The 115496-nt window shown below is 34.4% G+C and overlaps 9 protein-coding genes across 16 annotated transcripts in view; 3 read left to right on the top strand and 6 right to left on the bottom strand.

The window, feature by feature from the left end:
- Positions 1-27568: 27568 nt before the first annotated feature.
- Positions 27569-34000, top strand: LOC127807822 (cytochrome P450 CYP82D47-like). Its single transcript, XM_052345948.1, has 2 exons — positions 27569-28535; positions 33178-34000. Exons 1-2 carry the CDS (start codon positions 27609-27611, stop codon positions 33802-33804), a joined length of 1554 nt encoding a protein of 517 aa, XP_052201908.1. The 5' UTR covers positions 27569-27608; the 3' UTR covers positions 33805-34000.
- A 4573-nt stretch (positions 34001-38573) lies between these two features.
- On the bottom strand, positions 38574-54104 carry LOC127807824 (primase homolog protein). 2 transcript variants are annotated; one of them, XM_052345950.1, is made up of 14 exons: positions 53761-54104; positions 53539-53675; positions 52019-52074; positions 51846-51897; positions 51640-51750; positions 49564-49644; positions 49387-49457; positions 43462-43519; positions 42626-42691; positions 42405-42521; positions 41890-41937; positions 41733-41818; positions 41064-41124; positions 38574-39447 (listed from the first exon to the last, which is right to left on the bottom strand). In XM_052345950.1, the coding sequence occupies exons 1-14, from the start codon at positions 54026-54028 to the stop codon at positions 39385-39387; spliced, it is 1275 nt and encodes a 424-aa protein (XP_052201910.1). In that variant the 5' UTR covers positions 54029-54104; the 3' UTR covers positions 38574-39384. The 2 variants fall into 2 exon arrangements, with proteins under 2 accessions (XP_052201910.1, XP_052201911.1); XM_052345951.1 differs by lacking the exon at positions 49387-49457 and having other exon boundaries at positions 43462-43542; positions 53761-54103.
- Positions 54105-55530: 1426 nt separating this feature from the next.
- LOC127808621 (transcription factor bHLH53-like) lies at positions 55531-58533 on the top strand. The gene is made up of 3 exons (XM_052347191.1): positions 55531-55602; positions 55826-56524; positions 56617-58533. Exons 1-3 carry the CDS (start codon positions 55531-55533, stop codon positions 56821-56823), a joined length of 978 nt encoding a protein of 325 aa, XP_052203151.1. The 3' UTR covers positions 56824-58533.
- Positions 58534-58992: 459 nt separating this feature from the next.
- Positions 58993-60602, top strand: LOC127808620 (brassinosteroid LRR receptor kinase). The gene is made up of 3 exons (XM_052347189.1): positions 58993-60250; positions 60345-60525; positions 60575-60602. Exons 1-3 carry the CDS (start codon positions 58993-58995, stop codon positions 60600-60602), a joined length of 1467 nt encoding a protein of 488 aa, XP_052203149.1.
- On the bottom strand, positions 59488-74783 carry LOC127807825 (alpha N-terminal protein methyltransferase 1). 3 transcript variants are annotated; one of them, XR_008024807.1, is made up of 9 exons: positions 74438-74783; positions 74115-74265; positions 73052-73110; positions 64832-64951; positions 64095-64196; positions 63051-63105; positions 62368-62465; positions 60503-60605; positions 59488-59738 (listed from the first exon to the last, which is right to left on the bottom strand). XR_008024807.1 is itself a non-coding variant. In XM_052345952.1 (8 exons), the coding sequence occupies exons 1-8, from the start codon at positions 74684-74686 to the stop codon at positions 61243-61245; spliced, it is 960 nt and encodes a 319-aa protein (XP_052201912.1). In that variant the 5' UTR covers positions 74687-74769; the 3' UTR covers positions 60844-61242. The 3 variants fall into 3 exon arrangements, 2 of the variants coding, with proteins under 2 accessions (XP_052201912.1, XP_052201913.1); XM_052345952.1 differs by lacking the exons at positions 59488-59738; positions 60503-60605 and adding an exon at positions 60844-61368 and having other exon boundaries at positions 74438-74769; XM_052345953.1 differs by lacking the exons at positions 59488-59738; positions 60503-60605 and adding an exon at positions 60844-61368 and having other exon boundaries at positions 74115-74259; positions 74438-74756.
- Positions 74784-76427: 1644 nt separating this feature from the next.
- LOC127808264 (uncharacterized) lies at positions 76428-88241 on the bottom strand. Of its 4 annotated transcripts, none has more exons than XM_052346722.1 (7): positions 87858-88241; positions 86115-86267; positions 85729-85822; positions 85475-85557; positions 84370-84520; positions 77061-77292; positions 76428-76638 (listed from the first exon to the last, which is right to left on the bottom strand). In XM_052346722.1, exons 1-7 carry the CDS (start codon positions 88026-88028, stop codon positions 76635-76637), a joined length of 888 nt encoding a protein of 295 aa, XP_052202682.1. In that variant the 5' UTR covers positions 88029-88241; the 3' UTR covers positions 76428-76634. The 4 variants fall into 4 exon arrangements, with proteins under 4 accessions (XP_052202682.1, XP_052202685.1, XP_052202683.1 ...); XM_052346725.1 differs by lacking the exon at positions 76428-76638 and adding an exon at positions 76689-76704; XM_052346723.1 differs by lacking the exon at positions 76428-76638 and adding an exon at positions 76758-76913.
- Positions 81483-82778, bottom strand: LOC127808263 (uncharacterized). The gene has a single exon (XM_052346720.1). The coding sequence runs from the start codon at positions 82776-82778 to the stop codon at positions 81483-81485; it is 1296 nt and encodes a 431-aa protein (XP_052202680.1).
- A 10231-nt stretch (positions 88242-98472) lies between the features above and the next one.
- On the bottom strand, positions 98473-102183 carry LOC127807146 (probable WRKY transcription factor 14). Its single transcript, XM_052344793.1, has 3 exons — positions 101378-102183; positions 100535-100675; positions 98473-99760 (listed from the first exon to the last, which is right to left on the bottom strand). The coding sequence occupies exons 1-3, from the start codon at positions 101956-101958 to the stop codon at positions 99166-99168; spliced, it is 1317 nt and encodes a 438-aa protein (XP_052200753.1). The 5' UTR covers positions 101959-102183; the 3' UTR covers positions 98473-99165.
- Positions 102184-114568: 12385 nt separating this feature from the next.
- Positions 114569-115496, bottom strand: part of LOC127807511 (uncharacterized) — a 26189-nt gene continuing 25261 nt past the window's right edge. The window contains exons 14-15 of one of the 2 annotated variants that reach the window (XR_008024719.1): positions 115262-115496; positions 114569-115160 (exon numbers count right to left, since the gene is read on the bottom strand). The exon at positions 115262-115496 is cut by the window's right edge and continues 53 nt beyond it. Coding sequence is in view for 1 of the 2 variants with exons in the window: in XM_052345410.1 (XP_052201370.1) it covers positions 115449-115496 (48 nt within the window). In the remaining variant the exon portion in view is untranslated. The other variant, XM_052345410.1, reaches the window with a different exon arrangement.

Below are 115496 nucleotides of genomic sequence, written 5' to 3'. Positions count from 1 at the left end.
ACTTTTACAAAGGTCAGAACATTGCCTAAAGCCTAGTGATCTTCGCTTGACTTTTAGAAACCTAGTCTCAACAATCACCAGTAACTCCTGTTAAACTTGGTTAGACAACCAAACAACTAGAACGAGCTGGTTCTCCAAATTTAATGTTGAATTTTGACTATATACTATGTTAATTATGTTGTTCAATCTAGCTGAGTTGTCCCTCCACTTTGTGTAATATCTCGAATTTTTTAAAGGGCTTAAGAGTAATTTTAATGTGGGTCATAGGTAAAATTATCAAAAGATTAAAGACTTAAGTGTAATTTCTTATAATTATTAGTATCGAATCGACTGAAGGGAATGCTCCAGAGTGTAATTATCTAAGAAAAATTATATGGTCTCGATGAGCGTCCCGAAATAGGATTTATGGTGTAAAAAAAAATCAGAATTGAAACGATTTTCGGTACAACTAAAATACAGCTTCGATTTAGGCTGAAAAATTGAATGATTGTAGGAGACTTTTGAGAAGTCAACAGAACCCTGAGGGGGCTTCGATTTTTCAAACGATTGACCTTGTCGTGTTTTTGGGATGAAACAAGGGTCATGTGAGGGCGCATGAATGAAATCAATCTTTATCGAGTAAATGCCTGTTATTAATTTTGATAAATTGAGATATTGTGTGGGGGTAATTATTTTAAGACCTTGGAGGGTCCAAGAGCTATTATCCAAATTTCTAATGCAATTATCAAAATCTCCAAGTGCAATTAAGGAGAATTGGAGTAAATGTGTAATTTGTGTGAATATATATACATATATGAGCATCAGGCTTCCTAGGATTCTTTTCTTCAGAATTTAGATCTAAAAATAGAGGCTAAGAGAGAGCTGAGCCTGATAGCTTGGTCGAGCATGGTCGAGAGATCGGGAAACAGAGAGAGAGTGAGAGAGAGAGAGATTAGATCAAGTGAGAAAGAGGGAGATGGTCGATCGGCCATGGCGGACGCAGAGGGAGCAGCCAACGGCCATGGCTGGCCGCAATGGAAGCTGGGCAGAGCGAGTGTGATGGCGGCCATGGGAGTAACCGCGAAGAGCAGTGGCGATTCATCAAGATCGAAAGCGGCTTGGAATGGCCGAAATCAACCATGGCAGCTGCAACAAAGCTGTTGTGCGGTAGCCATGGAAACGGGCAGCGAGTAGGGGAGGAATTGTGGTGGCAGTCAGCGACACGGGCAGCAACGCGGTGGTGACCAGCGTGGCTGTGGTGACCGGTGGTTGCAGCGGGCGCGAAGGAGGGTAGGCAGAGCAGTGGCTGGGTGTGCGGCTATGGCGACAGTCATGCACAGGAAGGAGAAGAAGAAGGGAAAGAAGAAGAAAAAGAAAAAAAGAAAAAGAAAAATAAAGAAAAAGAAAAGAAGAAAATAGAAGAAAAATGGGAAAAATGGATAAAAGGTTTCTAAAAATTCCAAGAATTAATTTGGGACTTGAGGAGTATGCCTGGAGCCAGCAAATTGATCAAGCACGCGTTTCGAGGTCAAAACACACATATCGAGAAAGCTTGAGAGGCTAAGTCAAGGTGAGTAAAATTTCTTAAAAAATTTTAAAAATTCAGGAATGCTATTTTATAAATTGTTATAGTGAAATATTTGAGAAATAATTAGTTTGGATTTATTTAAAAAAATAGAGAGAAAATTAAAAAAATACAAGAAATTATGAAAAAATAGGTTTTAATACTTATTTAAATAAATATGATGATTAAGGTGCTTTGAGGTTTAAGTTGAAGTGACTTGTGGGAATTGACACGCAAATCGAGATGATACACGTATTTCGAGGCAATGCGCGAATATCAAGGTAGCCCGATAAGCTTGAGAAGGTAATTGGTTCGACCCAAAAACCTGATTTTGTGTAAATAATTTTATCATGTTGTCATGTCTTGATGTGAATATGTCATATAGATTGCATTTACATGCTATGATGAAATATGCATATATACACGATATTATTGATTATCCATTGCATAAGAGTTTAGGATTATGGACTAGTACCGCTGATCTACTAAGGGTGCACCCATACACCTCGGCCTGGTAAAGAGACTGAAAAAGTGGGGAGCAATAGTTGGGTGTGGTCGACTCAAACTATGATAAGGAATAAGACAGTTTATATATATAATTGCATCCATGCACGAGATATGTTTATTGTTCCCTTACTTAGATGATTCATCATCTAATTTTGGTTTTGCCCTTGAAATATTCAGACGTTCCAGATGGAGATTGTAGCAGAAACGAAGATGAATGAGGCATGAAATGGCACTTAGCAAAGTGCATGATGAATTGAATGTATGTTATGTAGCCCATGTATTTAAGTTCTGCTACTTTGAATTCTAAACGTTTTGAGGAATGATGATGTATAACGTTATGGTTAATGATGATGTAAGAACTAATTTATGATTAATATTAAGATATTAGATCGATTCTAACTTTCGCATTTGATGTATATAATGATTATCTTTTGAGATAGATGTATGAAAATTTTGGGATGGATATGAGGAATGATATGGTTTAGCATTAGTTTTGAAAGAAAAAAATTTATTATCTCAGAATTGTTCCCAGTTATAACACGCCCAAGAAAGTAGGGTGTTACACTTTGCAAGTGATAATCTCTTCTGCATGGAGTTCAAAAGAATGCTTTTACCATGCCAAAAGATTTTTGCGAGCATCTCATGCACACAAATAATAACAAAACATGCAATACATCATGTATTATATTTCACTTGATGATTGCATTGCTATCCTATTTTAAGAAGTCCAAGAAACAACCATATTTTACTTTTGAGATCATGAATCGAGAGGCATTAGATAGAATGAGTTGCGAGCTAGAATCATGTCACAAACCCCACATAGTGGGATTGTTATGTTGTTGTTGCATTGAGCAGGCATTTTTTTTTTCTTTCTAAAACACACACACACTTCATTTTGAATGCTACACCTTTGATCAATGCATATCAAACACAAAAACATTTTTGTCAAGTTAAAGGGTTTAACACAGCCTGGTGTTATGTCCTAAATTTATATTATTATTTCCATTCTGGGCATATCTACAACATCTTTGCAAACGAGTTGGACATGTAATATACATGAGAACAAGAAAGGATTTTCAATGGATAATGCTAGACGGACAAACAAGGTGACAAACGTGTTGACAAACTCAAGTTATCGCGATATATTGACACTAAAATATCACGATTACTTGAGTTTGAATTTTGATTTTTCAGCATGGATACTCTCAACGAAAATGCGTCGCCCAAATTGGTTTAGGGTTTAGCTCTCTCTTTTTGTATTTTTTAACCCATCCCATCTCATCCATCTCACCTTCCTCTATCGGAAAGAAAAACCCTAGCGGTGTGAGAGATTGGAAGCTCCCACCCCACTGGCTTCATCTTCTCCTGCCGCCGCCACCGAGCTTTGATTTCTTGTAGAAGTAAGAACCCATCGCCCTTCGTTCGAGAGGTTTCAGCCTCTGTATTTTTTTCATTGGTGTGTTTTTATGTTTCTATTATATTTTATGTTTCTTGATTTATATGGTCCAACCCTACTAACGATGTAACTGCAAATGATGTTATCTTTCTTCTGTATGTGCATTACTGTTAATCATTCTCTGATGTTTCTTCTACTTGTTTATTAGATATGTAGATTTGTTTGATGCAGCTGCAATTTTTTATTTTCAAAAGGCTATCATCGCTATTAATTTTGTGCTTAGTTAGTATTATTATTGTGTTAGTGGTATAACGTGGTAAATTATTTTTGGGGTATGGTTGAGATAGATTTCTTGGGTTTTGTTTTCTTTAGGGGTGTCAACGGTTCAAATTGGTCATGTTCCATAAGAATCCAGTAACTGAACCATTTTTAACGGTTCTGAAAAAATAAGAACCATAATCGAACCATTACATATATAAAACCAAACCATGACCAATTTGTCGCATCGGACTGGTTTCGGTTCGATCTAATTAACATTTAGCTTCTAAATATTTTCACAAAATATGAAATTACAAACAAATTTGTTAATTAAAACAAACCCATAACTTCATTAATACTTTAAATCTTGAAGTAAAAGTACAACAAAATAATTCATAAACTACTTCACCAAATGAGATTACATCGACCATTTAATATAGCAATAGCGCATAAAAGTTTAAAAATAAAAGAGTTCATGAATAACAATAACCAACAAAAAACAAAACAAAACAAAAACTAGCAGATTAAAATTGCAAGAAATAATATATTTATGCGTATGTACATAAATATATACCAAAAAAATTATAATATATATACAAGTATAATATCAGTTTCGATTCAGTTCGAATCACGATTTGAAAAGAAAAACTAGTAACCAAACTAAATATATCGATTCTTAATTTTTTAGAACCAGAAGTTAACTATTGAACCATAGAACTAATCCAAAAGGCACGGTTCGGTTTGGTTTGGTCTGGTTCACCGATTTTTAGATATTTTTTTTACACTTCTAGTTGTCTTGGTTTACTGTTAATACATGTTAGTAATGGTAGGCTTGAACTGCTCTCTCTATTTTTTTTCTTTCTTATGGTTCTTGTATTCATGCATTTGAGTCTTGAAAACTTAGAGTTGGAGATCTGGGACTCGTATAAATTTGGGTAAATTTGAGGGCTTAATGGTGAGTAATGAAGCTAAAATGAATGTGATGATACTCTGCTATTTAATCTTGTTCTCATGATCGTAGTGTTTATTTCTTTTAATGATGAAAATGTGGTGCCTTTTGGATTAGTTTGTTCTATGAATGATAATTAGCTTGACTATACATGTGATTGATGTAAGGACTTAAAACCATCTTGGATCCTAACTTGCTATGTTGTGTCATTTGAGGAGTGTTTTTCTCCTCATAAATTGCTAAATAACTAATGCTATGTTTTAGTTAGTTTTGAATGTATTAGTAATTTTTTGATAAATTTGTATTGTTTAACCATATTTTTTACATACTTTTTTAGCGTATAAATGGGTGGATATTGACAATGTTGAAACATTTCAAGTATAATTATTTAAGAAAATAATATTTTTCAAATTTAAATATTTTAGTTAAGATGACGTCCAATTTAAAAATTGGTAAAGTTTTAATTAACTCTTCAACCTCGCATCAAGGAATCATGTGTGAGCATGGTGTGCCTGTTTGGTGCTATACTTCATGGACTAAATCTAATCTTAGAAGGAGATTCTTGCGATGTCGATTCTGGAAGGTATTTTTTATCTTATAAATGAAATAACTATTAATGATTTTCTTAAGATTGATTGTTGGATGGTTAGGTTGACAGGATGACGATTGCAAATGGTTTTAATGGATCGATGATGAACGAACCAGTCGTGATAAAACATTATGCGGAGCTTTGTTAGATAAATTAAAACATAACATGGCAGAAATAAATGAAACAGAGAGATTATTTCAAGAACAAGTGAGGGCTCTTGAAAAAAAAGCTTTAAAGAGAAAAAAAAAAGATATTGAAGCTTTCTCAGCAATACCCAGTTTCTAATGTTTAATATACTATTTACAAACAAACAAGGCTTTCTCAGCAAACACACATGTGGCTGAGAAAACCAGACATTTTGAGCACATATAGGCCTTAGAAAGCTCTCCCTCCTTACAATAACAAGTAAGCTATTTAAAATACAAGCAAAAATTGTATTTTAAAGCAAAAATTGTCTAATACACAATTGATTTAAAGCAAAAATTGTCTCTTACAAAATTCATCTTTGCTAGATCATGACCATAATCACAACCAAGAAACGACTTGTTCATAATCATAATAAAAATTCATCTCCTATAGCCAATGCCCAAAATAAAAAACAATAGCACATGCATTGCATCCATCCATCATAGGTAAGCATAGAAGGGGACAGATTCCACGGTTCATCCATCCATCAAAGGCAAACATTTCTTCCTCAATGAGTTACACATTCCCTGAAAATCAAAGGTAAACCAACCAAGACCAATTAGGGAAGAATTGCAGAGATGCAAATGTCAAAAAGACTGAGCATAATTATATATAAAAAAGTAAAAAGACGCACATTATCCCAGTCTACTAGACTAGAAGGCCATACGTAGTACAAAGAGGGTAGATTAACATTATCTCCTAAGCTAAGAAACTTCTCATTTCTAGGAATTCCTTTTAATTGCATTTCTAAAAATATCCTTGAAATTACCATAGGATAATTTTTTTTCCTGAATTATGCAAGCCAGAAATCATAAACTAAGGCTAAAGCGTCATGTATACATAAAGATAGACGGAAATAAATGCAATAATAATGAGTAAATGGAGGTAAAAAACAAAATATTAGCATATGTATGATATGTAGAAGAGAGACAAGTTTTAGGGACATACAATGATCTCAAAAATCTGGTGGGTTGTCATCGGACTGTTGGTGGGGCGGGTGCATTGGCATACAAGGATGATCCGTGCGAGAGGTAGGCACTCCGTGAGCAGCATTCCAAGAGATTAGTTATAAAAAGATGCATGCATATCAACCTAAAAGACAATGTAAAGAATTTTTACCCAAATCTTATCTAACTACTTACCATCAATTGTTGTGAGTGGGAGATTGGTAGAAGCGCCCAATACTGTGCATCTTGTGAAAAAGCTTGATTGAATGCTTAAGTTTCTTCGACAATGTTTTGACTCGGGGCATTGCCTTTGTTTGATTTTGAGGATCCCACCTAAACATCAAACGAAAGTAAAAGCCATTACAATTGGGAATTCGAGCACAACATCTTGCTTTGATGTAAGTAAAAAATACATAAAAACATACATTTGCTTTCTTAGTACATGTTTCCAATAGGCCCTTCTTGCGAAGCTTCCTAGGGGCTCCCTTTCTCTGGGAGCATATTGGATCCATTATTTGTCTACTTGAAGTTGTTGTTGCCTCTCCACAACTGCGAACTTATTCTTGCACACTATGTTAAGCATATATATTACTACCATAGCTTGGATTTGCATTGGATATGCTCAATGCATTCAATTGAGATTGGATCAATTCCATAGTTGTCCGGGTTCGTTCTTCGTCATCTGCTACCTTGGCAAATGCATTGCATAGTTTATCGTATCTTAACTGGTTAGATATACTAATTTAACCGTTGTAATTGATCTTCACCATCATGTAGGATCTACTGACATCTCTCCTCCATCATCGTAAGATATACCTTTCAAGAATTGATCTAACACCATTTTGGATCAATATTGTGCCAACTTGTAAAGCCCATCATTTGGGCCTTATTAGAGAAAGCCCAATTGGGGGGGGAGGGGGGGGGGGAGCCAAGCCTATATGGTCAAATAAAAAGGCTAGGGCTCCCATTTTCTCCCCCTTTCTTCTTCTCTATCGTCCAACAAGTTCTTTCTCTCTCTCAACAGATTTTGGGCAATCTAACCGTTGGATCTTAAATCCGATCACATTTTCACCTTGAAAGTAATCCCGATCTATAAGAAGGTAAGTTCTTTATCTTAATTAACCCTATTTTGTAGCAAAAATCGTGATTTATGTATGTATATACATGTGGGTTTGGTTGGCTGGGACTTTAAACTTAGATCTACAAAGATCTAGCCGTTAGATTTTGCTATTTTTTGGATATGTTAGTCAATGGGGTTAGGGGTGTTGAATGGATGCCTCGGATTGCTGGAAAATGTCTGCCGGCAGCAACTGACAATGTGTTTTGTATTTTGGCCAAAATTTAAAAGTTAGATCTACAATGATCTAGCTATTAGATCTTGATGATTTTTGGGTATGTTGGTCTATGAGGGTAAGGGAGATGAGTGGTGGTCTCGGATTGCCGAAAAATGTGGTTGGCAGTGTCAAATAGCTTATTTTTTAAATCTGGCCAGAAATTAAAAACCAAATCTATGGAAATCTAGCCGTTAGATTTCGTTAATTTTTGTATATATTGACCTTCATTGCTAGGCGCTTCTAAGAGTAGGTTCTGATCGTCAGAATATTTGGCCAGCGGTGGCCGGAAGTGGACACTGGCAGTGTGGTTGGCCTAGGTTATTTTATTTTGGGGTTTTGGACCGTTAGGGCAGTATTTTGGTCTGTTCAAATCCTAGGGAATTTAAATTTTGTATTTAATTAATTCATATGTAATTTGATAATTTTGTTAGGTGATTTTGACGAGCCCCAGCCGAGAGGCGTTTGAGGGAATCTCGTCTCTTCTATAACACTATGAGCGAGTAAATTGTATTATGGTGGTATGTGTTGCATTCATACCTTTCATTATTCTAGTATTTTAGATATACTATTCATGACTTCGTTGTGAATTGCATACGAAAAAATTATAATCCATATTATTTGTTTTGCATATATTTATACATGTGATTGATTGCATTTCTGTTTATGTGGATTGTGGATAGTGATACCTGTATGTGATATATTACACGTGACATTGATAATACCATATGTTGGTTAAATGGAGTAACAGTTAGAACCCTATATCACTAACCACAATAAGAGTTAGCCATTGGTGTACCACGTATATGTTAGGGTGTGAGATAGTCCACCATGGATGGGTGTGAGATAGTCCACCATCATTGTTTATATCTAGTGTGAGATAGTCCATCGAAGTGGATCTTGGTGGCGTTGAGATAGTCCGCACCAAGGAAATGATATGTGTGAATTCTGGTTCTAAATGGTTTACTCCCAATATGCATATTTATTCATCATCTCTCATTCGGTATTATGTATTACTTGAAATGTCATGGCATGATGATCTAAATTGTTACATTGATTCTATACTTTCCCCCATTATAACGCTTTTTATCCCTCACTAAGCCAGTGTCTGGCTTACCCCTCAATATTTTAGATTTTATAGGTTAACATCATTTTGATAGTAGGAATCGTGGTAAACGTTTCTACTACATTTACTCTAGAAACGCTCTGGCTACAGCGCATGCATCTATCTCACAGGTTGAGTATAGGGAAGTTAAGATTCCTTTCGTATGTAAAGTGAGAAATTTTGAATATTGTAAGTATGTAATAGATCTATAGCCTGGTGGGCACTTCAATATCAGTTAAAGGAAATGCAATAGTTTGTAATGTATATGAGATGTTTAAATGTTTGAAGGATTATGTGTGTTGTAAAGCTTACTATTCCCTGTTAGAGTAAGCTGTGGCTTCTCGGGGAATGGTGTCGATCACGGCCCCGGATTTCGAGTCGTGACATAGCATGTCTACAAATTATACTCTTAAACTTGAATATGTGACAGCTACAAACAATATCACAGCTCTCTTTCTAAAAAATAATGATTTTTTTCCCTATATTCTTTCATCAATTATGATATCTTCTCGCACCTCATACCTTTTACCCAGCGGTCTCTCTTTTGTAACACAATCAAGCAATACATCTTCCCAGTTAACTCTTCTTGAAACTCCTTGAATTTTGCGATTGTGTATGCTTTTTCAAATTGTTTCTCAATGGCATACCTTAATGCACATGGACCATATGAGAAAATGACCTTACATCTGTTTGAAACTCCTTTTCAACTTTACACCTCATTGCCACCTCATATTGTTCAACAAATTACTTCAATGAGGTTTTCCGGTGTGCATATCCATCAAAGAATGCGTCCATACCCTCACTTCGTTGCATTGTTGACATTCCTGCCCAAAAACTAGTTTTCACGAAACATGGGACCCATCGACCTCTTTCTTTGTAAAGTCTAGACAACCAATCTTTATCATGCGGTGCATATTTCTCAATCATTGAATTACAGACCTACTCGAATTCTTCAGGACTTTGTGATTCATACACCGTGTTATGTATGCTTGAAAGAATATATGCCTTATAGCTATGGTTCCCAAATTTTTCAGGCAATTTCTTTAAAATATGCCATATACACCATCTACACTTCATGTTAGGGAAGACTATCTCAATAGCATTTTGCATGGCCCTATCCTGATCAGTGATTATTCTTGCAGGCTCCTAATCCTACATACACTCAAGCTATGTCCTAAACAGCCACACAAAAGTCTTGGTGTCCTCGTTGAAAATTATATTGCATCTAAGCAATGTCGACTGTTCGTGGTGATTTGCACCAACGAATGGAGCAAATGACATGTCGTACCTATTGGTCAGATATGTGGTGTCAAATGTGACATCACTGAATTCCTTAAATGTTTGCCTACACCTATTATTAGCCCAAAAGACATTATTCAATTGGCCATCTTCATCCAAATCCACACTAAAGTAAAAACTCGGACAAAAGGCTTGCATCTTCAAAAAGTAAGCTTGAATAGCAGCAGCATCTCCTTCCCTATGTCTTAACCTCCTCACCTGATCAATGCAATTCCTGCAATCCTTTTCCACAAACGTCAGGTTCTCATATCCACTAGCTTCAATAATAGTTGAGTTATAACTTTTGTGTAATGGGATTCCAGCTATATCATTAACTTCAAGTTGCCGCTTCACATGTTCACTTAATTGTCTGCTGCATCAATATAACCTAGATTTGGTTAGGCTTGTTTTATGCTTATGCTCAAGATGGACAATGGTTATTCACCATGTTCCTAAAACATCTGAACATGTTGTTATCTTAGCTTTACACCCTAACATAACAAGTGGTTGAGGCTTCAAAGAGGTGCTAGCTTTACTATCTCTTTTGCCTTCTCGACTACATGCATATCCCACATATCTTAGTACCTCGTCATCACCATTCTTCGAACTCTTTCTTTTAATAGGAAAATCCACATGGTAAACATATCTTTTGTAAAATTCAAAAACGTCATTCTCCTCATTGAACTTCATTCCAACTTTAGGGATAAGATCGTTGTCTTCTTCTAATGCTGTACACTTATTATCTTTGGTAATTTCCTCATTATTAATGAAAGTTTCCTTATTATCTTCGAATGATTTCGCAAGCACAATATGATTTCCTTCTTGAAAAAAAAATTATATGAGAATATAATGTCACATATATTATTGTTGGTTTCATTCATATTAGAATATAATGAAAAAATCAAACATACTTATGTCACTCATTGTTGGTTGCCTTCATCTTCTAAAGTAAAATTGATTGTGTTCTAAAATGTAAACCCACTGCACAATTTTAAGAACTACATAAATATAAAAAATCCTTAACACTCATATGTTCAAGCCTATCATTACAATTTACCATGTTATAGCACTAACACAATAATAATACTGACTAAGCATAAAAATTAATAGCAATGATAGTCTTTTCAAAATAACAAATTGCAGTTGCATCAAACAAACCTACAAATCTAATAAACAAATAGAAAAAACATCAAAGAATGTTTAACAGAAATGCACAGACAGAAGAAACATAACATCACTTGCACCACAAAAATACATAAAACATAAAAATATTTCTTTGTTGGCATTAGAGGTTGAAATTTCTCGTTTGTAGAGTTGGACCATATAAATCAAGAAACATAAAAATATACAAGAAACATAAAAACACACCAATGAAAAAATTACAAAGGCTGAAACCTCACCAATGAAAACAATATAGAGGCTGAAACCTCTCGAACCAGGGGTGATGGGTTCTTGCTTCAACCTCGGGTTCTTGTTTCTGTCAGAAATCAGAGCTCATCGCCGACGATAGGGGGAGATAAAGCCAGAGGGGTGGGGGCGTTCAATCTCTCACACCGCTAGGGTTCTTCCTTCCGATATAGGCGGGTGAGATGGAGGAGACGCAATGGGTTTAGCAAGAGAGAGAGAGAGAGAGAGAAAGAGTCGCCGGTGAGGTGGAGAAGAAGCAAGAGAGAGACTTGTTGGTAATGGAGTTTCAACCGGTGACGATGAGAGTGAGCAAGAGATAGACGTTACAAGAATTTAGGCTTCCTGTTATAAATTAATTTGTCACAATAATTATAAAAATTGTCATAAGATCTTTATTGTGACGAAATTGGTTTGTCACACATTAGTCACAACAAACTTGTCTTAATAAGTATATTATGACATGTTTTGTCACAATATCATCAATTTTATTGTAACAAACAATATTTTGTCACTTAAACTAACTTATTATGCCAAATTATTTTGTTATAAAAGAAAATATTATTGTCACAATAGATATTATTTAGTCAAAATAAATCTAAATTTTTAAAACAAATAATCTGTTTTATCGTGACAATGCGTATCTAGCGAGAAAAAATATTTTGCCACAATTTAAATAGTGACAAAACTTATTTAACATAATTTTTAATGTGAAGAAATAAATTGTCACTTATTAGCTAAATTGACAATAAATTTTTGTTGCACATTTTATAATGACAAATAATTTTGTCAATCGTTTAATATTGTGATAAATATTTGTTTGGCAATATGAAAATAGTGACAAAATAAATTTTTCAAAATTATTCAATAATAATAAAATATTTTTGTCAATGTCCCAATAGTGACAAAAATATTTGTGTCAATCATTCATGCAAATGACAAATTTTTTTAATAAGAAAATATTAACAATGATGAAATAATTTGTTTCACAAAATCGTAAAGTGTGACAAAAATGTTTTGTCAAAATTGAAATATTTTTTAATAATCTAATATTGCCTGATATTTTTAATAATTGTACTGTAACACCCCAATTCCCGGGAAGGCGTTACGTAACGTAAGATTCCGGGGATATAAATTTTTTTTCAAATAAACAACAGAAACCCAACACAAACCCCATTCCCTGAAGATCCCGTTACACCTTCTCAATATATCAATTATGAACTATCAATAAACTAAGACAGGTTCATCAACTCAAATGCGGAAGCTAGATCGAAACCTTAACAGGTCATAACCGAAACCGCTTTATTTATAATATAAAGTTGCACCAACGTTTACATGATATTCTGAAAATAAACAACATAATTAAAAGGACATAATATAAAACATCGTCTAATTGCCGTCACTCTTCGACAATTCCTTTTCCCTTCGCACCGCTGCCTTCACCTGGAACGTTTGAATATTCTAGAGACATAGTCCAAATTAGATTATGAATCATCTAAGTGAGAATTCAAAACACATTTTTCATGAATGAATGCAAGACATGAAATAAACCAATACACCCGGTAAGCCTTAGCCCAAGAGAATTCCACGCGCTTAACTCTACAATGGGAAAAGAACAATCTCTCTAAAAGCTATGCCACCATACCGACTCGATGACACGATGCGATTCTAGCTTAAATGGGGCTGCCAACGCATCTCACCAGATTACGTACCCACCTTAAGCATCCAGGAACCACTATACAATCCCAACTCCAAAATTTCACATGGACCACCTAGTCATCCTAGTGCAACTTCCCTGGCCAAACGACTTGGCACGGAAACCAAGGAAGCTATCCTGACATGCTCACCAGCATTGGATACCCCTATTATTCCGTCTCGCCCTTGGAGAATTACGGCTACACTATCCAGACGACATCCTAGGCTAACATCCCACATGAACAACACAGTATGGACTACCTAGTCGTCCTAGTGCAACTTCATTGACCAAACGGTCTGGCACGAAAACCAAGGCGACTATCTTGACATACACACCAGCATCAGATACCCCTATTATTCCGTCACGCTCTTGGAGAATTATGGCTACACTATTCAGACAACATCCAAGGTTGACATTCCATACGTACACACAAAACTCAAGACAATGCCACATTTCACAATTCAATGCATCATATAAACAACAGTTTTATAAAATGCAATGTCAATTTCAAAATATTTAGGGACGAACCTCACTCATAAAAATCAACCGTCACCGGTTACCATTTCAATGCACAAAATCATTTTGCATGAAATCACATACATGTTCAGATAGAACAAGCACAATAAATCAAGTTTTGGGGGCGAACACTCACCTCGATGTATTTGGATCGCCTTGATCCTTGTGCACGACCTCGTTTTGCGTGCCCAAACACAAGCACTTGAACTTACAGTCAACCTCGAACCACAACACTTCCTAAACACCATAATTAATTAAGGAAACATTAAAATCCATTTCCCTCAAATTTTCCTTAATTTCCTTTATTTTCTCTCATTTTTCATCTCGGTAATTCCAAAATAATTATTTCCTCAACCATTTTTCAAAATATTTCAGCACATAAAATCCTAAAATAATTAAATAAAAATTTTGGAAGTGAAATTACCAAAATACCCTTGCTCACGAGCCCTCACGCCCTTGGCTGGCGCGTGTGAGGGTGAAGGCTGGCGCGTGGCTGCACGCACCACCGTCTTCTTCCTCGAACCAGTCGCCGGTGGTTGCTTCGATGACCACAAAATCGGTACCTCCTTGAAGCCCTTGAAGAATTGATCCTGATGGCACCCAAATCAGGCCGAAACAACACCGAAAAGCCTTCCAAAAATTGATTTACAGGCAGCCCTAGGCGGTCCGCCTCCCACTCACGGCCAAGCTTCAATCAGCCATTAAACTTACTCCAAAATGCCTCAAAATGCTCCCAAAGTGATCCTTGATGCCTAGCGACCAAAATCCCTCTATCAAAGCTCCAAAAATCATCCAAAAACGCGGTCGATTTCTTGCAAAAATTTTGAAACCCTCGGCTCCCCTTTTATAGCAATTTCCGGCCACTTCTTGGCCAATCACCATCCAAGGCTTGGCCACCAAGCATCCTCACGCCGTATAGCACCTCCCCCAAGCCACCCTCGGTCGTCCCATCTCCGGAAACGGCGGCCATGTGCATGGCAGTGCGGCGGCCGAATTCTCCTTCGCGTTCACACTATGCAATTTTTGCTAAATTGCAATTTAGCCCCCTTGCTTCTTCCATTGTCATTTTAGCCCTTTTTCTTGAGCCCCTGATCTTTCTAACACCATCACTAAAGCCCACAAGTCTTGTACTTTTCACTTGACCCTTGAAATTTTCAAAAAATTACCGTTTTGACCTCCATCGAGCAAAATTAAAAAATTGCACTTAGGCTTGATTGATCGTTTTGACCTTAAATCCATTCGATTCAACTAGAAATCACTTAAGGGTTGTTCTACACATAAAATACTAGTCATTAACGCTCTCTGTTGATTTTCTGGACGTCTCTTACATCGATTCAGTTTTCTTAGCCCAGTCGACAACTGTACTGAAAACTGTTTTCGATCCAATTCCTTTCATCACTAAAAATCATAACTTAAATCACTCGTTGCTACTATACCATTTTCCTTTGCTATCTAGGGTCCGGGGTACTCTCTCTGACTAATTCGGTCATCCAAAGCTGCGATAGTGTATCCTAAAGTCTCATTTTTTTAGCAAATTCCAATTATACCCTTCATTAAATACCGTTTATATCCTTATATCATTCCCTGGTATTACATGTACCCCTATAATAATTAGCAACGAAATAATTCAAACATGAAAAAGAGGAAATGACAACTCAAATAGGAGCAACATAAAGTATGACAAATATTGGAACTAATATTACTCAATAATTGATAATCATTTTGTATAAGTTAAACAAAAACAAATATTCTACTTCTCCTTGCATAAGCTAAAACTAATTCACATAAACTAAATGAGTTAAAACAAAACTTAAAATGAAAAAAACGAGCTTGACAATAAGTCTCTTAAAGAGGGTCCTACAACAACTAGGTTAGGAAGTCTACTCAGAGGCATCGATTGTTTAGCTCTCTTTGCCAAGGCATGCCTGTAATTCAAATAGAAGGAATAATTAGAACAAACAAATCAGTGCAAACCACTATATATATGGTGATAGAGAACGAGATTGTTTCTCACTTCTCGCGCAACTGACAACCATTAGGCGACTCATAGTGGACTTTGCAGATAAATAAAGTTATTAACATTTCACAATTACAAAGCATATAGCAAATTAGCATATATATATTTTTGTCATATTTGTTTTATAATACTATGTTGTGACAAACTATTTTTTTTATAAAAATTATTACTTTTGTGACTAAAAAATTTTGTAATTACATCTTATATGATTAATTAGTGTGACAAAATTTTTGGTGACAAATTTATTTTGTCATATTATGTAAGTTTAATTGGCACCAAAAATTTGGTTCCGACTTGATGCAACAAAATTTTGTAATAAAAATTAGTTTGTCATTATAAATTATCTACCTCACTATATTATGACAAAATATTATGCCAAAATATTGTTTGTCACAACTTTACTCACTTTTTGAATTTTGCATGAGAAAATTCTATTTTGTCACTAAAAGAATACTTTTTGTGACAAAATTTAATCCATCAAAATTATTTTATCACAATATACTAAAATTCTTGTAATGAGAGTGAGACGGAGACTGAAACCCCAAATTGAGAGTGAGAAAGAGAGAGATCTAAACCCTAAACCAATTTAGGTGACGCATTTTGATCGAGGGTATCCATACTGAAAAGTTATCGAGGGTATCCTTGTAATTTTGGCTGAGTTTGTCCACGTGTTTGTCACGTTGTTTGTTCGTCGTCTAGCATTTAGAGCTTTTGAAAATTCACTTTAGGTGTGGTATTTTTAAAAATTTTATATATTATCAAAATTATTGATTGGATGGTATTCTATATTGAGTTAGTGGTTTTGCGCTCTTGTATTTTTGTATTATAATTATATTGCAATTAAACATTGTTAACAAAAGTACATAATTTTTTTTTGTTAAAAAGGGTAAAAAAGTAATTTAAAGTCACTACATAAAAAAAAAAGGTAAAATGATTGATCTAAGTTTTAAGGTAAACCATTAATTTGAGTTGTGTCTATTTATTTGTAGCAAATGCAGAAAAGTAACTTCAAGCCACCATGCCAGCTATAAAAAGAAAAAAACTTATTGCATCGTATAATAATGTTAGTCTGTTTAAAATTTAATGGGTAAAACTGTTAATTTTTTATTATTGAGATTATTGTCCTTGTGCGATATTTTTGTCGCTCATATTCTCGATTTTGGTAGAGAAGATAAATCGTAGGTAGAGACTTTACCTCACTGTGCGAGGCAAAGTGTAATATCCCGAAATTTGAAAATAAATAATAATTATTCAAATCGGTGTTTGAGGACATTATTGAATATATGAGAATTAAATAAAGTATTATTAATTTAGTCGGAAACAGTTAATAATTGCTAAATTTTGCATTTGAAGTGATTTTGATTTATTGGAATTGAATAATTTGGTGAATGGCTGATAATTAGTAATTATTATATATAAGGTGATTGTTAAATATTTTGGGTTTAAGAGAAATATTAATTATTAATTAATGTGTTTGTGAAGATTATTGAATATTTGTGGGTTAAAAATGAAATATTAATCTATTTGGGTATTTGGAGATTTAAGAAAATGTTTAAAATTAATGGGGGGGCATTATATGTAAGAAGATGCGGCTGGATCAAGTGGTTGTGCGCGCGAGGAAGGAAGGCGAGGTCGTGGGTTTGAGGCTGGTTGTGCGCGCGCGCAATGGAGGTTTTGCTGGAATTTTTCCAGCTTATGGACGTCAAAACTGCGTTGTTTTGGCAAGGCGGTGGGTAGCCAATTGTGCGGCCACGTGGCGCGCTCTCAGCCACCCAATTGAAGCCTCCGTTTTGCTTTGTTTTAAGGCCAATTTCGGCCATTTTTGAAGCAAAAATCAGCAAGGAAAATGGAAAAGAATAACAGGACGCAGGGGGCCAATTTTTGGGAGAAAATTGAAGATTAAATGAGATTTAATCGCATTTTAATTAGTTAGGTATGTAGAGAATTATGTATTAAACATTTTGTATGGTTGAAAATTCGTTTTGGGTCTAATTTTATTAATTTTGAGAGTTATTCCATTTTACAGCGTGTATTAATTTGGTGACATTTAAGTGTGCAAACGCTGTAAACGACTAGATACAGGCAAGCTCTCATCTACCTTTACGATTAGGTGGGCAATCACTCATTTGATCCTTAATTGGAAGAAAAGAAAAAAAATTTCTAAAAAATAAATAAATAAAAATATAATAAAATAATTTTATATATACATATAAGTTGTTCCTTTTCTGCATTACTTAACTAGAGTTTCTCTATGTGCAGTCTAAATAAAATTTCTCCATACGAGTTTATGTATTGAAGACCGCCAGGTATGCCTATCTTCTATCATTTTATTGCCAATTGAGGACAATGCGCAATTTAAGTTGGGGGTAAGGTGTCTACAAAATTTTACCTAAAAAAAAAACAAAAATTATAACAAAATTAATTAAAAAAAAATTGAATTGAGAGAGACAGAATTGACGCTGGTGGTAGCCATCTTTTCTTGGGCAGTGCAATCACACTGCCCTATAAAGAAAGAAGGCACACTGCCAAATGTTGAAAACAGAGGCGCCGAGCGTTGAAAAAAAAAAAAGGCACACTGCCAAATGTTGAAAAATGAGACGCTAAACGACGTCAAGTCTGACGGTGCAATTATGGCATGCCTCGAGTCGAGTGTAGAATAGTAATGCCCATTGCTCTATAAGAGACTCCATATCTGTATGAAGCAAGTCACCCCTCTTGAGCTCAATCTTCTCTCCTTTGTGGTATTCTCCGATTAGGTACTCTCATCCCTTTTGTAAAGTTTATAGTTCTTTACTTTCTTCTTAGTATAATTTTTTTTTAAAAAAAAAAAATGGATCTTTATCTCTCAAAAATTCACAAGTACTATCCATCTCTCTCGCAGAATGATTTGAAAAAAATTTATGCTGCTAGGTGTGAAAGACTTTGGCTGTTGATGCGTAATAACATCCCTGAAGATATTCGTTGGCTAATCGAAACAAAAGTTCAATTAGCTGGTGAAACTTCACCTAGTTTTAAGCATTTTCCAAGCTTAGGGAAGAGTAGTTTTGCAAAGAAAAGAAGAGCGAAAAGAGTGAATGGTTGTTACAAATGTGCTCGATGGACCTGTAACACACGATGCAAATCTGTGGGGTTTACGTCCATAAATCGAGAAGATAAAATTAGTTTCATAAAGGATGGACTGAGTAAGGAGTCTTTGGATGATATCCGATTGACTCTTGAGACGCATCCATGTGGAATAGTGCAAAGAGAACTTCTTGCTTTATAGACCCAGTTCAGAAGTGACCACCAACGCTATAGTCTTGGGAATCTGACTAAAAACGACCCTGTTTGCCAATCTATAAGAAAATTGGACGGGAAGCTTATCCCCGCTTCATAGAAAGTGTTTAAGCCGTTTCTGGACGTAAAACCAGAGGAAGATGTGAGCCACAATCACAACTACTTATACATACGCATGATTTTTGTTTGTATTTATTTCTTGTTGAATTATTGTATAGCTACTTTTGATCGCCAAACTTCTTTTCAGGACATACAAAAGGAACAAACATGGAAGGCCAGTTAGTTCGTCGAATCAATACCATATGTGTATTTTGTGGCTCTCAACTTGGGAGCGATATTTGTTACGCACTTGCAGCGAGCGAACTTGGTAAAAAATTAGGAGAGAAAAAAATTAATTTAGTATATGGAGGGGGAAGTCGTGGATTGAATGGTTATGTTTCACAAGCTGTACATCTTGGAAATTCATCTGTGGTAGGTGTAATGCCAATCCCTTTAGCTGAACCACATATTTCCGGGATTACACGCGGTCAACTTATAGAAATGACTTCTATGTCTGAGCGCATGGCTTGTAAAATTTATCAGTCAGATGCCTTCATTGCTTTACCAGGAGGTTTTGGAACACTTGAAGAAATCTTTTGTATAATTTCCTGGGCCAAGAGTAATCTTCATACCAAACCCATTGGACTTTTAAATGTTAACCATTTTTTCGATGGGTTACTCTCTTTTCTTGATCAGGCTGTGGACCAACAGTTCATTTCTCGTTCAGCAAGAAAGATTCTCATTTCTGCATCCACCATTGATAAGCTGCTAGAGAAATTACATGCTTATGTTCCACAGTACGATCCTCATGAGCCTCGGATAGACTGGTCTAAGGCAATTAGTAACAAGCGCCAAAGGGGTCCGATTAATTTAGATTTATCACTGTGAGAAATGCTCTTTATTAAGATGGCTGAGTAAGGAGTATTTTTTGTACTCTTGAGACGCATCTAGTTATTGTACACCTTGCAGGATTTTTCTTGGTTGTGTTCTTTAAAAAAAAAAAACAAAAAAAAAAATAAAACTGTGGAATGTTGTTAACAAAGTCTTTGATAAGGTGGCTGAGTAAGGAGTACTTTTTGTACTCTTGAGACGCATTTTGCTTATCTTATGACTTGCATGAAATTTTTATTTTGGTGTGAAAATATAAATATATATATATGGTGTGCTCATTTGTTGTTTAAGTTTTAGCAGTTCACAGCAAATCTATGGACTTGTGGAGTTACAGGTATTCTTAACAACCCTAATTTATTATTGCAATTCAAGTTGGGGGGTGTAAGGTTTAGTTATGAATTATTTGGTTCATATTTAACTGTGAGTTTGCTATTGCTAGTTTGTTGTCTTGTGTGAATTGATTATCTTTATCTGCTCTTATTAAAAAAAAAAATTGTGTTTTAAATAATGCTATTCCTAAAGTTTTGAAGTTATGCACTGATAGCCGGTTAAGTTTGCAATACGAAACATGGATGCATTGATTTCTTATTTGAAAACGTATGTGCATTAGAATAAGTAATTTGCATTCATCGGGGATTCAAAATTTAAAAATTAGTTATCGGTCATAAAGTCAAAGGTAACAGTAATTAGCTGATTAGTACATTGTATGATCCCTCAACAGAAGTGGAAACTATTACCCAAGTAAGTGTTTGAGCCTAATAACCATTAATTCTGAGTGAAATAACACTTACTCTAAATATGCTCTCTTGTTTATCTTATCTTTTCAATGGCTTCAAAATATCAATTCGCTTTGAATGTCTAGTATGATAGCGGATGAATTTGATTGGTTTCAAACTTCGACTTAGATGACTGAGAAGCATGATAGGGGGATCAATTTCTTTCAGTTTGAGCCTATTAAACATTTTTCTTTCTTTAAATTAACCTCCCTTGCTATCCCATTTGAGCCATTTGTAGTACAATTTCTTTCGTTACTCTCGGTTAACCCATAACCATATGAATTTTATCCAACCTAGTGTGATTTTGGGAATTAATCTGTCTTTCTATTTTCATATTTAGAGAGAAAAAGAAAAAAAAAGAGAAAAAAAAAAGAGAAAAAAAAGAAGAAAAAGAAAAAAAAAAAGAGGCAAATTCTCTTAGCTATTCAGCATAACTGTTTCAAAATAAATGCTAAAAAAAAAAAAAAAATCCCGACACACCCTTTGCACACTCTACATTTTCTTTGACAACCCGTATTAACCTTATAGCCCCATTACAACCTAGTCTGGTCCCTGTTGATGCTATAAATCATGTGATCTCAGAATTTGAGTTTGGAGTAGGGAATCATGTTTAAATTCAGAAGTTACTCATCTAGAGCATTATTCCAATCATGAAGCTATGTCAATTTCCTTGTTCTTTCATGAAAATACGTTCCTTGTATTTGGGATGGCACCGAGTTTTGAACTTGTTCTGCATTTACTCTTATAACGGTGCACCCCCTTGTATGTACACCTGAGGAATCCTTTTTATTGGAGAGAAAATCCATAGTAAGATTTGAAGTCAAAACTTCGAGGGAGTAAGTCTGTGTGTTGGTTATCCTAATTTCCATTCCTGAGATTATATGACCTTTAACCAAAAATCTGATTTAGAATGCTAAATTATTTATTCAATTTTATGCATTTCGGTTTCGAATTTGAAATTTTTACATTCATACAGTTATTAAAGCTTGGCATGTGTATAGTCTGATTGCTAAGGGACTAGCAATGTTTAAGTTGGGGGATATGATTAGTGGTTAATTTTATAAAAAATTTGTTATAATTATACCCTTCTTTTGATCTTAAAAATGGTTTAAATTAGATATTAATATATATTTTATGGTTATATGCAAATTTAAATTGAAAGATGAATGAAATGAAGTTCTAAAGTAAATAATAATAATAATATATAAAATTATATTTAATACATATATGTCATTATATGCATGCATGTAATATATATATAATATAATCTAATATATATATGTGCCATGTGTAATACATATATATAATATATAATTTATTAATAACATTAAATTATTTTTATTTTTTTTTAGGCATGAAGAATTAAAGCCCATGAAGACTTAAAGTCCATGAAGAATTCAAGTCCATGAAGAAATCAAACCTATGAAGAAATCAAACCCATGAAAAATTAAAGTCTATGAAGAATTCAAGCCCATGAAGAATTAAGGCCCAATTTGAGCAACCCATGGAAGATATTATTTGGAGAAGGCCCAAGGATTATTTTTAATCCTAATAAAGATTAAAAACCAATTTATAGAAATCTATTTTTATTTTTTATGTGAGAGCTTTATTAGGTGTATTTTTTAGCTAAAATCCATTTAACTATTAGGTGGATATTATAGCTAAAATCCATTTAACTTTATGAGTGCTTTATTAGGTATGTATTTTAGCTAAAATCCATTTAATATTAGGTGTGTATTATAGCTAAAATTCATTTAACTTTAAGTGTGTGAGTGCCCATTAGATATAATTATGTCTAATTGAATAATTGAAATTGTGTGGTTTGTATTGCATCTTGTGGCCTATAAATAGATCACTTGATTGCATTTGTAAGTGTGATTATTATTCTTGAATAAAAGTTTAGTTGTTTCCTTATAATTCTCTCTTTGAGAATTGTTCTTGTTCTTTCTCATTTTCTTTAGTACTTTCTCTTATAATCTTACTTTTTTTTCTTTCTTCTTTTAAATTCTTATGTCATTTATTATTACTTTATTATTCATCACCTAAATGGCCGGTTAGTTTGTGCCTTTAAATTTCTGTAATTTTAATTCTTGTCATTTAATTATTCACCGCCTAAATGGCCGGTTAGTTTATGCCTTTAAATTTCTACAATTTTAATTCTTGTCATTTAATTATCCACCGCCTAAATGGCCGGTTAGTTTATGCCTTTAAATTTCTTGTCATTTAAATTCTGTTATTTAAATTACGTCATTTAAATTTCTGTCGATTAATTTTCAAATAAAAATGAGTAGTTAAATCTAATCTTGGGTTAAGGCAAGGACAGTGTCCAACGCCAATGATTCCCAAAGAAAGCTGCGCTTTAAATAAGTAACATTAATTTAAATTTCAATATGAGTGTGTATTAATTATTAAAAAATCACTAGGTTTGGATTGGAGCGTAAGCCTAACTTAGAGCTTTCATTCCATGTATGAGAGTTACTAGAACTGGAAACGCTATCATACCTAAACCCAGATGATTAATTTAGTTGTTTTGTGTATTAATTGCAATTGGATTTATGGTGGTTGCTTAAATTAGAATCTCGCATATCATGTATGGGGATTGCTTAACCTAGAACTATCATCTCTAATTGCATTTAATAACAAACCCTCATATCTGAAATTAAATTAATGTTGCTAATTTTTTATGCTAAAATTTGGGAATCAACGGGTTGGTACTGAAATTGTCTTAACTCAAGCACTATCCAAATTCATATTTTTACGTTTAATGTTTATTTCAATTTCTGCCTTACTTTATTTTCTAGTATCTGTTGTCTAAAAAAAACTCATAAAAAAACCTTGTTGTCAATTTGTCCAAATGCGTGTGCGTGTGTGTGACATTCTTTTTCTTTTGCCATAAATAAATCTCTCAGTGGACGACCTGAATTCATTCAGAAAATATAAATTTAAATTTGGACTACAACTGCACTCGTACACTAGCGAGTATAAACCTCTCACTAAAATAAAAAAAATATAAAAGTTTTATTATGATTTGTTCTTATTATGTTTTAATTGCAGGGTGAGAGTCCAGTCAGGTGCCGTGTGTCTTGTGTGGGTCCAATGACCGGTATGTGCTTTTATTAAGCTATATTATTGTGATGTGGTGTCTCATGGTTTGTGTGTACTTGGGAGTTGGTGTTCTGGGGGAAGTTTACTGGTTTTGTGCAGTCTTCAGCCTTTCTTTCTTTATGCTTGCTGAGTTTCTCGACTCACTTTGTTTTTCCATCATTTCAGGTAGTGGCAGCGTGAGTCAAGGGCAAATGAGTTAGCTTCTAGCAGCAGAATCGGTATGGTGTACAGGTAGTCTCGCCAGTCCCGGTCAACTCTGATAGTTCAGTAGGATTTACTCTATTATTTTTACTGTGCCAGGTCTTTTCTTGTCTCTTGTGTATGTCGGCACATGAGTCTATGTTCATTTATTTATCATGTGACCGTTGTGCTAGCGGGTTACTCGTAGTGCATGTATGTGTTTAGCTTCGCTTTCGTCGTTCTTATTTTTGTGTATGCATGTCAGGGTGGTTTTTATCTTGTGTTTCATTCTTTTTATCTTCCATAGGCGTTCCCGTTCGGGTAGTCCGGGTGGTTGGAATGTCCGGATAGTTGGGATATCCGGGTGGGGGTACTTGCACAAAGAATCGAACCCACGATCTGGTGATATGAATTTTAATTTATTATAATTAACCATTTGATTTGATTTGTAGCGTAAGGGCTAATTTTTTAATTATTAGGTAGTGGTTGGGTGGTGGAAAATGTATTTGGTGAGGGAAAATCTAAGTTTTTTGACTTTCAATGTTGTCCTTTTTGTTAGAGTTGATATGATTTGTTTTGATATTTTTTTATAGAGTTTAAAGGTTAAAATGACAAATGATATCACAACTAAATTTCAATGAGTATGACTCAAATTTTTGAATATCTAACAATTGTCTATGTTTTGTGAATTTCAAAAATAATTGTCAGTTGGAATGTATAAGCTAAAAAAGTGGGCACGCGCGAGTTGGGACAAGATTATATATACTCAAATAAGGGTTTCTTGATTCCCAATCTTAGCCTTAATTTTTACAACTAAAAAAACTATTATTAATCTAATTATCACACATTTATAACATATATAAAATTATTCAAATATTAATAAATTTAATAATCAAACATATATATAATCTCAAACTCATATTATTATTATTATTATTATCACGTATTTTAAATTTAAGAGTCATATTAAAGATATAGACAAACTTTAAATTAAAAATCCAAAAACAGTACTCCTAATTAACTAATAAATGTAAGCTTGCGTTGATTCAAACCACTAATTTTGAGTTTCTTTATTGAAACAAAGTCTAGTGATTAATTAGTAGTTACTAAATTAAGTAAATAACAATTGTACATTTAAATAGAGATGATTGAGAGAGTCTTGTCGATCTCAAGAACTAACCATATTTCTCATCTTTAATTGCTTCACTGTAAGCCAATGGTGATTGACAAGCAACTATATATATATATATATATATAAATATTAATTGATAATGACAACGATGAAGGCATATCAAATTAATTGTACAATAATAAGATTACCTTTATTTAATTAATTCCACTTGATCATCGATCCCATATAATTAGGGTTGACTTTTGTATTTAAAAAAAAAAAAAAACAGACACAATTTGCCTCTATTATTGTCCGTATATATCACCACACAGTACGTAAGTTGGTAGGTGGGAGATCGAAATATTTTAATTATTTTTAATTCAGACTGTATTTGTATGCTTGTAGTTTGTACAACAAAATATTTTTAATGTTATTTTTAATATTTTAAAATTTAAACACACGGCAGTGCCACACTTGGCTAGTTTCCTATTCCTATAAATATAATATATATATATATAGACATATATATTAATATTTTTGTGTTAAAGTGTTTATTTTTAATTTATTTTATTAAATATGTAAATACCAGATGCTTGCAGTTTTGTCAAATTATTTTAATATTTTATTTAAAATTAAAAATTAATTATCTTTATATATATATAAAAGTAGGATAATCTTGAAAAAATAAATTTTCCTCCAAAACTTATATTAATGATTTGTAAATAATACTTATTGCATTAATAATTTATATTTTGTAATTTACTTTAATAATTTAAATATTTCAATTGCTTTGAAATAATAAGTAGTAATAAAATTTTCCCCAAAAACTTGTACCAATAATTTGTATTTAGTACTTATTGCATTAATAATTTATATTTTATAATCTACATTAGTAATTTAAATCTTTTAATTGTTTTGAAATAATATGTACTAATTATTGTAAAATTAGTAATAGATTTTAAATACACGAGTTTTTCAATGCTAATCATAGGTTTTCCAATACATTATTATATGAATATTAAATATTTAATTAATCCGTCAATCAATAAAAAAAATACTATTTATGAGTAATATGAATAAATATTTAAACTATTAATTAAGTCATAAAAATTGTTCATTTATATAAAATTATATCTTTATATAATATAATATAAATATTATATTTTATATATAATCTTTATATATATAAAAGTAGAATAGTTTGAAAAATAAAATTTCCTCCAAAACTTGCATTAATAATTTGCATTTAGTAATTTGCATTAATAATTTAAAATTTTTAATTATTTTGAAATAATAAGTACTAATTACTGTAAAATTAATAATTAATTTTAAATACATGAGTTTTTCAATGCTAATCATGGGTTTTGTAATTCATTATTATGTGAATATTAAATATTTAATTAATTCGTCAATCAATCAAAAATAAATACTATTTATGAGGAATATGAATAGACACTTAAAGTATTAATTAAGTCATAGAAAATTATCTATTAAATAAAATTTTATTTTTATATAATATAATAATATATAATATCTTTATATATATAAAAGTAGAATAGTCTAGAAAAAAAAAATCCCCCAAAACTTGCATTAATAATTTGCATTAGTACTTATTGTATTAATAATTTAAAATTTTTAATTGTTTTGAAATAATAAATACTAATTACCGTAAAATTAATAATTAATTTTAAATACATGCGGATTAATCAATCAAAAATAAATACTATTTATAAGGAATATAAATAGACACTTAAAGTATTAATTAAGTCATAAAAAATTATTTTATATTTATATAATATAATATATTTATATATATAAAAGTATGATAGTCTGAAAAAAAAAAATTTCCTCCAAAACTTACATTAATAATTTACTTTTAGTACTTATTGCATTTAGTAATTTGCATTAATAATTTAAAATTTTCAACTATTTTAAAATAATAAGTACTAATTACAGTAAAATTAATAATGAATTTTAAATATATGAGTTTTTCAATGCTAATCATTAATTTTTCAATATATTATTATGTGAATATTAAATATTTAATTAATTCATCAATCAATTAAAAATAAATACTATTTATGAGAAATATGAATGGACACTTAAAATATTAATTAAATCATAACAAATTATCTTATTATTATATAACATAATAATATATAATATCTTTATATATATAAAGTAAGATAGTCATTGTTAATATCTTTATTCAATTTATTGAATATAGAAGATGAATATTTAGGAATTAAAAAATAAAAAATATATATCTTAGATACATTAAATAACAGATAAATATGATTAATGATAATTTAAATATTAATTCTTTAAATAAATAAATAATGTACATTTCATATTTTGAGCTATTATCTTATATATATATATATTTTGGATGTTGTGTGCACGGGACAAGAACTAGTTATAAATAACATTTCTGTCTCTCTTGGGTCTGCCATTGCCGTTCTAGCTCCTTTCCCCCCCCCCCCTCTCTCTCTCTCTGCTCTTTCCCAGATGGATTTGCAGTCACCGTTTCAAGCGATTGTAGCAGTGCTTTTCCTCTTCTACTCATACAAGTTTTTCAAACACAAACGTCATGCCAAGAACGGCGTCGAGCCCCCCAAACCAAGAAGCGCCTGGCCGATCTTGGGCCACCTACCCCTCCTCGCCGGCCAAACACCCGTTTTCCGGAAGCTCGCAGCCATGGCCGATACCTACGGCCCGATATTCTCTCTTCAACTCGGCATGCACCGGGCTGTTGTTGTTAGCAGCAAGGAAATGATTAAAGATTGCTTCATTACGAATGATGCCGCTTTCATGGATCGGCCGGAGACCGCCGCCATGAAATACTTGGGCTACCATGGCGCCAACTTCGGATTAGGCCCGCACGGACCCTACTGGCGGAAGATGCGCAAGGTCACCACCCTCGAGCTTCTCTCCGACAGGCGGATAGGCTCGCTCGGCCACGTCCGCGCCGCAGAGGTGGGTGCCGCGATAAGAGAGTTGTCCGCAAGGTGCGGCGGAACAACCACGGTGGACATGGCCAAATGGTTCAGGCAAGTGACTAGAAACATGATTCTGAAAATGATCGCCGGAAAACGATACGATACTGGAGAAGATGGAGATAACGAATCGGAGAAAGAACGGTTCACGGAAGCGTTTGGGGAACTTGCGAATTTGACGGCGAGTTTCGATTTTTCGGCGGTGGTGCCGCACTTGAGGTGGCTTGATTTGCAAGGAAGGGTTAGGGCAATGAAGCGAAATGCGAAGAAGGTGGATGGGTTTATGAGCAGTTGGGTGGAAGAGCATCTCCAGAGGTGGCAGAAGGGCCAGGTGGAAGAGCACGACTCCGACTTCATCTACGTGATGCTATCTTTGTTTGCTGAACATGACTCCATTGAAGGCTACAAAACCGAGACCGTCATCAAGGCTTTGGCCCAGGTACACGATTGTTTTTAGATAATGCAAATAAAGCAATATATTTTACATGCTACTTCTGAGATTCCTATAGGTTGAAAAGTCGCTAATTTAAATATTCTTTTACCGTTACAAATAAAATGAAATGGAATTCCTTTTTAAACTTTTACAACTGTACATCATATTTATATTTATATTTATAGCTAAGAATTCACTATAAATTTTTAGTAGTTATATTTAAGATAAAAATACTGTCACTACAAAAAAATTGGCATTTAGCGGCGGTTTTTTTTGCATTTAGCGGCAGTTTTTAATCGCCGCTAAGTGATGAAAACCGCCGCTGAACCAGCCGTCGTGGAGCATTTAGCGGCGATTTTGACCAACCGCTGGAATAACCGCCACTAAATCACTGATTTTGCGGCGATTTTTTTAATTTTAGCGGTGGTTTTAAAAATCGCCGCTAAAATTAAAAAAAATTAAAATTTTTTATTTTAGCGGCGGTTTTTAAACCGTCGCAAAAATTAAAAAAATTAAAATTTTTAAAAAATAAAAAATTAAAAAAATAAAAAATTAAAATTTAAATTAAAAATTTTACACTCTCACCCGCCCGCGCCCACACGGTTGCCCACCGCCCAGCCACGTGGCCGCATATCCGCGCGCCACGTGGCGAGGCTGGAAATTAACCCCTTCCCCAGTTTCGAACCCACAACCTCCCATATGCCATTGCATGCTTGAAACCTGCCTGATCTACCAACTTCCCTTGTTAATTATAATTACATATATAAATTATATACCACTATTTTTTAGAATTATACTTTATATTTTTTAATATAGAAAGAAAAACATTAATTAATTTATCATTTTTTAAAAGAATAAAGGAATAAATTAAAAATAAATTAATTGAATTAAATTAACTAAATTAATTTATTAAAAATAAAAAAATTATATATATTTTAAAATTATTAAAATTTTGTTAAATTTATTTTTATTTTTATTTTTTTAAATTAAATTTTTAACTAGTGGTAAATCCCGTGATATGTGGGAGAGTTTAATTTAAAAATAAAAAAATAAATTTATTATTTTAAATAATTTTAACTAAATTGATAATTATAATTTTTTAATCTTTAATCATATTGAAAAAATTTAAGTTTACTTAATTATTCACTATTCAATATGTTAATGGAGAACACTTTTAATTCAATATACTTATAATTTTTTTTATTATATTATATTTATTTATAAATAAATATTATAAAATCTATAATATTTTCACTTAAAGACGTTCGTTATTTTTTATTTATTATATTATAATTATAAATATAAATTAAAACTCTTAAATATGAGTAAGAATAAGTTTTTTCAATAATAACAAAATTTTTAAAAAATGAATTTTGATTTCTTCCATAGTCGTAAAAATGTGATACCTTAAATATTAATTAGTATTGAAGAACTCTAATACTTGACAACCCTAATAATTGACATTTGGCAAAATACTTTATTTAACTATCATATTTTATTATTATATAAATATACATAGAATAAAGATATAAAAATAATATATTAAATAAATAGATACTTTTCTATGACTTAATTAATAGTTTAAGTTGTCTATTAATATTTCTCATAAAATTCATGCAAATTTAATATAAAACAATTAGCATTGAAAAACTTGTATATTTAAAATTTATTATTAATTTTACATAATTAGTATATATTATTTCGAAACAATTGAAAGATTTAAATTATTAATGCAAATTATAAAATGTAAATTATTAATGTAATAAGTATTAAATGCAAGTTTTGCGGGAAAATTTTATTACTACTTATCATTTCAAAGCAATTGAAAGATTTAAATTATTAATGCAAATTACAAAATGCAAATTATTAATTCAATCAGTATTAATTGTAAATCATTAATGCAAGTTTTGGAGGAAAATTTCTTTTTTGAAGACTATCCTATTTTTATATATGTAAAGATGCAAATTACAAAATGTAAATTATTAATGCAATAAGTACTAAACGCAAATTATTAATTTGGGGGAAAATTTTATTACTATTTATTATTTCAAAACAATTGAAAATTTTAAATTATTAATGCAAATTACAAAATACAAATTATTAATGCAATAAGTATTATTTGTAAATCATTAATGCAAGTTTTGGGGGGAAATTTCTTTTTTGAAAACTATCTTTCTTTTATATATATAAAGATGCAAATTACAAAATGTAAATTATTAATGCAATAAGTATTAAATGTAAATCATTAATGCAAATTTTGGGGGGAAATTTCTTTTTTGAAGACTATCATACTTTTATATATATAAAGATGCAAATTACAAAATGTAAATTATTAATGCAATAAGTACTAAATGCAAATCATTAATTTGGGAGAAAATTTTATTACTATTTATTATTTCAAAACAATTGAAAATTTTAAATTATTAATGCAAATTACAAAATACAAATTATTAATGCAATAAGTATTATTTGTAAATCATTAATGCAAGTTTTGGGGGGAAATTTCTTTTTTGAAAACTATCATTCTTTTATATATATAAAGATGCAAATTACAAAATGTAAATTATTAATGCAATAAGTATTAAATGTAAATCATTAATGCAAATTTTGGGGGGAAATTTCTTTTTTGAAGACTATCCTACTTTTATATATATAAAGATGCAAATTACAAAATATAAATTATTAATGCAATAAGTACTAAATGCAAATCATTAATTTGGGAGAAAATTTTATTACTATTTATTATTTCAAAACAATTGAAAATTTTAAATTATTAATGTAAATTACAAAATACAAATTATTAATGCAATAAGTATTATTTGTAAATCATTAATGCAAGTTTTGGGGGGAAATTTCTTTTTCGAAAACTATCCTTTTTTTATATATATAAAGATGCAAATTACAAAATGTAAATTATTAATGCAATAAGTATTAAATGTAAATCATTAATGCAAATTTTGGGGAAAATTTTATTACTACTTATTATTTCAAAGCAATTGAAAATTTTAAATTATTAATGTAAATTATAAAATATAAATTATTAATACAATAAGTATTAATTGTAAATTATTAATGCAAGTTTTGGGGGGAAATTTCTTTTTTAAAAATTAAATTAAATATTTTAATGAATTTTGCGACGGTTTTGAAAAATCGTCGCAAATATTAATTTAATTTTAATTATAAATTATTTAATTATTTTTGAATTTAGCGGCGATTTTTCAGAAACCGCCGCTAAATTAAATTTTTTAATGAATTTTGCGGCGGTTTTGAAAACCGCCGCAAATATTATTTTAATTTTAATTTTAAATTATTTAATAATTTTTGAATTTAGCGGCGGTTTTTTCAGAAACCGCCGCTAAATTAAATTTTTTAATGAATTTTGCGGCGGTTTTGAAAACCGCCGCAAATATTAATTTAATTTTAATTTTAAATTATTTAATAATTTTTGAATTTAGCGGCGATTTTTCAGAAACTGCCGCTAAATTAATTTTTTTTAATGAATTTTGCGGCGGTTTTGAAAACCGCCGCAAATATTAATTTAATTTTAATTTTAAATTATTTAATAATTTTTGAATTTAGCGGCGGTTTTTCAGAAACCGCCGCTAAATTAAATTTTTTAATGAATTTTGCGGCGATTTTCAAAACCGCCGCAAATATTAATTTAATTTTAATTTTAAATTATTTAATAATTTTTGAATTTAGCGGCGGTTTTTAAGAAACCGTCGCTAAATTAAATTTTATTATTTAATTATTTAATTATTTTCTAAATTTAGCGGCGATTTTTTGAAAACCACCGCAAAATGTAAAAAAAATCGCCGCTAAAATAGTATTTTGCGGCGGTTTGCAAACCGCCGCAAAATTTCATTTTTTGCGGCGGTTTTAGAAACCGCCGCTAAAAATCAATTTTTTTGTAGTGTGTTGCTTCAAAATCCCATATGTAGTTAGAGTAATGCTATTTGTATCCATAAGATTTTTGCGGGTGGATTGAATGATCATTTTGTTCTTTTCTCTCCTCTCTCAAGGACTATTTTGCCCATTTCCCTTCCAACAACCTCTCCTTTATCCCATTCCTCTCGCCGCTACAATAGACCATCCACCGCGACCTTCTCGTTGTCGTTCTTCACCTTAGTTGCATCGTTTCTTCTCGCCGCTGTCGCCTTACTGCCTCTCCTCCTCGCCGCTACATTCTCCTACAACTAGCTTGCCTTTCGCATGTCGCCTCGCCGCTGCATCGAGGTTCTGATGAAACGACGAGAGATGAGCTGATTGCTGGAGGATGCAACGGCGAGGAGGCGAGGCGAGAAAAAACAACAAGAGGGGCAACAGTGGGTGATCGGTTGCAGCACTGAGGGAAGGGAAGAGAAAATGGGGGTGAACAAAAATCGCGATATATCATCCTGTACACTCATCTGTAAAACTCTTTACTGTACAAATAACATGACTCATTTAGTTATCATGAATGGCAATGGATTTCACTAAATACAATCTGTCAAAATTTAAAATGATGACTATACTAATTCACAAAATTACCGGTGAAAGTTATCTATAAATAAAATTATGATATATTTGAAGAATAAAAAAATATTAATCTAAATAAAAATACTTTGATTTTAGTTTGTCTTTACCATACCCAATTTGTATTGTGCAGCTCTTCATCTTAGCAGGAACAGAAACCCCAGCTCTCACCATGACGTGGGGACTATCCCTCTTACTAAACCACAAAGAAACCCTAAAGGGGGCGCAAGAAGAGCTCGACCTTCACGTCGGCAAAGAAAGATGGGCAGAAGAATCAGACATCAATAACTTGCCATATCTTCAAGCCATTGTCAAAGAAACTCTGCGCTTATATCCATCTGGCCCATTATCAGTGCCGCGAGAAGCCCGCGCAGATTGCTACGTTGGAGGCTACCACGTTCCCAAAGGAACAACATTAATCGTAAACTTATGGAAGCTGCATCGCGACCCGAATGCATGGGCTGATCCAGGTGAATTCAGGCCAGACAGATTCCTCCCTAGCCATGAGAGGCCGGATGTGAGAGGGCACCAACTTGAGTACCTTCCGTACAGCACTGGCCGGAGAATGTGTCCCGGCATTACAGCTAGCATGCGAATGGTGCACTTGACGCTCGCTCGTGTTATTCAAGGTTTCAATTTTGCTACTCCCATGGATGGAAGTGTTGATATGAGGGAAGGATCAGGGATGGCGCTATCTAAAGCCAGACCCGTCGATGTGATACTCACTCCACGACTTTCACCTAAGCTGTATGGATTGTAAAATTCCCACTGAAAGGCCAAACGCGCCTCCAATATTGCCACTGGCGGATCCAGGAATTTAGGTTGGGCGTCTAAACTTTAAAAAGTTAATATAATAAAATTTTTATGTAATAAAAAAATTAATATAATAAATTTTCACTAAATTTGTGCTTGATGAAATTTTGAAACAAAAAAATTATTAAACTTGTGCTATATTGATTTTGTTCACAATGAATTGAAGTACTTTTACTAGTGTGACGATCTCTCTTTTTGCCTCGCAAAAAGTTGTTGTTTCATCTTAAATTCTAAGATACATAAATAAAAAAATAACACAATTCAATAATCGAATAATTAAAATATTTAACTCAAAATTTGAGGCAAATGCAAGGCCAATACAACAACGATATTTCTAGAGTTTAAACAAGAGAAGGCAAAAATATGGTCTATTCAAATATTCAATAACAGATTCACAATAACAAATTCCAGGTTTCCAGCCACGCCAATTCATAAGTTTCTAACTAAATGCAATAGTCAAATATGCAAGCAGACACAAAATTAGCAAAAAATCACTTACTTAAAAATTACATGGTCTCGATATACGATTTATGGTATCAAAAGAAATCGAATCGGGAACAGTTTTCGGTACAGCTACTAATTAGGCTGTAAGATCGAATCGTTGTAGGAGACTCTCGAAAAATTAACGAAACCTTAGGGGGGCTTCGATTTTGTATAATGATCAACCCTTCAGTAATTTCGGGATCAACCAATGGCCCGGTGAGGACATTGGGGCAAAATCGACCAAATTAAGTAACTTTAAAGTTATTAATTTTGTATTTTCAATATTGAAATGCAAAATAATTCAATATTTAGGAGTATAATTGTAATTATGAAATTGCCCAAATGAAATAAAAATAAAAAATGAGATTTAAATGTATAATATAATTATATAATCATATATATATATATATATGTATAGGTGGGCATGCGTGAGACATGGCTCTGTAAATCCCATACCCTGCAGATTGGAACCCATGCGCTGCAAATTTAACACCACGCCTCTGCAAACGTGTTAGCTGAAAATTGCATGAGTTATATGCATTGAGGGATGGCGCCATGGCAAGCTCGAGGCAATGGAATTGCCTATAAATAGAGAGAAATGAAAGCAAGAAAATGACAAGGGAGAAGCTGGCCGAGAGATCGTGAGGCTAAGAGGGAGCTTGAGAGAGAGATCGAAAGAGAGTTCACATGGGGGAGAAAGAGCTCGGGGCCGATCATGGCTGGAGGCGAGCTAATGCAGCCATGGCCGCGATGCTAGGAGAAGATAGAAGCATGCTAGTTCGAGCAGGGTAGCGATGGCCGAGGCGATGAGGCTGGCTGGTGGTTCGTGGTAGTGGCGGGCCGAGCCGATCGTGTAGAAGCCGGGAATGCCAACGGCGGGGCAGCAACCAAGGGGCCTTGGTGAACCAGTAATGGAGATCAGTGGACATGGCAGCTAGCACGCAAGCAGCTCGAGTCGCGCGAGGAAGCTAGTTGCTGGTTCGGGCGGCTGTGGCAATGGTCGTGCGGCTACTAGAAGACGATAGTGATGGCCGGCGACGGGTGAAGTAGCCGCGGAGGTGGAGCTAGTGCGTGCAGCATTGTGCGCGGGGGATGTGCTGGTTCGGCCATGGAGGAAAGAAGAGAAAGGAAGAAGAAGAAGAAATGAAAGGAAAAAGAAGAGAAGAGAAGGAAAAAGAAGAAGAAGAAGAAGAAGATAAAGAAGAAGAAAGAAAGGAGAAGATGGAGTTGCAGGCAGGAGGAGGAAGAAGAAGGTGGAGAAGAAGAGGAGAAATAAAAGAAAAAGAAATAGAAAATAAAAAGAAAAGAAAAGAAAATTCAAGAAAAAATAGAGGAAATGTGGAAATTTTTTTGAAAAATAGGAAATAGAGTTTTATGGTTATTCCGGAGATTTTAGACAAGAAAATGATTCGGGCACGCATTTCGAGATCAGGGCACGCATACCAAGGAAGCCTGATGGGCTAAATCAAGGTGAGTAAAATTTCTTAGAAATTCAAGAATATTATTTTATGAATTTTCGTAGTGAAATATTTGAGAAAATATTTTAGAAATATTTAGTTTGGATTTATGGAGGAAAATTAGGGAGAAATAGAGAAACAAATGATAGAAAATGCCAGAAATTATGGAAAAATAGATTTTAATGTTTAATTAAATAATTATGGTGATTAGGATGCTTTGAAGCTTAAGTTGAAGTGACTGGTGCAAATTTTTAGGTTGGCACGCAAATCGAGGCGATACACGCACTTTGAGACATGCGCGAATATCGAGATAACTTGATAAGCTTGAGAAGGTAAGTGGTACTTTCCAATTAAAGTTAGTTTATGGAAAATGCTTGGTTTATGTTCCTCGAAAATGTTTTCATCATATTGACATACTCTGATATGTACCCATCGCGTAGACTGCATACATGACATGACTATAAAATGCATAAATACACGTTGATATCATTGATCACTCGCATTTGAGGCTGTAGGGAGTACGAACTGGCACCGCTACTTTACCAAGGGTGCACCCATACACCTCGGCTTTGATAGAGGAGGCCGCTAAAATGATAGGTAGCATGAGGGGTGCAGTTGACACCTACGAGGTAAGACATTGCATACACACATGACATAACATTATATATCCTTACTTAGATGATTCATCATCTAATTTGGGCTTTGCCTCTGGAATATTCAAACGTTCCAGGTGGAGATTGTAGCAGATACGAGGATAATTGAGGCATGAAATGGCACTTATCAGAGTGCATGAAGAATGAAATGTATGTTACGTAGCCCCTGTATTTAAGTTCTGCTACTTTAGATTCTAAACGTTTTGAGAAATGTTGAAGATGTAAGAATTTATTTATGATTAATGTTAAGATATCAGATTTCGATCATTACTTCCGCATTTGATGTTGATAGTAATTATCTTTCGAGACAAATGAATGAGAATTCTGGGACGGATTCGAGATATGATATGGTTTAGAATTAAGTTTGAAAAGAAAAAAAAATTATTGTCCCAAGTTATAACGCGTCCGAGAAAACGGGACGTTACAAAGAGGGCAAAACCGAATGGTCGAGGGAAAGCAAGAGAGAGGCAGTTAGGCAGAGAGTGAGAGGAAGTGAGGGCGAGCGAGAGAGAGAGAGCAAGAGAAAGGCAACGAGAGCAAGAAAGGCAGAGAGCGAGGGCGAGAGGCAGCGCGAGCGAGTGAGAGCAAGAGAGGCAAAAGCGAGGGCGAGCGAGAGCAAGAGAGAGAGCGAGAGCGAGAGCGATCACAAGCAGACGAGCAAGAGAAGAGGAGGTAGAAAGCAAGAGGTAGCGAGGGTGAGCCGCGAGCGAGAGCGAGGTTGAGAGAGGAAGGAGAAGAAAAGGGTTTACAGGCAAGTGGGTTGGGTTGGGAAAAATTAGGGTGGGCTAGAGTGAGTTTGGGCTGGGTTAATACTAAATAATCAAAAAAATTACTCTATCAATTTAACTTTTGTTGTGGGCTGCCCTGGGATTTACTCTATCAATTTAACTTTTGTTGTGGGCTAAAGTCCAGGGCAGCTTACATATAGATCCGCCCCTGAATATTACGATAGATATTAGAATATAGAAAGTAAAGTTAATTTCAATAAACTCCATCAACCTTGATTGAAAAAACCCACCATTCACACCATGGAATTGAACATCTTCTCACCAAACCTTCCAAAACTGTTGTAATTCCAAGCACTTAAAATGCTTCCAAAACTCAAAAACTGTTTCACAAACATCGGGAGTTCATCTTTCTATCAATGGATTAAACCTCCCAAAATGGGGGTGTATATAAAATTGTCAAAGCATTCAATAAGCCCTTTACATATAAGCCCTTATTTTAGAAAACACACAGCCACACAAAATCAAAAGCATCATATTTGAGCATTGATTCCGTGGATATATGGCTAAGGTTTTATTTTTAAAATTTTTAAGTTAGGTAATGTTTAAGTTAGTTATAGTGTATTTGAATAAATGTACTTTTAAGTTAATAATTAATAATTATGTGTTTGATTTAAAAGAGTTAATAAGTTATTACAACTTAATAAAAAGATGAAAAATAAACGTGTTATTGAATGATGTAAAATTTTATCATTAGATATTGATAAATTATATATAATTATTAAAAATATATTAATACAATATTATTATATATATTATATATATACATATAATGGGTAGCGGGGAAGAGGGGAAGCGAAGCACGGACTACAATGGGTAGCAGTTGATGGGGCGACGAATGGCCTGCGATGACCGATGGTGGCTAACTTGTAGCAGATTAGGGCAACGAACAGCCTGCGACGATGGGAGTAGCAGTAGGGGCGACGATGGCTGATGTTGCCAATGGGGGCAATTGTCGACAAGAAGCAACTGGTGAGGGCGACGGCGATGGCTGACAGTGACAACTGGAAGAGTTGAAAAAGAAGACAATGAGAGGCAGAGGTTGAAGAAGAAGGGTATAGCTAGAAATTAACAAAAAGATGAGGATAAAATAGTAAAATAATTGGTCAACCCAGCTTCTAAATAAGCTATCTCCCAATAACTTTTGCAAAACACTATGCCAGTAACATTTAAGATAGGTAGCTTAAATGTTGATGATATGCACCCAAACACCTCACCAACTTTTTTTAACAACTTACAAGCCCGTTGATACAACTTATAAGCGCAAACCGCTTTCCCAAACTGGCCCAAATAAAGCTGCGCGAAACTATACATTGGAATAATATACAAAACCATAAATTGGATGCCAAGACAATCAGGAACTATTGAAAAATATTGGGGCTTCATGTATGAACGGCCCAAAGCATGTTTCTGGACACTTGAACGAACAATGAGTAATACAGAGCAGAAGTATGATATTGTATGCAGGATCAAACTACTTCCTCAAAAGGATTCACATCCATACAAAATCCCATCAAGGGAAACCAATAGGACGACATATTGCAGAACAATTTGTCAAAAATAAAAACAACACAATATATGCACACCTTTTCACTCTTAGTTTTATCCGTTTTCTGCCCATCCATTCATTCTCAATCAAGAAGAGGAATCTTTTCTTTCACATTTTTATCTAGGGAATGCAAAATAGCTGGAAAAGGGAAAAGATTCGTTTGAGCGAAGCCCGTTCTCACACAACTTTGGATTCAACAAATGGTCCCAATCAACATTCCCTCTGCATCAATCGTCCGCACACTCCTGCAAGGAGATTGATGAAATGGATTATTTGCGAATAGCCCATTGCCTATGGGACCAACAAATGCCTCCATACAACATGGCCACCACTCGGTCAAACCATGTCCCTATCAACCAATCAATCCCAAATCAAAGACAACAATGTCGATCCAGAAGTCACAGCACATCCTTGATCTAGGAAAGGTAAGGAGATGGGCCAAAAAGAAACAATCTGCTTCACCGGTGTTTTGCACAAACATCGATGAAATCCTCCTTGTATTGCTCCCACATAATATGCTTCTTTCTGCACAGACGCTAATGGAACCAGCCTTGTATTCCTCTCGAGAAACACGTCATACAACTCTGTCTAATTATTCACCTAATACAACTCTGCTTTATCAACTATGTCTCTCAAGGCCTGGGGTCCCAAATTTTTTAGTACCTGTGGACACAAATTTAATATTTGATCAGCACAGAATGTAAAAGGTTACAATTTATAGCACACGGAAGAAAGTTTCTGTGCTATCTCCAGAATGAATAAATAGTGTATTGTATTCTGAGAATCACAGCTCTCTCAGGACTAAATATCAGAACATTGCCTAAAGCCTAGTGACCTTTGCTTGACTTTTAGAAACCTAGTCTCAACAATCACTAGTAACTCCTGATAAACTTGGTTAGACAACCAAACAACTAGAACCTGGTTGTTCAAATTTAGTGTTGAATTTTGACTATATAACCTGTGTTAATTATGTTGTTCAATCTAGCTGAGTTGTCACTGCACTTTGCAAGTGATAATCTCTTCTGCATGGAGTTCAAGAGAATGCTTTTACCATGCCGGGAGATTTTTGCGAGCGTCTCATGGACACAAATAATAACAAAACATGTAATATATTTCACTTGATGATTGCATTGCAATCTTATTTTAAGAAGGCTGAGAAACAACCATATTTTACTTTTGAGATCATGAATCGAGAGGCATTAGATAGAATGAGTTGCGAGCTAGAATCATGTCACAAACTCGACATAGTGGGATTGTTATGCTGTTGTTGCATTGAGGAGGCATTCTTTTTTTCTTTCTAAAACACACACACACACTTCATTTTGAATGCTACGCCTTTTTTCAATGCATATCAAACACGAAAACACTTTTGACAAGTTAAAGGGCCCAACACAGCCTGGTGGTGTGTCCTAAATTTTTATTTTTATTTCCATTTTGGGCATATCTACAACATGCTTGCAAAGGTGTTGGACATCCAATATACATGAGAACAAGAAAGGATTTTCAATAGAGCTTTTGAAAATTCACTTTAGGTGTGGTACTTTTTAAAAAATTTATATATTATCAAAATTATAGATTGGATTTGTATATTATCAAAATTAAAAAGTACATAACTTTTTTTTGTATAATTGTTGCATTTGTATCTTTCCTCTCCCTCCGCCCCCCCCCCCCCCCCCCCCAACAAAACCCCAAATTTCCATATCCAATACCCCATTTTTGTACTCCTATCTATATTGAACCCTTCTTAGGTTTCTCTAAAATGATTTCTTAAGCATGAAGATATTTCATTCAATGTAGTGGTGAAAGCTTATATGATATTGGGAAAAGCCACCTTCTAATGACTTTAATCCATTTCATATAACAGTGAAATGTTTAAAGGTTTCCATACAATCCTAAAATCAACATATCAATGAAGAATACAAATATAATTAAGTGATGTTTTAAAGTTAGGTGCATTAGTTATTATCACAATGTGGTAAATGTTCAAAGAAATACTCCAAGTCGGTATTCTTGCTAGTGATTAGTTTTCCAGTTGACAAGATCGTATTTATTATTTAGTTTCCTTTTTGTTGTAATCTTTTCCTTTTACATGCAATTTCTTCTGTTTTTCCAAAAATTGGCTGTGAGAATCCCACACAATTAAGTACTTTTGAAATTGATATCTATTTTGTACAAAAAATATCCTCAATATGGTTCTCAAATAGGTAAACAATATCTAACTCAAAATGTAAGGAAAAATAGGATTGAGAGATTGAAAAAGATTACGAACAGGTGTGAACCTCATTTGCATCTTTAAAACAACTGAACTTGTCTTTCTTCGGCCAACTTACTCGCCAACATCTGATGGAAACAAAAAGCAATATAAAAGTAGATTGTAAAAGAGTTCAGGAAGGTAGCAATCTTTCAGAAAATATTTTGCCAACAGTTAGCCAATAAGTTCTAACTCAGAAGTAGTATAACAAAGCATTCTTATAGGACATAAGGAAGTACTGAGATGTTACAAGATACATCACCAAAAGGCCAACCAACCAGGATATTGCACAATTTTCAAAACTATTTGTCTAATGATTTTCTGTTATCTTACTTGGAACCAGCAAATTTTTTTGGCCTTCCCAAGATTTCCTACTGTTTGAAGTCAGACAAAGAGTTAGATAATTCATGGAACCTGATGACACCAATTCCTAGCCAATTGCTTATGATAATAATGTAATAAGCTTAGGCCTTGCTCATCATTCTGAAGCCACATGTTGAGTATAGGTACACTTATAGTTTTTCCATACAAGTTCAATTTAAAATGGTTTCTCAATGATTAAATTGTAGGATGTGGCCATGGATACAGATGGCTAAAGGTCCATAATTCATCTAGCTGACTTCACCTTGTGGGATCAAGGCTTGTGATTATTGTTGTAATGATAAAATAAAACCATGAAGAGCTCATACACAGTTACCTTTCCATTCCAAGACGGCGTGCAAGCTCTTCAGCTAAGGCCTGCCCAGGTGTGTCGCCATCGGTTGCCAAGATAATTTTAGACACCTAAGACGATAGACCAAGAACATCAGCAGACTTCTCAGCTGTTCTAGTCAAACTTCTGGATGAATACAAACCTTGTCCAAGTACCCTTTGCAGTTCCACAGATACTGAAATCTTGAATCCTGATTTCATCCATACAGATGTGCAGAAAACAAAGGTCAAATAGATAAGAAGAGCTAGATATACTCATTTTGAGATGTAAGGAAAGCTTGTAAAATTCAAAAAATTCACAAGTGAATTCAAGATGGAGCATTTGGAAACAAATCATCCAACTACAACCCCTTTTCCATTATTTTTCTCATCCCACAACCCTTTTTCTATTACTTCTTTTATTAAATTATGTCATTTGAACATAACAAGCATTTCATTGTTATTATTTTATGCAACAATTTGAACACCATAGAATATTATATGTTATATGTGGAAAAAAATTAGACCACAGAAAATAATGCTGCATTCTCAAAGAAAATAATAGCCAAGAGAACAGCAACAAGGCTGATGCAATGGTGCAAGAATTCTTAAGACATGTAACAGCAGACAGATGCAGAACCACAGAGTGGCATTAAGAAGTTCCAGTCTAGATTCAAACCTTCTCTAAAGATGGCAATTCTTTGGTAGACACCTTCTGTGGTGCACCATCAGGAACACTAACACAATTACGGAAGCCAGCTTCTTCCATTGAGAGTTTATCTATTTCACCTTCAACCTAAGTGACAATAAAAAGAAGGGAAATGGGCAATTATATAATAAGCAGGAAAAGAGACTCAGACAGCTAGAACCAAGACAACTTTAAGTGGTAACAATACTTACAATGATGATTTCACCTGATTCCTTTATGTCATCAAGTCCATATAATATCTTTTCTGTACCCTTCTCCTAAAGATTATAAACAGAAATCTATCATTTCATATTTAAAAAAAAAAACATAATTTTAGTACTGTTGTGTTGTTGGTGGAAAAGCACTACCAATCATGAAGAAGATAAAGAAGACCAAAAGGAAAGCCAGTATCCAAGAATATCCTAATTTGTTTAATAAGATAACTTTTGCTGAACATTATATTATTACGTGATTCATACCACTAAACCTTTTTGTAAGTAGCTGAATATCTACCTTATTACAATAAAGGGCATCCCTAGTGCACAAGGCTCTTTGCCTTGCAAGGGTCAGGAGAAGGTCATTTTTCTACGCAACCTTACCCTTTCATAAAACAAACCTTTAGCAAAAGAGGTAGATGAAGACCAAGAAAAACTTTGGGGAGACTTAGTTATTTATGAGTTATAAGGGCCTTCTAGAAGATATGACTAAAGAGAGTAACGATCAGTGAGCTAAAGTTCATGTAACTAACCCCACCTAATGGGATTTAAGGCTTGTTATATTTATATCTAAATACCTACCGCAACCTGAACTCCAATAATGGTAATAAAATGAGTATTTCTAATTCTTTAGTTCCTTCAGAGTTCATGAGGACCAGTAGCAATCCTAGTAACCCCACTACTGACTCTCAAAAGAGTGAAGAATGGAATAACAGTGCTCTCCAAACAATTTGTTTAAAGTTCCATCTCTTACCAGGCACCAACAATTGGAATAAATCACAAAATGTTCACCTTTATATCAGCAAAATTCAAGTCCATAGAAAGCTAAGTACCTGCCAGAATTTTTTGTCAAGGCTTCTGTATTTGCAGCTCACAAGTACTCCATTTCGTCTGTAAGTAAAAGCAATGACATTCTACCAAAAAAGAAAAATAAGTAGAAGATCCAGTTCCAATTTAGATGATTTTGACTCCTACATTATTATTTTTGAAATGGGATGAAAGGATTACACATTCCGTCCTCACAATTTAAAATTAATTGTCTTTAGGGGACAAACCCTGTACGAAAATACAAGCAAATGTATATAAAGATTGAAAAATGATGTACATAATTGAGAGAAAAAGAGAAAATGGAGGGAAAAGAACTAATCAAATCTATTAAGCTAGGGTTACAAAACACTGTAACTGCCATGTACAAGCTACCTATGCTAGGTACAAGGTTCAACTAGTCTGTACAGCACACTTAATACAAGCTAATATGAAATCTCAACACTCCCCCCAAGCAGGCACATACATATCATATGTGCCTAGCTTGGAACAAATATACTCAATCCTCGGACCTCGAAGAGCCTTAGTAAACAGGTCAGCCAGCTGATCCATAGTCCCAACAAATGTTGTAGAAATCTCACCAGAAACTAGTTATTCGCACAAAGTGATGGTCTATTTCAATATGGTTGGTCCTTTCATGAAAATGTGTATAAGAGGCAATATGAAGAGTAGTTTGATTGTCACACATAACCTGCATAGAACCTCAATCACCAAACTGTAGCTTCTTAAGAATTTGTTCTAGCCAAATCAGCTCACATGTAGCCAGGGGCGGAGCCAGGAAATTTACACAGGGTGGGCAAAAATAAAATAATATTAAAAAAGATTAAATTATTTAATTTTATTTTTAATTATTAAATTATTTTCTAAATTTTACGATAATTTTTCAAAAATCATCGTAAAATTTATTTTTAATTATTAAATTAATAAATTTTGTGACAGTTGTTAATCGCTGTAAATGTTAATTTTATTTTATTTTTTATCTATTTAAATTATTTTATATATTTAAAATTTAAATAAATATATTTGATTGATGAAAACAACATCTTGAAAAAGGCCTTCATTTCTCTCAACTCATTTCTCATTATTACAGCTTAATAAATCATACAGATAGTAAAAAAAAAAAAAAAATCTAATTCATCCACACTTAATGCTGATGTCTGCCAAACATGACTGGTCCAAGTTCATCAACAAAATCACCGGCGATGCTCGGATCCAGTTCTAGAATAAGGTTGATTTTTGAGTAAAATCAATTTTGAACATTTTAAAGATTTGCATAAGAGTCTACAAACTCCTTCAAAAAGGCTAGATAAGCTTACAGATTGTTAACTTAAAAATCACACATAATTAGCAAATTAAGTCCATAAACTAAAAATCACACATAATTAGCATATATACATAAATACCTCACGAATCTATACTAAAAATAGAGCTAATAAAACTAAAAAGCTTACCTTATTGTAAATCGGGATTAATTTTACAGTGATAATGTGATCGGATTTAAGATCCAATGATCGTATTTTGCAAAATAGGTGATTTACAGAGCTTTCGTAGAACAGATATAGAAGGAAGAAAACAAACGAAAGAGAATAAGAAGAAGAAAAAGAAGAAGAAAACATGTGGGTGAGTGAAATCTTGAGACATGTAGACGAGTGAAATCTAAAGACATGCTGGAGAGAAACACGGAGACATCTTGTACTCCAATTGTTAAAGAATATACAATTCACATCCCAGTTAATAATTATTAACTTTGATAAGAGTTTAAAATTAATTTTTTTATAAAGTAATATTAAATCAATTTAATTAAATTAAATTGAGTTTAGATTTTAAAAAAAAGACCAAAAAAAATAGCATTTCAGAACGAGTAATCCTCTCATAATTTAACTAACAACAATAAAAATATTCTATGTTTTTTCATATACTGACCCTTATGTTTTTTTTCATATTTTTTCTTCCTAAAATAGAAAAAAGTACTCTCTTTTCAGATATTAATGTCAAATGATTTGCAAGAAAGACAGACACAAGTATTTATATAAATGTAGAATGGTTGTTGATATGAGTTTAAAAATTAAAAATTGATTAAATGGCTCACAATGTCACAGCTTTAGATTTTATTGGTGCTATTTACAAGGCCATGAGCATGGGTGGGCTAAGGGAGAGAGGGGGAAGAACACGGGTTCCAAAAATTTTAAAAAAAATTTGGGCATGAGTGGGGTGGGATGATACTGATATTCAGGAAAAAAAATATTAAGAAATTAAATTATATATATAATAATAATATTTTTTTTAAAAACAGGGTGGGCAAATGAGGGGTGGGGTGCTACTGATATTCAGAAAAAATTTAAAAAAAATTAAATTATATACATATAATAACATTTTTTAAAAAAGCAAGGTGGGCAATTGCCCACCCTTGGCTGGGCGTAGCTCTGCCCCTACATGTAGCTAATGCCATGGTTCTATACTCAGCTTTAACACTAAACCTAGCAACAAGATGTTGTTTTTTACTCTTCCAAGAAACCAAATTGCCTCCAACCAAAACACAATAGCAAGAAGTGGACAGTCTATCAAATGCACAGCCTACCCAATTAGCATATGCATAACCAGTCACTTATGTATGACCTTTATTCTCAAATAGTAAACCTTTACCATGTAAACTCTTAATATATTGCAAAATATGCACTAAAGCCTACCAATGACTATCACAAGGAGAATTCAAAATTGGCTAACCACACTAATAGTAACTATAATATCTGGTCGAGTCATTGTAAGATAATTCAGCCTCCCAACCAATCTCTGTAACACCTTGGATCATGAACAGGTTCCCCTTGTCCAGGAACACGCTTAGAATTAGGATCCATAGACATCAATGGGCCTAGAATCCAACATGCCCGTCTCCTCCAAAATATTGAGGGCATACTTCCTTTGAGAGATACAAATGCCATGCCCAGATTTAGCAACCTCAATACTCAAGAAATATTGCATTGGACCCAAATATTTAGTTTGAAAATGAGAATGCAAATGAGCCTTCAACTGAGAAATCCCTAGCTCATCATCACCAATAATGACAATATCATCTACACAGACAAGTATGTAGATAACACCACCCGGAGCATGGCGATAGAAAACATAATGGTCAACTTCACTTCCAGTTAATCCAAAGGATTGAACTATAGAGCTAAAGCAACCAAACCAATGCTTAGGTGATTGCTTCAGACCACACAATGATTTCTTGAGGTGACCAACAAGTGAGACTCCCCTTGAGCAACAAACCCAGGTGGTTGCTCCATATAAACCTCCTCAAGAAGATCACCATGGGGACATACATTTTAATGTCAAGCTAATGAAGAAGCCAATGTCTAATGACAGCCATGGAAAGAAACAAACGAACTAAAGCCATCATAGCCATAGGGAAAAAGGTACCTCCATAATCAAGACCAAAGATCTGTGTATAACCCTTTGCAACCAAATGTGTTTTTGATTTGCTAATAGAGTTGTCAAAATCAACTTCAATAATAAAAACCTAGTAGCAACCAAAAGGATTTCTTGGGAGGACAAGGAACCAAATCCCAAGTCCCATTAGCAAGCAAAGCATACATCTCCTCATCCATGGCATGATGCCAACTAGAGTGAGCAAGCCTCCACAACTGCTTTTGGAATAGAAATAGACAAAAGAATAGAAACAAAGGCAAAATGGATAGAAGATAAACGATGTTAGCTCAAAAAAGTGTAAGTAGGATGTGGATTATGAAAAAAACAAGTACCTTTGTATAGAGAAGGCTGCATTGGATTGGAAACTGAAGGAATAATAACACTTGTAGGAAGACAAGCATCTAAAGGAACTGCAGTATCTATGGGAACATGAGGTGGAGAAACCACACTATCTAGAGGAATAAAAGAAGTTCGAGAACAATGCTAATATGTCAAGAGAGGACAAAAAGGAATGGAGGAAGTAATGGGAGAAGAGATAGTAGGAACCAAAGAAGAAAAAAAAGGAACAAGAAGAACCTCATTAAGAGATGAGGAAGAAGAAATAAGGAAAGGACTAGACTCAAAAGAAAGTAACATCAAAAGAAAGGAAATACTAATTAAGAACAATTGAAAATCATTTATAGGCCTTCTGAAACTGAGAATATCCCAGGAAGACACTTTAATAGATAGAGTTGATAGTTTGTCCCCTCCTAGTGAAAAAAGATGAACAAAATAGGTGGAACCAAAAATACAAAGAGGATGAGGAAAAAGTAGAGTATGAGGAATATGTCCGTTAAGAACAGTAGAATGCATTTGATTAATCAGATAGCAAGAAGTCAAAGGAGCAGCATCCCAGAAAAGAAAGAGGAATGTGAATATGATCCAATAAGGTACGAGATATCTATATAGCACACCTAATACAAGCTAATATGAATTCTCAGCAAAGATAAATGCAGATCATCAAGGAAATGAAAAAGAGGGCGGGGGGGGGGGGGGGGGGGGGGGGGGGGGGGGGTAGCTAGAACACCAAAAAAATAAGGAAAAAGAAAGATAGATCCTTTAAGACAAACAATAGAATGTTCCACAACCTCAAAAGTTCTATTGTTCCTCTCATGCAACATCACTAGAAAAGAAATAAAATGGGGGCATGAGTAGCCAAACATATATCTACAACGAGGAAGAGCAACCTTGACCTGAGATAAGGCAAATAAGGTCTACATACATCTTTCCTTCCAGATAGGGGTATAAAATCCAGCCTGTACTTCCTGGACCAACCCAATCCTACACAGGCTGACGAAAACAGTTGACCATAAATTTTGTCCGCATCATGGTTACAAGTATCTCCCCCTTATTACTTTCACACAATTACAGTTCCCTTCCTCTTGTTAATCTTCTAAATACACCACTCATTCTCAAGTCCTTTCAATTCTCTCTTCTCCACCGATCAAAAATTCATCATGCTTAATTGAGTAATATTTGTTAATATTTAGGCAAATTTATTTGGTGAACAATCATGCGTTCAATAATTTATTTTTATTGGCCAGCATTAAAAAAATAGCATAAATGGATTATAATGTTAAGAACTCTGTGAATTGTTGCATCATCATCTAGATACTTCTATAGGGATTTTGTTAAGTACAAAAAAAAAAAAAAAAGGAAATAAAATCATGATAGCACTGTAACTATTAGAACAATATATATAACTTATTAGACACAGATATATCACACATCATCCGCTGGTATTTAAATAAAGACTGAAATCCATCACCCATAATCCAGTAATGTTTTATATTTAAGACAACACTTAAAATAAGGACATGCATTCTTTGCTAAAAAAAACAAATGGAATTCAGTAGGGGCCCAACACGTAATGAAACTTAAACAAAATAATTGAATGCTCAAAATTCAGGTGCTCTCAACCCTCATGTGACTCAGATCATATTAAAAGAAATAAGTGACTCACACAAAAGTGTCCGGATATTAAGTTAGACAGCAATCAGGTGCAAGCTTGTTTTTCTTGGCCATGCCAAAACTAGCTAATTTCATGAGCCTTTATGTCAAGTCTCTAAGATGAGACTCGAACAGAACAGAGATTAGGGAAAGAGTTTTTGGAGGGAGAATTTGAAAGAGAGAATTGAGAGGGAAGAGAGACAGGAGGGAAAGAATTCTGTTATTTCTCAACATGAATCCCCATCCTCTTACATCTTAGCCTTATATAGGCTCTTCCCACTGGCTTAACAGCATAACTGTAGGGAAACAATCAACAAAACAACAACTAACTAATACAAGTGGCTACTGCCTTAACAAAAATTTCAAAATTGCCCTTGGATTATGACACTTTATTCCTCCAGCACCCCCTCCCCCACAATCTATGGATGCACATGTTCCCCATGTGTCCTTTGACATTTCTAAAAAACAAAAACAAATGGAAAATTATCTTACACCATTTGGCATGTCCAACATGATACCTGCCGTGTTCAATAAATATCCAAGTCCAATTGGAGTCACACGTGGGTACCACAGCCAAAATTAAGTTTCTCTGGATCCTAAAATAAACTCTTCGTCAAATCTACTGACCAAAATAACCAGCATCAAGAGCACAAGTATTTGAGTGTATTACATTGTATGTATTATCAACCACTAACCTGATCGCTAGATATCTGCATAACAGCATTCCTCAGCAGAATATCCTTGGAAATCATTCTCTCGGCAAAATATGCAATTAGCTGAAATAAATTTCAAAGAATCAAAAAATATCAATCCAAGGACAGACAGATGCACGCGTTAAAAAAGGAATATACCAGATCTAGCGCCCCCCCCCCCCCCCCAAAAAAAAAAAAAGTGATAGTCCAGAAAACAAACAAAATAAAAACATTTAGCAGTTGTCAAATACAACTGGATTCCCCATTCTCCTCAAACTAAAGATGCCTTTGAAATTAAAGAAAAACATAGTTTGTACGTGAGTTGATCAAAAATAGAAAAAATCCTTTTCATAAACAGAAAAAGTAAAACCATAATGTTCTCCGTACAACACATGAGATGTAAGGAGATCACAACTCATAAATTGTCCAAGGACCTTTTTCCTTCAATAACCTGAATAGCAACTGACTTCAGCTTCACTCTTGCTTAAAGACAGGAGAGATTCTAGGGTTTATATTTATAAGCATCAGAATATGTTTTGGGTCTTGTAGAAGGAAAACAGCTAAAAATCAGTCAAGTATAAAAAATGGCAGCTCAATGGATTCTCAACTGAGGCTATCTGAAAGCAAGTAATTTGGCTTTCAATGTACAGGAAGGTTCGGCAAAGACTTGAGGCTTGGTTTTGTAAGATCGTGAAAATAAAAAGCAAGCACCTTTTTCTAGGAGTACAACTACTAACATAAAGAGAGGGTAATTAATGCAGAAAAATCCAGACATCAGTCACTTGGGAAGTGGATTTATTTAATGCGAGTAAAAAAATCAAGCAACAAAAGACAATCTGAATATTGTCCGATATTACTAGAATTTAACATCAATTTTCCCTCTAGATGTGATGCATCAAGTTATTGATAAAGAATCTCATGTATTCACTGCAGTCACACTATTGCCTTTTCATCTCCCAGAAGACCTTAGAAGTTACCAAAAAAAAAAAATGAAACAGGAATGCAGATTTCATGCTTCCAAAACATAGGGGTTTATCGGTGAAGCAATGCTTCGGAGAGTTGAAAGTGAAATTAACCTTTTTGTAAATTGTTGGGAGTTCCCTTCATGGGGTAAAATTTATAAACAAAAAAAGATAGATGTGTACCAATCACTCTTGAGGGTAATGAGAAATTAAGATAAATGGTCTTGTTTCGATCCCCTCGAATATGCTTGTCCATTAATTAGTATGATTCATACTTTGCACACAAGTCACCAGTGTTATTAAAGGCCCAAGGCACACTAAGGCGCACAAGGGTCTTGGACCCTAAGGTGCAAGGCGTAAGGCGAGGCGCGAGCCTGATGGAACTAGGCGCAAGTTAATAAAAAAAAATAAAAATATGTCATAGTTGAAGAAAAAGGTATAAAATAAGTCCTAACTTCTAATAATATTTTAACAAGCATGTTATAAAAAAACCCACTCTAAAGACCAAACATTTTCATCATTAGAAGCATCATCTCTAATATCTTCTTCCACATCACCTACTCCTCTTGTTGGATGATTTCTATGGTTTAGAAGTGTGATGATAGTTTCATACATTTTTTTGGTAGGTAATATACTAGACTTGAATTTGCATCTTTCTTTGTTTTGGTGACTTAATGTTGCATTTTGTTATTGCAAGCCTTGAATTTGTTTAATTCTCCCTATCCATCTTCATCTAGTTCAAATTCAATTAGAGCATTTGAAATAGTAGCCTTTTTACTTATTGTCAAATTTGTAGTTGAAGCAATAAATTTAAACCCTAAGTAGTAAAAAATTAAATAAAGTAACAAACAGTGAAATAAAAAGCTTGAAAAACAGGTAAAAAGCCCAAGGCGTGCGCCTTTTGGTCTGTGCCCGCTTGGAAGGCCTTCAGGCGCCTAGGCGTGCCTTTAATAACACTGCAAGTCACTTGCCCCAAGGAAATTCAAATTTACAATAGCATGCATAAATAATAATGAAAATAATAACAGACCCCACCTGTGGGATTAAGATTTTGGTGGTGGTGCTGTTTATACATAATAATATTAATGGAAAAGGTGCAGAAAATAATGCTACAAACCTTTTCGCCTAAAGGCACTAACCCTAGGCTCTCCACTGTCATTTGTCCATGCAAATTGCCTTTGCCTATCTTATTGACTCCATTATACACAGTGTCATTGTCTGCAAAGGCCTGCTACCACAAATTATCACCTGGCCGAGAGACTAAGCTCCCCAACTTTAAGAAATTTTGAAAAGAAAACATAATATAGTCGCATGTTTAACCACCTGGCCTGCCCATCCACATTCAACATGGAAACACCTCCACATTGCAAAATATCTACAATACCCCAGCACTTGTAAAGGTAAGACAGAAGTTAAAAAGCATAAAAAAACATAGCAGAGTGAAAATAAGAGCGAGGGAATGAAAGATAGAGTACTAAGTACATTAGTATGTACACCTTTTCATGGAGATATGAACTGATAAACTCCTCTGCATTGATTGGCCACCGTTACACTGTGTTACAGAAACATAAAGATTTAGTTAATGTTGGTGTGTATAAGACAGAATTGATAACGTCAAGACATTGAAAAACATGTAGTTTGCATTGATTTGTGTCATCCCAGTTATTCAAGAAGCCAAATATCAAAGCAAATACTATGAGTTCAATAATATCACTTATCCCACGAGGTACAGTTATCATGCCCAATTGAAAGAAGCTTCTTGCCAGAATTTTGTTTACTGGGTGCAACAGAGGGCCAAAGCCACAGAAGGAGCAGGAACATGAGCAGAATTTATGACCTAAGGCATGCATTGGGGGCACTACTTATCTCTGCTCTAGCCCTGTTCTTCCCTTTCCAACAAAATTATTTCTATTGGCGATTCATATTCTAATATCTCTAAAATCCATTTGAAAGTTGAAGAGATTTGCAAGGGTAACAAAGAGAATTATGACAATAACCAAACATTTTTCTTCTGCACAAATATTCGCCTTGATAAAGTGAATTAGATTTACTTTAGATCTCGGTTTAAGTACTCAATACACTAGAAAAAAGACTAAGGGTCAGGCTTCCTCTGACCAATGATGCTACTATTCCTATCAAAAAGCGACGTTTGGGAAAATGGAAAAGTGAAAAAACAACTAGGGATTGGTGCATACTGACATGTGTTTTGACCATTTAAATGGCAGTTATCAAATGGACTTAGGCAATTCCAAATATTGTGCATATGGAGGTTACAAAAATCAAAAAGTACATAAAATTTACATAACTTTTATCAACTGTTACATTAATTGGTTTTGTTGGGTTATCCTTGAAAATTCTAAAGTAGTAATTTCCATAACAAATTTTGTGTTTGCTTGGTAATACACTCCAGAAAAAATGTTACAAGTTAATTAGATATTAATAGGCAAATCGATAATATGCAAACAAACTGAAACTAATCTAATCAACTTCAATTAACCTTCCACAAAGTGAGAAAAAATCCAGTTTATGGACACAAAACAGCAAAAATAGAGCATTAAGGTCCAACATGCCTACCCTATATAGAGCCAGAGAGCAGGAAGCAAGGGCACCATAATATTCTTCTAATGCATTCCAAAAAACTGTACGCAACCAATGGCAAACAACTTATAAAGAACTATGCTAGCTGATATGTATATACAGATACATATATATTTAAACCACAGACCAAAAAGAGGACAACCAGGGGTTTTCTTGTGGTTTCCTGACCATGATTCCATGAGGTATTATTTTTCTCTTGTTTCTTTTTTTTATTATTTTTTTCCTTGATGAAAATGCTCCAAAATGTTTTATAACAGACCTTAAAAATTCCTCAGCTATAAAACAATTTGACAATAATTCACATTCACACCAAACAGGAGACACGATACTATTAGTTCCAAAGATTTCCCAAAGCAAGCTTTGACTCAGTCCTAAAAGCAAGAAAATACTTCAAACACTCTAGGTAACATAACCTTACCTTCGGACAAATCAAGAGATCGTACATTCCGGGTGTACAAGAATCATAATCAATCCCCAGAACTTCAGCTTTTTGCTTCAAAGCCCTCAATTTGCTCATATTAGTCGCCTCTTGCTCTCCATAACGTCCAACAGCAACTACAGAAAGATAAACAAACTAATAAAACTTACAAAATAAAACAAGCAAGAGAGCTAGAGCAATCTACAAAAAAAATGTCAATGCCTGGCGTTCTGGAGATTTTGGCGTCAGAGTTGGAGCGGAACCCACAACTGTAGAGTAAGAGTGAGTGAAATTTCGAGGTGAGTTTGGAAGAAGAGGTTAAAACGAAGAGGGGATAGGCTTGAAATCGGTGCAAGCGTGACCGGTTTGATATGGGAATTATTGATGCTGCTTTTCTTGTTGCTACTGTATAAATACAATCGCATATAGAAAGTGGCCTTGAAGATGCAAGAGCGTGGTGGAGTGGGCATCCCAAACGGTGAAGAGTCATGTTGCCCTCCAAGAGGGACTCAAAAGCGACTGTTTTCGGAAGAAATGGTGGCACTACTAGTCTTATCCATGGGCAATGGAGTCTCTATTTTCAACCCCGTTCGGCTGTTGAAGTTCCAGGGTGCGCCTGTTCGGCTTTTTTTTGTTTTTACATTTTTATAAAATAAAAAATTAAATATATATAAACTGTGTTCGTATCTAAATTTATTTAAAAAATATATTAAGAAAAAAAATTACCCATCTTTAGAGATTAATTAGACGAATCTGGAACACTTCAAGTGAATAAAAAAAAATCAAATATGTATAAAAAAGTTATTTTTTTCAATTCCTTTTACAAATGTCAATCAAAGAGAAATATTATTAGGAGTCATTACTAAATAATTTTATTTAATTTAAAATGATCGATAAATTATTTGTATTTTAACTTAAATATAAAATTAAATAAAAGTAAGTATTATACATTTTTGTGATTTGTGTCATTTATTCAAAGAGTTGTTGTGATTTATTTTTGTTTGGTGTTAATTTTATTTGCCTTTTCATTCTCAATCTGATTTGAGTGTCCTTTCCCTTCTTTTCCCTTCCATTGTTCTCCTCGTTGGGTAACGAGTGCACAAATAGCCAGCCACCAAGTCTCATATTTAACATTCTGATTAAGATTTTTTTTATATTATTTTTAATTCAAAAGTATTGCAATTATGATATTCATCATGGGCATTTAGTTGTTGAGTTGGGCCCACGATCTTGAAAAGTGACTTTAGAATTTATGTCTTTCTTCTTCATAATGAAAAATATATAATAGATAATCTCCAATTCTATTTGTGTGTTGTCTTTCTGTTCTATTAAAAGTGAAACCGACAAGGGATTTGTAATTTTACTTTTATTTAAACTCTCATGGTTAATGTTTTGATTTATGTTTTTCTTTAGTTTTTGCTATGAAAATGCAGGATTTTACACTAATTTTAGTTTATCTTGCTAGTTGATGGGGGTCTGGTCTCTTGGTGTTTTGAGCTAATGCAGGCATGGTCTCTTGGTCTTGGTGGTATTGGTAGTATTATTCCTTCACTCTTTGGAGAGGCTTAAGCTAATTCAATCAATTTTGAGTGTGTTCTTTGTGTTTTTCTTAATTAGCCTGGGACTTAATGTCAATTTAACAAAAGAAAAATGATAATTTTAATTATTTTTTAGTTTGTAACGTTTATAATGAATATATTTATTTGATTAGTTTAGTAACTATATTATGACAAATGTGAAAATACATGTATTTTTTTTTTTTAATTTTGAAATAAAGAATATGCTACCTGGAGAGACTTGAGGGAGAAGAAACGGCTAAAACTAAAAAAAAATAAAAATAAATTAGAAGCCACGTGGCTTCTAATGCTCAGGAGTTGGTTACTTTCTTGACTTCGTCATCCCAACTGATCAGTAACTTCCCACGTCTATCTCTCTCTCTCTCTCTCTCTCTCTCTCTCTCTCTCATATATCACTGTTAGTTTTTGTAGTTCGATGATTTTGCTTTATCTTCAAAGACAAGTCCACTGTCATTCAACAAAGCGGAGGCTAAGGACAGTATCTCAGGTCTCTCTCTCTCTCTCTCTCTCTCTCATACCTAATGGCTTCTCTGTCTTTCTTTTTGTCTTTGGCTTCATCTCTCTCATGCTTGTCTTTTTTACATTCTCTTTACACACAAATCAACCTCTGCTCTTATTAATCTTCTTCATCCATCCACTTCCATAAATGAGTTCTTTTTTTGCTGAATTCAACATATAATTGCTGTTTCATACATTTTCATGATTTTCAGGTACCTTTATTTCTCATGGCTCTGAGCTTTTACTCCAACTGGGGGACACTTGAAAGTCTCGAACCCAAACCCGATTGCTTCCCTGCAGAAGCACAAGCAGAGCTGACAATGGAGCTTCTCGGCTTCCAAGACAATAATTTCCTCATTCAAGACAACGCTTGTCTCCACCAACATGATCATCACTTCCAACCCCCCGATCTCTCAATCTCTCAAAACTACAGCCATCTCCATCCATTCATCTCTCCACCATTTGAGTATAACTCGAACTTCCTCACCTCTGAACCGTTTCCACCCCCCGATTTCGAGCCCTATCTCTACCCAATGCGCCAAAAGATCTATGAAAATCATTCCTACTCAGACTTGGAGCCCCGTTTGTTTGATGGGTTTGTGCCAAATCCGCCTCTGCTGCCAGTCCATCATGTTCCTTGTCTGGATTTTCATAGTTCATCTGTGCTTTATAATTATTCTGGAAGCACCGAGTCGACTGCGAAGGAACCTATTAATGGAGGGAGCTTGTCGGCTCAGAGCATCGCCGCCCGGCAAAGGAGGAGGAAGATAACGGAGAAGACTCAACAACTTGGGAAGCTCATTCCTGGTGCCAACAGGATGAACACTGCCGAGATGTTTCAAGCCGCGTTCAAGTACGTCAAGTACATGCAGGCCCAAATTAGAATTCTTGACCAAATGGCGTCAATTCAGGTCCTTTAAACTATTTCTTTCCTTTTGTTCTTTCAAATTCAAAATGGTGTCTGATGTATATAACTTACTACATTGGTAACATACAAATGCAGGACGATAAAGAAGATCAGCACTCGCATAATCAAGAGCTCCAAGCTCTGGCCTCATCTCCGTGCATCCAAGAGAAGCTATACGCATCAGAGAAGTGCCTGGTTCCTTGCCAATTTGTTCAAACTCTAGCAAATGGCAGTGAGTTCCAGTTGAACTCTTTGATCGTAGAGGAACTTGATCAGTTCATTCTAACAAGCATGGCTGAATAGAAAGGAAACACAAGTTTACTTCTTCTTTCTTTTTTTTGTTCATGTTGTTGTCACGTTTCTTTTTTTTTTTTTTCTTTTCTTTCTTTCTTTTCCTTCTCCTGTTCATAGAAATTTTTGTTGTCTTTCTTAGTACTTCTCTGTTGTCCGTCTCAATTTATCTCATTTCTTGTGAATATATATTTTTCAAGAAATAAATTAGAGGAAGAGTTTTAGTATAATCTAATTTGAGTTGGAGCGGGGAGCCTACAGGAGAGCAGAGTAGCATGGATGAGGATTAGTATATTTCAACCTTTAATCTTTCGAAATTAAAACCATATATCATTTAACACTTGCATTTTATTTCTTCACACTCTTAAATTGAGGAAAAATGTATTTGTTGACGGAATTAACTTTAATAATAAGTTTAAATTTATTTTTTTAACTTAACATTAAAATGTTATCTTTCCTATTAAGATCTTAGTAATTAACAATTTTTATTTAACACACTATGATTGAATTCCTTGGAACACGATGAGATTGCCACGTGGCCTTCTTATAAGGAGATAGTTTGTTCTCCAATTTTCTTCATTCTATCAACATCAGCCTCCCACGTCTCCGCCTCTCTCTCTCTCTCTCTCTCTCTCTCTCTCTCTCAGTATTAGTTTTGTAGCTAGATAAGGTCCTGCTTGAGCTCCAAGTCTACTGGCATTCAACGAATGTATCTTTCTAAGGTGGTATATATCTCTCTAGTATCTAATGGCTTTCTGTCTTTCGATCTGTCTCTGACTTCATGTCTCTGCATCTCGCTAACTTCTCCCATGGCCACATGCCTTGTATTCTCTCCACACACAAATTAAATATCGTTTCTGTTCATCATTAATTAATTAATTAATCCAATGCATGAGTTTTGCAAAGGGAGGGAGGAGATTTGTGGTAACTTCAACCTTTAATGACTTCCACATAATTTCTTGATCTTCAGGTGATATATATATATATATATATATATACACCCTTGCTCATGGCTCTGAGCTTTCAATGCTCCAACTGGGGGACATTCCAAAGTTTCAACACACAAACGATTGCTTCCTAGAAGCACAACCAGAGCTGGCCATGGAGCTTCTTGGTTCCCAAGACAGTCCTTACCAACTCTTCCAGCCCAGCCATCCATCGATCTCTTCATCTCAGAAAATATATCTATGAAAATAATTCCTACTGGTAAGGCATAATGCATGCCCCATTTGTTCGATCAATCGTTTTGTGTCTAAACCGCCTCTGCTACCCGAATTCACCTGCCTGGATTTTCATAGTTCAACTGTACTTTATAATTAAAGCATTGAGTCAACTGCGAAGAAACCTATTAATGGAGGGAGCTTGTCGGCTCAGAGCATCGCCGCGCAGAACAGAACGAGGAGGAGAAAGGATAACAGAGAGAAGACTCAACAACTAGGGAATTAAGCTCATTCCCGGTTGCCACAAGGCTGAGATGTTTCAAGCTGCTTCATTTCCAGGCACAAGTTGGAATTCTTGAGCTGATGGCCTCAATTCAGGCCCTTAATTATGCATTTTCTAGTTCTCCCTGTACATAATCTACGGAATTTTTCTTTTTAATTTTCTTCTTTGAAATTCAATTCCAGTTTGGAACCAATCACATAATGGTATCTGATGATATAACTCACTGGCAATTAATATGCAAATGCAGGAAGATGAAGCAAAGACAGCAAGTGTGGCTGATTTTTGTTTTTTAGGTTTTCTGTTGTCATGTTGGTTGTTTTCCTTATCCACGTTACAGAAATTTTGTATTTTTAGAATACTCAACGGGGAAATTTTTTTGTTATTAAGCAAATTTTTGTTTCCTTATTTATTTAGCAAGAGAAATTAAACATGTCAAATAATAGGGGCATATAGTTAGACTTGAAAAGATAAAATTAATTAAATTAGCATGAATAGTGATATAGAGTGACGACAACACTCAAAAAGGTAATATTATTTTGAGCCTCTGTTGGTGGGGATAGTGAGGAGCCAAATACCAAAACTACCTTTCAGTTTCCAAAAAGATCATGTTAACCGCCAGATTAGGCTTCGTGGAAATATGGGGGGCAAACCACAGACAGTTAAAACTAAAATTCACACATCCCTTTTCAAAATCCAAAGTTTCAGTTCTTTCAGACAGACAATTCACACATCTTCTCTATGGCCTCCATTTCTGCAACTCCTCTTCATTTTCTCTTAATCTTTTCCGTTCTCTCAATCTCATCTTCCACCATCTTCTCTGCAACAGTGGTAGAAGACCTTAACAACTTGCACCCTCCTCCAGACTTCAACACAACAATTGCAAACAACTGCAAGAACAATCCATCTCTTAGATACTGCAATAATCTCACCCCCTTGAGCCTCCCTGAGATCTTCAAGTTCACCGTTGTTGCAAGCCATCTGTGCAATGAGTCGAAAAACCCTAACTGTGTGGAGTCATTCCCCAACATAAACCTCAAAAACCGTCCCAAAATCGTCCCACTGTATTTATCTTTCGACTTCTTCTGGAAGTACTGCCCCTTGACCATCATGTCAATCAACCTTGCCAACAACTCTTTGAAGGGCTACTTCCCTTCTGATATCTTTCATTGTTCCCAAATCCAGTCTCTTGACTTGAGCCACAATGACCTTTCTGGGGATCTCCCAATTCAGAACTTCTCTGTTCTCACCAACCTAACCTTCCTTAACTTGTCATACAATCACTTCTCAGAGAGTAAAATCTCCAATACCCAGTTCTTCAAACGGTTCAATTCTTCGAGTTTTGTTCATTCCGGCCTCGTCCCAGATCATGGAACGTTCAGGATCAAGGCTTTACTAGCGTTCATTGGTTTTCCAATCTTTGCGATTTTGGTGGTGGTCTGTTTGTGCTGGCTTTGCTTCCAGCGTCCAGATTTTCTACCTGGTGTCTTTGGCAGAAAACAAAAGTTTACACCGTCAATACTGAAGGCTGCAACAGATGGGTTTTCAAAAAGGAATCTGGTGGCCAAGGGCAAGGGAGTTCATATTTATAAAGGGCTGTTGAGGGATGGAAGTGAAGTGAGAGTAGAGATCTATCCTATGGATAACTTATCATCAAGAAAAGACCGGCAAATTTTCATTGCAGAATGCAGGATTCTTGTTCAGCTATGGCACAAGAACTTGGTTCAAGTGTTGGGTTGGTGCGATAATCGACGATTGAGGGCCATAGTTACAGAATGGATTGATGGAGAGGATATTGAAATGTGGCTGTCAAGGTCAGCTCCAACATGGAAGCAGAGAGTCAAAGCCTTGAAGGGTATAGTGGAAGGCATGTGTTACCTGCATGAAGAATGGCCTGAAGTTGGATATGATCTGAAGACAAGTAGCATACTGTTATCAGATGATCGAGAGCCCTTGATTTCAAGATTCAAAGTGAAAGATCGAACCAGATGCTCTCAGAGTAAAATCTAAAGCACCCTACTGGCTATTTTTCTGTAAATGTTATATCACTTTTCTCCAATTTGCATGTTTAGTTGGTTCTTGATTTGTTGCAGAGGTTTACAAGTTGGGAGTGTTGCTATTGGAGATGGTAACCAACAGAAGGCCCAGAGAAGAGTTTGAGAGGGGAGAAGCTGGTTTGCTTGAGTGGGCGAGAATGCATTTCCCTGAGAAAGTGCTGGAATTGATTGACAAGAGAATGAAGAAGACGGACCTTGTTCTTGATCAAGCTACACAGTTGATTCAACTGAGCTTAATGTGTGCTGATTTCTTGGGAGACCCACAGCCAGGATTGGTTCAGATCTCTGACATGATCACTGCAATTTATAACACTGCTGAAACTCACAACTCAAAAGTGTATGGAGATTGCACAACAGGACACAAACAAAAGCAATCAAGATGAAGTTCACAATGTGTTTATCAGATTATGGGAGACTATTGTGCAAAAGAGAGTTTATACATCATAAAAAGTGCAAATGCTTCAGTAAGTTCAGTTTCAGCAATTTGTCAATGACCCACAAGGGGAAAAATAATGCTTTACAGAATGCAAACACATGGAAAAAGACGCAATTGCAGAGTTCAGTATTTAAGTATGCAAACTGTAGCCAAAACAGTTGCAGTTACAACCTGCAAGAGCAGGAAAACAGGAGCACTTGTAATAGGGAGATACGCTATGTGGCTCCAGAATACACCATGAATAAGGGGGAGCAAACAAGCTCAATATTGCAGAATTGAGTAAGAGAACTGCAGGAAAGGGCAACAATAACAACATACCATGCCTTAAACCCACTAAGTAGTACTACCTACAAGCATTTAGATCACTAATCATCTCTATTCACCCTGAAATAATCTAGGGGCCACAAAAATGTGGCATGGTCCTCTTGCTTTTCAAGTATGTTCAAGCTATGAACTACAGATCCATTCATGACTATTTCAAGTCCAGCAAGAAATTCCTCACTTGATGATGCCTGGTCTATTTGCTTGCAGTTTAGGTCTGGTCCTACTTACACTCTTCGGCATATCAAGTGTTAAGGCGTATATCTTCACGGCAAACAAATCCTCAGGGAATCCCTTTTGGTCCTGTTTAGAGGCAATTTAAGCGTTAGAAAACAAAGGGGTTTACAATACGAGGTACAGGTCACATTCTGTGGCAATTGGCAAGGATGGTGCTTGGATGCAGCTTTGGCTAAAAAAGTAGTGGTCACCTGGGACCATGGTCATTAGTATACTTTGTCAGATCATGGAAAAAAATTATGAATGGTAGCTTTTAATGTCTTACAGACTAACTGATTAATCATAAACCAGAGGGATATCAAAAGATGGCACATAAAGTTGCACCTCTGCATATTTCTCCCATATTATGTCATAAGCAAGTAAGACAATTTAGCACAAAAATACAACATATAGCATTCAATATTTTTTCATAATTACATCATGAACTCAGTACTTCCATTGACATACTATGGCTCTTTCTATAAATTTACAGCTTAGCAGATGTCCAATGTCTTTTCCTTTTTGTAATCTATTTCTTCTCTACAACTTTGCTATTATGTCATAAGCAAGTAAGACAATTTAGCACAAAAATAAAACATATAGCATTCGATATTTTTTCATAATTACATCATGAACTCAGTACTTCCATTGACATACTATGGCCCTTTCTATAAATTTACAGCTTAGCAGATGTCCAATGTCTTTTCCTTTTTGTAATCTATTTCTTCTCTACGACTTTGCTCAGCAGTATATTTTTGTTTGCTTGACTTGTTCATTGGAGCATCATCAGCTTTGTGGCATGGAGAGAATGAAAACTTTAGGTCATCCATTTTTTTGCTACACTTGTCATGTACCTAGGTATCCTTTAGGCATTTTTCATCAATAATGCATGTCTTCCTTACACACTCAGAGAGAGAGAGAGAGAGAGAGAGAGGGACAAGAATTTGCAATGTTCTTCTATCTCATCTTTTCCTAATAAGCGCTTATCAGATAGTTAAAACTTAAAGAGAAAGTCTTCTAGGGGAATAATGTTTCACAGTCTGATTTGGACCAGAAGAAAGAAATAACAGCTCCGAGCTTGCTTACCTTTGATTTGTAAACATGCAATCCACAACGATTGAAAAGCTCCTTGAAGTATGAATCTGACCTTGTAACACTCCGATCTTCTTTATCCAACACAAATCCTGGAGAACATTTGATTTTCAGTTTAGCAGGCATTCATCTTTTAGAACCTTTAGAATTACCATACCCCACAAGCCAGCACTGGCTTGTAGGAATGCAAGACTGAAGTCATTGTATCATCATTTTCAACAAGTATAGGAAACAGCATGCCCAGCTAAAAAATAGCATAATGCTCTTCTAATTCAAAGCAAATGACCACAATAAAAGATGCATGCATCAAAGTACCACTGAAAACATATTATATGGACTAGGGTTTACACATAACCAGTGCAAGTACATCTCTTTCTCCAAGCCTGCCGAAAGTAGAAACCTCATTTCAAATTAAATGCTGGTTGCAGTTATGGTTACACTTGTCACACATCTAAAACACTACTTTCACACCTAGCACAAAAAGAACCTACTTTCTCAAAATATACCGATGCATATTGTACCATGATATTCTGAAATAGTATAAAATAACTCAAACAGAATGGTAAGGAAAGAAGGTAAATAAAAAACAAAATGACCTTATATACCATTAATAGATAAAAACAATATTGGTAAGAGTTATTCACAAGAGGTTAAAGAGGAGAGACAAAGAATGGTACCAGTTCTTGCAATGTTTTCTTTCAGCACAAAGAATCCACCAGGTTTCAGGCCATCCTGAATGTGAGACAAAAGTTCGGCTAATTAGAATTTACCATAAGTATTAAAGAAAATCACCTTACACAAACAGTTCAGCATGTAAATATGCTAATGTAAATTGTTACAAGAGAGAACTATGCAACCATGATGTATAAATATGCTGGTCCTTTAGGACATAGAGCTCCAAAACTCACTAATCCAATATTCTTGAGACTAAAGATTTCTGGTTACTGAACATGGCAATAAAGTGGGAAAATGGAAAATATAATTTTTTCCAAAAAGCTAAATTATGAGCACAGCGTCAAAGACCATCATTTAAGATATTATATGCTTCTTTTATGTTTAAATCTTTTGAGAAATTAAAGTCAAAATAGATTAATCACTGGTAAGCTTATTAGTTCATGAGACCCAACAGATGGCAGATTTTTTAAAATTCTACACAACGCATCAATAATGACTTTATGGCACAGGACAAACAGAGAAGGAGAATTTCCATCAGTTGGAGGCCACGATAGGAAAAAAGAAGACGAGAAGAAGAGGAGGTCCACAAGGCTGCTGGTCTCTGAGAATATGGGGCAATTCTCCGTGCTAATCTCACAAGTTGGCTGATCCAAGGAGAGCTAAAACTGCAGACACTAGCCCCTTGTGGAAATTTTAAAGCTGAAAACCAGTACCAGGAGAAGGAAAGACAGTATATTATCATTTCAAAGGTATCAGGTTTAGCAGTCTTGTCCATTGGAAAGATAATATAAGAATTCATTAGCTCTTATACTACACTCTCTACACTTGCCATTAACTAGCCATTTTATTCAAAAAGAAAGAGAAAAGGGAAAAGGAAAATAAATTATCAGGGTGTTGTCTGCTTCAAGGATAATAGTTAAAAAAATTAAAACCCTTTTTATCCCAATGATAAAATTCTAAAGCAGATACTTAATTGAGATGACACAAATCAAAGATATAATCAGAATTATTAAACTACAATTTGACATGATACATAAATAACTTACCTTGGCTCTCTTAAAGAATGAAACAAAATCATCATCTGTGAGATGCCCAATACACCACTGGACCCATATAACATCATACCTTGCAACATCAGGAGTAAATTCCTAAAAAAAAGAAAAGAAATCACCTTTATTTATAATATACATAACCAAAACATTGAAGTGTGATTTGGGTATGAAAATTATAAATGTTAAGCTTTGGGGCATCATACGGCAGATCAACCTAAATACAAAACATAGTTTCTTTAACACCAGTAATATAGAATACCTAGCCCAGTTAAACAGGATAAGTGGCAAACCTCACATTAAACAATGGTATTCTCCTGGAGAAGCCCTCACATAGAAAATTATTCTTCAATTTATGGCTTTCTATCATAAAGCATAAAATAACAAAAGGTAAAAAAAAAAAAGAAAGAGAATGTTGTGTTATACCCATACGTTTTCCTTATTTTTTAAAAGAAGGCTATAGCTGACAGAATCAAGCCTTTTCTTATCAATTCTCGTCTCCCCCACAAGAACTCAATTTTGGAGTAGAAACTAGATCTTCTTTACAAAGCTGCAGCCATAAGACTAAGCTGATACTGTTAATACTTAAGGACAACAATAATCAATGCTTCATAAATCAAATTTCAAGCGGGCAATATCCTAAAGACAATATCAATGGTGATCATTCACTGATAAAACCACAAGGATGCACTTGTATTCCTGTTCTAGGTAAGGAATTAATTTGAGCATATTACCTGAAGAGGGACACAATAGAAATTGGAGGCCTTATGGGAATCTAATACCATGAGGTTTTCAGGAGCCAAATTTTGACGGGCAGCCTCCAGGAAATGTGAGACAGGCTCAAGAAGATCAACCTGCATGAAAACATGCCATGTCAGCTGGGAAATTCTTTTAGTTCAAGATTCAAATCACATGCAAGTCATACGGTTCTGGATTTCTATTAAAATTTTAACCAAGATAAGCATTATAGGTAGAGTAGATCACAGCGATGCAATGATTCAATCACATCTCACTTATCAGCTTAAAATTAATTCCATTCATTGCATTCATTCCAGAAGAACTTCCAATACTGAAACTGTCCTGATGTTAAGATAACAAATTAATGCGCTTCATAGTTGCAAAAGTACTCTACAGTAACAAGTGAAGCTAAGTGATGTAGAACCTGAAAGCAATAACATAAGAATAACTCAAAAACTCAATATTCAGTATCAATAATCAAAGTCTGCCTAATAATACATCTCTAAATTTGTATAGACTGTAAATCCTCCTCAATTAGGAAACATACCAAAGACCAAAACTGTATCCTGACTAGGATTCCGTGACCCCAATCTAATTAGGATTCTATTAACTAATGGAAAGAAAAGAAATCAAAAGAAATTAGGAAACAACTAAAATAGAAATAAATAATTTAAATAAAATAAACAATATTAATTCCTAAACTCTACTCTTCTGTCCTACATCAGATCCATGCATATGGAAGGTCAAAGAAGTAACAAAGAGGACAGAACTTGACTTTGAGATCTCTAAGGATAGCACAATTAGATTTCGTAATCAACTTTGTGTGCATGATTACTTCGTGTCTTTCTTCATTTATTTATTTCACTTTCATAACGCATGTGTGCATGTTCTTAAACCAAAATACATATATATGCATATATTTAAAGGGAAATGTTAACCACTGCCCTAGGGCCAATGGTTAAGAAGTATTAAATACACTTATTTTTCAAACAATGCATATTTGTTATACCTCATTTTTAGATTGAAACATTTTTTATTGGCTTGTGCTAAAACAAATGCATTTATTATAACAAAACCAACCAATAGAAAATGTTTGGACCTAGAAATAAAGTATAATAAATGCGCATTATCTGAAAAATAAGTGCATTTTGGGGCTGTTCAAAACCCAAACCAACCCAACAACTTGAGCAACCAGCCCAGATTGATTCGGTTTTTATTTTAATTTGGGTTGGGTTGGTTCGGACTTTTTTGAAAAACTTTGATTTGGGATGGGTTGAGACTAATAAAAATTTTAATCCAGACTGATCCCATCCAACCCATACATTTATTATAACTAATATTTTCTAATATGTTAATTATTTAATAAAAGTTTAACAGTTCATTCTTTTTTAATATATATTTTATAATATATTATGAACTTTATATTGAACTTTTTTCCCATTTAATTATGCATAATATAGTCATTTAGTAAAATTAAATTATAGGTAATCTTTTTTTTTTCGCTTCAACACAACTTGATAATTACATTATGAGCAATAATTAAAGAGGGATGGCCAACCCAAAAAACCAACCCCACTCAATTTTTTATGGTTTGGGTTAGCTGGGTTGTAAATATTTGCATTGGATGGTCTAGGTTAAGATTCATAAAAAAATTCTTGGGTTGGGTTTGGGTTGATGTACACCCCTAGTGCATTTAATATTTCTTAATCATATTTAAATTACTAGTATGTTTTCCTATCCTTCAATTCACATTCTTTTATTATTCTATTTATATACATATTTATTTCACAGAATATTTGGGGCATTTATATTTACCTTAAGATAGAAGTCTAGCTCCTTACACTCTCAAATACTCAACCATTCCTCCCCCCAAAATATGCAACATAACACAAAAGGGATAGACCTCCAAACATGGTGTTCAGTCATACATAGGCATGTTCATCTGCATGAGTACAAAACTCCATCACAACCAGTGGCATCACTGGCTACACACCAAAAAGGCTAAAAAGCATGCACCAAATGTAGCAAGCCACAGAAAAGTGAAGAAGAAGATGGTCCCCCCCCCCCGGCGATTAGTGGTTAATTTTATAAAATCTTGTTATAATTATAACCCCTGTTTTGATTTTAAATTGGTTTAATTGAATAGTTATTTACAATATATAATATATATCTATAATATATAAACATAATACATATATATATATATCCATATAAGTGCACCCCATGTGTGCATATCATATAATCGTGCATAATATATAATATATTAATATCACATATGTTCATGCGTGAAGCAGGGTTTGCTTGGAGGATAAAATCATTAAAATTGCATTTGAAGCCCAATTTAGAAGACCCAGCAAGGAAGGCCCACATTTAATTGCAAATTAGAATGAAGAAATGGCCCAGTACATGTCCATTAAATTGAAGGCCCAAGGCCCAGCACATGTTTAAGGCCCAATTTGAGCAAACCCATGGAAGACATCATTTGGAGAAGGCCCAATCATTTTTTTTAATCCTAATGAAGATAAAAAACCCAATTGTAGAAATTTATTTATTTATTTATTTATTTTTAAATATTTGTTTTATGAGTGCTTTATTATGTGTGTTTTTTAGCTAAAATTTATTTAACTTTAAGTGTGTATTTTAGCTAAAATCCATTTAACTTTAGGTGTGTATTATAGTTAAAATCCATTTAACTTTAAGTGTGTGAGTGCCTATTAGATATAATTATGTCTAGTTGAATAATTGAAATTGTGTGGTTTGTATTGCATCTTGTGGGCTATAAATAGCTTACTTGGTTGCACTTGTAAGGGTGATTATTATTCTTGAATCAAAGTTTAGTTGTTTTCTTATAATTATCTCTTTGAGAATTGCTTTTGTTTTCTCTTATTTTCTCTTGTGATCTTACTTTCTTTCTTTCTTCTTTTAATTCTTATGTCATTTATTGTTACTTTATTATCCACCGCCTAAGGGATTCGATTAATTTAGATTTATCACTGTAACAAGTGCTCTTTGTTAAGATAGCTGAGTAAGGAGTACTTTTTGTACTCTTGAGACGCATCTATTTATTATACAACTTGCAGGATTTTTCCTGGTTGTGTTCCTAAAAAAAAAAAAATTAATTAATTAAAAAAAAATGTGGAATGTTGTTAGGCAAGTCTATGATAAGATGGCTGAATAAGGTACTCTTGAGACGCATTTTATTTATCTTATGACTTGCATGAAATTTTTATTTTTGCGTGAAAATATAAATATATATATATGGTATGCTCATTTGTTTGTTTGAGTTTTAACAGTTCACAATAAATCTATGGACTTGTAGAGTTACAGGTATTCCTAACAACCCTATTTTATTACTGCAATTCAAGTTGGGGGGTGTAAGGTCAGTTATGAATTATCTGGTTCATGTTTAACTTCGAGTTTGCTATTACTTGCTTGTAGTCTTGTGTGAATTGATTATCTTTATCTGCTCTTATTAAAAAAAAAAAAAAATTGTGTGTTTTAAATAACGTTATTCCTAAAGCTTTGGAGTTATGCACTGATAGCTGGTTAAGTTTGTAATACGAAACATGAATACATTGATTTCTTATTTGAAAACGTATATGCATTAGAACAACTAATTTGCATTCATCAGGTATTCAAAATTTAAAAATTGGTTATCGGTTATAAAGTCGAAGGTAACAGTAATTAGCTGATTAGTACATTGTATGATCTCTCAACAGAAGTGAAGACTATTACCCAAGTGAATGGTTGAGCCTAATAACCGTTAATTCTGAGTGAAATAACACTTACTCTAAATATGCTTTATTGTTTATCTCATCTTTTAATAACTTCAAAACATCAATTCGCTTTGAATGTCTAGTATGATAGTAGATGAATTTGACTGGTTTTAAACTTCGAATTAGATGACTGATTAACATCGTTTTGTAAAAGCATGATAGAGGGATCAATTTCTTTCATTTTGTGCCTATTAACCTTTTTCTTTCTTTAAATTAACCTCCCTTGCTAGCCCATTTGAGCTATTTGTAGTACAATTCCTTTCATTACCCTCATTTAACCCATAACCATATGAATTTTGTCCAACCTGGTGTGTTTTTATTTTTAGGAATTAGTCTATCTAGCTATTTTCAAAAAAAGAAAAAAAAAAGTGAAAAAAAGAAGGGAAATTCTATTTAGCTATTCAGCACAATTGTTTCAAAATAAATGCTGAAAAAAAAATTTCCCGATACACCCTTTGCGCACTCTACATTTTCTTTGACAACCCGTATTAACCTCATAGCCCCATTACAACCCGGTCTAGTCCCTCTTGATGCTATAAATCATGTGATCTCAGAATTCGAGTTTAGAGTAGGGAATCATGTTTAAATTCAGAAGCTATTCATTTAGGGCATTATTCCAGTCATGAAGCTATGTTAATTTCCCTATTCTTTCCAGAAAATACGTTCCTTGTATTTGGAATGACACCGAGTTTTGAACTTGTTCTACATTTACTCTTATAACGGTGCACCCTTTGTGTGTACACCTGAGGAATCCTTTTTATTGGAGAGAACATCCATAGTAAGGTTTAAAGTCAAAACTTCGAGGGAGCAAGTCTGTGTGTTGGTTATCCTAATTGTCATTCCTGAGATTGTATGACCTTTAACCAAAAATCTGATTTAGAATGCTAAATTACTTATTCGATTTTATGCATTTTGGTTTCGAATTTGAAATTTTTACATTCATACAGTTATTGTGAATAAATTTTGACAGGTGTATGGTCTGATTGCTAAGGGACTAGCAATGTTTAAGTTGAGGGGTATGATTAGTGGTTAATTTTGTAAAATTTTGTTATAATTATAACCCCTGTTTTGATTTTAAATTGATTTAATTGAATAGCTATTTACAATATATATAAATATATATAATATATATCTATAATATATAATATAATATATAAACATAATACATATATATATATATCAATATAAGTGCACCCCATGGGTGCATATCATATAATCATGCATAATATATAATATATTAATTTCACATATGTTCATGCTTGAAGCAGGGCTTGCTTGGAGGATTAAATCATTAAAATTACAATTGAAGACCAATTTAGAAGACCTAGCAAGAAAAGCCCACATTTAATTGCAAGTTAGAATGAAGAAATGGCCCAGCACATGCCCATTAAATTGAAGGCCCAAGGCTCAGCACATGTTTAAGGCCCAACTTAAGCAAACCCATGGAAGACATCATTTGGAGAAGGCCCAATCATTTTTTTTAATCCTAATGAAGATAAAAAAAAACCCAATTGTAGAAATTTATTTATTTATTTTTTTAAAATATTTGTTTTATGAGTGCTTTATTATGTGTGTTTTTTAGCTAAAATCCATTTAACTTTAGGTGTGTATTATAGCTAAAATAAATTTAACTTTAAGTGTGTGAGTGCCCATTAGATATAATTATGTCTAATTGAATAATAAAATTGTGTGGTTTGTATTGCATCTTGTGAGCTATAAATAGCTCACTTGGATGCACTTGTAAGGGTGATTATTATTCTTGAATCAAAGCTTAGTTGTTTTCTTAAAATTCTCTCTTTGAGAATTACTTTTATTCTCTCTTATTTTCTCTATTGTTTTCTCTTGTGATCTTACTTTCTTTCTTTCTTCTCTTGAATTCTTATGTCATTTATTGTTACTTTATTATCCACCGCCTAAATGGCCGATTAATTTCTGCCTTTAAATTTCTGCAATTTTAATTCCTGTCATTTAAATTCTGTTATTTAAATTACGTCATTTAAATTCTTGTCAATTAACTTTTAAATGGAGATGAGTAGCTAAATCCAATCTTGGATTAAGGCAATGACAGTGTCCAACGCCAATGATTCCCCAAAAAAGCTGCACTTTAAATGAGTGAGATTAATTTAAATTTCAGTATGAGTGTGTATTAATTATTGAGAAATCACTAGGTTTGGATTGGAGCGTAAGTCTAACTTAGAGCTTTCATGCCACGCATGAGAGTTACTAGAACTGGAAACGCTATCATACCCAAACCCGGATGATTAATTTAGTTATTTTGTGTATTAATTGCAATTGAATTTATGGTAGTTGCTTAAATTAGAATCCCGCATATCATGTATGGGGATTGCTTAAACTAGAACATCATCATCTCTAATTGCATTTAATAACAAATCCTCATATCTTGAAATTAAATTAATGTTGCTAATCTTTTCTGCTAAAATTTAGGAATCAACGGGTTGGTGCTGAAATTGTCTTATCTCAAGTGCTATCCAATTTCATATTCTCACATTCAGTATTTATTTCAACTTCTGTCTTGCTTTATTTCCTAGTATTTGTTATCTAAAAACCATAAAAAAATCTTGTTGCCAATTCGTTCAAATGCGTGTGCGTGTGTTTGACATTCTTTTTCTTTTGTCATAAATAAATCTCTTAGTGGACGACCTGGACTCATCTAGAAAATATAAATTTAAATTTGGATTACAACTGCACTCGTACACTGATGAGAGTGCAGCCACCCCCCACCTTCTCACAGTCACACAGATAGTACCATTCTATTATGACTTGATCCCATTATTTATATTATCAAGTCAAAATAGAATGAAGCAAATTTGTGCAAACAATAAGGCCACTTGGGGAGAATTTTTTATTTCCACAAGATTCTCACACGAAAATCTACTCTACTTTTATCACGCGACATCTGACAATGATAGAATTTTAAAGACTTCTCCATTTGTTGAACACTAGACCCAGTTTTCTTCTCCCTACCCAATCCTTGAAGGCCCTTTAAGCAAGTCCCCCCCCCCCAAAAAAAAAAAAATCTATTATTGGATCAGATTTCTAGTCTTGAAGATTATGCTTAATTTGAAAAGACTACACACACAACAGTGCTAGACATGAGTGAAAAGCTATTGTTTACAAAAGTTATTATTTCTCCACACTTAAGTCTTGTTTTTCTTATTCTATACTTTCCTAATTAAAAGAAAAAGGCAAAGAAACATGTTCCAAACATCTATGAAGAGGACAAAGGTCATATCATGATGGGTAGATTGTCTTGAATAATACATGTTAAAATGCTTGAGGCTGGCTTACCTTGAATGATATTGGAAAGTGTTTTTGATGTTAAATCTATTAAATCATAGCAGCAATTCAGTTATAAACTGCTTTATCAAGCCATCTAAAAACTTGAGTGAGACAAGATAATGGCAAGATTCCAGGGACATAGAATATTGCATTTGCATAAGAAAAAGTTATATACATCATTGATAATGTGAGGAGAAGAAGTGTGCAACTAAAATTGAGAAAGTGAAAAAAATAAAAAAGCAATAAAATCAAGAAACTGAGAGATGTGGCTTCATCGAGTTCAATAAAGTATTGTGAATATATGGGCATTCTCTACTGCAGTTTAATTAATAATCGTGAAAAAGAAAACATTATATACTAATTAAAAAACAAAGTATAACATTTAAGCTTTATTTATACTAATATGAAGAGACAGGTACATTAAAAAGAAAAAGTGGCATCCTTCGCGGCTCCCTGCTTTGTGAAATAAACCAAAATCAACATAACACATATTCATTGTCCACTTGCTCCTAAAATTTCTCGTATCCAGTAAATTTCGGGCATTCACATTCTTACCAAGATGTTTGGACCTAATTAGCCAGTGATGTTGTCAACCAAGATACTCATGAACAAGCTTAAGTAAAAGATGTGCCGCTTTGCAGCTATATATGCTTGAGATGGAAAGGGATGAGATATCATATACAATTTCATTCTTTGGCATGGATTTGAATGGTCAATGTGACCTTTAAAAGTCAATTGACATTTTGAATGCCGTGTCACCAACCCAAACTTGGTTAGGATAAGGTGCAATTGATGATGATGATGAATGGTAAATTGCATTTGTCAAAGCAAGTTAAAATATTGTTCATACGTATTACACGACTAGCAGAATGGTCTGCTTAAAATTAGTACACATATAACCTAATATTAAACACAGGCATATGTTGATAGTCAATTGCAAACAGGTAAAGGTGCATCTTGCATGGGATAGTAATTCAGTTCATTCCAAAATGATCACAGTAAATGCATTTTCAGTCAAAGGGGCAATAAGGAATTGAAAGTGTTGCAAACTCACAGTTTGAAGGATGCCATATCAAAACTACTAACAATAAGATGAGAAGAAAGAGAATAAAATTAAATTAAAAAAGGAGTTAGTATCACCTCATTAAAGTATCTTATCAGAAGATTCTTTGTAATCCTTCCAATGCCAGCACCACAATCTAAAGAATTTTCAATAAATGTAAAATTTTAAAATTGATCAGATGCCCCACACACACACACAAACATTCAGATAATTAAGTATATTTCATAACCAAATTTAAACTAAAGGTAAGCAAAGCATTTGAACCAAAAAAAAAAAAAAGTGTACATTGAAAATGTTTGAAATTTATTAATCCCTATTTTGAAAGACTCCACTAAGAAATTCATATTTCAACTTTATCATTCTGAAATACTTGTAGGGGAAAAGACATACAAAAAGAATACTTACCATTTTGGAACTTTCAGATGTCTTTCACAGGCACTAGAATTGCTCAATATAATTTAATTGGTAAGTTGGGCATATAAAAGCACTGTTGTGCAGTCATTACAAATATTGGTGCAATTTACAAACATAATCATCAAAAGTAGCAAATTTATAGCATCTAAACGCTTTGATGCAAACAAACACTCACCTTCAATTAACCAATCAAAAAGTTAACATAATCAAATTCACAAAAACATATTCTCGATGCAAGGTCAGCAAAAGTTTTTCTTGTATTGCATTTGCAGTATGTAAGATCTTAGGGCAATAAACATCCTTATTTCCTTTGTCTTTTAAATTCTTCTCACGGTCACAAGAAGGAATCCACACTCGAGGCCCTTGTCCTACACAGAATTTTCAGAAAATGCAGTGTGTTCAAGATGTATCAACAGTATTCTTTATGCACACAGTTGGAGGTGATTCTAGTAACTAAGGGAGTCTTCTGCGAAGTATGGTAAACACATTAAGTGCCAGGAAATCAAAGGTCAGTCGATGAGAGTTGAAAACCTCAGGAAAACAAATACAAAATATCCTACTTGAAGAGGTGAAGAAGCTGACTGCTTGTTGATGATGGAAGAAACTCTATATAACAGCAGTCAAACCATAAAGATCAACTAAAAACAAGAGCCACGAACACGTATAGGGTAGGAAGGGGCAAATTAATACACATAAGTTAGAGCATAAAGTAGCCATTTTTCTTACCAAGCGCAACAAGATGCCGGTTTCTTCCGCCATCAGGGAATCGATCAGCCAAAAGGGTATTGAGAAATGCTTCACTGCCCTTTATATCAGGCTCATTCACATGCCCATATCCACCCAGCACTCCATCCACTGAAGCCTCCACACCCTTTTTCTCCCAAAAGAACACCAAACCAATAAACCAACCAATCAAAAAACGCATCCGTCGAAAATAGATGAAGGGGTTTAAACGGGTTTTCTTCTCGCTTGACAATAAGCGACCAACCAACAACAAATAGATACATAGAAATAGAAGCAAGGATTTAAATGGGGCTTCTTCATCTTACTTGCCAATAAGCGACGCCTTCGGTGTACCATTGGGTCTTCTTCTGGTGGTCTCCGACCTCTTGCTCCCACATCTCCTCGGCGTTCTTGAACTGGCGGCCGTCGGAATCCAAGCCGGAGCCGTCCATCTCGCAACGCACACTCCCTCCCACTGCGACTCCGGGGAATCCAATCGAATTATCCACTCCGCCGGAGCTGTACTTATGAAAAGGTTGAGCCAATCCCAATTGGTGAGGATTTTTTAGCATCATAGCAGTTGAGCACCACCCCGCGCGAGACGATTTGGTTAAAGGTATTGACTTTATTTTTTTTTGCCTTTTTTTATGACCTAGATTTCATGTTTCCCACTATTAACTTTGAGAGAGAGTGACTTTTATCTCCTATTTTGCCTTTCATATAAATTTAGATTCAATTATAATTTATACATATTTAAAGTAGATATTGAGAAATCTGTCCTCCATAAATCCTCATTTATGTCATGAATTAGAAGACTCGAATGAATATAACACATCAAAAATCTATCTTTATAAGAATTCGAACCTTCAATACTCATTTAAACCTTCTAATATTTCATCGTTGTACTATACTTATACTTATGGGGGCAAGTATTGACTTTATTAGCTAGCATTGTAATTGGTAATAAAGAAAAACATCTTTAAAATAAAGTTTAGAAGCTTAACGAAAAAATTTAGACAAAATACATATTTTAATATTTATATATATTAATTATAGTTTAAGGGTGTACTTATAATAATAAAAAATTATGAAATATAATTTACTTGAAATTATATAATTTAAGAATATAATTGAAATAATAACAAATTTAAATATATAAATAAAAAAATATACAAATATAAAAACTAAAATATGTATTTTGTCAAAAAGAATTACATTGCTTTAAACAATTATGTCATGTGTGATTTGTAATAAATATCTCACTTTAAACCTCATTATATTAATTACACTTAAAATTTATTAAATTCTTACATGTCAAACAAATATCATAATATCCTAATTAATTATAAATAATTATACATATATTTTATTATTATAAATTAATTAAAAATAAAATTAACAAACTTATCTTTTACGTGAAGGAAAGTTGCTCTAATTAGTGATTTGAGAGAAAAAAAAAAAGAAAATTATGGAAAAAATGTTATCACTAACCCTAAATAGTTTTTAAATTTAAGAAAAAATTCAATTTATTTTTTAAAAAATATAAAAACCAATCAGTTCATAATCTAAATAAAATCCAATTCTTTTTCAAACCATAAAAGCAAATTAGTTTTTAATTTATTTTTGAATTGTGAAAGTAAAAATATTTTTAAATCATTGAATTTTTAATTAATTTCTATTTTCAATAATTACGGTTTTGATTAAATTTTCAAAAAGACAATTTTTTTAATTTTCTTATTTCTTTCTTAATGAGTACAATTTTATTGAATTTTCAAACACTATCTTTTATAGTGATAAATGGTGTTTTAAGTAATTGTAATATTTAAAAGTACTCGTCTATTATTTTTTAAATACTTTTAAAATTTTAAAAGTGAAGTAAGCAATCAGATAACGCTATTTTTTTTTTCAAAAATAATAGAATTAAAAACAAAAAATCAACCAAACGAGCTCTACAAAAAATTTTATTAAAGAAAAAGTCAATAAAATAACATAATTTTTATATGATTTTATATTTTTCTCTATATTTATCTCTCATATGCAAACTTCCTCCGTTTTAAGAGTATGGTTTATATTTTTATTTTTAATTAATTCATAATAATAGAATTGCATGTAATTGTTTAAAATTAATTGAGACAATATGATCATTTATTTTTTTGACATGTAAATTTAATTTATTTGGTTGGAAAATGATATCAAAGCAAGTTTTTTTTGTCAAAGATAATTTTTTTTTTTAAAAAAAAGAAGTTACTATTTGGTGTAATCAATGGATCAAATGAGTTGCATCTCAAATTCTCAATTTCAATCCTTTCCATTCACCAGGAATCATAGCCAAGTCTTACCCTTTCCATCACATATGCCGCAAGACACTTTCATCTATAATAAATGAATCAAAACTTCCATTACGTCAGCCATATAAACTCAGATGTTGTAAATTATAAAGCTTTGTTTTTTATATGCTAAATCTAAGACCAAAACATAGGAGAGAACAAATCAATCCATCTGTTTTTTCCTTCCCGCCAGAACCTACCTGATACCCAACATTCAAAGGCCCAGCTGTTAGCACCAAGACAGCAAACTAGACATCATTATCATTCTGCAAAATTGCTTTATACAGTAACCTATCAGAGAGTGGATCTCATTTCCATGTGAAGTAAAGAAACAATTGAAACATCATGCTTTATAACCAACTGTTTCATACAAATCAGTAATATCCATGGTTATATTTACGTAAAAAAAACTATAAAACAACATACTTCAATTAAGGTATACAAAACCTTCACCATAACCTTGACGTGTATTTTTCTGAAACAACAACAGTGCATAAGGAGATGCAGTAACAATTTATGCTTGATCACCATAATTGAAATTTCTAGCATGGGTTTTTACTGGGAAATTTCGAGGTCTTAAGAAATTTGATCTGGAGCTCTATTCGGAAAGGGGACAACTTACCAAGGTATTTCCTGACCATCCCAGGCAAAAAACTTGCCATTATCATGCCTCTTAGCGTTATCAATGATACTTAAGAGCTTCTGCACTGAAAACTCCTTGCTGAAAAGCTTTCCTTGGGGAACATTTCTCTGAAATGGCCTTGAAAGATCTGTATCCACTGTGCCTGGATGCAAAAGAAGGCATATGATGGGATCTTTCTTTCTTGCAAATTCTACCGAGACCGTTTTTGTCACTGCATGCATCAGTAGACAATTATTATGAATATGAAACTGAAATTTAAGGGATCACTAGTAACTTGAATGCTACTTCAACACTAGTTGCAGATACAGGGAAAAAAAATCTATGATATGCTTCCTTGACATCCACACGCCCTAATTAATAAGCAGGAGAATTTTATGCGCACCATGGCAAAAGCCAGGATTAGAGATTAGGGTTTGCAGGGAAAGTTGTAAAGTAAACTAGAGGGAGCCAGAGATCTATATATCATCATCATCGTCACAAGACTTAATCCCATCAGGTGGGGTACATAAAAGAAAAAAATACAAGAGGGACCGAGCAGGAAAGAAAGGGGGAAAAAAATAACATAAAAAGCCAACCTATCTATATGAAGGTCAAGATATCCATCCCACAATCTAAATGACGAGTAAGCTCATTAATGGTATTCTTTTCCATTTAGTCTTTGTATCTACCTTTTTAGGTTAAAAATTGACTATTTACTGACAGGACATATGATTTTAACCTTGATGTGCACCAAACCTGCCAAATAAAAATATGTTGGTCTCTGTTTCTATCCATGGGGAAAGATGAGAAGACTGCGGCTGGAACATCAAGATTTCAGTTTGATGTAGAAGAATTTATAATGGGATACAACATGTATTAGGTCCATTTGGAAGAACCTTGAAGTTATGATAGGAGAAAATAAAAGGAGCTTCTTGTAAAAGATTACACACATCATTTCCCCTTATTGATTTTTCCATATCATCAAATGCATCTTCTGCAGAAGAGAATGTTCTTAAATGGATAGTCAGGGAAACCTTACAAGGCTGCTAAATAAGGGGAACAACATTCTCATGTGTTATTCTCAAATAAGAGACAGAAAGCGAGAAGGGGGGAGTGGGGAGGTTCCAAGCTGACTAAGATTTTCTATCTGATTTCCTAAAACAATTCATCCCCCCTATCATAGTCAAATTATATATAACAAAAAGAAAAATAAAATAACAGACAGGCAGATGGATAGGAGACACTATATTGGTTGGGTCAGAATCTCATGTGCTTTAGTTGAGGCAAAGGCTGTCTCATGGTTCCCATGTAAATAAATAGACGCAAAAGAGATGCTATTTCCTCAGGGTTGTTGCACCATCTTATGTGCTTTAGTTTAAGGATAGACTGCCATCTCATGTATGACACTGGGAATATGATGAGATTCAAGACAGTAGATAGGATTCCAATGAAGTAGGGATAGTTTCTGCTGTATTTCAACTCCAAATTACAAGGAAAAAATGTAAACAAGAAACAAGATTGGGCATTCGAGAGGCCCAGGTCTCTCCTGCAAGAAAACTCCAAATTCTTCACACCTTTCTCTCTCTTCTAATCCCCCTTTATAGGTTGTTATCCCCTCTCCATAACCGTATTTGGTTATGCACATGCTGGTTTGTTACACAAACTAGCCAAGTTCCTACTCTACCCTTAGCGCACATGCTGGCTGTTACGCAATCCAGCTGTGTCACCATCATTCCTTTGATTCTTGTAGTGCCTTTGGTAGCTCCGCAGCACCGGAGGCCTAACATTACTCCACTCCCCAACTTTCACCTTGTCCTTAAGGTGAAAAGTGGGAAATTGCTACTGAATTAGGCTATAAGGCTCCCAAGTGGCTTCCAAAGGCAGTAACCCCTTCCATTGAAGTAAAACATCCAATCCACGTAAATTACTTCATGTTCTTGGCCTGACCCCCAACACTGCCTCCGGTTCGACCAACATCTCCAAATCTGCACTTAACTGATTGGGAATCTCCACAGTGGCTTGCAACGCGCCCTTGGCTTCACGTAGCTGGGACACATGGAAGACGGGGTGAATGTTGCAGTGTGATGGCAGCTTTAACTTGTAGGCTACAGGCCCTATTTCTTTTTCAATTACAAATGGACCATAGAATCTAGGAGCCAATTTCTCATTTGAACAACCAGCTAATGTTTTTCTACGATAGGGTCTTAGTTTCAAGTAAACTAAGTCCCCTACCTTAAACTTCACTGCTCTTCTTTTCATATCTGCCCCCTTCTTCATTACCGCTTGGGCTTTTAGTAGCTGTGCCTTAAGTTCCTCCAAAATGTGTTCTCTTTCGACCGGCTGTTGCTCAACTACCGAAACATGAGTGGATCCCCTTTCAACCCTCAATATTGCTGGTGGTTCTCGCCCATACATTGCTTGGAATGGTGTCATTCTCGAGGCTGTGTGGTATGAAGTGTTGTACCATAGTTCAGCCCAAGACAGCCACACAAATCAAGCTTTAGGTTTAGAGGAAGCAAAACAACAAAGGTATGTCTCCAAGGTCCTATTAAGCACCTCCGTTTGACCATCCGTTTATGGATGGTAAGCTGTGCTGCGATGGAGATTGGTGCCTTGGAGGCAAAACAATTCCTCCCAAAATCTGCTTATGAAAATCTTGTCCCTATCAGATACAATGGATCGCGATAAACCATGAAGCCTCACAACTTCCTTGATGAAAATCCTTGCCAGCTCTCCCGTTGTAAAAGGATGCTTAAGCCCAATAAAATGCCCATACTTACTGAGTCTATCCACCACCACCAAAATAGAATCCATTTTGCCTGACCTTGGTAAGCCTTCAATGAAGTCCATAGCAATGTCATCCCAAATTTGATTTGGGATAGGAAGGGGCTGCAAGAGCACTCCGGGCTTTAGGGCTAGCACTTTGTTTTGCTGGCAAACAACACAATTACTCACATATCGGTGGATGTCTCGCTTCATTCTGGGCCAATATACATTAGCTGCAATCCTCTTGTAGGTTTTCAAAAATTTCGAGTGTCCTCCCACATTCCCATCATGTCCCTCATGTAGTAGCAGAGAAATGAGAGAAGAGCCCTTCGGTAGGTACAACCTACCCTTGTAGAGGAGGTGGCTGTCCACTAATTGGAAATTGGGTCTAGAAGGAGGATCAAGCTGGAGATCCTTGACAACACCTTGCAGCCACTCATTTTCTTCTATTTCCCGAGCCAATTGATCAAGCTGGAGTACCTGAGGGACTGTTAAGGCATTGGCAGCAGAGTGACTGATGCGGGATAGGCCATCTGCTGCCTTATTTTCTAGTCTGGGGCGATATTGAATTTCGAACTGAAATCCCATTAATTTAACCATCCACTTCTGATATTCTGGACTCACCAACCTTTGCTCCATCAGAAATTTGAGGCTCTTTTGGTCGATTCGGACCACAAACTTCTTTCCCAACAAGAAATGCCTCCACTTTTGCACCGCAAACACAATGGCCATCAATTCTCGCTCATAAACTGATTTCCTCCTTCCTAATTGATTAAAGACATGACTGAAATAAGCAATAGGTCTATGATCTTGCATTAAAACTGCCCCCATACCTTGTCCTGATGCATCCGTTTCAACCACAAATGGCTTGCCAAAATCCGGCAAAGCTAAAACAGGCAGCAACACCATAGCAGCCTTGAGCCGTTGGAAAGCTTGCTCAGCTGCCTCATCCCAAAAAAAATTGTTCTTTTGTAGTCGCTCCGTGAGAGGTCATACTAACCTGCCATAATCCTTAATAAATCGCCTATAATATCCCGTGAGCCCAAGAAAACCACGCAATTCCTTCAACGTGGTAGGAGTGGGCCAATCTATCATAGCTTGTACCTTGCTACAATCAGCTGAAACCCCTTGTTGTGATATGATGTGGCCCAAATATTCAATTTCTAGTTGTCCAAACAAGCACTTCTTCCTATTTGCAAATAGTTGGTTAGCTGCCAGCACCTCCAGAACACAACATAAGTGTTGTGTATGCTGTTCAAAATCCTTGCTGAAAACCAATATGTCATCAAAAAATACTAGCACAAAACGCCTCAATTGGTCCCTGAAAATGTCATTCATTAGTGATTGAAACGTGGCTGGTGTATTCATCAATCCGAAAGGCATGACGAGGAACTCGTAATGGCCTTCATGTGTCTGGAAGGCCGTCTTCGAGAAATCCTTAGCCTTAACGAGAATTTGATGATACCCAAATTTAAGATGGAGTTTGGAAAAAACCGTGGCCCCATGAAGCTCATCCAACAACTCCTCAATCACTGGAATTGGAAACTTGTCAGGCACGGTCACCTTATTCAAAGCCCTATAGTCCACACAAAAACGCCACCCTCCATCCTTTTTCTTGACAAGCAAGACCGGACTAGAAAAAGGGCTGGAACTAGGTTATATAATCCCCGCAGCTAGCATCTCTCCTACCATCTTCTCGATCTCGTTTTTCTGTAGGTAAGGGTAACGATAGGGTCGCACACTGACCTGTACCGTGCTTGGAAGTAGGTTGATTGCATGATCTTTTTTTCTGGAAGGAGGCAGCCCCTCCAGTGTTGTGAACACCTCCTCAAACTCAGCTAACACCTCTTTTAGGAACGACAGAACCTCTACCTGACTTTCATTGAATTCAACTGCCATCATTCCTAGTTCAAACAACATTTCTTCTCCATTCTCCTTGAAGGCCTTCATCATAGCCTTCAAGGATACCAAGCTTTTGCTCAAGCTGGGATCTCCTTGCAAGGTCACGGCCAATCCCCCAACCTGAAACTTCATAGTTAAAGCCTTCCAATCCACTCTCATCTTCCCCATTGCTGCCAGCCACTTCATCCCAAGGATTACATCAAAACTACCCAATTCCAGGGGCAGAAAATTCTCCACGATTTGTAGGTTTTGTAGGTGCAATTTCACCCCCTTGCAAATGTCAGCCCCTTGCACCGCCATTCCTGTCCCCATAATCACCCCACACTCGGTCGTTTCTATTCTTGGCAGTCTCAACCGCTGCACTAGCTCAGCTGCTATAAAATTGTGTGTCGCCCCTCCATCAATAAGTACTACCACTGGCTGCCCTTCAATATCCCCTTGCAACTTCATTGTTTGCGGTGTTGTCAATCCAACCACTGAATTCATTGAGAGTTCAATGACCTCGCTGCCTTGCCCCACTTCTTCTTCCCTTCCTTCCCTTGTTTCCACCTTGACTCCTTCCTCTTCCATCTCTTCATCATAAATCATCATAACGTGCAGCTCCTTGTTCTTACACTGGTGGCTAACCAAATATTTCTCATCACAACGAAAACATAAACCCTTCTCCCTTTTGGCTTTCCGCTCGGCCTCACTGAGTCGTTTGAAAGGGACATTGCTGCCACTCCCAGCCACTGACAGCTTGTTGCTCGCCTGACTAACAACTCTCGAATAAAGAGTCGGGCTTCTTGATTGTATGGGAGGGGGTCGAATGACAATGGTTGTAGAGTGGGTAGGGAAATTACATCTCGCTGGTCCGAACGTCCTATTGCAGCTGAGCATGGCTGCATTTTTATCCTCGATACATTGAGCCATCGTCATGATCCGATCCAACCCCCTAGGTTGCAATACCTTGATCTCAGCCCTTATTTCTGGCTTAAGGCCGTTAATGAAATGACCTTTCAAGAATGCCTCAGAGACTTCCAACACTGGCACAACCAAAGTCTCGAACATTAGCCGATAATCCTTGACAGTCCCTTCTTGTCGGAGAGCCAGGAACCTCTCCTCTAGCGACCCCTCTTGAGTTGGACAGAATCGGTTGAGAATACCTTGCTTGAGCCCCTCCCAATTGCAGATCCCCTTGCGCTTAGACTCCCACTGGAACCAAGCGAGGGCCCCTGCCTCGAAGCACAATGCAGCAGACTCGATCTTCTCATCATTGGACAACTAGTTGATCGCGAAGTACCTCTCCGCCCTGAAAATCCAATCATCCGGATTGTCTCCCTCAAAGATTGGCATCTCCAGTCGCCAACCTCTCCCTTCCTGTCGCCATGCTGCGCTCATGCCACCCTCCATTCTCCGGTTCATGCCGCCCCCCGGGGTCACTTCGGAATCTGGGGTAAATTATGTTGGCCATTTGCTCCCATGGGTCTTAGCCTTCCTCTCGCGTTCCAGTTCGTCCCACCTTGTTCGCATGATGGCGAATTGTTCGAGCATCTCTGCTACGTTCCAGTCTATGGTTTGAATCTCTCCCATCATCGTGTTGACCTTCTCCTCCAGGTCCCCTGCTCTCTCAGTTAAATTTACCATGGTGATCGACAAATGCTCTGATACCAAAATTGATGGGATTCAAGATAGTAGATAGGATTCCAATGAAATAGGATAGTTTCTGTTGTATTTCAACTCCAAATTACAAGGAAAAAATGTAAACAAGCAACAAGATTGGGCATTTGAGAGGCCCAGGTCTCTCCTACAAGAAAACTCCAAATTCTTCACGCCTTTCTCTCTCTTCTAATCCCCCTTTATAGGTTGTTATCCCCCCTCCATAACCGTATTTGGTTACGCACATGTTGGTTTGTTACACAAACCAGCCAAGTTCCTACTCTACCCTTGGCGCACATGCTGGCTGTTACGCCATCCAGCTGTGTCACCATCATTCCTTTGATTCTTGTAGCGCCTTGGTAGGTCCGCAGTACCGGAGGCCTAACAGAATACAGCCAAAAAGCTTCTGAAATGGAGATCCATATATGCTTGCAAATATGTTTCCAGAAATGCTGTTGTGATAGCCAAGCCAAAGAGATCTGAGAGCTAGAGGAATACCATGTTTAGACCAGTTTAGAATAGATGCACAGGATTCAGAAGATGTGAAAAGCTCAAAACTTCTGGAACATTAATGTTTCTATTGGGTAAGAGGGCAAGGCATGTATTATAGTGGTTCTATATTCACTATCTCTCTTTCTTTCTCTCTCTCACACACACACGAATTAACAACTAAATAACATAAGGTATTTCCAAAAATATGAGAAGCTGATTTGATATGTTTAATAATGTTAGTTTGACATGTTGGATTTAGTGACAGACTTTAAAGGGAAAATTTTGAAGGAATAAATAGTTCACAGTTATTAATATAAAATTTATTGAAATTAAAGAAAAAAAAGACAATTATAATTCTATCATGCATATAAGCTTGAAATTATCTTTATTGACAAACCAATGGCAGGTCTTCCTCTCATCCCTTGAAAATGGAAACCTAGATTCTTAATATGTATATAAACACATTAAAAAATAGAAAGCATAAGCAAAGAAGTTATGGAGTATGTCATACACTGATTAAGTGCAGCCTTAGAAGATCGATATGAATGCCATCCCCCTAAGTGATTGTCCCCAATGGATCCCACCCTGGCACTTAAGTTAGCCACAACTGCAACATCTCTTTCAGTTCCATGGCCCCCAACTTTCAGCAAAGGCCACATATGCTTCCATGTAATCACAAAATGCAAGGAGTTAACGTTAAGCTATGGGTTTTTCTATCCTGTATTCAATGAGGATACATAATTGAAGTGTATGAATTTAGGTGCATTAATTGAAGTGTACTTAATACAGCTCAATTGCATGTGCTCACTTGATTGGTTGAGGTGCATTCGAAGCACCTTAACCCTCAAGTTATTAAGGCCCAAAAAGATTAATGATATAAAAGTACAGTGCAGACAAATTGTGATCTTTAATCATTGTTTTTGCTGCACTTGTTCTATGAGAAATGAACTTGGTAGACTTCGTGTCTTCAAGTGTGGGTGCCAAGTATGGGTACTTGTCTTTGACTCATCCATGCCTAACCTCCACAATCTAACACACAGGAACATCACAATTTTTTTTTATTAGCTAAAAATATTTTACTTGTCACAACCTGGTTAATTAAAGTCCCTGTTTGATGACCAACCCTAAGAAAGCACACCACTTTTCATTACCCATGTCACATGACAAGATATGCTTTAAGTCAAAAATTATTTTCCCTTCTACTGTTGGATATAACAGTTGAGTGACAACCATGAGCAGGCCGTTAGGTGCATCTCTGATATTCATGTTTTATCATTTTCAGGCGCCTATATTAAATGTATCCTCTGACGGCACCAAGAACTGTAATTTGGAGGGCAATTGCCTATACTAAAATAATTTATAGGAAAGAAACTCATTGTCCAGAATATGGATGTTCTCTCATTTTAGCTTTGATCCATCAATAACCAAATTTAGAAAATGTGGATATGGAAGAAAAATTTACCAAATCATTGAAACAATGACATTTCTGTATTTTGTTAGCACTCAATATACTAATTTTCTGCTGCAAAATTACGTTAACCAACACAAACCAATGGGGATGAACAGACTGATGCCATTTAAAATCAACTGCTGCAGTGGAAGCTGAGTGAGGATACCTTGATTACCAAAATTGGGCCCACAGCATTAACTTCATAAGCCAGCAACAAAGATGATTTCTGTAATTTGTTGAATGTTGTTTCTATAATGGAAATTCAGAAGTTAAGTGTAATCACTTACGTAGTTCTTCAAAAGAAAAGGAAATAACAAACTATTATTACTGAGTTCTAGTCACTATTTTGATTGCATACTTTTGTCCATTAAGTTTACTGTTAAAATATCCTTGACCAAGCAATGAAGTATCATTTAGTACCTGGCTGCAAAATATCAGGTATTGAGAGAATGCCAGATGCATTAATGAGAAGATTTAAGGAGCCATATCTCTCTTTTATGGACTTTGCTGATGCCTGAAGTACAACATTGAATCATTGGACTTGCAAAACTGGAGATAGGAAGTATTAGAAAAGAAAAAACCATTCTAAATTCCTGAGGAAGAGAAAGAAACTTCGAAATCGCACAATTAACTTCACCCAAATGGTTGTAGGATTCTAAGTTTATATTCTTTGAATCATTCTTTTGAATAAACAAATCCAGTACCTCAATGACACCAGCATATTGAATCAAGGGTGTTCAACCCAAATATTCATAGAGCTAATGTTGATTGAAAAAATGTTAGAAGAGGTGAGAGAGTAACATAACCTCGATGGTGCTTTCAACAGTCAGATCCAACTGTAGAATGTTCAGGCGTTCCTCAAACTTATTTTTTACCTCAAGAAGGCCTGTTGCTCCATTAGGATTACGACAGGTAGCAATGACATGACCTTTCTCATTTCTTTCCAGCAATTGCTTAACCTGTGTATGGCACAAATCAGATCACAGAACGCAAGGGAAAAAAAGACAAAAAAAGTACAACATAAATCAGTCTCTGACAGGGATTTATTTATCTTTTTTTGATTTGTCATCATTGTTTAGATGATAGAATTATATTATATTTGATTTAGGGATTAGATAGAGTTACATTTAAATTCATATTTTGATTAGATTGTTACTTTTTAGATAGGTTATGCATTCATTGCCTAGAAATAAGGCCCATAATGTGGTGAAAATTTCAGTTTTTGAAGATTAAATGATATTGATTTCCATTCTTTGAGCTTTCTCCTCTCTCGGCTTTTCTCTCCTCTTGCTTCTTTAATTTGCTTTTCTTCTTCTCAAGCTTATTCTCTTCTTCCTCTTCCCCGTTTCTTTCTTTTCTCTCTACATTCTGCAATTCTTCCCTGCTGTTCCGTAGCCATTTACATCAAAAAGCATTTAGAAAGGGCAGGTGCCCTTATTGCACCAGTTAACATCAGAGAAACCATTATTTTATCCAGCACAACAAAAGGTTCTGAAAGAAGGATTTTCAGTGAATTACCAAACTAGGGCAATCAGACTAATCAAAATTTCCTTGAAAAGCCCAGTAACAAAACCCTGGGTTTTGACTACATTTTGAAAAAACGAAGTCAACTTACTGCACAATCACAAATACAAAACAGGATTCTTAGGTCTCATACAAAGTTTTCTTCTTTTCTTTTCTTTTTTTTTCTGTAACAAATAATACATGAGAACAAATTTGAAGAATTAAATTTTCAGCGAGGATTTTTTTAACTTGAACTATTTTAGAAAAACCTTGGTACTGTCCATACAGACTTGCACATTTTGAAGGACACCAGCCGACCATTTACAGTCATAATTGCCTTGGAAATTAATGTGTACTAAGGTTTCAGTCCAAATTTAAAATATTTTAACAACCAATAAATTTACTTCTTCAGAAAACTACCAACAACCAAGTGTCCAGGTGTTACTTGTGCCTATAAAAGCAATTACAATGAGTTTATGCACGCCCAAGTTTATAAAACAAAGGAGTTTCTTGTTTTTCATAGCAGAATAAGCATACTCACCTTATTCTAAAAATATTCAAGATTCTTTTCAATGGATTATAATGTGTCATCAACAGATAGGGTTAGGTGAAACATACAGACCAATAGGTTAAATGGGCCGAAATTGAATGCTCTAAGAACTACCAAAATTATCAATAATGGTACACCAATAAACAAGAGTCAGTGTGCTTCTAAACACCCCATTGGAAATTAAAAGAAGCAACCCCAACCAAAGGGTAACTTATCCCCAGAAAGCAAAATGTGAAAGAAACTAAAACGCACAATGAACAATGCTAACAGTTGCGTAAGAGAATCCATTTTGTTTAGGACAAGAGTACACACTATTCTTCAAGCAACACCGGAAATGGAAGCGTCGTAACCAACTCAAAATACGTTTTTTTTTTTTTTTTTCCGCAACAGAATGCAAAAGAAAGATCAAATCCATCTTCGAAATAAGAATCCCAAAAGCAAGAGACGATCAATGAATAGAATTGTGGGTAATGAATAAAGTGGGAAAATGGCTCACAAATTCAAGTCCAATGCCCCTGGACGCTCCTTGGACCATCGAAACGCCAAAGCCCTCCCATTTCGAAAACGCACGAGTGGACAAGGAAGAGGCTATAGCCCTCCTGACCAATCTAGTCACATATGGGGTTGCCATGTAGCCCTGATGGCTCAAAAGATGATGAAGCTTCATTGCCCCTTTCTTCCATCTGGGAATTACTGTGAAACCCAACAGCTGCTACTTGTTACGGATGGGAGAAAGCTATTGGATCTTGGCGCGCCACGCAGCCTTCTAATTCTAATGGCGCCACATCGCATGAACGCAGAAGCGGTACCCTTTCCGGCTTCCGCATTTAAGACCCCTTTTGTTGGTGATCAAGTGGATGGATCGTATCCAGAGCCGGATCCAACCGGTCTTAGATCGACCGAAAGTGAAAGTGCTATGAGTCGCTCTAAAGGGTCCGATGGACCTATTAAATGGCTCATAAAAATAGGATAAAAAGATAATTTTGGCTCCGCTTATTTTATAAATTTACAAAGTGGGCCATTGCCTCCCGCTCTGCATGTCTCCCTTGCCATGGCCGTCGCGTCTCGTTGTCGTCGCCTGAGCTCATCTTCGTCGCCTCTCTGCCATCTACAAAGCGACTGTCGGCGAGACAGCAATGGTAGAGAGACGACGAAGATGAGGCCAACAAGGCATGGCGACGCCCATGACAGGGAAGATGCACAAAACAGGGAGAAAATCTATGAAAAAATGAGGGAGAGAGCAGGGTGTAGGGACAAAATCATCTTTTTACCCTTTCAATAAGCCTATCGGTAAGCCCGTTAGACTTTCTATCATTTTTCAACTGATATTAGATTTGTCAAAAATGTTAGATCAGAAGCCAATCGTTTGATCCAGACTTTAAGTGATTTGACCTTCTTTTTTTTTTTTTTCTATTTTCAACATAAAATGAAAAAAAAATACAAAGTTAAAATTAAAAAAAATGTACGTTTAACCTCCAAACAAAAATAAAGTATTTATTGCAAAACTAAAAAAATATAACCATCCTATAAAGTATCTCACGGGTATAAATACAAACTAAATTGGGAATAATTTTTATCTATTAATTTATTTTATCCCATCCCGCAAACCAAACATACCCTTAGTATATTATTAATATATTATATATCTTTTATGTTGTGGGTATACAATATATAGTAATAGTATCACATAATATTTAATTTATTTTATTTTTCAATTAATTTTTCTATCCGGATTATATTATATTAGATCGAAAATCAATTTATATTAGTATCAAATGAAAGATTGAATCAATTATGCTTAGTCTCAAATCAAATTGACTATTTCAATTTGATGCTATTCGAATTGATATTTGAACCCCTTAGGTGAAATTGCATTGAATTTGAGCTTCCCAATATTTGGGTTGCACCAAATGTTTGTATTATTGTAATTGGAATTATACTTTAATTCTTGACTTTAAAATTATTTACTTGTACTCATGAAATATATGTTGTAATTATAATCTTAAAAAATATATGGATTGCAAGTCTACCTACATTTAAAACTCATTTTATGTAAATTTAAAATTCATCGGTACATAAACTTATTTAGTGTAAATTAGATAAAATCGACCAAATTTAGCAAAGTTCTTAATGTTCCAACCTTAAATTCAAATAGGAAACAAATTTGAGCTTGGTAAAATTATTAATAAATAAACTTAAACTTAGCAAAATTCAGCTCAACTCGATTAATTTTCAAATGATAGTATTTAGTCGAATTCTCGACTAAATTTTGTGGGGATTATAGAAGTTAATTGGTTCAATTTATTTATTTATTTATGAGAGGGCTAACGATTTTAAGAAGATAACTTTTATGCTTGGTGAAACAAATATACTAGAAATGCTACCTTATGGACATAAGAAAATTTATCATTGACAGCCGATAGAACTTTGATCAGTGGCCCAATTTTAAAGCCCATCATTGACGAGTTCAGACCAACATTCACTAAGAGGGCCAGAGCCCATGAAACCTTTGTGTTCTCTTCATAAACTTTAATGGCCATTTTATGGAAGGAAAAATCAATATTGTTTCGAACTTTATATTTTTCGACTGATTTATTTGTGATATTTCCGTGCAAAAGAGCAAGTTAAATAGAAATTATTTATTCGTAGTAACTGATGAATATATTGTTAAAAATAATAATATATTGATAAATAAAGATAAAAAGTGAAAAATGAAAATATATATACTTATAGATAACCTTGAATGACGGCTAATCTAATCGTCACAAATAGTCATAAAACACACTAATTCAGTCATGATTATAAAATTTATCACAAAAAGTGTTTTTAGTGACGAAAACAACTAACCCTCACAAAATAACCTTTTTTGTGACAATTTTTGGTTAGTGTCACAAAATGGTGACTTTTAGTGGTGGCCTTAGCTGATTGATACAAATAACTCTATCTAAAATTGAGTTTTTCCTGGTGGCCACCAAAATAGTCACTAAAAAGTTCTAAATATTCTATATAAGCTAAATTAAAAAAAGGCCAATTTTATAACCTCTCAATTAATATTTTGGTTTTGGTTAATTTAGTTCCTAATTTGTTTGACTTAAATTTATCTATAAACTTTTTAAAAAGTTTAATTTAAAGATAAATTTGAGCAAAAAAAAAGAAAAGGCTAAAGTTTTAGGGGTAAAGTAAAAAAAAAACAAAAAACTAGCATCTTATAACAAATGAATCATTTTCAAAAATTTAAAGGTGAATTTATGAAAAAAAAAACTCAATTTAAAAAAATCAAAAAAATTGAGGGGAATCAATTTAACTTATTTTTCCAACTAATTAAATACAGGTTAGCCACCAAATTTAGTCTTAATTAAAATCAACTAGTTATCTGAAAAAATAACAGAAACATCCAAAAGATATGTAACTTCAACATGATGTGCATATTAACAAAATACAAATACTGAGTCAATTAATTAACTGGCTGAAACTAATCTGTTATGTCAAATTACTTTTTGACAAGACTTGAGAAGTTGGGCAGGTAGATTGATCTGATCTCTCACCATTCACAACCTTTCCCTTCCAAACGTTAATTCAATGCCCCTGTTATTAATTAATGAATTTTATAACAGCGCGCTTATAAATGAGTGATGTGATAAGATAAGATTACACATATGATTAAACTTTGACAAAACAACCAAGGAAACATCAAATCATGGGTAAGATTTCAAGGATTTGAGGTAGCAAAGAAAAGAGCATGAAGCATGGCAAATTCTTTCTCACGAAAACCCTCCTAAAAAGACCAAAATGGTGATGGGCCTTTACCTTTCTTCTCGGAATATCATGACTAGTAAGCAGTACAGTCTCCCCAATAACCCTAAAATGCAAAAAGATTTCCATCAAACAAATAATGACCCCCTCCCATCAAACAAATATGGGAAACCGATCGACCCATTAAATTAATATAAAAAAACAAAGAAGAACAAACTTTACACTGCTCTTTTTCCTCCAGACGAAGTGACTTCAATTGAAAGGAGCCATGAAAATTTTCATTAAAGTTGATGGATTTGACAGAACTTAGGGTCACTATTCCTCTCAATAAGTTGCGTAGAGGAATTGCTTCCTTCACCCATGGGGGTACAAGAATGACCATGCTTTTCCAAGCCAAAATTCTGACATGTGTTTAATTAGGAATTTCATCTTAATGCAACGCCTGGCCACTTGAGCATATCACCTACATGAAAATTCTATGCAATGTTTGTTTCTAGTTCTTGATGTAAAGCAGAAACCAATGTTGTAAAACATATGTTTGTAGTTCTGGATACTGTTTGAGAAAGCATTTTGAGTGTGTACTCCTGTTTTGCTTGTTTTTAATTTTTTTTTTTCATATTCATATGGTTTTACATCAAGTAAAATTTAAAATAAAACGCTTGAAATGAAAAAAAAAAAAAAACTAAATATAGAAAAATTAACTTTCACTCCAAGCTATACCCTGTCCAAGTATGGAAAAATAAAAACTCTTGAGCTCCAAGTTGATCTTACCCATTTTCTGCTTTTGCAGTTTCTCTATGATACATGGAAATCAACAAACATGGCCTCTACGGCAATGGACAGTCATTTTAAATATACTATCATTTCTAAACGAAAAACAAGGACAAGAAGCACACAAAAAAAAGAAAAAAGAAAAAAAGAAAAAACAAGTACTCAAAATGCATGCATGCACAAGCAATAAACACAAACAAACATACGTTATGCTCCAATATCTTTCCTCTCAATTGCAAGCAATACACATGCCAAAGTGAATATGAATTAAGTTGCCATACATCACAGTTTAACATGTAAAAAGCATTTGATTAGCCAACTCTAAACTTGAATTCACATATATGTTTGTTTGGAACCGATCATGAGCTGGAGGGTACTGGTGTTCAGTTTGTTGGTCCATCAAATGTAAATTAATATTGAAATGACGTGCTCACTGTTGAAGGGGCCATCCGGAGTTAGTTTGCTTTGCAGTCTTGCCCCCTCATAATTCCATCATTTTAAGTCTTAATATCAACTGATCTTTTCGTTCGAAACTATCTAACTAGGCGCCCAAATTATGTCTAGTTTACTGCTAAAACTTTTGTCTGGCTTTGATCATACACAGCTCAGGCTAGTACCATGGTTGTCTGATGGTCGGTTTCGTTTTCATCCTCCAACGCCCCCGTTTTCTTTCCCTTTTTTTATCTCCAGGGAAAAACATTAAAAATGACAGCTTACCCAGAAAGTTTATAACAGGCAAATCCTAAGGGACTGCAGTCAAAGGATTCAACAGCAGATGAAGAAAAAGAACATACCCAAAATCAACCCACAACAAACAAGAAAATTGAACATGGAAGAAAATCCTGGGTAGAAATAACAACAAAATCAGCTCCTTTGAAGGTCGCTCAGCAACACACAACATAGATAGATCTACACTCAAAATTAGATCCAGCAAGCAGAAACCTTTAACTCCAATTTTCAATCCTATTACTAGTCCAAAGATCCTGAGGGAACACTGAATAGCTCTACTGTTCCTTAAAAAGGGTAAAAAAAAGACCTAAACAGGTCCATGGGGAAGCTATACATTATACCTCTAATTAATGTCCCTAAAAGGGATTAAAATTACCAAAAAGGTTGATGCACTTTAATTTGATTTAAAAAAAAATTAAGGTCGATGCACTATGAGAAAGGCAAATGATACAAATATTAATTATTGTAGGCAACAAGGGAATCTTAATACTACAAAAATGAGAAAGGAACTAGAGGGAAGAATTGTACTTGTTGGATTTGTAAAGACAATAATAGTAAATATTGTGCTCAAGCTCAAAAATCACCCACGTATGATGGTGTATGTGATGGGTTTTGAGAACCAAAACAAGCACACAATAAATCTCATGATTGTGGTAAGGAAACGAGAGCGAAGAGGCAAAAGTCAACACTAAGTCAAACAATGGAAGGTTACATTAGGGCGACCTAGTTATTAGAGGCTCATTTGAGTAGAGGCGACGAGGGATTCATTGAGAGGACACTATAGAAAAGATGATGATAAGAGAGAGATAATGAGGGTCTATGACCATGATAAAGTTGATTTGAGCATGGGTGAGTAGGATCTAGGAGAAGAGAGGTGATTCAAAGTTGCGAGGGAACATGCACGAAGGTCAACGATGGTGAGAGGTCAGCAATGAGAGGGCTATTTTGATGGGCCGTTTTGTTGAGTTCGATTTGAGAAAATTGTTTTGAAGCAATGATTGTAATGGGATTGGGTGGCCAATTTTGGGGATTGACCTTTGAGAATACAATGGTGGTGCAATGAAAGAGATTAATAGAGGGTTTGGGTGGCGAATAACAAAGGATGTGGGTCAACAAAAAGTTTATGATTGCAAAGTAGCTAGCTACATGAAAGGATAACCCTTTGATCAACCAATATGAAAGGAACTGAGGTGGAGGATATGGTTATACATGCTAGGTTCATATATATGCCCACATGAAGCATTAATACATCATCTTTGATATTGAACTTGCTAAGCTTGATAACCAAATGTGTAATAGTTGGGCTTGAAACTATTGGACAAGCTTCCATACCAGTTCTTTTGTAGAGAAATCCCTAGATTCCATGGGTAAAGCACCTAGGAGAAAACAATGATATTCGAAAAAGCTTTACGAGGTGTTTGGTATCCAAATTAAATAGTAAAGAAATAAAGTTAACAATAGGATAAAATAGTGAGGGGATTAAGTAATATATTATCTTGTGTTTGGTAAAATAAGTATTACATGAGATTATTGAAAGATGCACTTACACTAAGAAAGAGATTCATAAGGATTTTGAGAAATATTTTTCAAAAACATGTAAATGCAGTTAAAATGAAATGAAAAATCTCTTACTAACTCAGCTATTTCAGCCATGTGCATATTTTCATTCGAAATGAAAAGTCATAATAGTAACTTTTTTCTTATGGAGAGAAGTTGATTCGGTTGTTCCTTTGTGCTTTGTCCTGAACCTTTCGATCTTACTTCACGAGTTCCTTGCCTTGGTTGACTAATTAAGTCTCTTCCACAAACGTGAAAAACCAAGTTATATAGTCTATATTGTTAGCTGTACTAAAACACTTTGTTGATCACTTGTGCTAGTCAAGACCGAGCAAAGGTGATGGGAAGATGGCTACGGGTTCTTTTCAAAACAAAAGGCTTATCTCATGAGCAAGAGTCAAATGATAAGAAAGAGAAAACAATAAAGAAATATGGTAGCTTGTAGAAAATTGGAGCAAGAAGAAAGAAGAACAACAATCCTTCAGCAAGTAGCCGAGAGAGAGTTCAAATTTAATAGCTTATTGGGACATTCTCATTTCCCTCCCATTTATTCTCCTTTGTCTCTCATTTCATTTAACATAGTGGTCAGTGCATTTAATGAAGTTTTAGCAAAGCATTTAATGCTCTGTTGACAGAAGTGATGAAAGAATAGTCTCGCTTTCAAAATCCCGTTGAACAATACCGTTGAATGTTTCTAAGGACTAGTCAATAGTTTCTCAAACCTAATTGGTGCTAATCGACCAGTTTGAACAATCGGTCAACATTTTTTGTGTCTTCCATTGAAACTTTCATCTAATTGTACTTGGGCCTACTTTTAACTCTTAATAGCACTTTCATTAACTCTTAGTGAAATTTAAACCCCTATTAACTCTTTAATTAACAACATCTTCGTTAACTTTTAATGATACCTTGACCTCTTGTTAACTCTTAACAATATTTACCATCATTAACTCTTAATTATGATCAAGAGCTCATTACTAACTAAGCATCACTAATTTGATGTTTTCTTTTTCGAGTATGTGACTTTTTAGGTTCACTTCCAAATAGCAATCGAGAAATGTCAAACCCCTTTAACTTTGATTGAACTCTTTGACCTATTTTGAGAATCTCACTATTTTCTCAAAATATCATGAAAGGTTTAGAGTGACAACTAGTATTATATCAAGATGATCCTATAAGGCAATAAAGTCATATTTTATGTGATCCTATTTTGCCCGATGATTATTGTGTAATATAATTCTTTCATTAATTAATATTTTGATTGAATGAGAGCCATTGACTGATTAAACTCATTGGACTTGATAACCATACCAAGATCTAATTTGTTATAATTAAGATAACACATCGAAAACTCCTTTATGATCATTTCCACTCTGGTAAGAGGTTTTTCTAATCAACCACCAACAAAGATTAGATAGGATGTTCACCTCACGCCAGAGATTAACAGATGCTATCCAACAATTTATTTCCATACGCTAGTAGAAGAGAGGCCACATAGAGAGTATTCTCTTCCTCAATTATATGGTTTTATCTGACGACAAATCCTCGACACCAATATACAAAACAACTGTATTGACTCAAGTCTAAGGATCAATTAAGCAATCGCAACTAATAACAAATCATTAATCCTTTTAGCCATGTGATTTATTATTTATGTCACATTCGAGTATATGTTCTCCAACTATATGTTCTCCAACACTCATCCTCATGTTTACTATTCGCATCTCACACGATATGACATGTGATTCACTATCATTTATCATTAGTATCTCATACTAATTAAAATAGTAAATTATGAGCTAGTCCATAATCGTCTAATTGAAGTCTTCATTCAAAGAAGTCTAATTAAGGACCGAAAACTATTTAAGATTCTTAAACCAAAGAATTCCGCTCATATATTCTTAACAATTTAAGAGTGAGATCTTTAAGAAGATATGTAGGAACTCATTCATAAGAATGGAGAACATATATAAATGAAGAAGTGACTATTTTATTAATGATAACAAGAATACATCGTATGCGGCCCTTATAACGTCATCTAAATCTAGCATTAAGGCATATAACTAACAATTATAACTTTACCATGTTTGGTCTACCAAAATGTAAATGATGAGGTATTACTTGTAATTAAGTGGCAAATGAACAAAGTACCCCTTTGTCTTATAATTATATATATATATCATACAATATATATATATTATAATCATATAAAAAAAAGAAAAAAGCTCCAATTAATGTGGCCTGAGCTATCGAAGTCCCATTATTGGGTTTGCGCAGAGAGAAAAAAATAGAAGAAGAAGAATAAGAGGATGAAATATGAGATTGAGAATCACAATGATAACCTACTATAAAGTCTGAGACTAAAAGGAATAAGAGGCAATGATCAACGAAGAAGAAGACGAGGCAATCAATGATGGAAGAAATATGGAAAAAAAAAAAAGAAGGAAATGATTGAGGATGGTGGAAAAGAAAACCCTACATAAAATCAAATCCAAACATTGTGAAAATTGTGGTCATGGTTAAAAAAAGATTATAGATTGTGGAGGTGACTAGTTGTGGTGGCAATGGAAGGTTGAGGATGGTAAGGGTAGTCAATAATTGTGATGGCTATGGAAAATCGAGGATGGAGGAGGTGGCCAATCGCGATGCTCATGGAAGATAAAAATTGGTGAAGGTCATCGGCCATGGTGGTAGTGAAAGATTGAAGATGGTGGAGGTGACCAATCATGGTGGTGATGGATGATCAAAGATGGTGGAGGTGTTTTGTGGAAGTGGAGAACGAGATCGATGGGTTGGATGGAGAATAGAAAGAAAGATAAAGGAGAGAGAATGCATCTAATAACTAGAGAGGTTGGAGATGGTTTTTATAAATGAGGGGCAAATTCATCCAAAAAAAATTATCAAGGGGGGATGTGGGTTTATTTTCTCTTACTTTAATGGGACTAATTAGTCCATAGATTGTTTAATACCATATTAAAAAACACACCATGCAAACATGGTATTACTCCCAACTATAGTAATACCACCCTTTTATACTCCAAACAAATGGGTTGTTAGAGTTTTCTATTGCTACCTCCAATGAGATTTGGAGTAGGAGCAAGGCTTAAATTTGGAATATGCGCAAACCCAAAAGTTGAAATACGGGTAAGATCTATGTTAATACCAAGGTCTAAGGCAAACGTAATTGCGAAATATGAGCAATCAAGATCTTGCATGAATAGAGGGTTACAAGGAAATGTTGAGCTATGGGGAAGCTCTAGAAATGATGGTGTAAAAAAAAGAGAGATGGATATTTGATTAGGGGATAGGAGAGGCAATGATGAAGTCAATGAATTAAGGTAAGGTGAAGAGGTGAATAGGGTAGTGGGGAACAATGAAGATGCAACAAAACACAAATAAATTAATTAAGGGTTAGGAGGGGGATCTTCATCTTAGTTAATGAGTGGCAAAAAAGGGAATGAGCCATATTATCGACATATGCTTTTCATTGCTAGTAAAACCCTGGGGAGAAAGTGGGAGAAGAATGAGACCTCTGAAGGTGGTAATAAAGAGTCTAAACTTAGGAGAGAAGACAAAGGAAAGAGTCTTCCGCAAATTATTTTTCAAGCAATTAATTTAGAAGTTGCTAGAGAGATTTTAGACATATTATTTAGTATTAGAGTTTGTAAATTAATTTTAAGTAGCGCCCAAAATTACTATCTTGTGTGCGTAGCACACAATATTTGAATGTCAAGAGAAAATTTTGAAAATTCATTAAGAAAGTATTAAATATATATATATATAGAGAGAGAGAGAGAGAGCTTAATTAAATCTTTATCAACAGGAGTTTATAAGGCTCCTTAAAAGCATAATATTTTTTTTATTTATCTGTAAAATTATGAAGAGCTGAAACTCTTTCATACAACTTGTTAGGTGGTATGATGTTGTTGACCAAGTAGATGTCCACCTTGTTAGGAGGAGACTTGGTACTTGCAGTTTTCTCTGGCTTGTGTAGTTCTCTGGTAAAATTTTTGTTTAATTGTGAAACCCCTGGTACTGGTAGCCAGGCACACAAAATTAATCAGGAATTTAGTTTCGTTCATAGACTGTCTACAGAGAAAAAGGACTTACCTTCTGGTAATTTAATATGTTTAGACAAACTTATTCTGAAGTAGCATATAAATTATAAAAAAAAAAAAATTACTTAGAAAAAAAAAAATCATCTACGCAATCGTTTATACCTTATTTATTATTTGTAAGAACCGGATACATATTGATATCATCATTTCTACTTTGTTCAACAGTAGTTGTTGAAGCAAAAATTAAAATAAACATGAGTTGGATTAATTGCAGAAACAGAAAGCTGGGGAACCCAAAGCTTGTAATTACATATGGCATGTGTACATATATATATATATATATATGATCTCTCCCTGAGAAATTATAAGAGCAATTAATCTCTCTCTTGTCTTTACAAACACCCACATTATCAAAAGGGGCCAGGATTGAATAATTTTTCCCACTAAAAGACGAGAGAGAGAGAGAGAGTGCCATCTTTACATCAATCTCCCCCTGAGCTTTCCAGTCAATGTCTGATCAATGTACTTGTTTTTACTATTGAAACCTTCTGTTCCTCAGCTTTCTGTCCCATTCACTAATATTCCGAAGAGAATGTGGGGACTCTCATCACTCTGCTTCCAATCAACCAGCACTCTTCCTTTTTAGTCCTCATCTTCTTCTGACTGTAAATAACAATAACAATAACCCAAAAAAAAAAAAAAAAAAGTAACAAAAATAACCCCCAAAAAATAAATAAATAAGGGTAAAAAAAATCAGCAGCTTCCCCCCACTAGAATATGGGAAGGTTTATGACATCACCTTGAACCAAATAAGAAGAGATCAGGACCACATAGTATATATATGTATACATATAAGTCCGTTTCTTCTATATCTCTAGGGTTTTAGTTCTTGTTTCCAAGGCCTTCTTACAAACCCCTCTTAGCTTGATCTCCAAACTATGCGTTGTCGTTAATGTTGTTGCTGTTGTTCCCTGTCCAATCAAACAGGTTTCCAAATGGATCCAACCCCTTGTTTTTGTTGCTTCCGCCCTCTTCATCGCCGGAGAATCCTTGGCCAAACAATAGGTTTAGAGGGTCAGCCTCGATCTCTCCCAAATCCGCAAAAAAGTCCTCGGAATGGCCGGTTTCTGGCAATGCCGGCCTGTAGCTCTGAGGAAATCCTTCACTGAATTCACCTTCATTATCCATCTCCATTTGCTTTTGGAGCTCCTCCATCTCCTCCTTCACCGGCTGGCCGCTGGTTGAGGAGCTTCCGGTGGCGATGGAGGATGATAAATTCTCGTTATTGTTGCTGATTTCTTTTTGTTCTTCCTTCAAGCTGGTTTCCCTTTGGGCCTGGGAATTCTTGGAGCCTGAAGTGCTCTTGGATGGTTGGGATCTGGTGGAACCTGCAAGAGCGTTTCTTTGGGTCGGCCATGGATGGTTGTGCTCGGAAGTGTAGGTGATGACTAGCATGTTTGGATCTGTTCTACTCCTTTCCACTTGTTTTCTTGCTGAGCAGCCCTTTGAGCTGCTGCATCTGTAATATCCCCTGGAATATTGTGTATTTAAATTCACATAAATTAACGCAAGCCTTGATCAGACCTTCGAATGAAACAAGGGCTAATTTAAACAAATATTTTGTGCAATTTTGTTCTTAAATTTAATCGAACAAGAAAATCTTTTTCATGCGATAAGAAAGAAGATGAAGCTCTTATTATGAGATAAGGGCTAATTGTTATGTTTTGTTGTACATTTGATAAGAAAAACCATCTCATGCTTCTATATTCATGCCTTGCAAAAGTAAATACAAAATATCTTCAACATAACTCATATTTAACTTAAAAAAAAAAAAAAACTCATAGTTCACAAAATAAGTCTACTAAAACATCATGTTGACATGTTCTCCAAACACTCCTCTCCAAGTATATATATCAGTTTCCATCAAAATTATTCAAACTTGTATATGTACTTCGACTGGCAATCCCCATTATAAATGAAAATTTGACACAGTAATCTGTAAGCCAGTGTCATATACATGTATCTCCGAGGTCTCTTATCGCTGTTACTAAAACTGGGTTAGTTAAATTTGTACGATCTACAGTTGCCAAAAGAGAATTCCAAGCGTCAAAATCGATTTGTCAATGCAAATTAGCTAAACTACCATGCTCTTTCCAACAAGAAAAGATGCTTGCATTTTGGCCAAAAATGTTGGCAAATTAAGTAATGTAAAGTAGTTAGGAATGAGTATTGTTTAATTGGGAGCTTTCTTCTTATCATCAAGAAATAATGGTAGTACATGAACTAATTGCATTTAGTTAATTACCTTGGGTAAGGAGAGCCTTTGATAGGCTTTTGACCATACTTTCTCCACGCCCATAGATCAGATGGAACCACTTCTCCACTTGGCCTGCTGTTTGCAGGTGCTGGTGCTGGTATGCACACAACCTTCTTTGCCTGGCTCTTCCTGCAGGGATACAATTAATTATTAATTAGATCAAAATTGGTATAGCTTTAATATAATATTCATAAAGACATAAACCCAGCACAGCAATAACTAGATACATATATTGTCAAATCATCAGCTGAAAAACTTGTGGATCAAGGAAATTTGTCAAATCATGATTCAACTGGTACAAAACTGTTGTAATATTTATACCTCACTGTAGTTATAATGTACGTATTTTAGCCTATTTTTTTCTTTGAAAAAGCGGAAAGTGATGGTAAATTCTTAGAGAAAATGTTAACCTTTGAAACCACATGGATTCTTTCAGGTGGTTTTTGGAGAAAATGAAAGTAGTTCTAGCTAGATAAAACCTGAAAGCCAAGTATCTTTATATTATATATTTTGACACCATTTTCAGCTTGATTAAAACCCATCAAGATACATATCGCGCATGTTTTGGTGTTAATGTAGAAGAGATTAAAGTAATCTCATCTAGATCAAAGAGCTCCTAATGATAGCCATACAACGAATTCTTTCAGAAAAGATGAAAACATCCGAGCTTTAAACCCTATCATCAAAACCTCATAGAATTATTATGAAAAGCAGGCTTCCTTTCAGAAGGAGTTGAGTTCCTTACATTTATGAACATTATTTATTGCTGTTTAGTTATGATCAAATACTAGTCAACATGATTCTGAGATAATTAATTCACCCAGTTCGTACCTTCGTTTGATGCCCGTATTTCTCGGAGACGAGATCTGAACCGCCGTGGAGTTTTCAACCAAGCAGTTCTTTGACGTGCCAGCGCTAATCACTTCAATAGGAGCCAACGGAGAAGCCTTAATCGCCCGAGGCGACGCCGCAACCACCGGCGAGTCGCCCGGCGAGACAGACAGTTTTGCGTTTGGCGAGATTTGCAGCATCCTCGAGAAGATATTGCAAGGTCTCTTCATCTCCTCCTCCAGAATCTTCTGAGCCACAAGAACGCCGCCGCCTCCTGCTCCTCCACCAAGCGCCGCCGTGTCCTCAGCGCTAGTTCTCATAATCTCCGCCGAACTGCTGGAACAGTTGAAGAAGCCCGAACTGTGAATCTCAAGCTCGTCAAGCAACGGATCTCTCATGCTAGAGAACGGATCACCAAAATCATCCACTGGATAATTCATGGAAGAATCGCCCAGGAACTGCCAGTTCGAGGCGGGGACTTCGCCTGCTCCGGCGCCTGCTATGGCTCCGCCGCTGGCTCGGACTATGTCAGCCAAATCACCTTGATAATTATCCATCCTGTGATGAAAGTAACTACACATAGTTGAGAGGAAGCAAGAGAAAACAAGCTCTCATCTGGTTTGGTATGTTTTTCACCAAACAGACGTAAAGAACATGCACCCGAATGTGATGATCAAGCCGTATATGGAAGAATACTTGTTTGGGAGATGGGATTTTGAGAGAAAAAAGCTCAAGCCCAAGGCTTTTTCTAAGAGTTGAAACTGGGGTTGCTACTCCTCACAAACAAACAAAGAGCTTGAGATATTGGTTTTGAAGAGAGAGAGAGAGAGAGGGCGGGGGGGGGGGGAGAGAGAGAGACGCTGACTTTTCTCACAAAACAGCTCGTCGCCATACGCAACAAAGAAGAGAAAAGGGTTTAAAACTGGTAATATAAAAAAAAGTAAGTTGATGATGAAGTAGAGATAACCATTTAGCTAGCTAGGCCATAGGCGTTCATGAGCTGGGTGATTTTATTTATTTATTTATTTATTTATTTATTTAATCTCTCTCTATATGCGTATGTATGTATGTATGTATATATATTTTAATGAAGATATTATCAAAATGGTCAATTTTTCTGCAACTGTTTCTGTTATTTTAACACTTATTTTAACGTACTTTTGTTCTCTCTCTCTCTCTCTCCCTCGCCAGTGTTTTTGTCTGTTTTTGGGTTCGGCTCAAGTGAGAAGTGGAAATGGGAACATAAAGGGTCGGCTGATGAAAAATAAAACTCGTCAAAAATGGTCGGATTTTAAGGATACATTTAAACAGCTAGCTAGCATTATTGCAAGTATTAATTATAAAAATAAAAAGAATATACGTTTCACTGAAAATGATGTTACTATATATAAAATTATTTTATACCAAAATACTATTCAAAGCATATAAAAACCATATATATTTTTAATTATGCTTTCAACAACTAATTATGTATATATATTGTATGTATAAAGAATAATTAATGGTGTAATAAGATATCTTTTATGGCTTAAATGATCCAGAATTAAAGTAACATGTCACAAATTTTATTTGGTCAAATACATATTTTAACTTCTCTATTTGTACATTTTTTACATTTAGACACTTAAATTTTTTGTTATTTTAAAGACACATCATTTCGAATTAATCATATTTTTAGACTTTTTATTGTTTTAATTATATTTCTAAATTATACAATTTTGAATTAATTATATACTTGGACAAATTTATTGAGAATAATAAATTTAATAGTGTAATTAAAATAACAAAAAAATTAAGGGTGCAATTGACTCGAAATTACAAATTCAATGACATTTTTAAAATACCAAAAAATTAAGTATTTAAATAAAAAAATACAAGTATAGAAATTAAAATATATATTTTATCTTTTTATTTTGCACTAAAGGCATACGAAACTTATCTTTTTTAGTATTGGGGGATAATTATCTCTAATATATTAAATATGAATTTTGTTTCTATTTTCAATGAGTATATATGATTAATTAGAAACTTTGTATTTTATTAAACTTGACTACTACTTAATTATATAAAAATAACTGGACGGCTCTAACTTTAAATATTGTCAACCACTAATTTTAGCAGCCTTTAATTTCCATTAAATTAATGATGCAAAAAATCACATCACCATAGTGATGCTATTCGGGCAAGATTATATTTTCAAAGCATGACAAATATTAATTTGTCACATAGGCATCACATTAACTAGACCCAATAATTAATAAAAACAATTTTTGCATCCAATTAGTAAATGACAGTATTGCCCTTGATAAATACGCGTGGGCGTGATGGAAAAGTAAAGAGGCGGCAAGTAGCCGCATTTTTCGGAGAACCCTTCAAAAAGGGGGGCCGACGCGTTCGTATCTCCATTTTTATATAGAGAATGACAACAGTGTTTGCCTGTCTTATATTTATTTTATACCTACACACATAAACAAATTAAATATTATTATTAAAATAGAATTTTATTGGTATTAATTATAATTATATATATATTTGGGCTTTCATTGATACATTAATTAACTACCCATGAATTTGAAGATGTTATTTTTTAAAAAAAAATTAAAAATAAATAGTGGGTAGGAGAAGGAAAAACAAAATTAATTAAAAGTTGAGAAATCTTCCTCGAACGTGCGATCTGGTTAGGATAAAGTAATTTTTTTTTTATATATATAGTTTCATTAAAAGAAATTAATCATAATAATGATTTTTATATTTAAGAGAGTCCAAGTCCATCTATTATATCATTTCAGTCGTGTTGTGCATAAAACTTTTATAAAGTTGTAAACAGAAGGCCTAGTATATATAGCTTATTTTTTAGTCTGAAGGCTGATAATCTTAACCTAGAGAAAAGGCTTAAAACCTATGTTTCTTTTGATCATATGTGGGCCAACACAGGTAATGAGAACACCACCTATTTGAAGTCATAAAAGAGAAAAAGAAAGACCCCAAAGTGGATTGGCTGATATGCTAAGCCGGTTTCTGAAATTGATTAGTCAGTACTTGTGGGGGAAGAGGCATCTATGAAGCTATGACAAGCAGCCAAAAGGACAAGGATTTGGGTATTTTAAATATATATATATATATATATCGTAATATTAATGAAGTGAGTTTGCAGCTTAATTAATTACAAGAATATTAATCCACTAATCCAAGACAGTTAAACAAATAAATAGTTGGATTTATATATAATGACACCCCCTCGACTCACCTATTTGGTCTAATGCTATCTAGTCTAGCTAAATACAGAATAATCTAGGCGGGTAAAAGAATTCTCATATACAATATCTTAAATCACTTGCCAATTAAGATGATTTTTAAAGCTAAAAATATAATTATCTGGGCGACAATTCTCAACTGCTGATTTCACAAGGTTTGAAATTAACGATCCCAGTGACAGCAATTAATAAGTACAAGGTAGGGTGGGGAGAAATAGTGAATTATGGCGGGAATGATCTTTCAATCAAGCTTGGAGAGACTACAGAGAGACTACACCTAAACCTAAAACTTGTAATAATAATACTATAAAAAAAAAAAAAGTTGACTAGTCAAAGAGGAATAAAAAAATAAAGATCAAAAAGCCCGATGATTTGAAGTATTAGTTCCCATTGCAAATTAGGTAGCACAGAGTTAACAAATACTACTACTACTACTACTACTACTACTATAATCATATATATATATATATATATATGGTGATCAAGAGAGCTTGCAAAAGGTGTCAATATGGATGTGGATGTGGAATTGGCAAGTCAGTGGAAACAAATTGAAAATGAATTAACATATATAGTTGAGAGAATTTTATCTTAAATCCCAATATAGAAAGTCGATAAATTAGTGATTGTTCCACTAATTTAAGGTAGAATTAATGCATCCAAAGCAAAGTCCGACCTCGTGCTTCATATTTATCCTAACTAGTTCTTAATTAGAATTAGGTTTTGTTTTCCTCTTAAATAGAATAAAAGGATGACTTCTCTTTAATTTGATAAACAAAAAAAAGGGTGGAGTATCAAATTACTTTTTATGTTTATGTTTTAGACCTATGTTAGTTTAGTCTTTTTAATTTTAAAACGCTTAAATAAACTCTCATATTTTTAGACTCAGGGCCACGTTAATTTTCATAGATATTATTGAAATGCTATCTAAAGTCGTATATATTTTGTCTATCCCAGATCAAATGTTAATTCCTAAAATCAAACCAAAAAATCAAAGCACCAATTACAAGGTACATACTTCACTACTAAATTTCTTGTATTTAATTTGGGTATATAGTAGAGTTCTTCAATTGCGATTGACTGTATACAAATGCGATGGTGCAGTGTAATTTAGATCTAAATACGAATTAGGGTTTAGTTAAAAAATACATTAACTTATTTAGTACTTTTAAAAATGAAAGGGGAAATTTAACTCCTAAAATCAAAATAGAGTAATTGATTTTGTACTTTACCTTAAAAGATGATACTTACTACATTATAATTAAAATACCTTTGATCCCTCAAATCGAATCAAGTATAAATAATTGAATGCATATACCATTGGACAAAGACCTTTGTGTGTGTTCATCAAGAGGTTGATTACATCCATCAACATAATCACCCCCATATACCAATCACCAAATTCAATGAAGGTCCATAAAATTTAATTATCTATTAAAAACTTGAACAATACTTTATCGTGCAACCTACTTCAAAGAAATTCACGTTACTCCTAAAAATATTAAGTTGAGCTCCTCTGAATGAAAATTAATTTCAGCTTCCAATACTGCATACACATAAACCTGATATATACATATATTATATCTAGAGACTCTCCTAATTAAAGTCAAATTTTTTACTTCACACACTGTGTGTTAGAGAGAGGGAGTTTTTAAGTCAACGGCGTATATGGGGGATTGACTCATCAAGTAATTGTATTGCCAAATGCTGGTGCATCTTTGCTTGATCTCATATCCTTTGGAGAACCCACTAAATGTCGGGACAATTCCTACCACTTAATTTTCATGTTTGGAGAGAAGGGGAGCTTTCAACCAAGATTTGAGTCTCACAATGATTGTGTAAAAGTATGTGTTTAAGCTACTAATATATAATTATATATTAATTAGGCCAAAGTTTGTTGTTTGAACATACCAAAGCAGTCTTTAGAAAGGTTCATATGATTACATATGATGAGAGTTTAGGCACAGATCTACACCCTATTATATTGTATTAATTTAATTAGTGGGATGAATAAGGACGAAGATTAGTCTTTTTACCATCGATTAAACTACTCATCAAACATACTTTAAAGTTTACAAAAGGAGTTTATTTTGACAAGGTGGAAGGTTAGAGAGAGAAATTAAAAGGTGATCAGATAACATAACATATATCTGCTTTTGATGATTTTGGTCTAAAAGTTTGCTTTTTGGGGAGTTTGGTCAGACCCGTTCAGAGATGGATGGGGGCTGAGTGTCTTTTTCTGGCTTTGGAAGGCCTTGACGATTCAAGCAATGAAACGTTTATTTATCTCAACAAAAAGGGTCATATATGAACACAATAATAATAGAATTATGAAACTGCAATATTGTTGATATGTCTCTGGGGATGTTGTTATTGTGGGTGTGGCTTTTGTTTAGTGTTTTTGGAGGATTGAAGTTTTCAATGGGCCAATGATCCTAGAGGCAATCACCGACCTTGTTTTTCGATGGGACATTTTCAGAATCTACTGTGCCCTTTCATCTCTCTCTCTCTCTACACGTCCTTGGAGTTCTTCAATCCTTTTCTATCCATTCACATCCAACACCTAGTCTATCAGAGCTCTCTCTCTCTCTCTCTCTAGCTCTCTCTCTCTCTGTGACAGGAAAAATCATGTGGTGGTCTTTGTATGGAAATAAAGATTGGAAGACAGTAAAAATCATATTACGTGAAGGTATCCAAATAAACTGATTGATGATGCCACTGACCTACTTGCCTGCTAGCCGGTGATAAAAATCATAAAATATATCAAGGCAATCAAGTTATAAGAAGCACCCAATTTAATTTTTCGACAACTTGGTCACAATATAGTGGTCCTTTTTGGATCTTATTTCCCTACATCATATCGCTTTAATATAAGAACTGGCGCCTGCAGGCTAAATTTGTACATGGGTGGCATCTTAAATAGGACATAGGCCACCACATAGATACATACATACATGTATACGTATATAAATAAAGGGTTTTGGGTTGTTCCAAGGATCCCACAAAAACCCTAGTTTAAGTCTTGAGCTACTGATTGGCTGCAGACAACACATCCCCCATGTTGCTGCATGACAAACTCCCTCACAAGAAAACAAATTACCACTGGGATTCTGTTCGAGTAAAACTAATCCAGAAGCGGTCCCTTCCCTTCTCTTTCCCCAGCAAATTAAGAATCAGAAGCATCCTTCCATGTGAGGCTTACCCATAAAATAATCCCTAGTTTATCACCCAAATCATGCCTCAAATAATGCCAAACCCTGCCTCGATGCTTACGACTGCTCTCCCGATTCTTTTAATCAAAAGCTCATGTTTTTAATATTGTTCCACACTTGGCCAGCCTTGTGCGTGTCCGTGATCGCACGCGAGACAATTGCCTAATTTGCTTCTCGCAGCTCTTGACATCATCCTCCTCACTCACCATCATCCCGCCTATCCAAACCGTCTACATGTACGGCTAGGATTTACCGGCCACCTGCATTTTGCCGCCCTAAACCATCGTATTCTTTATTAATAAGTCAAAAGTAGGGGTCCATATCAACATGCCACCTTACTGCTGAACTTGACAATTCTTAATTAGTTTGGTATTTGATCCAATCTTTAGAGGGAAATGATAAAATTAGTCGATAGCCACTCGTAAACAGCCACATTAACTAGCTATATAGGCTAGTGATGACTTTATAGCGTACACAGTTCTCTTCAAAAAAAGGTTTTGAAAGCTACTAAAATTATCCCACAATGCCTATATATATATTATATATATCGTATATATTTTTAATCCTATCAAGTAAAGATAAAAGCAAGTAATTAAAGTAACCTGTTTACTTATATTTTTTCCCTTTAAAAGTAAGTAAAGATAAAATTATAAATTCACCAAGTCTGTTTACTTGGCCGACTTACTTATTTAGTAGGACCAAATATTAAAGTCAACCTATATATATATTGTCCTATTAGCTTGGCTATATATATGGTAGATGCAGTGGGAAACTAGACTAGAGTTTAAACTAGCTAATTAATTAAGTTAAAATGCAAATGTGCACTAATTAATTAGTTGAAATATAAGGTTTAATTACCAGCTTCTTCTCTTGATTGTGCAACTCTTAAATTTTAAGAGGGGGGTCGTAATGAATGAGATCACCTCGAGAATGTGAGAACCCTTTGCAAATAATGTACATCGGGAATTCGAGAATCATCATCTTTTGCATGTGATTAGTTTAATGTTAGGGATAATTAAGCCCTCGGATTGCGTGGCACGTGGTCCTCTCCCCATGTGATCATCTAAATAACTTTGCGTCCAATGAGAAGAAGTAGTCTAATTAGAAGGTAATTTCTGCCTTCGTTTTGGGGGGATCATTTAGGGATCCCATGCCCCTTTAAGTGCATTCCACGTTGATAAAAAACCATAGTCTTAATTATATATACAGGGAAGCATGGAAATATTATCATGTACTTGGGTATTGAATGCTGTCTCAAGGGGATTCAGTACAGTGGAAATTGTCATCAAATTGTAATTGGTATGGGGTTTGTGGGATATATAATGCCCAATTCTGGGCTTGTGTCAGGCAACTTGTCCAGCAGAAGCTCCCAAATTGTGTCATATTTTATGCTCAAGAACATGCTTATATATTATATTTAGGCCATCAAGTTTGAACAGAGATCTTGAGAGTGAGATATATGTACATGCATTAAATGTTTGGATCCGTTAAATGATATATATAGTACCCATTCGAAATATGATTTACAATATATTATGTATACAATTGTGTGCTAAGTGCAGAACTTCTATACACAAGGCATATGCAGGCAGGCAGGCAGATATAATAATTGAATAATCAAAGAGGATGTATTAAAGAATCTCACTCAGAGTTGCTAGATTTCACTCTATTACTAGATACCTTCTTCGAGATGCTTTTACACGGTTTCCGTCACCCTCATCATAATTTACACCATCATCATTACCATCAATTTCATCTTTATCTTAATTAAATTTGAGTCCCTTTTTTGACTCTATAATGGGAGAATGATGAACCATTTTTATATAAAAATGGTTTTTTTATAAAATAATTGGTGAGTGAAATAATTGATTTAATTTAATGGTATTATGTCACATAATTATTATTGTAAAATCAGTACCTGCTGTATAGGTTAATATTGAAAATAGGACACCAGTTATAAAAAATAAAATCTAAACTAGAATTGTTAAGTTCTTAAATAATTTTTACTTACATGTGCATATCACGAATATATATTTTACTTAAAAACAATCTAAACGGAATCCCGAAGCTAAGTCTGGACAAAGAAGAATGAGGGTCTGCCCCTGTTAAAATGAAATGACCCGAGAGACATCTCATTCTGAGCCCATTTAGCTAGAGATCTGCAGATATGGACCACTATATTCATATTCCAAGCCCATGATAAATGTAACTTTGATCTTTCATTAGTCATCTATATATTAATTTAAATTCAACATTATGGAAAATAGCCATTTAATTTATATTATTTTCTATTTTAATATATTAGTGCTATATATGTTATTATATATTTTAATTTAATTAACTTTTTTATTTACCGGCAGGCCGACCCTGGGTTATATATTTCAAATTTATTTTCTTGGCTCAATAGCGTCGTTTGATTAATTTTCAAGTTTCAAGATTTATATAAATGATCATTGACGAATACTTATTGTAAACTTTATTTTATTTTTGCTAGAATATTGTAATTTTATTATTTTGGCTACTATTTCTTAAAAATCATACAAATTTTAGATCATGAAATTAAAACTAATTATGTATCACTTTCAATTAAACCATAATTATGTATACAAATTATTTAAACTTATTAAATTTAAAAAAATTATTACAAGTTCCCCAAACTTTATATATATATATAGGTGTCCGTATGTATATATGTTTTGTCACATCTGGAGTTGTGCTGCAACCGAAAGTTACTCAATCATGAACCTCTATTGTTCTGTCTCTCGCAAGTGGAAGGCAGCATATATATATATATCCATGGCTATACTAACTAGACACTATCCATTTAATCCCACCGATCACATGCATGTCCAAATTCAACTGAGATTGGGTTCAGCACAGATTCCATGGCTCTCTCTCCCTCTCATTTGATGGGCTTACTGTGCAACTAATGGAGAATTTTTATTTAGTTATATATTGTAAATTTTTCCATATATATATATATATGTATGTATATGCGCTGCGACTCAGTTCTAACCTCAAAATCTTATATATGTCAACAAGCAAAGCTTCAGTGTTGCTCCCACCAGGGGAGAAGGCTGGCTAACAGATAATGCTCCAAAAGATGGTCAGAATTCAAGGAAGCTTAAACTTCATTAATTAACTTCTACATATGTTCTCACTTCTCAATGATTAATTTTTAATGTTGCAAGGCAACAATCATGATTTATAGTTTAGCAAGTTACAGAAACATGATTAAATAGGAAGGAAAGTTGGTGAGCCCTTTAAATTTAAAAAAAAAAAAGAAATATCAAACAGGATAGGAAGATTGATTCTCTTAACGCTTGTTATCAGGAGAAGGAAATACTGTTGTATGTGGTTTAAGTTTTGGTTGGTGTGGGGAAGGTTGAAGCATGGGAAGGTTACTTGTAAAGATAATGTTTTAGTCACTATGCTCAAGTGACTCATTAATAATTTATAATACATTAAAAAAAAAGCCTTATAATTGTGAAAGGGTCATTATTATTGTTATCTTAAATGATAATTTTATTACATCAAATGTTTAAAATGTCATTGTATTGTTAAAGTTAATGTAAGGACATTTTTTAAAATATTTTATACAGTAAATTTATTATTTAAGACTAAGAAAATAAGTTTATTCTATTTGTAATGACATATATATTTTTATTAAAAATATCAAAATTAATTAATTATCTAAGGAGGAATTGTGCACATTATAATGTGAGTGGGAATTAATTAGTGAAGCTGTGGCAGAGAGAGAGGCCCGCCACTCAGACATGGGGAGTGAGTGATAGTGTTGAAAGGCTGTTTTCTCAGCGGAAATGATGGGGGAGTTGTAAACCTTTTTTCAGCATTATTTAATTCTGCCATGCAAGTGCCGAGTGGGGAATTCCTGAAGATCTCAGACCATGCAGCTTGAAAGAGATGGGCTCCTCTCTCTCTCTCCATATCATGTCTCTTTGGCACTGGAGAGTTTAGAAAAATAAAAATAATACATAACGAATAACCAGAAATGGCAAGAGTTTTGATATATATTGTATGATATTTAAAGTTAATGATTAGTTATTTATCGATTATTATTTATCATAGAGTAAATAATTATAGACAAATAATTAATTAATTAACAACCTTGAATACCACACAATAAAATATCAAGATTCGGTATCCAAATAACACTTTTCACCAATAATATCCCTCAACTGTTGGAGGTGCTTCTTGACCTCATCCTCCATCATCTTAAATCCTCTCCCCAGCATCTCCACATACATCTGTCCAGTGCTCGTCCTTTTCTCATCATTCTTCCCCTAATTCAGCACTTCCCCAAGTCTCTCCTATGTATCAATTAATTTATATGTATCTTTCCTTGTACGTGTAATTAAGATGTATCACAATTAAGATGCAAGCTAACTGGAGATCTCTTCTTTCTGTTTTTGGGATTCTAAGAGCTAGCTTGTGTATATTTCTGTCTTGGCCCGTGGGACTTGTTCTATAAGGCACCCTTTAATTATTTGGTTCTTGTTATGGGCTTTGGCTTATCTTCAATAATAGGCCATGTGGTCAAGTTCTAGCCCTTTTTTGTTTGTCATTCTGAACATTTAGCACTACTTTATTATTGAGTTTGATAATGAGTTCATTGACCCACTTTTTGTTTCCAACACTAAGTTGTTAATGGATTGCTAGAAAAGCCTAAGATGGTGGGAGTGGGAGGTGATAGAAATCAAGAAACTGATTATGTTGACCAGTTTTTGTTTTCTTCTTCAGATGTTTAGTCATTTTCACATTGTATATATGATATTTTTATATACATGATGTCGCGTGATATTTTAATTCTTACTGGGCGTTTGGATTAGCTTCCTAATTAAGCTTTGATAATTTGTACATATACTGTTGAAACAATCTATTATTGGACATTTGAGAGCTTGTAGGATTATAAACTTATTTGTATATTCTAACATTTTCCAAAACTTTTGCTTATGTGATTTAAAAAATGCTTTATGACGTATTGATTGTGTAAAGAAAAAGGGGGGGTTTGAGAATTGAAGATGGTTATTGCATTATCTGTAGGAATTTACACATCTATAATAGAAATATCAAAAAAGGCTCCCAGGCTTGGCCATATATAGATGCAGATGGATATATGGGTGAAGTAGGGAGGGCAAGCCCATGGGCTCCATAAACCCAATGTGCCTTGCTTTTTCTGTATCCCCGCCTGTCATAATTTAGGTTTCTTACAATAAATTAATTTATCATAATAATTATAATAATTGTGACACTTATTGTGACAAAATTAGTTGGTGTTAATTATAATAAGCTTGTCTCAATAAATATATTGTGACAAAATCGATTTTTATTACAATATCATGACAAAGAATATTTTGTCATTTAAACCAGATTAGTATCTATTTTATTATTAGAAAAAATAGTTGTCACAATAGATATTATGTAGTCACAATAAATCCAAGTTTTATATACAAATCATATGTTTTATTGTGACAAAGTGTATTTTTCCATAAAAAATATTTTGTAAGAAATTACAACTGTTATTAAACTATTTTCTCATAATTTGAAATTTTGACAAAACTTTTTTGACATAATTTTTAATGTGATTAAATAATTTTTGTCACTTATTATCTAATTTGACCATAATTTTTTGTTACACATTTTATAATGAAAAATATTTTTTTTAACAAATTAAAAACATTGACAAACCAAATTTTTCAAAATTATTCGATAGTGATAAAATATTTTTGTCAATGTCTCGATAGTGACAAAAATATTTGTGTCAATAATTCGTAAAAGTGACAAACTTTTTTTGGTAAAAAAATATGAACAATTATGAAATTATTTTTTTTTACAAAATCATAAAAAAATGACAGTAATATTTTAGTCAAAATTATCAAAAGGGAACGACTATTTTTGTCATATTCTCAATGGTGGAAAAAATATTTATATCAATAATTCTAAAAAGTGATATTTTGTTTGTTTATTCAAAATATTTTTAGTGATGAAAGTCATGTTGTTAGAATTATTTTTATGACAAATCTTGTTCATCTTTGCATCGAAATTTTTTTTGGTCTTTTTTTTTTTCATATTCAAAGTATTATCCTAATGTAGTATCACAATTTAAATCCAAATCAAATTTTAATATAAACTAAAAATTAAATAAAAGCCTGAAACATGATAAAGTCAACGAATATAATAAATAAAACCAACAATGCAAATAAAAATAATCCAAAATATAGAGAGTCAGCATTGCTAAAATAAAAATAGTGCCCCCCCCCCCCCCCAAAAAAAAAAAAAAGTGCTGAAACCATAGCGTTGGTCTAAGTTGCAATCCTGCTGTTAACAGATTCACAATCCAAATCTGTCACAACTCGATCTACTGGGAAAAATCTAAGGGTAATTTACCCTAATGTTAATTATTTTGTATGGGCGAGCAGTTTGTTGGCCAACTGTCTCCACTTCTTCGTCCAATTTTTGAGGATTAATTTTAGCTTACTAATTAAGCTTCTTGATTTTCCCATATACTTTTGAAAGATTTTATGGATGGGCATTTGGGAACTTCCAGGGTTAAACACTTATTTGTATGTCTTAGCATTCTTCAAAACTTTTGTTGAGAAAGCTTCTTCAAACTCTTATATGTGATCTAAATTTTTTTTTTTTTTTTTTTGGCCACAATGTCTCTGTTTTCACTCAAAAGAGTAAAACAAAATACAGAGAAAAATATGTGAGAATTAAAATTGTATATAAACGTTGTACATATATGTATGAATTTATGCAATTAATTAAAAGTATCAAACAGGCTCCTAGGCTGGCAATGGGATGCACATAAATATATGATTTAAGTTGCCTAGAGAGTAACACATGGCCGCTTCTTTGGGGCTAAAAGGTAAAACTTCTCATCTCAAGGCCCGCAATTCAGCGCCAATATTTCTATAGGGGAGTTAAATCACGAAATCTAACGACAAGATTTATACGCGAAACCTACACTAACTATATAATAACTAAACTCATAGCTCTTTGAAACCAACATATATACAGTCCCAACCCTTAGCCTATGCCCGTGAGAGCCACATGACTCCCTCTTCAAATGATTTAAGGTGCCTAGAGAGAACAATGGACTCGGCCAAATCATTATTCTTCCGAGTTATACAGAAACAGATAAACCAGTGCACAATACTGCACCAACTGCAGCATTCTACGACACCCAACCCGGTGCCGTAACATAAGTCCGTAAACCATACGTCCTTGCCAATCAATGCATTTATGCATGCATGCAGCTGCACATCCTACCAAGTAACTTTATCCGCATGGCTTCATCTGTACGAGTGCCAAATGACAAGCTTAAGCAACCCTGAAAGAAGCTACCTCCACTATGTAACATCTACTAGTAATTAATATGGTGATTTACAGATTTAAACCTTGTTGAAATCACTATCCCCACAATGCCCTGGAAATCCATCTAGCTAGCTAGAACTCCGCCTTTGATAGAAAATAATAGGGGATTAGTTCCTAAACATAGAAAAAAGAAAAAACACCCTTTGGATCTGTTTCCTCTTAGCTTCTTGTTCTTTTCATTTCTGCGTCTTCTGTTAAAATTGTAGGGAGTCATCGTCTTCTTTGAGGGTTATTTTGACTTTGTGGAGGCCTAGAGAA

Source organism: Diospyros lotus, chromosome 8 (genome assembly GCF_014633365.1).
Source record: "Diospyros lotus cultivar Yz01 chromosome 8, ASM1463336v1, whole genome shotgun sequence".
NCBI classification, from domain to species: domain Eukaryota; kingdom Viridiplantae; phylum Streptophyta; class Magnoliopsida; order Ericales; family Ebenaceae; genus Diospyros; species Diospyros lotus.
The sequence above is the reverse complement of the archived record's forward strand: the minus strand, read 5'-3'. Positions and strand labels throughout refer to the sequence as shown.

Coding starts and splice junctions, on each gene's coding strand:
- LOC127808264 (XM_052346722.1), bottom strand. CDS start 88,028: ATGAAGCTTCATCATCTTTTGAGCCATCAGGGCTACATGGCAACCCCA. Junction 85,823..86,114: donor CTGTTGAAAGCACCATCGAG/GTTATGTTACTC, acceptor GTTGTACTTCAG/GCATCAGCAAAGTCCATAAA. Junction 84,521..85,474: donor GCCCAATTTTGGTAATCAAG/GTATCCTCACTC, acceptor ATTACATGGAAG/CATATGTGGCCTTTGCTGAA.
- LOC127808620 (XM_052347189.1), top strand. CDS start 58,993: ATGGCCTCCATTTCTGCAACTCCTCTTCATTTTCTCTTAATCTTTTCC. Junction 60,251..60,344: donor TCGAACCAGATGCTCTCAGA/GTAAAATCTAAA, acceptor GATTTGTTGCAG/AGGTTTACAAGTTGGGAGTG. Junction 60,526..60,574: donor GTTCTTGATCAAGCTACACA/GTTGATTCAACT, acceptor GGAGACCCACAG/CCAGGATTGGTTCAGATCTC.
- LOC127807825 (XM_052345952.1), bottom strand. CDS start 74,686: ATGATGCTAAAAAATCCTCACCAATTGGGATTGGCTCAACCTTTTCAT. Junction 64,197..64,831: donor TCTATTGTGTCCCTCTTCAG/GTAATATGCTCA, acceptor TCTTTTTTTTAG/GAATTTACTCCTGATGTTGC. Junction 62,466..63,050: donor AGAAAACATTGCAAGAACTG/GTACCATTCTTT, acceptor AATGTTCTCCAG/GATTTGTGTTGGATAAAGAA.
- LOC127808263 (XM_052346720.1), bottom strand. CDS start 82,778: ATGTTCGAGACTTTGGTTGTGCCAGTGTTGGAAGTCTCTGAGGCATTC.
- LOC127807824 (XM_052345950.1), bottom strand. CDS start 54,028: ATGACTCTTCACCGTTTGGGATGCCCACTCCACCACGCTCTTGCATCT. Junction 51,751..51,845: donor AATGTGGATGGGCAGGCCAG/GTGGTTAAACAT, acceptor TTGTGGTAGCAG/GCCTTTGCAGACAATGACAC. Junction 49,645..51,639: donor TAGTGCCTTTAGGCGAAAAG/GTTTGTAGCATT, acceptor AATTTATTTCAG/CTAATTGCATATTTTGCCGA.
- LOC127807146 (XM_052344793.1), bottom strand. CDS start 101,958: ATGTGTAGTTACTTTCATCACAGGATGGATAATTATCAAGGTGATTTG. Junction 100,676..101,377: donor AATACGGGCATCAAACGAAG/GTACGAACTGGG, acceptor GTATCCCTGCAG/GAAGAGCCAGGCAAAGAAGG. Junction 99,761..100,534: donor AAAGGCTCTCCTTACCCAAG/GTAATTAACTAA, acceptor ACAATATTCCAG/GGGATATTACAGATGCAGCA.
- LOC127807822 (XM_052345948.1), top strand. CDS start 27,609: ATGGATTTGCAGTCACCGTTTCAAGCGATTGTAGCAGTGCTTTTCCTC. Junction 28,536..33,177: donor TCATCAAGGCTTTGGCCCAG/GTACACGATTGT, acceptor TGTATTGTGCAG/CTCTTCATCTTAGCAGGAAC.
- LOC127808621 (XM_052347191.1), top strand. CDS start 55,531: ATGATTTTGCTTTATCTTCAAAGACAAGTCCACTGTCATTCAACAAAG. Junction 55,603..55,825: donor GGCTAAGGACAGTATCTCAG/GTCTCTCTCTCT, acceptor CATGATTTTCAG/GTACCTTTATTTCTCATGGC. Junction 56,525..56,616: donor ACCAAATGGCGTCAATTCAG/GTCCTTTAAACT, acceptor ATACAAATGCAG/GACGATAAAGAAGATCAGCA.